The 144,179-nt window shown below is 37.1% G+C and overlaps 1 protein-coding gene across 1 annotated transcript; it reads right to left on the reverse strand.

Moving 5' to 3' along the window:
• Positions 1–5,794: 5,794 nt before the first annotated feature.
• Positions 5,795–119,840, reverse strand: LOC149743908 (uncharacterized). Its single transcript, XM_089906046.1, has 4 exons — positions 119,763–119,840; positions 117,891–118,401; positions 111,180–111,270; positions 5,795–27,907 (listed from the first exon to the last, which is right to left on the reverse strand). Exons 1-4 carry the CDS (start codon positions 119,838–119,840, stop codon positions 27,760–27,762), a joined length of 828 nt encoding a protein of 275 aa, XP_089762172.1. The 3' UTR covers positions 5,795–27,759.
• Positions 119,841–144,179: the final 24,339 nt, after the last annotated feature.

The raw sequence follows: 144,179 nt of genomic DNA on the forward strand, positions 1-144,179 counted from the left end.
ATTGGTACAACCACTATGGAGAACAGTATGGAAGTTCCTTAAAAGACTAAAAATAGAACTAACATGTGAGCCAGCAATCCCACTCCTGGGCATATATCTGGAGAAAACCATAATTCGAAAAGATACATGCACCCCAGTGTTCACTGCAGCACTATTTACAATAGTCAAGACATGGAAGCAACTTAAATGTCCACTGACAGAGGAATGGATAAAGATGTGGTATATATATACAATGGAATATTAGCCATAGAATAGAACAAAATTATGCCATTTGCAGCAACATGGATGGACCTAGAGATTATCATATTAAGTGAAGTCAGTCAGATAAAGACAAATATCATATGATATCACTTATATGTGGAATCTTAAAAAATGATACAAATTAACTTATTTACAAAACAGAAACAGACTCACAGGCTTTGAAAACTTATGCTTACCAAAGGAGAAACGTGGTGGGGTAGGGATAAATTAGGAGTTTGGGATTAACATATACACACTACTATATATAAAATAGATAACCAACAAGGACCTCCTGTATAGCACAGGGAACTCTACTCAATATTCTGTAATAACCTATATGGGAAAAGAATCTGAAAAAGAATGGATATATGTATTTGTATAACTGAATACGTATACACCTGAGACTAATGCAACATTGTAAATCAACTATACTCCAGTATAAAAAATTAATTTTAAAAAAGAGGGGTAGTGAGGAATAGTTGGGTCTAGTGTTTAGCAAGGGTCAGTGGGAAATGTTCAGTTCTTCAGCATCTATTATATTACACGGTAGTTATGTTTGGGGTAAGTGGAGAAAAATATGAGCTTATTTTAGGGACTTAGATGTTTATTCCTCAATAACATGGTCATTGCTTTATCAAATAACAAAAGCATAACCCCAGGTTGTGGGCAGCATTGAATTCAAGAAACAGGAGTGTGAGCCACCACTAGGAATGACTTAGGCCAGTGAAAGTAGCACCAGTGAAATTTAATTTACCTGCCAAGTCTCAGACTATTTGGAAAAACAGTGTGTTAGAACACTGTTTCACATATAATAAATAATATGTACCTAGGGATTGTAAATTAAGGAAAACATGATCTTTCCACAGATAATTCATGTCTAATCCCGCTTACATAGCATTTAAATATGCATTATGTTCCCTACGTGTTACATTTGGTGTTATGCTATAAATTGTTAGCGAGAATTTTTCCTAAGTGCCTGGACAAATTAGAAAAAAAAACTACTTATTTTTGACTTGTCATTCAGATATTATTTAGTAAACCCTATATCTTAGTAAATAAATAGTTATTTACAAAGCAATGTGTGAGGGATACAAAAAAAAATAAGACATGGTCCCTGTTCTGTGAATTTCAATACCCAAGATACATTTTGGGGGGACTCTTAAAGCACAAACGTCTAAAATCATAACATGTCAAGAAGTGTGAAATCTTGCTGATATACAAAAATATGAGAAAACCTAGATATGATGTTGCTAACCTAAAAATCCTTAAAATCTAAAATCAAAACTTGGAAAGAAAGGAAAGATCAACACAAATAGCAACTGTTTGCCAATAATTCTTTACTACATTGCCTTTAACTTTACATTCTTTTTATAATATTAAGTATCTTCTCTTTCCTATATGTTGATTGGTTTCTGCTAGAGACAGAGGATTTTTTATGGTATAATATAAGAACTTGTCAACTTTATGGGACAAGGAATTGAAACTTAATATCTTACATAGCACATGATGTGTCCAAGACAGCCTACATTGTTTTATTTAACAGACTTGCAATCAAGGAGTGGGGAGTGACATCAATGAAACTGTTAGCCTTGCTCCTTGATAGCAATGCAGATCTGTGTGGATACTCATTACTCTACTCTCAGGAAAGCCTAAGTGTTCCCACCTAGTGTCACTATACTTAGGCTCTCCATTTATTTAGTGTTTTGTAGCCAAGCTGTCCACAACATGAAACCTATAGTTGTCATACATTTGAAAGTACTTGTCACAAGATTAGTATTCAGAATTCAGTGGATCTGTACTTTCTTAATAGCACCAGGCAAACTGGAAAAAAAGACTGCAATTCTTTCTGGAGGTGACATCTAATATACACACCAAAATCTCCACACTGATGTGTTCTGTCTTCATAATTCTGTGGGTAATAAGGTACTACAGGCTGCAGCCCTCTTCCATACTCAAGTTGTAGAACTCCATCATCTACTATGGTATCTAGTTACTTCCTTCACCATAGTAATTGTGCCTCATTTATCTTTATTTTGCCAGCATCTGGCATGGAGTATGACAAGAAGTGATTTTTCACAAATATTTATAGAATGCGATTGAATCAATAAACTTGAAAACAATGACCCAAATGCCCACAAAAGGAATTGCTTTAATTGGCCTGAGTTAACAGAAACAAGAAAAATCATAAAATCTTAAAACAACAGTAAGAGCACAAAAAGTATGGATACAGTATATATGAAACTCTCTTAGCCAACACTGACAGTTTTTAAATTTTCTTATTTACAGGAGACAATAGTCCAGATAAGAAAAAATTAGAATTTACATATTTAATATTGGCAGATTTTACTTTTGTGTTTATTCTTGTGATACCCACAAGATACCCCCCAAAATCACTATACAGAGTAACTTGTTGAATAACTAAGGCACAGATCTGAATCACGATTATTCATCTACATGTTCCACTCAGTGAGTGGATAGAGCCAGCCATCTATCACCTGCATGTCAGCCAAGCTTTGTTACCTGTATAAGCAGGATGAATGGTGACTTCAGTAAGATCTACTGGATTCCTGTTACCTGACTTCATCCTGTCACACACTGTATTTTACTGTCATTCTTATTTACCCACTACCTGAAGTTGGAGCAGTGAAACACTGTGTATATCACTTTAGCTTTTATTATTTTTAACATCTTTATTGGAGTATGATTGCTTTACAATGGTGTGTTAGTTTCTGCTGTATAACAAAGTGAATCAGCTATACATATACATATATCCCTATATCTTCTCCCTCTTGCACCTCCCTCCCACCCTCCCTATCCCACCTCTCAGAGGCAAATATAGTTTTGGTCATTGTTGGTAAGATGATAAGCATTGGTTTTATAGAATCATAAAAGTCATTTTTTTGGATCGATTTCATTTTGTGGTGAAAATAAATGTGTTAGTATTGTTTGGGAAACTGGGGCTTCTCAGGAATCTTAAAACTTGTCTATAAACGTGAATGTATAAATAAATTAATTTTGAATTAAATTTAAAGTTTCTTCTTTAAAATGTTTCTGAAAATTCTTCCAAAAAAATAGCCATGAAATATGAATGTCTCCATTTTTAAAAAGCAACAAAACAAAAAGAAAAAAATCCAAAGTTAAACTTTAAAACATATAAATTTTATTGAACATATTTTTGGAATAGTGCTTTAAACTCAGTAGATGACAGGTTGCTTATTTTATTTCAAAGGGAGTGAAACTAGTTTGGTTGGCTTTCAGAGCTTTTCAAATCCAGCACAAGAATTTGAAAACCTTTGTGTGTGTGTCTGCACATGTATATGTGACAGAAAGGGAAAAGGAGGCATTCTATCACAAAGAAAAATAAAATCATTAGGAAGGCACAGATTCACACAATTTAAAATGACAGAATCAGTTTACTGAGAGATTACAATTTAACATGCAATTGTAATGTGCTCACAAGTTTTCTGGGACCAAGCTTAGCCAGCCCTTTTAAAAAATCCTTAGCCTGTTCTTACTAGTGTTATACAAAATACTTAAAGGCTTTTGATTCATTTTCCTGATTAGTAAGTTAACTTTTCTTAAACGAAGCAGTAAATCCTACAATGTATATAAGCAAAAATAAAATTTCCCATGGATCTAAGAATTTGAAAAGTAAACAGCTTTATAATACAGTGGTTTTAGAAATAATGCTGTAAAAGTTAAAACTGAATGGTCTTTGCTTCAGTTGAGGCTTCACCTGATCTCTAAAATATGGGATATATCAAATTTTGGACATGGCTTAAGTATTGAAAGAATAGACTGAAGATGTATTTTAATAGAGTAGTATCTGAAAGGAGATGCAAAATGTATAAGATCGATAAGTGAGTTAGGGCAAATAATGCGAGGAACAATGTTGGAAAGAGTAAAAGATCATGAGAGTAAAGGCCTACATTGTTCAAGCTTAAAGTCATTTGCAACATTTCCTTGCCTTCAACTCACTTCAAGAATCATAAACTTGAAAGTGTCCTAATGGCTTCTGATTTTTGTGGAGTTCAAGAACAATAACCAAAAAAAAAAGTAGTGTATGATAAACCCCCTCAGAGTTTATCACAACTGAACCAGCAAAAGATTCAAACAGCTCCAGTCAGCAGCCCCTGGAGGTGCTGGAAGAGGAGTTAATGTTATGAACAGGATCATTGCCTTGTGGTTGCACTTGAAGTATAGCTTCTGCCTTTCATTTGGGTTAAGCAAGTGACCCTAAGTTCTGAAAAAAAAAAATAACTACAGTTAGAATTAGAGACAGAGACAAAGAAGAAATATATACCAAGGCAGAGGAGAAAGAATGAGAAAATGAGAACGAATAAGGGGTATAAAGCTGCACTGTCCTATATGGTAACCATTAGCCATGTGAAGTTATTCAAATTTCAATTAATTAAAATTAAATAAAATTAAAAATTCACTTCCTCAGACTTGCTAGCCTCATTTCAGGTGCTCAGTATTTACACATGGCTACTCATTACCATATTGAACAGTGCAGATGGAGGGCATTTCCATCTTCTCAGAAAGTTATGGTTCAAAGGGCTAATATGGACAAAGAGGGAGAAATAAAAAGACAGCAGGGACATAATTAGAGGCTAAAATTAAGTGATAATAGAGAGAGAATGGGTTACAGTTAGAGGCAGACGTGGGAGAGAGAATACAAAAAGATGATACAAAGAATTCCTTTTATAACTTAAAAAAAAATTAAGACAGGGTAGAATATAGGAATAATAGGTGCAGAAAAAGTATAGAAGCCCACAATCACCTGAGTGGTTTATGATTTTTAAAAAATCCATAACTATCAACTCAGCATACATGATATTCAGACTTTAAGAAACTAACCACCAAAAAGACCAAAATAGGGTCACTGAATTTATAGTCTAAGCACCAAGATCATTTAAGGGTTTTTGTTTGACTTTTTAAAGCACATACAATTAACATTTCAGATTTGCTCGTCCTTCCTCTCTTCATTTGTATATGAAATAGAATAGCTGCCTTACTAGGTCAGGAAGTAAGTGGGTACCTGTAAAGAAAAAAACAATAGATTGTGAAAAAATCATAGCAAAGATAAACATTTTAAAATGTATATGTAAATTTTTACAATTTGAAGTCCTAATACTCAATTTTTTCTTTATTCTGAAAAATTGAATATGAATTTTATACAGAATATAGGTTATTAATTTTTAAATGAAAAAATTTTCAAAGATTAAGAAATTTAATGCAGAAATGAATGATAATGACCTGAATTTTATATAGGAAAAATGCACAATTTGGAAGAAAAATTCCATTAAAATCCAACTAGAGAATTTATCAAATAGGAGAGTTTGAGCAAAGAACTTAAAAGGAATATCTTCACTTTTCAGAAAATATTTAGATTTAATAACAATTTTTAAAAATTTACATTTACAATTTACATATTCATATTTAGAAACATTAAATAGAAAAAATATAGAAACAGGCTTTTAAATTGCATGTGGTCAATATTTAGTGATAATATTGACTGATAATCCAAATGGAAAAATTTACCTATATGTTCTCTTTTTATCTTGTGTTTTGAGAGAGTAGTTTACATTTACTCTACTGAAATAATCTAGAAAATAATCTTACTGAAATTTTCAAATTTTAAAGTCTCTGGAGAGAGGATAAAAAGAAAGAAAAACAGGATGATAATTGTCAGGTCCTTTACTTGGCAATAATAAACCATCCTTCTATGCATATAATTAGATCAGTTTTTGTGAATGCCATATCTTACACTTTCCTCCACTGTTTTGTATTTTCCACTACACAGGCCATTCACAGTCTCTACACTTTTTTGTCCAAAGAGATTTGATGCTTTTATATTCATCATTATGGAATTTCTCGAAAGAAGACATATAGATGGCCAAAAAGTACATGAAAAGATGATCAACATCACTAATTATCAGAGAAATGTAAAATCAATGGCCATCACCAAAAAGTCTACAAACAATAAATGCTGAAGAGGGTGTGGAGAAAAGGGAATCCTCCTACATTGTTGGTGGGAATGTAAGTTGGTACAACTACTATGGAGAACAGTATGGAAGTTCCTTAAAAAACTAAAAATAGAACTAATGTGTGAGCCAGCAATCCCACTCTTGGGCATATATCTGGAGAAAACCATAATTCGAAAAGATACATGCACCTCAGTGTTCGTTGCAGCACTATTTACACTAGTCAAGACAGGGAAGCAACTTAAATGTCCATTGACAGAGGAATGGATAAAGAAGATGTGGTACATGTATGCAATGGAATATTGCTCAGCTATAAAAAGGAACAAAATAATGCCATTTGCAGCAACATGGATGGACCTAGAGATTATCATACTAAGTGAAGTATGTCAGACAAAGACGAATATCATGTGATATCACTTATGTAAGGAATCTAATTTTTAAAAAATGACACAAAATAACTTATTTACAAAGCAGAAACAGACTTACAGATATTGAAAACAGACTTATGTTTACCAAAGAGGAAAAATGGGGGGGGGGATAAATCAGGAGCTTGGGATTATCATACACACACTACTAAATATAAAATAGATAACTAACAAGGACCTCCTGTATAGCACAAGGAACTCTACTCAATATTTTGTGATAACCTATATGAGAGAAGAATTTGAAAAAGAATGAACATACGTATAACTGAATCAATCTGCTGTATACCTGAAACCAACACAACACTGTAAATTAACTATACTCCAATAAAATTTTTAAAAATTACTACTAAAAAAAATGAAGTCTCTGGGGAACTTCTAATTCTAAATCTGAAAAGGTTTTCAATCCTTATATAAATCAACTGACCTTTTTGCAAAATTTTTTGCTCCTCAGTTCTTATGTATTTGGAAACTTTATACCCATCTTGTAGTTTTTTTGTTTTGTTTTTTTTGTTTTTTGTTTTGCAGTACGCAGGCCTCTCACTGTTGTGGCCTCTCCCATTGCGGACACAGGCTCCGGACACGCAGGCTCAGCGGCCATGGCTCACGGGCGCAGCCGCTCCGCGGCATGTGGGATCTTCCCGGACCGGGGCACAAACCCCTGTCCCCAGCATTCGTAGGCAGACTCTCAACCACTGTGCCACCAGGGAAGCCCCATCATGTAGTTTTGAGACAGCTCTGGCTGCCTCCTCTCACTCTTCAAGAGTTCCTCTCCATGCTCCTTAAAGGCTAGGGTTCCCTAGCTTTCCCTTCGCTAGCCACTAACTGGCTGTTTCACTCTACTTGCCCTCCTCCCCTGATGCTATTATTCACTCTAGATGTTGATTACATCTCCAAGTATACTTCATGCTTAGAATAATTCTCTAGATTCTGACATGTATCTCAACTGCTTTCTAGATTTCTCTATTTACATCAGCGATTTTAGTGGTCACCACATTTTCATCCTACGTACCTGCTTTTCTTGTTCTTTCCTACCAATCCCAATTCCTCTCCTTCCTTTCCCTCTAGTTCTCTAACTGGGATCAATGCCCCTTCTTTGTGTGCCCGTACACATGGAATGGCCTACTTTGGGACTGCAGATAATTCCACTTCTGACATTCAGCATATTGTATTGTGTCATCATCTTAAACGCCTATGATACCCAGGGAGCACCATGAAGTAGAGAATGCTTTATTATATATATATGTATTTTTAAAATTTCCAACCATTATGCAGTTCTTGGCATGAAAAGTTATCCAAAAAGATTTCATGAATGAATGAATGAAATCAGGATATGAAAATAAAACTAGATTTAATAAATACTTAACTACATGTTAGGCAATACTTCACACATTTAGTTGTTTAATATTATGACACTTTCCATAACCTTTTGAGGCAAGTATTATTATCTCTACATTAGTGGTGGTAGTAGGGAATAAGCCATTACGATATTAAGTAAAAGGCCTAAAATTATATGGTTGAGAAATGGTAAGTCTTTCAACACACCAACGGGAATCAACCAGATAACTTTAAAAAGAAAGAAAACACAAGGTATCACAGAAAGTACACAAACTCTAAGTAAATTCGGACACATAATTTGGCTCGTAGTTTGTAGCACCCTATTGCTATAGAACGTAAAATGACAAAGCATAGAAAAATTAAAGCATTTTTTAAAATGTATTTTTATAAATAAATTAGCAAACGTTCATATATATACAAGTGATATTAAAGGTAGTAAAAACTGAACTTATCTATTCAGAGATGATATAATAAATTATTTCCTTTGCTAAGTACATATATTTTTTAAATAATAGATGATTTTTGTGATGAGTTGAATCACACAAGTATACTGAGGTTTTTAGGAGACAACTCTACAATATTTCAATGAATCACTTAGCTCCCTTCTCAGAGGTAAATTCAGTTCTGACAAAAACTATAAGATCGACCAGGATGATTTCTGATTCCTGCACTTCAAATAGGTTTGATCATGCAGAAGAAGATTTTTTTAAACTAAATTTATGATTGAATTGAAATAGTCAAAGACTAGGTGTTTATACAGAGTGGAAACAAAATACAGAAAGAAAAAGTAGATAAGGACAGCAGAGTAGCCCTATTTAATGTGGGATTAAAAAAAGTGGTAAGTAAAAGCACAAATGACTCTACTTAACAAAGTCTAATTAAACTGTATGGAGAAAGACTTATGTTGCACCATCTTGACAAGCTTGGTTCACAGGTTTAGACTTCTAAAAAAATTAAATGAACTGACATTTGCATCATTTTGAAATTAGTAAATATTGTCTATTTCAGCCTCAGATGCCAGGAAACTCAACTAATTTGAAATAGGATTTAGTCTTTCAGGATCATATGAAGCTGTTTAAGACCTTTGGAACAATTATAATCTCCATGGCAACAAAATATTTTGCTAGTTTTTTGTTTAATGCTGCTTTCACTGTATCTAGATCATGCCCAGTACATAGCAGGTGTTCAATAAAATTTGATAATGTGTTCATCCTATCATTTATTATTCAACCATAGTTTATTGAGTAAGAATTCTTACCTAGGGATGTGCTTGGGTTGCAAAGTGTAAATAAGGTCAAGGAGCTTAGTGTGATGAAGCCAAAAACAGGAAATACAGCACATCTTGTTGCAACCTAGAGGAAACTGCTGAGTTTTATAGGAGTATCAAGGAATTCCTTTTCAATCTGCTTATAAGACAAGTTGGGGAGAAGCAGATTTGGGAGCTGGACATGGAAATGTGGATGAGTGTGAAGGTAGAGGAGCAGGGACCAGACTGCCTAGGTTTTGATCCTAACCTTGTCCTTACTAGCTGGATGACCTTGGGCAAATTATTTGCTTTCCTCCCAATGACTCCTCATCTCTAGAGGATGGATACCAATCAATAATACCTTTCTAATTTATTTTGCTCTTTTTTTTTTAGAATTAAATGATCTAATGTATGTAAAAGACAGAGAAATATTCTGACACATAGTAAGCACTCAGTAAAACATTGCCATTGCTACTTTTCCATAACATTATTCTCATGATAGAAACCAGTATATATTATATTGGCATCATGTTTTATATATTGTTTGCTGAGGATGCACATTATATTAGGGTTAAGTACTGAGATGATGGACTATTTCTCTTTGATTAAATAAGATCATACTCTGGAAGGAAGGAATCCTGGGGGAAATAATCGAAACATAAGAATACACAAAAAGTCTCCCATACATTCAAACTGTAGCCTACTAAAAGCAAATTAAATGACAATATCAATAGATGCAATTAGAAGTATAGACTTTAAAAACTGGATCTATATTTTATCCAAATATGTTTCAAAAAAAGCAGTTGGCCTCATTTTATTCTTAAGACAGAGAGGCAGGAGTAGATGTTTCAGAAAAGCCCAAATGAACTTTTTGGCCAACCCAATAGAAATGACAACAACCTCTGCAATCCCGTTTTCTTTCTTTCACCAGGGCAAGCTATTAAAACCTCACTAGTCTCTAGTTTCTTTATGTTTAAAATGTGGCTAGTAACACTTAGTTTATCTCAGAGCATTGAGTAAGAATCAAATGAGATAAAAGACATATTTTAAATACACTTGAAAAATGATAAATTAAGGCACACAAAGGCACAGATACAATGAAAAGTGTTAAACAGTTTTTCAAGGTTTCATAGATAAATACATTTTATAGGCAATAAATAAAGGATACAATTGACTAATTCATCTATACAGAAATTTTGCTGCTTGAAAAAAAAAAAGCTTTTCTACTGCCTTCAAGCTGGTTACAAACCCAAATAGCCACACCTCTCTTGCAATTGCTGCTGTATGGCAGCCACACTTTTCTTCAAAAATGGATTTTGTACCTATCCTTTATTAGTAGCTCTTTTATTTTATGTCCCTGTGTGGTGACACTTTAAGAAACAAGACAGGATGTGAGTGAGAGGGGCCAATAATGTAACATTGCATTCTGGGAGGTTGATCCACCTGAGAAATACTGAATGTAGAGATAAATGCAGTCAAAACTTTAGTATTGTAAGAATGATGACGATTTTAGATTGTCAAGTAGATCAGCTGGTAGTTATGGAGAGTGCAATTAAGTAAGGGTGGGCAATACTAGTGTCACATTTCAATAGAATCCAATAAATGGACACTAATGGACTTAAGAAAACAAACTTGAAATTTTGAGACCCATCTCTCATCTTGGATATGAGTAAATCAGAAGGTACTAAACCAGACATATTTTGAAGAAAATTTTCAGAAAGCTATGATAGTTTTGCTTTTATTTTGCTATTGTGCTTCCCTTCCCCTTGTTTATGATCAACTATTTAAAATGCACTTTAATTAAACAAAAAACCAAAAAAATAAGATTGGTTTCAACCTGCTTCACTTTTCATTAACTTTCCCTGGAACAATATACTGGCAGCCTGGACATTGCTCCTCAACATTTCACTTCCCTGAAAACGAATGGTCCCTTTCAATTCACATAATCTCATCACTTTTTAAAGTTGGGATAGTTAAAAATATAAAGTGGTAGAATAATTGTTTCTATTCCCTTTATACAGCTATCTTCTTTGTATATTAGTTCTCTGTTAATTTATCTTTGTCTGCTTTAAATTCATTTTATCAACCCATTCATCTACTTGGCACATTAATTTAAAAATTTCAAACTTGTCTACCCTGACATTCAATTCCTTGTCAAGTACACCTTTTTCCCCTTAATCCCCATATCTGACTGGGATCATTTTTCCTTCACTCTACAGAATTGTGTTGTAGTATAGGAATGCTGATGAAATATTACTTTTATTTTTGTTTGTTTTAAAGTATTATAAAATATCTTAATTTTTGAAGATTACTACTTGTAGAATTTTATATTTATTGCACTGCTTTAATGATATAATTCCACTGTCTTCTGAATTCCACTGATTTTGCTGAGAAGTCAGATGTCAGTTTTACTGGTTCTTAATTTAAAATACTGTCTTTAAAAAATTGTTTTCTTGAATATTTTCCCTGTTTTTCCCAAATATTTTACTATGATGTTTATAGATGTCATTTTATTTTCATTTATACTACTTGGTGTTCACAATGCTTTATGAATCTGTGTTTTGGTATCTTTCTTCAGTTTTAGAAAATTCATGGTGAATATATCTTCAGATATTACTTCTACTCCATTTTCTTCTCTCCTTTTCCCCTATAAATCAAATTGTATGCAGGCTAAACTTTTTCACCGCTTTGCACTTGTCTATAATGCTCCTTTCTGTGCTGCCTTATTCTTTCCTCTCTGTGTTTCATTTTGAATATTTTCCACTAGATAGCCTTAACTTCAGACTGGATTTGAAATAGGAAGGCCAGAAAACTTGAAGACAGGTTGAAAATAACTAGTCAAAGTGGAACAGAAAGAGAAAAAAGAGTGAGAAACAAAGAAGAATAGAGCATGGCTGATATGTGTTACATCAGCAAATGAAAAACTTGTATGTAACTAGTATCCAAGAAGGAGAGGAAAGATAGGATAAACCAGAAGAACTTTTTGAAGAAATAAAGAGTTGGGGATTTCCAGATTGATGAAAGATATTATTGTATATGTGCAAGAAATTCAGCAAAACTCCAAGCAAATAATATACAAAGGAAACCACACCCAGCATGTTATAAATTAATTATTTAAAACCAAAAAAGGATAAATCTTAAGGGACAAGGCTAAAAATACTCATTACATATAGTAGAACAACAAAATGAGTGACTAATGATGTCAACATCCCATCAGGGAAAACATAAATAAATAAAAAATAAAACATAAATAAATAGAAAATAAATACTAATTTTTAGCTACAATTTTATATTCAGTAAAAATATTGCTTAAATTTTAATGGATTTTAAAGGACATTTCCAGGCAAAGCCTGAAAGTATTTGCATCTAGTAAATGCACTATAATAAATGGTTAAACTAAATTCTTCAAGTGGAATGGAAAACAGATAAAAAGCCAGATTTATATATGTGATGAAGACCCAGAAAAAGAATATCTCTAGGGAAATAACAGAACATCATTGTTTTAGTATTTGTATTTTTATATTTTTTAAATTGTTAAAAACCTAGTGACTCTTTAGAGTAAAATGTTAGAGGGTTTATAATACAGAAGGAAGTAAAATATAAGATGTCCACAAATATTTGAAGGGAAGTAAATATATTTTACTGTGATATGGTTTGATGTTTTGTAAAATGATTATGAAATATCATATTATTATGTATTAATATCTCTAGCATAGCAAACTCAAAAATATATAGATAATAAGTCAATAAAGGGTACACTCACCACAAATAGGCAGAGGACAAAAACCAAAGAAATAAAAACAAAAACACTAATTTGAAGAGATACATGTACCCCAATGTTCATAGCAGCATTATTTACAATTGCCAAGATATGGTAGCAGCCTAAGTGTCCATCAATAGATGAATGGATAAAGAAGATATGGTATATATATACACACAATGGAATACTACTGAGCCATAAAAATGATCAGAATTTTGTCATTTGCAGCAACATGGATGGACTTGGAGAGCATTATGCTAAGTAAAACAAGTGAGACAGAGAGACAAATATGGTATGAGATGACTTATATGTGGAATCTAAAAGATACAACAAACTGGTGAATATTAAAAAAATAAGCAGACTCAGAGATAAAGAGAATAAACTAGTGGTTACCAGTGGGAGAGGTGAAGGGTAATGTAGGGGTAGGGGAGTGGGAGGTACAAACTATTGGATGTAAGATAGGATGAAAGAGGTATTGTACAACACGGGGAATATAGCCAATATTTTGTAATAACTGTAAATGGAAAGTAACTTTTAAAAATTGTATAAAAAATTAAATTTTTTTTTAAAAAAAAGGTATTGCCAGGAAAATAAGAGACAAGATTGTTAATGAAGAAGAATAAAATATTTAACCAGGAAACTTGTATAAAATTGTTCAAGAGGATGAACAAAAAAAAAATCAAAAACAAAAACAAATGGGATAAATTAAAACCAAATACCAAGACAGGAATCTTAACCCAGACAAATCCATTATTAATTTTATATGTTTGAATTAAGATTCTTCATGAAAAGGCAAGGATTTTCAGACCAGATGATGAAGTAAAACCACATTATATGTTGCTTATAAGAAACACATTAAAAAAAAAAGACATAGTGGCTGAAACTAAAATGTTGAAAATTACATACTATGAAAACACTAAGCTAAAGTAGGCTGTAGTGGCTATAATAATACCTGACAAGGTAGATTTCAAGTCAAATGTATTACCAGAGTTAAAAAGGGTATTTTATAATTAAAGGAGGATCAATTATTCAAGAAGATCTAACAATCCTAAGTGTTTACCCACTAACAGAGCTATAAGATACTTGAAGAAAAATTGACAAAGCTAAAAATAGTAGACAAATCCATAATAAATGTTAAATATTTCAATAATACTCTCTTAGTAATTGATAGAGAAAGTGTAGACAAATGAGTAAAGATACAGATATTTGATCAGTACTATCAACCAACTTAAGTTCTGTGGATCTAATTGACCTAACTGACATCTAAAGGACAAATACAACTTACCACTGAAGCTTAAATATTCCTCTCAAGTGTACATAGTACATTAACTAAGGTAATTAATAAGATGGACCATAAAAACAACTCTAAATTAGTATAATTTAAGCAGAGTCTATTTTCTGACCCATGTTTATTCCAAGTACTCTTTATTCTTTTGTGTAGATCCCTATTTCCATTTGGTTGTTACTTTCTTTTTGTCTGAAGAACAACATTTAACATTTTTCAGTATGGATCTCCTGGAGATAATTATCTCATATTTCATGTTATAAAATATTTATTTTGTTTCCATTTTAAATGATATTTAACTAGGTATAGAATTCTACACTGGGGAGCATAGAGGAAAATGGAGCAGTAGTGGAAAAATGGAGCATAGAGAAAAATGGACCCTCAAACCTAAATGCAGGGAGAGAAGAAAAGGAAGGATAGAAAGAGCTTCAGCCTGTGATGCAGCTCTGACAAAGTATTGGCCAGGATGATCAGAGCCTCAGGACAAAGATGTCCCATTTAAGGAATCACATATTAGGCAGGAATATGTATCATAGCTCAAGTACCTGAACCATGTTCAGTCATTGGCTGGGAGTAGTCTGGGAAGAGTGTGGTTTGATAAAATGTTCTGGAAGATCCTTAAGTTATGGCAATTGGAGGCTCTCAAGTAACTTTACTCTTTCCAACACAGATTCTCTCTTGAAGAGAGTTCTGAGTGGAGCACTCCCCTGGCTGCCACAGAGACATCCTTATCCTGATATAGAGCATCTTTGATAAGGCTACAACAAATATCTTCCTTACGATGGAAGATCGAATACTTTCCCCTTGAGCTCAGGAACAAGACTGTCTGCTTTCTATTCAGCATTGTATCAGAAGTGTGTGTATATATATATATATATATATATATATATACACACACACACATATATATATTTATGCCATATATATGTATTATATATTAATATAAAGGTATATTACATCTGACTTTTGAAGGATGCAGTATTCTCTCATATCTTTAAGGATAATAGTAGTATTTCTTCCCCATAAATAAACTGATTCTCTCAAGTTGCTTTGGTTTGTTTTCATATTATTTTCTTTCCTGGTGATCTTGATCAAGCATCTTATGTATAAGATAGGGATACTAAAAAGCAAGGTCAACTAACAGGTGTGTGGCAATACTTGGCCTCTCTATCCTTACTGTAGACTGATCTTGCTGGCACTTATTGTAGATATCCCTGGTGATAATATTTTTTATTTAGTTATTTTTTCATTTGCTTGGACTTCCCATATATTGTAGAGAAGATAATGTCCGTCTCCTGCCTTAAGTGTGAATACCTTTGTCCCAGTTAGAATACCAAATAGCAGAAAAAGCCCTTGGGTGTTCCTTAATCCTCATGTGATCGTCTCCCAAGCTTCAACTTTTCCTCCAAGAAAGAAAATTTATATTTTACACTCTAGAGTATAATTCTGAGTCTTCTCTTAAGTAGGGAAGTTACAATCTCCTGCCTGCTTGGAATGGGGGAGGATACTTGGGTATAATTTCTTCTCAATTAGACTTTCAACCGGTCCACCTGCTGTAAAGGTCACCTTCCTTTACCTTTCAGAGTTTACTGTCACCAATTAGTATGGCTTCTGGAAGCTCTATGGGGATGGGTTTACTTCATTCTTAAATTTCCCCACTGCTAAATTAAGGTTCTGTCTTCCCAAGCTTACTGCATGTAAGCAGAAGGCACTGCTATCTCTTTAATCCTTTTAGACATTTAGGCTATATGTATGTATACATGTGTGTGCAGTTTTTCTGTCATCCCATGATCTCATGCTCTTGGGTTTTACTTTGAGGTTTTAAATCCAATAGCTTGAGTTCTCCTGGTGCTTGTGACTGATGACTTTCACTTACTATGAACTTTGTAATTTCTGATTTTGAGCTTGTGAGCTCATCTTAATCTGGCCTCTTTTGATTTTCTCCTTTATAAATCCTACATGGACCAATGTGTCCCTCCAGAGCAATTTTGCATTTGATTTCTAGACTCCCTAGGATTTTCATGACACCAGGATCATTGTTTAATTGCTACTATCTCAGCTTAGGATATCCCCATATTATGAGCATAGTGTAAATTCATGTTCAAACACATCAAAGTTGCAGGGCTACTCTTTTGATTTCTTGTGAGAATTGTTGCCCCACACAGAGTTATGACAAAGGCAAGCTTAATTTTCTCTGGTGGCAGATTTAGTTAGTTCCCTTACCACTAATACTAAAGGCCTTTGACAGAATCTACTCTATAGGAATTTTGTACGCCTGAAAGCACAGTACTCAAACCATCACTATTTCAATAATTTCACAGGACTGTTGCTGTATTATCTTATTTACCTCTGTCTAGTGCTCAGTGCATTCTTCACTTCTGGCATTTAGAATGCCCCCCCCTTTTTTTTTGCAAACTATTGCATAAATTTTTAAATCATTTTATCTATAATCTAGTTTTTCAGAATAAAAATAAATAATTGCAATTCTATTACTGAAGTCCAACACACAATTTAAGTAATGTTATAAAGAAACCATAATTTATATTTCTTAATAGTGATATGTGTTCATCAAGATAAAGAACTTACTAAATAGGACTGGGGTGTATTTCCTTTTTCAGTACCCTTTATGAAAATCTCTAAGCTTTTAGTGCTACTATATTTGTTCACAACTCAATCAATCCTTTAGACCTATATTTACATTGGTTATTGGTTTGCTGCACTAGGCAAAGATTTTCTCAGTCCTCAAAATAAACTGTTTTTTTCTATCTTCTCATCTACCAGGTGGAAATATTCTAATGTGTCTTAAGTTATATCTTTTTGCTTGACATTGTGCTCCCAGCTTATCCTTTAGCGGATTCTCTGTAATAAACCGAGAAACAATTTCTAGCTTTACCTACTTTCATGCACCTCCTTAGGAATTCAGCATTAGAGGTCTGGTTGATTTGTGAGGCTGTCTTTTTCAGTTGATGGTGAGGATGGCTCATAGTGACACTTTGAAGCTACTCAAGAAGCTGAATGTGACATCCATGGCAAGTCTGTGTTCACAGCAGGAGAGATCTTGTGCTCAGCTCTGCTCTACTGACCCTTCACTCAATTTATCCTTTCATGCTATAAGCCATGATTCAGAAATAGATACTGGCTTTCTCTGTTTTTCAAGTATCTACCACTTGCCAAATAATATACACAAGACAAGTTTGCCCAGGAAGAAACTTGTATAATTTAATGACTGATTCATAACAGAAGTCACTATATTGTTAAGGGTTTTCTTCCAGGTGTATATTATAAAACACATCAGTTCATCAATTATGTTCAAGAAAGTGTGTGGGTATATATCTCCTTAGGAAATTACATATATATATATATATATATATATATATATAGCATGTGTGTGCATGTCGACTTACTCCATGAATTCATATAGTTTCATGGGTTAAATATCATCAATATTCTGACATTTAAGAATTTATATTTCAAGCCTTATTCCCTGTCCACTCATACAATCCAACTGTCTAGTCAATATTTATATCCAACTGTCCAATCAGTATGTGATAGAAAGCTCAAATTTTCTACTTTCAAAACTTACTGGCTTTATATCTCATTTTTTGTTCTATACCACTCTTCTCCATTTCAGGTGGTCCCATCATTTCTGTTGCTCAGGTGAAAAATACTGAAGTTTTCCTTGACTCTTGTTTATCATAGTTCCATATCCAATCAGTCATTAACTCCTGTTTACATTTCGTCAACATATGTCTAAAATCTAAAACTTCTCAATACCCCCACTATCAGCACAAGGTATTCAATTGTCTCTCACATGAATTATTGTAATAGCTTCCTGAGTGTTCTTAGTTTTACTTTTTCATGCTTCCTTCCTACTGCATATTATCAATACTTGAACCAGAGTAAATTTTTAATAAGTCAGATTATATTGCTGCTCTGCTAAAAAGTCTATGGCTCCCTATGTCTCTAGTATAAAATAATAGCTAAGAACAATCTTATTATGTTGGCAGCATTATCACAATTTTACAAATGGAGTAACTAAAGCACAAAAAGATCATTTTCTTGACCCATACTCTGGCTAATAATGGTAGTATATGATTTGAGGCCAGGAAGTCTTTTTGCAGAGTCTACGCTTCCAACCATGATAATATATTATCTCTCAGTAGCAGGTACCTAAGAAGCCCTAAATGTTTGCACCCATTCTCTCCCTACTTCCCACTGACTTCTCTTACTTCATTCTCCTTTTAGTTTCCCATTTGTTCAAACTGAACTTGATATTCCCCAAAGATTCCAGGCATAATTCTGCATCAGGCCCTCCTCCTGCATTGGCTCTTCCCTCCTACTAGAGCTTTCCTGTACCAGAAATTCATTTGGATCACACTCTTATTACATAACTTCACTCAAATGTTGCCTTCTCACTCAGATCTATCTTGCCTTTATTGAAAATTTCAACATCCCCCTCCCCTGGCCTTACACCACTATAGATCCACACAAAACCTATCACCATAGGTTTTGTCCATAAGCCTATCACCCTCTAATTAGTTGCACTTAGTTTATTTTGGTGTCATGTAGAAAAAAACAGAGAGGAAAATAAAATTACTAATTTAGGAAATAATAAAAGTTAAATTTTATGTATCTTAATCACTCTTTAATTTATGGGTAGCCTTTTCCTCGAGTTTACTGTGAAATATTTACTAAGAATTCTAAATTGTGATAAGTGAAAACACTTGAATTTGTACTGCAAAGCTAAGGATAGACTGAGGTAGAAAGTTCCAATTTTTTAAGGCTGACTTTAGCAACAAAATAAACTAAATATAATGAACATTAACAATTGACATTTTTATTACCATTATCAGGCTCACTGTTATTTCTCCTCCAAACAGTTTTTTACCATATATAATTCCTTTCATAAAAGATGAAAGCATTTTGAAAATAGGCTATTAACAAATATTTATTGAGCACTTCCTAAATCTTAATATGTTAAATAAGATCTCAGTCATCACAAATGTTTGAGGTTTTTTATCCCATATTTTTATAAATAAGTAATTCAATTTACAGAGTTTAAATGTCTCACTGAAGTTTATCCAGTTGGTGACTTATCCAGAATATAAATTCAATATTTTCTTCCACTAGAGAATGAGCTCATTGCCCACTCTCATTACTGAGAAATGAAAACCCATGTGTACATATCAGTTAACCTAAGAATATTTATTACTGTGGCTAGTGTCATTTCACAATGTCCATTTTCCTAAATGTTTTAAAATATTAGCCTAAGTCTAATATAATTATTACCTTTTCTATTGATTTAATTGCTTCCCAGGAAGTCAAATGTGTTTTTATGTACACTGACATAATTTATAAAGAAGAGATCAAATGCAGGGCAGTCTGTGCTGGCAGTCACACACACAATTACAGAAATGTAATTAATTCCTGCTCATTTTTATACACTTCTTATGCTCTGAAATTCTTTTGAGGTTGGCTTTTCCCCAGGTATATAGTTTATGGTCTCTGATATTCAAGGATGTTCTTTGTCAAACTATATCGTCTCAAGTAAGTTTACTTATGTGGATTGAAGTTTGTAAAGCAGAATGACTTTCAGCTTCCACATCATTTCTTGAATGCTACCATAAATTAGTTTGTAATAGAGTTAAATATTTCTTGAACGGACTAATATCTAGACATTCATTTTTAGCATAAAAGAGACTCTCCATCCTTCCCTTGTATATTCTCTACTGATAGTTTGCATTTGAATTTACTTTATAACATCTGCATAAATAAGATTTTTTAAATAAAATTTGAAGAAAACATAGAGAATTGAGATTTAAGATTAACATGTTTCAACTACTTTTTAAAGTAGTTGAATAAGAAAGAAGCTGTAATATCTTCTTAAAAAATAATATTGAGAAACAGGCTAAAACATGTTGGATAACATTACAGGGAATGATATTCAGAACCAAATCAATATAAGACAGTTGTAATGCCTCAAAAATATGTTTTTGTTAATTTTTTAAAAAATTGTGAAAAAAGAAATAGTAAAACTCGAATATTAAATTAGCCATACAACTGGCTAACTTCAACTGACCTGTAATTTGCTTTTTTGTAACATGGAAATAATAATGCCTGCCTGTCCTTCCTCATAAAAATTTTACAACATCAAAGCTGTTGACAAATATGAAAATATAAACTACTATGGAGAAATCAAACCTCCTTAATCTACCTGTGCTGCCCTTTTTGATTTGGCCTACCCCTATATTACCATCCTCACCTCCAAACACATTCTATTCAACAAAGTAGGCTATTGTAATTTTATTATATTATGTACTGTTACCACAACCAGTTGGAAACTTTCACACCTTCTAGCCTGTAGTCCTATTTCCCCATTGAAGGTGTTTCTTCATCTGAATTTCTCTCTCTTCTACTCATTTCTGTAGTCTATTCTGTATCAGTCAGTGTACAGACAGGAGAACTAAAACATCTTCTGGATGTTTCAAGCACATAAACATTTAGTCACAAATTATTTTAGATGGCCTAAAATTGCAAAAAGGAAAAACGAAGATTTCATAGAAATGTGGAAGATGCTACCATGCTAGCTGGAGCCCACTAGTCTACCTTTTCATCTGGAGCCTCCCCTGTTGTGCTGCCAATGGTGTTGCAGCCCACAGTTTCCTGGAGGTACCCAAATCTGCTGATTCTTCTACTGCAGTCAGAGTGAGAAATGACACTTTCTCTTTTATATTCCCTTATTTCCTATCAGGGAATCCCAATAACAGCAACTGAGTAGAAAACAGCTGTTGAGGGAGTCTAGGCAGTGTGGTTTTTAGGTCCCCTGTGAAACTGTGGAGAGCTAAGGAGGATGGGAACAGAACTTGGAACCAATACACAATATCTGTCAGAGTGCCTGTACTAATTGTCTAGGGCTGTTGTTACAAAGTATTACAGACTGTATGGCCTTAAACAACAGAAATTTATTTTCTCACCATTCTGAAGACCAAAATTTCAAAACCAAAGTGTCGGCAGGGTTAGTTCTTTCTGAGAGCTGTGAGGGAAGTTTCTGTTCTAGAGCTTTCTCCTTGACCTGTAGATGGCTGTCTTCTTCCTATGTCTCTTCACATTATCTTCCCTCTGTGTGTGTATGTCCAACTTTTCCCTTCTATATTGGATTAGGGCCCATCCTAATGACCTCATTTTAATTTTATTAAGTCTATAAAGATCCTATCTCCAGATCAAGTCACATTCTGAGATACTGGAGTTTAGGACTTCAACATATGAATTTTAGGGAAACATAATTCAACCCATAAGAGTGTCCTAATATGGCAACTACATAAATGATTCATAGCCCATATGGGAATTTATTGAACTTTTCTATTTGTATGTTTTTTTCCCACTACTCTAGGAGGAATCTTGTTTTCTCTTTTAACTTTGTCTAGTAGCTAGCTGCTTGGCACATCAGAGTCTCAATATATGTCAGCTGGTCAATCGTTATAGATTAATGGAGCTAAACATTTAATGTTACATTAAAGGCTTCCAAAACTAGAAGTCAGTTTGCATTTCAAAATTATTCAACATTGCTTCCCTATGTTGACTCTCCCATTAATTTGCTCACTATCAATCTATTGATATTCTATACATCAGACACTGATTTTACAAGACACTGAAATGTTACACACTGAAGATAGAAATTCAGATAAATGTGTTACTCCTTTGGAAAGCTGATATTCAACAGGAAGACAGAACTAAATCAACAATATTCTCAAAGCTTAACAACTGCTCTTAGAAAAATCCCATGCTCTGGGAGTAAAGGTGCACTGATTAGAGAGCTGATCTTTCTACAGTACTCATTTCAACTCCCAAATATTGATCATGATGCTCATCCCACCACTAACACCCTCCACATTACTCTCTACCTATCTAATATATATCCATCAATACTTAAGTTATTTGTCCCTCTGTCTCTATAAACTAATACATGCTAAGTTCCCTACCACAGTGCCTGGAACTTTCTTTCTACATTTCTCTCCATCCCTCTCTCCTGTCTTCCATTCTGCTTCATCCTCTCTTCCTCTATTTCTTTCATTTATCACTTCATTTCAGCAAATTCATAACAATTACATCCAGCTTTGCTAAAACCTGACATACATGTTGATTAAAATTAATGTACTATCCAAAATAATGCCATCAAAACCACAAGCCTTTGGGGAAAATGGAATTTAGATTTATATCTGAATATTTATAATCAGAATTTTATAGTGTATTTTCTTTTATGCCTTGTATAGTAAGACTTGCATATATACATTTATTTTTAATGTCAGTAATTAACTCATTGAGTCCTTTTCTTGTATTATATTTTTTTATTTTTTAGGTACTTGGGCCTCTCACTGCTGCGGCCTCTCCCATTGCGGAGCACAGGCTCCAGATGCAAAGGCCCAGCGGCCACAGCCCACGGGCCCAGCCGCTCTGCGGCAGGCGGGACCCTCCTGGACCGGGGCACGAACCCGCATTCCCTGCATCAGCAGGCGGACTCTCAACCACTGCGCCACTAGGGAAGCCCTTCTTGCATTATTTAATCAATCTTTTTTAATACGAATACTAATTTTAAAATCAATCTTTTTTAATACGAATACTAATTTTAAAATTCTATAACTATATATGTCCATTACATTACATTAAATTGTATTGTTCTGAAATGCTCTTTTTGTACAGATTTGAGAAAACTCATTTCTGGTCACAATTCTTTCCTCCCAGAGTAAGCCACCTAGAATGCACTGTGCTCATATTAATTTGTCCATGTGCTATTATCTTTCCTATATGCATATTGGATAAATCTGAAAGCAAAGTATGAATAAATTGAGAAAAAGTAAATTATGTTTGTTAAGAGGATTGGCATTCATAACTGCTGTCATCACCATCACTGTTATATAGTTATCCAGACAGACAGAATCCACCTAAAATTTGTAAGGATGCAAGACACAGAGAAGATATCATAGATTCCAATACCTTTGTGAAACACTGAAAAGGGTAGCCAAATATCATAAAGCATTCCCTTTACTTTATGCCAATGGGGACAGAAATATTCTAATATACATGATTTACTTGTGGAAAAGTTCCAGACTACATATAAAAACAAATGATTAGGGCTTCCCTGGTGGCACAGTGGTTGAGAGTCTGCCTGCCAATGCAGGGGACACGGGTTCGTGCCCCGGTCTGGGAAGATCCCACATACTGTGGAGTGGCTAGGCCCATGAGCCATGGCCGCTGAGCCTGCGCGTCCGGAGCCTGTGCTCCGCAACAGGAGAGGCCACAACAGTGAGAGGCCTGCGTACCACAAAAAAACAAAAACAAAAACAAGACTACAAATAGAACTACCATACGACCCAGCAATCCCACTACTGTGCCTATACCCTGAGAAAACCATAATTCAAAAAGTCATGTACCACAATGTTCATCGCAGCTCTATTTACAATAGCCAGGTCATGGAAGCAACCTAAGTGTCCATCAACAGATGAATGGATAAAGAAGATGTGGCACACATATACAATGGAATATTACTCAGCCATAAAAAAACGAAATTGAGTTATTTGTAGCGAGGTGGATGGACCTAGAGTCTGTCATATAGAGTGAAGTAAGTCAGAAAGAGAAAAACAAATACCGTATGCTAACACATATATATAAAATGTCATGAAGAACCTAGAGGCAAGACGGGAATAAAGACGCAGACCTACTAGAGAATGGACTTGAGGACAGGGGGAGGGGGAAGGGTAAGCTGGGACAAAGTGAGAGAGTGGTAGCGTATATATGGACATATACACTACCAAATGTAAAATACATAGCTAGTGGGAAGCAGTCACATAGCACAGGGAGATCCGCTCGGTGCTTTGTGGCCAGCTAGAAGGGCGGGATAGGGAGGGTGGGAGGGAGGGAGACAGAAGAGGGAAGAGATATGGGGATATATGTATATGTATAACTGATTCACTTTGTTATAAAGCAGAAACTAACACACCATTGTAAAGCAATTATACTCCAATAAAAATGTTTAAAAAAAGGAAAAACAAAAAAGGAGTGCTTGTAATATCTAATTATGCTCTTTAAAGAAAGATGAGTCAATCTGCCACAAGTAGTATAGTTGCAAGGCTTAGCTTCTTAAAAACATTAATGTGAAATAACATAGTTCTTTCAAACTGAGCTTTTCTTACTTTTACCAGCATGCTACACAAAATGATTTCTTACTTTTACCAGCGTGTTAGACAAATTTAACAAATAAATGACATTTTAATGCAAAAAGAAGAAATGTATTGGTTTAAATTATCATATTTATAAAACCATCAGAACAAATAAATACACTCACTTAAAATTATTTGAGGGATTAAGTAAGAACCTTAAATATGTTATTAAGTAGGAAACCAGTATTTTAACAATAAAGAATGATGTAGTTTGCCTACTGTGTACTGTTCTGGGTTATTCTGACATTTCAACTATACATACATATATTTATGTATATATATATATATATGTTTCTGTTTGACTGCAGTGTAAAATCTATGAATTAACATGAAGATTTTTGAAAAGAATGATTACTTTTTAACCAATGTTATGCTTATTTTTTCTTGACTTTATTAAAATATAATACGTGATGGGAAATGATATAATTTCTCTTCACATGAAGATCACATAAAACAGTGATATTTCATTAAAAAAATTTTTTTCCACCAAGTTACTCACAGGTTTGTCATTAGTTACAATAAAAACCATAAAAAATTAATATGCCTCAGGTATTACTTATTTACTTAGGTGACATGCCAATTGCCAAAATTCTGTCATGCTAGCTTTTAGGAGAATTAATAACATTTATGTTGAGAATAATGACTGCATTGCACTTGTATTTATAAAATATAAAATACTGTGAAACCATACTTTTAATTCTCATTTTATTTGTCTACATTTAAGGTAATTTATCCAATTACATCATGATTAAGTAACAAGAACAAGACATACTTATGCCCTAAAAATAACTATAGTAAAAACAAACAAAAAAAGCTTGACAAGAGACAAACGAATGTTTCAGGCACTAGACACTAAAGTATGATTTTGATTACAGACACAAAGAAAACAAATGTTATCTTTGATATTAACTCAGGTTTTCTGCCTATTACATTGTGTTTTTTTTTTATTCTAAGATCAGGTATGGGAAACCAAGCAGAGTCCAAAGCCTTACTGAGATGAGGAGGTAGAGACTAGAAATCTGGAGAGGCTGAGATGGCTGAAACTTACAAAGTTAGGTTCTAGAAAAAGGGAACTACGAAGAAAAATAAATCCAGAAATAGGCTTAGTGTCCCAATTGATATTTGCTGAATATGAAATTATGCAAGTGTGGAGAATAATTCTAAAAGCCCAGGAAAAGAAAAAGTGAAAAATTGTAAACTTAAAACTATTTTCACTAATCACGCAGGGCAAGTAGCTGTTGGAGGTATTTACAGGCCAAATGAATAGTTTTTGGTGACCACCTGGGCCCTTTAGTGGAGACACCAGAAGACTCATGTCTTAGTAATAGGGCTGAACTATCCCTGGAGTAAATGTTACAGTTTATATTCTCTACAACAGCTAGTATCACATTGACTTGCAAATAATTTAACAGCCAGACAAAACAAACTACAGCACTCTTTAAGAAAGAAAACAAAATCCAGTCACTCAACAAGAAAATATCATGACCAGTATCCTACCAAAATATGACAAGAGGCAGAAAATTTCCCAAAAGTGTATCAGTAAATGTAAAGGCATAGCAAGATAACAAAATAGAAGTATTTTTTAAAAAGTACCAGAGCCTCTGTAATCCATGAGGAAATTTCCATTTGTCCAACATATGTGTGATTGCAGACCAAGCAACAGAGGACAGTGTGAGGATGAGAAGAAAAATTAAAGTAATAATAATCATTTTTTCCCAATGTGTGTGTGTACATATGCACACATATATAACATACATTTATACATTATACATATATATAAAACATTACATATATATTTCTTCCACTTTTATTCTTTGCCCTTTTTATTATTTTTTTCTGTATGCCTTTCGATGCACCAAAATTCTTAAAATTTTTTAATGGAATTCATTTATCTTTTTTTACAGCAAGAAATTTGAGTCCTTTTAAAGAAATACTTGTCCATCTGAACTTGAAGAGGCTATACTATTGCTTTCTAGAATCTTTGATACACCATTCACTGTTTCCATATGGAAATCGAATGTATCAGCACCATCCCTTTCACAATGTATTGTAGTGCAACCTTATGTGTACTGATCTCTGTATTTGGTGTCTTTGATCTAATTAGCTATTCCTGTGACAATAACCACACTATCTTAAATAGATATTAACAATTTTCAAAAAGCTACCCTAAGTCCTCAAATTTGTTCTTTCAAACATGTTTAGGTTATCATGGGATGCTCGCAATTTGATATGTAATTTGGATTGTGAATTTACACACATCTGCTAAGACTTTTACTGGGACTAAAGTAATTATTCATGTTTGAAGAAGATTAAAGTTGTTTCCATTTAAAAGCTTCAGCTTTATGAACTTCATATATTCCATTTACTTAGCTATTCCTAATGTCTTATTTAGGTTCCTGAGGTTCTTTTAGGTTCCTTAAGTTCTTGGAAACTAGAGTTGCCATGGCATAGTGTCCTATGTATCAATAAGTTTGATATGTTAATATTTTGCTTAGGATTTTTATATCATGTTCATGACAGAAATTGAGCTATTAACCAAAATGATCTACCTTTTTCAGGTTTGTCTTTTATTTTATTTGTTTAGTTTTAGCAAAGTTATTGGGTTTTCATAAAATTTGTTGGAAAATGCTTCATTTTCCATATTTCATTGTTTTGTGTTATTTGCTTATTAAATGTTTGACACAATTCACCCTTAAATCATTTAAATAATTTTGGTCTGGAATTATATATGTGTGTGGGTGTGCACACATGCACATGTGTGTGTTAAATTTATTATTTTGTTGGTTTTAAGTTCTCTTTTTTTCTGGATTTGTAATTTTATTTAATTTTTAAATTGATTTACTTACACACGTTTATTATTATTTTTTATCTTTTTAGTATCAGTAGAATCTGGAGGAATAAAACCTGCATTCCTGAGTTTGGTATTTTGACAATCCTTTTTAGTTTAATTTTTAATTCCTATTTCAAATTTATTGGTATTTTTAAAGAATTTCTAATGTTTTTGATTGTTTTTTCTATTAATTCTTCTTTTCAAATTCTTTAATTTTTAGTCATATAATTATTTTCGATTTTCTACTTCCCTGGGATTTGCTTATCATTTGCTTATATCATCCAAATTCATAAAATTATAATTAACATTTCAAATTTTACCTTTTTCTGAATATGTTTTTAATACTAAGCCTGTGGAAAAAATATAGGAACAGGTCTTAAAGGAGTTGTATCAGGATCTAAGGAATGTAGTGTTGGATCAGCTTGAAATGTGCTGATTTATGCAGAACAAGGAGAAATTCTGGTTTCCATGTGTTGACTCAAGTGCCTGGGAATGATTAGCGTTTTTCTTGGTTGGCTGATGTAATCATAAACCCAAAGGTGATTTAACAAAATATAGTTGAAACTCCTGAACTTCCTTGTTATTCTGTAGAAAAAGATGTCAAGAGAAAAAGAGGGAGTGAGAGAAATCAGAAATTTAAAGTGGATCTATCATACAAAACTTGTTTAATCATTCTCTACCCATTTTCTCTAGAAGGAAAAAAGAGTTCTTTATAAAGACTGTGATTGAGATTTCTCAGCATTTTCAAACAACATGGGGCTACTATCTGCAGGCAGAGAATGCCAGTGGAAGTGATGCCATGAAACTGAGCTCACTGAAATGAATGGAGATGACAGAATCTGTGGTGGCTGTGGCCAAATGGCATGGTTACCATAATGGGCAGCAGAGTCAAAGAATTAGAATCGTTTGGGTCACAGAGATTTTTGATGTGGCTGGTTGACCAAGATCCCAACAATGGAAACAGATGGGCAGCCTACAGAAGTTATATTTGTTTTGCATATGCAGGAAATATCCATATCTGTTAAACAGAATTGACTAGAGTCACTATATTGGTTACAATTATAGTACTTAATTCCAAGACTTGAGCCAGCTAACAGAGTCAAAGAACTTTAAATAAAGGTGAAGTTATATCCTCTTACAGAAGCATCCTGCTACTTAACCATGTGTTACCCTGTAATTTTCCCTTTAGTAGACCTTAAAAGAAAATCCAGCCATAGATAGCAACACAGATGAACCCTGAGGACATTATGCTAAGAGAAATTAGCCAGTCACAGAAGGAAAAGTACTGCATAATTCATTTATACGAGGTATCTAAAGTAATCAAAATAATAGAAACAGTGTAGAATGGTTGTTGTTAGGGGCTAAGGGAAGTAAAAATACAGAGTTGCTATTCAACACATATAAAATTCCTATGCAAGGTGAATGTTTTAGAGATCTGCTGTGCAACATTGTGCCTATAGTTAACAATACTGTATCATACACTTAAATTTTTTTTTTAATAGGATAGATTTCATACCCCATGTTCTTACCACAGTTACAAAAGAGGCACCTGAGGACAATTTACAAGGGTAATTGTACATTAGCGAAGGGGAAATAAACAGAGTTTATGAAATGCTGGCTTTAAACTGAAACTACTATCTGGAGACCAAAACTGTCATTGTATTCAACCAGTCAGAGAATAGCTTTACGAATATCTGGTAATCAATAGAGTTTCAACTGGGGTTCATTTTACAGTTGGCCCAGGTCTTCCTCAAACCTCTCTGTGGTTATTTCCCCAGTTCCAGAATGTATTGTTTCAACAGACATACTGAACAACTGGCAGCAATTTCTCATTGGTTTTTATGATCCATGGAATGATGATTTATACTGTAGGGAAGGCCAAATGCCTTTATCTACACAAGTAGTAAGCTAAAGGCAAATATAGAGGGACTCCAAAGAGTAATGCTGCCTTCAAGGACTTGAAAGATGCAAGAGTAGTGATTTCTACCACAGCCATATTCAATTTGACTATTATCCTATACACAAAATATGTGTCTTGAAAAATGATGGCTTTTCATTAACTTTAAAAAAAAACCTTCATTATCTAATGCTACATAATAAACCACCCCAAAACTCTGGTATAAAACAATTTTATTATTCTAACAGATGTGGATCTTCGAATTTTTTTGTTCAGTAGTCATTTTTAAGCATCTAAACATCTAAGAATGTTTATCATTGAGTATGTATTCAATATATATTTTGAATGGTTATAAATTATCTATCAATATTGAACTACTTTAAAATTTTTAAACTAGGCAAACATTTTCACACATCTCTGTTCTTAGACTCTTGGCAATATTTTTCTCCTTGAATGCTTGCATTTATTTAATAAAATATTAAGCATTTATTAAAACATAAAATATTGTAACTATCAGAGCCCAGAGTATCTGAAAACGAAAGCACTTTTTGTAAGTGGGTCATTAGATGTAATCTTAAGAGATTTCCCCCCTATTTATGTTTCTTTGTTCCGTACCTAAATATTCTGATAATGGAAGAAAAGAAATCTTGTGTGTTGGGTCAGAGCATAGCATACATTTGTATATCTCAACTTCACGAAATACTGTCTCCAAGATACCAATTAATGGAATTTTTTAATTGGACGCTTTACATATCTTTGGTCAGGGAAACGTTATATAGGAAAATATATTTTGTATTAGTGATATTTAGTATGCTCACAGATGGTAGATTAATGCACAGATGGAAATCACACCTTAGTTTAGAGTAAGTGTCTCTTTCAGTAAGAGTAAATAATACTCCATTTCACGATGGGAGGAGTTTGGTACTGTCAATTTGCTGGTAGGTAAATGGCTGGCATTTCCAAAGTATGATTAAGTATAGAAACCAATGAATTGTCCTTCTGCCAGCAAATGAAACATTTAGCAGTAAAATTAAGTACAAGTTAAATGTACTTAACCCATGCATATTATTCAGTTTTCATTTTTACCATCATGACAATTTGATCATGAGCTCATTGGACAAGACTATCTAGAACTGGGATAAAAGCTTACTAACATTCAGACAGTAAGTCATTTTGCTAACCTTTCTATTCAAGGTATCTTCACTATAGAAGTCCTAAGGGGCAAACCCTTAACTTATTCTGAGATGTCCCCAAACTCCACCTTCCTATGAATTCATTTGTTCTTTATATACAGGAGCTCACACTCGAAGCAGAGTAGAGATGTACTGTTTAAAGATAAATCTTTGTATTTGACAGCTTTGTGGTGCTTCAGAGATTCTAATGAGCCGGGATATAAATTTGTAGCAGGTCACTCTGGCTGATGGGAATAAATTAAATAACTCTCCGTTTACCAAACTCCAATTGTTTTTTACCCTCAGCAGGCAACTAGTTAAAAATAACCCCCACTGCAGCACACGTATAGGATATTTCAGCAGGAAAAGTCACTGTGGGAAGGTGAAGAATCTGCTTACACAGTATACATATGGCTTCAGGACATGCTTGCGCCCAATCTCTTTTGTACACTTTAATTGGCATTGTTAATTAGATTTACCTAATGTAACGGCTAGGTGGGTCAGAGTAAGTTTGGGAGAGGCAGCCTGGATTTCATGTTCACTTGGGCTTCATGTTATATTAGGGCCAGTGGTTTTCCACTGGCCCTAATATAAATGAGAAGATTTAAAAATAAGATTTAAAAATAAATGAGAAGATTTATTGACCAAAAACAGTAAAGCACAGTTGTATGATTGCTATGGGTCCCATGCTGCAACAGAATTTGCCTTAGACACTGAATTAATCATGTCTCCACAACTAGTCCATATAGTCCACGTAGTCAAATGCTTCTACCACTGTGTGAAAAGCTGGAAACCCTTCTGAATGCATTCAGAGCTGGAAACTTCTTTAGTTACTTACTAAATAGGTAAAAATAGCATATCTAAATAGAATATATTTTTCCTCAAAGGCAGTCCAACTAAAACTTAGTCCTCTTAGTGCTGGAAGGGATAGAGTATAACTTTTTCCTTCAATTATAAGGTAATATTTTACCCTGTCTACACCACTGGTTGGACAAGAAACTTTAAAGAAGTGTCAGACCACTGAATTATCCCTAAAGCATCTCTCTCTTTTGTGACAATTGACTTAATCATAGCTCTCTTAGAAGGTCTGGATACTTGCCCTTCAGGTCGTGAGGGATGATGTCATCAACATGTTGAACAGAATATCTGTGATGATGAGCAATTATCCTTCCTAGAGACTCAATTTTGGTACAAAACTAGAGGGGTAATTCATTCCCTAAGAGTAGAATGAAATATGTACTTTTGTCACTGTCTTTTGAGAACATTTCCTCCTCTTATTAATTCTTATCACAAGGGTGGGAAAAAAACTAATCTCATCAATAGATATATAATACAAGATAAAAGTAGCTTTATTAATTTGCTCAAGTAGGGAGACTACATCTGGACAGCATCTGTAAGCAGATTCATCACCCAATTAAACTGATGATTATCTGTCATTCTCTAATTCCCATCTGTCTATTGAGCCAATTGAAGTGGATAATTTAATGAGACTGTGTTAGCAATCATCATTTTCATGTATTTCAAGGTTTTAATGTGGACAGATCTCTGCAGTTCCTCCAAGAATGATCCATTTGTAGAGGGTTGTATGTGTGTTGTTTGTTTTGGTTTGTTGTTTTTTTAAATGGACTGTAAACTCTAGGGATTTCCATCTGACTCTTCTTCCAAAATACAGATTCCAAAATAAGCTATATATATTTATATTTATATATTTATATATGTTTACAATTACAAAGTCCCAGAAATTACAGTGAGAATATATGTGGTGATATATTTGGACATACTGAGGCATTTCTTCTTTTTTTTTTGTTTTTAAAGCATCAAAAATTAGCTCTTAAAAAAAAAAAATTAGCTCTTGGGGCTTCCCTGGTGGTGCAGTGGTTGAGAGTCCACCTGCCGATGCAGGGGACACGGGTTTGTGCCCCGGTCCAGGAAGATCTCACATGCCACAGAGCAGCTAGGCCCATGAGCCATGCCCGCTGAGCCTGTGCGTCCGGAGCCTGTGCTCTGCAACGGGAGAGGCCACAACAGTGAAAGGCCCGTGTACCGCAAAAAAAAAAAAAAAAATTAGCTCTTAACTTTCAGTACACAATTGAGTGTATATAGAAAAATCTAAAGAGTTGATAGTTTCCACTTAAATCAGATGAAATATTATCATAAAAATGGAAAATCTGAATAGTTGTGTATGGGTATGGCTACAGGTTTTTTTTTTGAATTTTTATTAGAGTATAGTTGATTTACAACATACTGAGGCATTTCTCTCAAAATTGTAATTATCACCTAAGTCCCATATGCTCTCAAACTTAGTTATAAACTACAAATTTTCTTTAGTTCACAAGAATTTATAATAGCTCAGATTCAGGTCTAATATTTCCTCAAAGTGCTGAATTTTTTTTCCATATCCAATGACTTTGACAGTTGTCTAGAGTCCCTTGGTAATAATTAAGAGAAATAACCTTAGTATATATTTATAGTGTTACTGTGTGGTCTCCTTCAGGTGTGTCTAAACTTCCATTTCTCAATTGATTTTAGGTCTATTAACTTATCTAGAGCTAGAAATTGGCTTAGGGGTCAAGGGTCTGTTGTGGTGGCTTAGGATATACCTTACAAACATGGAAATTTGAGGTTATATAAGCTAAGTTGAAACTTAAGTGGCCATTCATAACTTTTGATTCTGGAAACTCCACAATTAAGACCAACAAAATATTTCTGGTTCAGACTACTGTGACTCTACTGGCTCTTTGGTATCTACATTCACTTTATCACTAGGAGTTAGCTCTTACTAACAGATGTCTGTCACTATGAAATTCTTCTATCTTCTGAAATATGGAGACATTTTAACTTTACTATTTCAAACCTGTATCACCAACTGTAGCACTCAGAATGGGCTAGTGTAGGCTGAAGTATAATAAACACCCCCAAATCTCAGTGGCAACACAAAAAAGTTACACTTTACTTATGCTATATAAGGTCAGCAGTGGTTGGAGGGCCCAGAGACCCAGAATGAACTGTGATCTACCTGCACACATACTCCATAATGTCTGAGTGAACGATGCATTGTCCTCTAAAACTTTTACTCAGAGGCAGCTGTTCAAGACAGGGGTGTAGGAAGATCCTGAACTCCTCCCATGGACACACCAAATCTAGTTACATATGGAAAAATTCCCTTTGAAAAGACCTGAAAACTAGCTGAATAGTTTTTCCAGAACAAAGGAAAAAAGAGCCACATTGAGACAGGTAAGAGAGGTAGATTGCCAAAACCTCACCCCCAGCACAGTGACCTACAATCAGGAGGAATCTCACAAGTAAAGAGCTTTTCCCTGAGGAGTGAGGGATTTTTTCCCCATGTCAGGCTCTCCAAACCTTGGGACCTGCACTGGAAAGATAAGCCCCCAAATTGTCTGGCTTTGAAAACCAGTGGGGCTTATGTCCAGGAGACCCAAAGAGCTATATGGAATTGAGATCCTGCTCTCTTAAAGGGCTTGTGTGCAGGCTTACTCACCCCAGGACCCAGCACAAAAACAACAATTTGAAAAGCACCTAGACTATATGCAAAGGAGATTCATTTGCTAATCTTAAAGTGTGTGCTGAAGGGGCAAGGGCCTGTTGGGGTTCTCTCTAGGGATGGAGGTGGTGGTGGGTACCAGTTTTGCACTCTCCTTCTACCTTGTTAACAGCAGCAGGCACACCCTGCCTCCATACTCTCCTGCAGCCCTGTTAAGCCAGGGGGCATGCCCTCCCCCCATACTCTTTTGCAGCCTTGCCAAAACCAGCAGGCAGGCTGTACCTCCACATTCTCCTGTGTCACTGCTAAAGCTGGCAGGCACACACAGTCCACACAGGGAATGTCCCTTGAGCATCTGGCACTAGTAGCCAGCAGAGTTAGTGTTTCTGAGTCCTACAGGACTGAAACAATTGGAGAGAGAGTTCTTGGCAGGCTACCACCCCACAGGGCATACCACAGAAAGCAAAATGAGACATAATCCCAGTCTTCCTATGAAAAAGGAATTTATTTACTTGTCCTGGAGCTTCAACCTGAGGGGCAGGCTTCAGGTTTACCACACATCTAGAGGCTACAGAAGAGATCTCAGGAAACATAGCCCAGGGAACATGATCTTCGCACTCTCCCTTGGCCTTGCTACAGCTCACTGGTACCTCCCAGAAACGAGCTTTTACACTTGTCTAAAACCCTGATTTTTGCAACCACTGTCAAGGAAACACTTCTGGATCAACTGGTCTGGAGGTCAGCAGGGTTTAAAATTGAGGTCCCAGAGGACTGTATATATTTGCATAATTTAGAAGCTGCTGCCTGAGAAACTGGCTCCCAAACAGACTGAAATTAAGTACAGACTAAAAAAAAATTTTTTTTGAACACTGACAGGTGTTGCACATCCTTAACTACTGGAATCTATGAAGAATAAATCAGGAAGCTTGGACAATCACATAGATTTCAGAGACAACCAAGAGTAAGAACAAGGTTGAATGACAAGTTTCATCTCCTACACAAAGCCACTCCTTCAAGTCTGGGAAAGGTAGCTCTTCCACCTAATACACAGAAACAAACACAGAAAGTAAAGCAAAATGAAGAAACAAAGCAATATGTTCCAGATGAAAGAACCAGATAAAACTCTAGAAAAAAACCTTAATGAAACAGAGATAAGTAATTCATCTGATAAAGAATTCAAAGTTATAGACATAAAGATGCTCACTGAATGGACAGAATAGATGAACATAGTAAGAACATGAACGAAGAGATGGAAAATATAAGAAAGTATCAAACAGAAGTCACAGAGCTGAAAAATGTAATAACTAAACTGAAAAACACACTAAAAGGGTTCAAGAGCAGACTAGATGAAACTGGAGAAAGCACCAGTCATCTCAAGACAAGGCAGTAGAACTCACCCTGTCAGAGCAGAAAAAGAGAAAAGAATTTTTTTAAAAAAGTAAAGATAGCTCAAAGGACATATCGCACCACTTAAAACAGACTACCATTCACATCATAGGGCTCCCAGAAGGAGAAGAGAGAGGGAAAGGAGTAGAAATATTATTTGGAGAAATAATGACTGAAAACTACCCTAACTGGGGAAAGAAGACAAACATTCATATCCAGGAACTGGAAAGTTCCAAATAAGATAAACCCAAAGAGACACAAGCCAAGACATATTATAATTAAAGTGTCAAAAGGTAAAGACAAGAGAGAATATTAAAAACAACAGGAGAAAAACTTCTTGTTATGTACAAGGAAACTCCCATAAGCCTATGAGCAGATTTTTTCAGCAGAACTTTGTATATCAGAGGAAGTGGCACAATATATTCAAAATGCTGAAAGAAAAACCTTCCAACCAAGAATATTCTACTCAGCAAACTTCTTATTCAGAATTGGAGAGAAAAGAGTTTTCCATAAAGGAAAGGCTAAAGGAGTTCATCACCACTAAACAAGACTTTAATAAGAAATGTTAAAGTGACTTCTTTAAGCTGGAAAAAAAGAGCACTAATTAGTAACAACAACAAGAAAAGTAAAAATCTCACTGGTAAAGGTAAATTTATAGTAAAGATAGTGGATTAACTATAAAGCTAGTAGGAAGGTTCAAAGACAAAAGTAAAAAAAAAACTGTAAATAATTAGTTAAGGGATACACAAAATACAAAGATATAAAAATGACATCAAAAACATAAAACACAGGGATAGGGAGTAAAAATGTAAAGTTTTAGAATGTGTTCATACTTAACTTGCTATCAATTTAAAATAGATTGTTAAATGAAAGCTGTTATGTGAGCCTTAGGGTATCCACAAAGCAAAAACCTATAGTAGAAACAAAAAAGATAATGAGAAAGAAATCTAAGCACAACACTAAAAAAAGGCATCAAACAAAAAGGAAGAGAGCAAGAGAAGAAAGAAACAAGAATTATGAAACAGCCAGAAAATAATTAACAAAATGGCAATAAGTACATAACTAACAATAACTACTTTAAATAAAAATGGAATAATTCTTGAATCAAAAGATACAGTGGCTAAATGAATTTTAAAAAGAGCCATCTGTAGCTGCCTACAAGGGACTTACTTCAGATATAAGGACACACAGACTTAAAGTGAAAAGATGGAAAAAGATGTTTCATGCAAATTGAAACTAAAAGAAATCTGGGATAGCTGTATTTATATCAGAGACAAAATTCACTTTAAAACAAAGACTGTCATTAAAAACAAAGATTTGCATTACATAATAATAAAGGGGTCAATCCAACGAGAAATATAACATTTGTAAATTTTCATGCACCCAGTATTGATGTACATATATATAAAGCTAATATTAACAGACAAAGGGAGAAATTGACAGCAAATCTTAGGACACCCAGACTGCAAATAGGACACCCAGACTGAAAAGTCAACAAGGAAACACAGGCCTTAAATGACAAATTAGACTAGAGAGACTTAATAGATATATACAGAATATTCCATCCCAAAGCAGAATACACATTGTTTTCACGTACACATGGAACATTCTTCAGGATAGATCACATGTTAGACCACAAAAAAAGTCTCAGCAAATTTAAGATGACTGAAATCATATCAAGCATTTTTCCATCCATAAAGGTAATAAACTAGAAATCAATAACAAGAAAAAACTTGAAAAAAATAATAAATATGTGGTTAAACAACATGCTACTGAAAAAGCAATGAGTCAAAGAAATCAAAGAGAAGTCAAACTATAACTTGAGAGAAATAAAAATGAAAATACCATATGCCAAAATCTATGTGATGCAGCAAAAGCAATTCTAAGAGGGACATTCATAGTGATACAGACTACCTCAAATGACCAGAAAAGTCTCAAAAAAACAATTGAACATTACAACCCAAGAAACTAGAAAAGGAAGAAAAAATGAAGCCAGAGTTAGTAGAAGAAAGGAAATAATAAAGGTAAGAAGATAATAAAAAGAGAAAATAAATGAAATAGAGTCTTAAAGAGTAGAAAAAAATTTTAAAATTAAGAGCTGATTCTCTGAAAGATAAAATTGACAAACCTTTAACTAGACTCACTAAAACAAACAAAAAAAGAGGATAAAATTAGAAATGAAAAAGGAAAAATTATAACTGAAAACCAAAATATTCAAAGACTCATAGGAGACTAATATGAATAATTACACACCAACAGATTGGACAATGCAGAAGAAATAGATAAATTCCCAAAACATACAATCTTCCAAGACTGAATTTTGAAGAAACAGAAAATCTAAATAGACCAGTTACTAGTAAGGAGATTGAATCAGTAAGAAAAAGACCCCCATCAAACAAAGTCCAGGATCAAACAGTTTCACAGGTGAATTCTACCAAATATTCAAAGAAGAGTTAATAACTATCCCTCACAAACAATCCCAAAAAATTGTAGTGGGAATGCTCCCAAACTCATTTTATGGGTCCAGCATTACCACGATACCAAAACTTGACAAGGACACCACACACAAAAAAGATTATAGGAAAATACTGCTGATGAATATAGATGTAAAAATCCTCAATAAAAATATTAGAAACCAAAACAATACATTAAAAAGATCATACACCAAAATCAAGTGGGATTTATTCCAGGGATACAAGGATGGTTCAACAGCCACAAATCAAGATGATAGTCCACATTAACAAAATGAAAGGTAAAAATCATATGATCATCTCAATAGATGAAGAAAAAGCCTTTGACATTCATTTATGATAAAAAACCTCTAAACAAAGTGGGTATAGAAGAAACATAACTCAACAATAATAAAGGCAATATATGCCAAGTACACAGCTAACATCATACTCAACAAAGAAACGCTGAATGCTTTTCCTCTAAGATCAGAAACCAACAAAAATGTCCACTCTTGCCATTTTTATTCAACTTAGTATCAGAAGTCCTAAGACAGAGCAATTAGACAAGAAAAAGAAATAAAAGTCATCCAAATCAGAAAGAAGGGAGTAATACTGTCACTATCTGCAGACAATATAATTTTATATACAGCAAAATAATAAAGACTTCACCAAAAAAAACTATTCGAATAAACAAATTCACTAACGCCACAGGGAACAAAATCAATATCCAAAAATCTGTTGTATTTTTATACACTAAAAACAAACTATCAAAGAGAAATGAAGAAAATGATCCCATTTACAACTGCATCAAAAAGAATGAAATACCTAGGAATAAATTTAACCAAGGAGATAATAGACTTGCATATTGAAAACAAGTCCTTAATGAAATAAATTGAAAAAGATACAAATAAATGGAAAGATATTCTGTGCTCTTGGATTGAAAGAATCAATATTGATAAAATATGTGTACTCCAAAGCAATCTACAGATTCAATGCAATTTCTATCAAAACTCAAATGGCATTTTTCAGAGAAACAGAACATATATTCCTAAAACTTGTAAGAAACCACAAAAGACCTCAAAGAGATAAAGAAATCTTGAGAAAGAGGCACAAAGATGAAGGCATCTTGCTCCCTGATTTCAAACTATATTACAAAGCTATAGTAATTAAAACAGTATGGTATTGGCATAAAAACAGACACATAGATAGATGGAACAGAATGGACAGCCCAGAAATAAACCCATGCATATGTGATCAATTAATTTATGACAAAGGAGCCAAGATTATACAATGTGCAAAGGACAATCTCTTCAATAAATGGTGTTGAGAAAATTGATAAACAACATGAAAAAGAATGAAACTTGACCACTACTTTACACTATACATGGAGATTAACTCAAAATGGATTAAAGATTTGAATGTAAGACCTGAAACCATAGAACCTGTAGAAGAAAACATAGATGGTAAGCTACTTGACATAAGCCTTGGTAAAGATTTTTCAATCTGACAACCAAAAGGAAAAACAAACAAATGGACTATATCATACTAAAAATCTTTTGCAAGGCAAAGGGAACCATGAACAAAATGAAAAGCCAACCTACTAAAAGGAAGAAAATATTTGCTAATCCTATATCTGGTAAGGGGCTAATATCTACAATATATAAACAACTCATACAACTCAATAGAAATAATCCCAAACAATTTGTTTAAAAACTGGGCAGATCTAAACAGACTTTTCAAAGATGAAACACAGATGTGCCAATATATACAAGAAAAGATGCTCAAAATATTAATCTTCATGGAAATGCAAATCAAAACTATGAGATGTCACCTCTCACCTGTTAGAATGGCTATTATCAAAATGACAAGAAATAAGTGTTGGCCAGGATGTGGAAAAAGGGAACCCTCATGCACTGTTGGTGGGAATATAAATTGGTACAGCCAATATGGAAAACAGTTCCTTGAAAAACTGAAAATAGAGTCAGCAATTCTACTTCTGGGTATCTATCCAGTGAAAATGAAAACATTAACTCAGAAAGATATACAAGCCCAGTATTCATTGCAGCATTATTTACAATAGCCAAGGTATGGAAACAACCTAGATGTCCATCAATGGATGAATGGTTAAAGAAGAAGTGGTATACATACATACATATATACACACACACACACACACACACACACACGAGATACTACTCAGCCATTAAAAAGAATGAAATCTTGCCATCTGCAATAACACACATGGTCTTTGAGGGTATTATGCTAAATGACAGAGAAAGACCAATGCCAAGTGACCTCAGTTATATCTGGAATTTAAAACGAATGAATGAATAAACAACAACTAAAACAAGCTCATAGATACAGAGAACAGATTGGCGGTTGCCAGAGACAGTGGGTGGGAGATATGTGAAATGAGTGAAGGGGATCAAAGGTACAAACTTCCAGTTATAAAATAAATAAGTCATGGGGATGTACAACATGGTGACTATAGTTAATAATACTGTATTGCATATTGGAAAATTGCTAAGAGCATACAGTAAGTCCCCTACATACGAACAAGTTCCATTCCGAGAGCACATTCATAAGTCCATTTTGTTCATAAGTCCACCAAGTTAGCCTAGGTACACAACACAATCGGCTATACAGTACTGTACCGTAATAGGTTTATAATACTTTTCACACAAATAATACATAAGAAACAAACACAAAATATAAACACTTTTAATCTTACAGTACAGTACCTTGGAAAGTACAGTAGTACAGTACAACAGCTGGCATACAGGGGCTGGCATTGAGTGAACAGGCAAGAAGAGTTACTGACTGGAGGAAGGAGAGGAGGTGGGAGATGGTAGAGCTGAAGGATCGTCAGCAATAGGAGACAGAGGGCAAGCTGCAATTTCACTCACGCCTGACGTTGATGGCACAGGTTCTGGTTCCTTGCTGGATTCAATTCTATCTACCCTCTTGAAAAAACAATCCAGTGATGTCTGAATACTAGGCTCTTTTTTTCCCATCATAGATGACACGGTAGCACTGTATTACATTCCAAACAGTGGCTTCAGCCTTCGTGTACCATTCTACATTTAGGTCCTGTGCCTCAAAAACTAACGGTGCCTCCACAAATAGAACTCACATGATTGGACATGTGAACACACGTCTGCATCTTTGAAGGTTCGCAACTTGAAGGTTCATATGTAGGGGACTTAACTGTAAATCTTAAATGTCCTCATCTCAAGAAAAAGACTTTTGTAACTATGTATGGTGATGGATATAAACTAGACTTATTGTGATAATCCTTCACACAATATATCAAATATTGAATCATTATGTTGTACACCAGGAACATGTATATGTCAATTATATATATATATTATTATATACATGTAATATTATTACATACATTATTATATTATTATAAATATATATATATATTATTACATTCTACAACATTCATGGCTACTTCAACTTCCAACATACCAAATAATAACAGTCAACTAAAAATGTGCCTCTGCATGCAATCCAGATTTATTTTTTAGAACCATTTTCCCTAATCAAATTTTAGGTCAATAAATAATAACACAATATAAAATATACCCCATTAGTTAAATGATTCCTTATTATTATTTACAAACTAACATTTGCTTAAGTTAAACTTTCAAATAATAATTCCACATTATATATAAATATTTGGATGAGTAATAAAAAATTTCCTGTCTATACTCTCATATTTTATGGTACATAATTACATTTACTCTCTGCCACTTTCTTTCAGGATGCCCATTTATAACTTTAGTACATCTGACATAAAATGATGTTCACAGAAATTCCCTGGAAGGGCCATTCATGATGGGAGAGAAGTTTAGTTCCTTACTGCCAAAATGATGTCAAATCCTATAGATCAAATGAGAGCTATAAATAACCTGAAACTGTGATTTATATTTTGAAATAATATGAGAGGTGTTACATTGAATTTTACTTTTTATTCACCAAACTTATAATTCTCTATGTGATCATATAGTGTTAACATAGGAAAGTCAAGTGTTTAGGAAAATAGCAATGTAGAGGAGGTAATAGCCTTTACCTCCTTTAGGCTTAGAATTCTTTAAAATATCTAATTAGTACTGATGTGTCTATTTTTTTAAAGTCAACAAAATTAGTCGATATAATTAGTGTAACTCCAAAGAGCTAATGAAGATAACATAATTATTCTTCAATATATGCTATTCTTTTCTCCAATATATTATCTGCATTTGCCACTCCTAAAAAAAACTTTTTTTTAAAGCCTGCTCTTTTGTTAACAATGTAATTAATGGGCTTTTAGATTACATTTTCTAAACAAATGCTGAAAGCACAACATCAATGCCAAATAATGTTATCTTTATATCTTTGTCATCTTGTTATAGACTGCAATGTTGATGCTATGTTTTAACATGGCTTGTGACTTATCACTTACCATAAATTAGGAAGTGTCAAGCAATAAAAATGAGTACACAGTGTTTTATTTTATAAATTATCAGCTTTGAGTAAAGAAAGCCTTTTAGCAATACATGCCTAGAAAATTTAAAATACCATGAACTATTACCTTATATTTACATTAAGGCTAAGTTGACTATCAATAATTTCTATTTAATATTATTTTATCAATTTACTGTATTTGAAAACAGAAAAGAAATACAAAACTAAAATTATGAGTGATTAATTTCAACTATAGAGAAATTTTATGATATTAGAGAAAGGCTTTTGAACTCTTTTTATTGGTTATATTTTTATAACAATATGATTTTCCAACCCATAAATTAATACTGACTAGTTATCAATTTATAGATTGTTATATTCTCAATTTTTAAATCTATCTTTTTAACCAATTTAAATTCACTATAATTACGTAACACAAAGTTATGATTATATAAGTCATATACATATATGTGTGTGTGTACAAATTAAATATATTTTAAAATTAAAATGTGATAGTGAAAATAATGGCCTCCTGAAACGGCCTATATATTAAATCTTATAATTGTGAATACTTTAGGCTACATTACAAAATAATTCAGGCTTCAAATGAAATTAAGGTCGATAATCAATTGACCTTGAAATAGGGAGATTTTTGCAGATTATTCAGATAAACATAATATAATTACAAGGTTGTTTAAAAGTGGAAGAGGGAAACAGAAGAGTGACTATGGAAGAAAGGCAGAGAATGATGCAATATTTCTGGTTTCAGAAATGGAAGAAGGGGGTTCTAGGAGCTAGAAAAGACAGGGAAACAGATTTGTCCCCAGAAACTCTAGGAAGGAATGCAGCCCTGCAGACACCTTGTTTATAGCCCAGTGAGACTCATATCAGACTTATTACCTATGGAACAGTAAGATAATAAATTCGTGTTTTTTAAGACACTAAGTTTGTGAAAATTTATTAAGACAGCAGATAAGCTAATACACCAAATGGACTTATTTTTTAAAACACATTCTGGAAAAAGAGATTAAATGTGCAGTCAAGACACCCTTTTTCTGCCAATTACCTTTATGGATGTAATACCATAAATAAGGGGACAGTGGCAGAAAATTGAGTGGGCTTTCTAAGGCATCAAGAATCAACATATCCAGGAACTCAAGGGTAAGAAAGCTGACACAGGACCAAAATTTTGGTGACATGATAGGTAATAGAATGCATGGTGGTTTAAGAAACCTTTTTCTAATCAAGTGTACAGGATTTGTTGGGGGTGGGGAAAGGGAAAGCACTCAATCTGCCTAACATGGATAAACCAAAACTTGCATTGGTAATGTAAATTCTTCACAAACGTTTAAGTTTTGAATGAACTGTCTTTTGCATCTGGATGAACCTGAGAAAAGAGAACATGCTGGAGGAATACAATACACTGGTTAATTTTTTCCCAGCCTATAAGAGCAGAAGCTTCTATTCCTCTTACTCCTGCTGCTTGGCTATTGCTCCATAATGTCAACAAATTGAGTTCTACAGGTATTAGGAAACCATGTCATCCTGAGTAAGTAGAGAAAAATCTTATCTATTGTAACCTAATGGAGAAAGGCCAAAATGAAATAATTAAAGAGACAGAAAAATGAAATAAAGAATTATCAAGAAAATACAATTAGAGCAAAAACAAAAGCAAACACCCAGAACTAAAAAAAAAAAATGTATTTCCAAATTTCAAATAAAAACATAACTGAGGGCTTCCCTGGTGACGCAGTGGTTGAGAGTCTGCCTGCCGATGCAGGGGACACAGGTTCGTGCCCCAGTCCAGGGAGATCCCACATGCCACGGAATGGCTAGGCCCGTGAGCCATGGTCGCTAAGCCTGAGCGTCCGGAGCCTGTGCTCCGCAACGGGAGAGGCCACAACAGTGAGAGGCCCACGTACCGCAAAAAAAAAAAAAAAAAACAACATAACTGAGAAAAAGGAATGGCTATTTCTGAAAAACAAATTTATTTTCAAGTATATAAACTGAAAAAAAAATTTAGAATTTAGAATTATGTCACGAAGAATGACAAATCATTTGTTAAAAATCAAAGAAACATGAGATGTGGCAAAGTCAGTACTTAATTGGGAATTTAAAGCATTGAATACACATATTGGAGAAGAAGAAAGAAATGAAATTAATAATCTAAGCTTCTACCTAAGGCAACTGAAAAATGAAGAGCAATTAACTCCAAAGTAAGCAGAAGAATTAGTAAAATTAGAGCAGAAATGAATAAAATTAAAAACAGGAAACCAGTTGAGAAAGATCAATGAAACCAAAAGCTGGTTCTCTGAAAAGATGAAGAAAATCAATAAGCCTCCAGCCAAGTAACTAAGAAAAAAAGGGAGAGGACACAACTTATTAATATCAGAAATGAAAGGGGACATCACTACAGATTCCATGGACATTAAAGGATAATAAAGTAATATTATGAACAATTCAATGAAAAAATTTAATAACCTTGATGAAGTGGATTAATTTCTTGAAAGATAATCTGAGAAACTCACATAAAATTAGACAATATGAATAGGCCTATAACATTAAAGAAATTGAGTCAATAATTAATAAACTTCCAAAACAGAAAGCACCAGGTCCAGATGGATTCACTGATGAATTCCACCAAACACTTAAGGAAGAAATGATACCAGCTCTCTTACCTCTTTAAAAAGATAGAAGCAGAAAAAATACTGACTCATTTGATGAGGTCAGCATTACACTAATACTTAAACTAGACAAAGATATGATAATGAAATTAACACAGATGCAAAAAATCCTCAACAAAATTTTAGCAAATTAAATCCAACAATATGTAAAAAGAATTATACACTACAAACAAGTGGGGTTTATTCCAGGTATGCAAGACTGGTTTAATGTTTGAAAATGAATTAATGCAATCCATCATGTCAACACACTAAAGAAGAAAAATCACATGATCATATCAACAGATGGAGAAACAGAATTTGAGAAAATCCAACACTCATTCATAAAAACTCTTAGTAAACATCCTTAACTTGACAAAACATCTGCCAAAACTTACAGCTAAAATCCTACTTAGTGATGAAAAATTTCAAGCTTTCCCACTAATATCAGGAACAAGACAAGGATATCCCCTCTCATTACTGTCCTTCAACATCATACTGGAATAACTAGCTAATGCAGAAAGACAAGAAAAGGAAATAAAAGTTATACATATTGGGACGAAATGAAGTTGTCTTTATTCACAAGTGACTTGATTAGCTATGTAGAAAATTTGAAAGAATCAACAAACAACTTCTGGAACTAATAAGCAATTATAGCAAGGTTGCAGGACACAAGGTTAATTTATAAAACTCAATGACCTACCTATATATGAGACATAAACAAGTGGAGTTTGAAGTTAAAAACATGATACCAGTTGTATTAGCAGCCCTCTCAAATGAAATACTTATATAAAAATCTAACAATATAGATACAAGATCTATTTGAGGAAAAGTGCAAAACTACTGAAATAAATGAAAAGAACTAAATAAATGGAGAGATACTCTATGTTTATGAATACGATGACTCAATACTGCCAAGATGTCAGCTCTTCTGAAGTTGACCTATAGCTTCAATATATCTCAATCAAAATGCCACCAAGTTATTTTGTTAATATTCATAAATTGATACTAAAGTTTATATGGAAAAGCAAGAGACCCAGAATAGACTAAGGAAAACAACAAAGTTAGAAGGCTGATAGTACCCATCTTCAAGACTCACCAAGACAAGTGTGGTGTTGGCAAGAGAATATACAAACAGATCAACTGAACAAAATAGAGAGCCCAGAAATAAACCCCTATTAATATAGTTAACTTACCTTTGACAAAGGAAAAAAAGGCAACACAATGGTTCAAAGAATTTTCCAACAATGGTGCTGAAACAACATGACATCGACATCCAAAAAATGGATCTAGATACAGAACTTAAGACTGTCCCAAAAATTAACTCAAAATGGGTCATGGACCTCAAAGTAAAATGCACAACTATAAAACTCCTGAAGGTAACTTAGAAAATCTAGAGAACCTTGGGTATGGAGATGACTTTTTAGATATGACACCAGAAGTACAATCTATGAAAGAAAGGATAAACTAAACTTCATTATGATTAGAAGCTTCTGTTCTATAAAATACAATGTAAAGAAAATGTCAAGACAAGCCACAGACTGGGCAAAAATATGTGCAGCACATCTTATGGACTCTTATTCCAAATATACAAAGAACTCTTAAAACCAACGATAGGAAAACAAACTACCGCATTTAAAAATGGGCCCAATACTTTAACAGGCACCTCACCAAAGAAGATATACCGATGGAAAATAAGCACATTGAAAGATACTCCACATCATAGTCATTACAGAAATGCAAATTAAAACAATGAGATACCACTACACACCTATTAGGTGGCCCAAATCCAGAACACTGACATCAAATGCTGGCAAGGATTTGGAGCACCAGGAATTCTCTCTCATTCACTGCTAGTGGAAATGCAAAATGGCACAGCCAATTTTGAAGATAGTTGGGTAGTTTCTACAAAAATAAATATTTGCAAACTGTCTTAGTCAGCTTGGATTCCTAACCATCATCTTCCTGGACTTCAACTATATGTTAGATTATTTGATATTGTTCCACAGCTCTTGGATGCTCTTTATTGATTTTTTTGTCTTTTCCCTCTCTTTTGCTTTGTGTTTGTTTTTGTAATTTCTGTTGTCCTGTTTTCAAGTATACAGATTTTCTCTGAGGTATCCAAAGTAGTCCATGGTAGGAATTCACCTCTGAAATAGTGCTTTTAAAAAATTGTGTTTTCATTTTATTCTTTATCTACAATTTCCATTTGTCTTAAAATTCCTCATCTCTTTTTTCTCCTATCATTCCCACTTGGCACTTTAACATAGTTCAGAGTTATTTTAATTTTCTTGTCTGTTACTTCCAAAATCTTTTTCTTCTATGGCTCTAGAGCTATTAATGGCTTTATGTCTTAATAAGTCAGTTTTGATGCTGTTTTCTTTTTCAGTGTTTCAATTTTTGAATAAACGCCAAAAATGTGTATCAAATTAGAGAGGCTGAGAAAAATATTATACTTGGTAATGTGCACACCCATCTCTCCTTTGATGGAACTTTTTCGTGAAGTGCAAGGTCAATATGGTCAATTAAGCTTCTTATTTGGGGGGAGATGGCATGAGCTACGATTGCTTTGAGATTACTGCTATTTAAAAATTCCACTTTATATTGCATTTTGTGGAGTTTTAGAGATCCAGAGCATTTTTCTCACTTTTCCTTTCCTACCCTCAGCTTTCAGCAGGTCTAACACACATGCACCAGAAAGTGATTCTCTTGCATTCTTCTACCTGAGCCAACAGTAGATAATGGTTTCTTCTTATTAACTGAAGGCTCATGGTGAGACAGGAGTAGTTTCTTGGTTTTCTTTCTCCAGCCTTAGGCAGGCTCATTATCTACCAAAGTGAAAAAGCTTATGTGCCTTATCTTTGAGGAGACTCAACACCCTCTGGAATTTATTTTACTTGTTTGCCTTGAAATATCAGCTCTCTACAGGTTCAAGGAAACATGATTCTGTAGATTAACTGACTGTTTCTCACTGTTAGAATGTGAACAATTTTTCTTCTGGGTTCTTTCACCTTCAAAAGGATGAGATTCTCATTGTTCTCATAAGTCTGCTTAATAACTAGTAAGTTCAAAGCATACATCACTAAATCATGGCTGAATGTTGGCAAATTCAAATAATTTTGTGGCAAAATAGTAAATGTATACTGATTTCCATTTTATAGCGATATTTACTCTGCCTTGCTGAACTCTAAAACTGAGATTATGAAGAAGGTATTAGCCAGGCTATAAAGAGTAGATTACCAGTTCTTCTCGGTTTGTTGCATTTCCTGAAAAAGCTTTTTACATAAAAGGTAAAACTGAAGCAATCAAATAGTCTATATTAACTTTTCAGATCATCTTGCTTATGTACTGACCATAGTGTTCTTGAAATGTCAGTTATTGGAAATCAAAACTTCTTTTTCCAATATTTAGAGAAATAATGTGTGTTGCCCCTGGGATTCTTTATCATTCAGTGTTTTTTTTTTTTTTTTTTGTGGTACGCGGGCCTCTCACTGCTGTGGCCTCTCCCGTTGCGGAGCACAGGCTCCGGATCCGCAGGCTCAGCGGCCATGGCTCACGGGCCCAGCCGCTCCACGGCATGTGGGATCTTCCCGTACTGGGACACGAACCCGTATCCCCTGCATTGGCAGGCGGACTCTCAACCACTGCACCACCAGGGAAGCCCTCATTCAGTGTTTTTAAAGGAGTAGTGCATGGTTGTAGTGTACGCCTTGGCAGGTTGTTTTGGGGGGTTTTTTGGGGTAATGCAAGTGCCTGACTTATGCTTTGATTGCTAAGGCATCCACTTCAAAGAGGCATCCACTTCAAGGATGGCTATCTCAAATAAACCCATGACTAGATAAAGGTTAGGATGCAATACCTTAAAGGCTGTATAGTAGGAAAAGACATATTTATAAAGCATTTAAAGAGTATAAGAGAAGGGAGATGAATTCAAATGGGTCACAGATTAAATGTAAAGATTGACAATCCATTCTAGCTTGCAGAAGATGTGCTGGAGGATGTGATACCTGAGCTATGTCTTGAAAGATAAGTAATATTTCATAAAGTATAAGGTGGGGTCAGCTTGGAAAAAACAGGAGTTTGTAAAGGGCTTTGCATGTTCTGGTAGTAAAATTTAAACAGTAGACATGCCAATTTATATGGATTCAAAGAATTTGAACACCTTTAAACAGAATTACAGAATGCATAAATCCATATTCACTTAAGTGTTTCTTTATGTAAATATTTTCTCTCCAGTGATGCTGTAACAGAAATACCCTAATATAAACTTTCTTGTACACTATGGTCCAATAGCTCTGACACTCAAACTAGTGGATTAAGCATCCATTATTCTTTTTGAAGTGGTTTTTGCTTGCTTGTTTTTTTCGGTATGTGGGCCTCTCACTGTTGTGGACTCTCCTGTTGCGGAGCACAGGCTCCGCAGCGCAGGCTCAACGGCCATGGCTCACGGGCCTAGCCGCTCCGCGGCATGTGGTATCTTCCCGGACCGGGCACGAACCCGTGTCCCCTGCATCAGCAGGCGGATTCTCAACCACTGCGCCACCAGGGAAGCCCTGAAGTGTGTTTTTATACGGTGATTTCTAAGACAGTCTTTTAGTAAAATTAGGTATTTTTTACTGACTTGACCTACTCATTCACTGAATTGAAATGAAAGGCCAACCTGGGAAACTGGAACAAAACAAATTCATGTTGCTTTCATTTTGTTTACATGATTCATTAGTGGAGAAAGGTACAAAGTGGAAAATAAAAGACAGGGAAGCGAAGAAATAATAGCAGATGTGGGATATACAATCACTGCCTAAATCTTCCAACAGAGGAATTTGAATTGACATTGAAAAATTAGCTTCTGGAAAGCTTTTACTTACTGGTTACCTATACTATATTACCTACCTAACTTTAAGAATGGTCAACACCTAGGAAAAGTAGGAAAAAACAATCAGGTGAATCAAGTCAATTTGACAAATACCTGGCTTTACTTTCTTCCTCACCAGGGCTGGGAATACACATGTTGCAAACAAAAGATAAATCACTAGGTGTGTGGTCTCCTAAAATTTAGTCCTATCCAATCCGTGAATACTCTAAAAGAGAGAAAGAAAAGCTCTGAAGTTGTTGAAGAAATGAAATGGAGCAGGACCATATGGGGCCCTCCTGGGTACAAATCCTTTCCAGGTCCCCCATTTTCTTGTCTGTAGAGAAAAGGCTTCACCCTCCTTGACCTTCCTTGAGTTCCAAAGGGAATATTCAAATAGTTGCTTATCAGGGAAGGGCAGGAATGCAGAAACAAAGTAGCAGCAGTAAAGAAACAATAGTTCAGTCATGGGGCAGGGTCCTGGTTCCTCTTCAAGGAATATATATAACAATATCTTTAAGTTCTTCTGTGGGAACAAAGGTCCCAGCCCAGGTGGAGGATGATAACTTCAGACTGAGCACAAGATTCCTGGAGCACTGCCCTCTTACCTCACCACAAACCAATCAAAAGAAAGTCTGCAAACAGTGGAAGATAAGGAAGACTCTGATCCCCTCCGCAAATGATTCTCCCTGTAAAAACATTCATGGTTCAGCAGAATCTTTGGAGTTGATTTTTGTTTTTTAGTTTGTTTTTAACCTTTTATTTTATGTTGGAGTACAGCCTATTAATAAAGTTGTGATAGTTTCAGGTGCACAGCAAAGCGACTCAGCCATACATATACATGTATCCATTCTCCTCCAAACTCGGCTCCCATCCAGGCTGCCACATAACATCGAGCAGAATTCCCTGTGCTATACAGTAGGTCCTTGTTGGCTATCCACTTTAAATACAGCAGTCGATCCCAAACTCCCTAACTATGCTTTCCCCCACTCCATCCCCCCAGTAACCATAAGTTTGTTCTCTAAGTCTGTGAGTCTGTTTCTGTTTGTAAGTAAATTCCTTAGTATCATTTCTTTTTAGATTCCACATATAAGGGATATCATACAATATTTCTCTTTCTCTGACTTACTTCAGTCAGTATAACAGTCTCTAGGTCCATCCATGTAGCTGCAAATGGCATTTCATTCTTTTTAATGGCTGAGTAATAGTCCATTATATGTATGTACCACATCTTCATCTTCTTTATCCATTCCTCTGTTGAAGGACATTTAGGTTGCTTCCATGTCTTGGCTATTTGTAAAAAGTGCTGCAATGAACACTGGGGTGCATATATCCTTTCAGACCATGTTTTTCTCCAGGTATATGCCCAGGAGTGGGATTGCAGTGTCATATGGTAGCTCTATTTTTAGTTTCTTAAGGAACCCCCATACTGTTCTCCATAGTGGCTGTACCAATGTACATTCCCACCAACAGTGTAGGAGGGTTCCCTTCTGTCTACACACTCTCCAGCATTTATTGTTTGTGAATTTTTTGATGATAGCCATTTTGACTGGTTAAGGTGATACCTCATTGTAGTTTTGATTTGCACGTCTCTAATAATTAGTGACGTTGAACATCTTTTCATGTGTCTCTTGGCCATCTGCATGTCTTCTTTGGAGAAATGTCTATTTAGGTCTTCTGCCCAGTTGTTGATTGGGTTGTTTGTTTTGATGATATTAAGCCTCTTACCAATGGCATTTTTCATAGAACTAGAACAAAAATATCTTGAAATTTGTATGGAGACACAAAAGACTCCAAAGAGCTAAAGCAATCTTAAGAAAAATGGAGCTGGAGGAATCAGGCTCCCTGACTTCAGAGTATACTACAAAGCTATAGTCATAAAAACAGTATGGTGCTGGCACAAAAATAGAAATATAGATCACTGGAACAGGATAGAAAGCCCAGAAATAAACCCATGCACCTATGGTCAATTAATCTACAACAAAGGAGACAAGACTACACAGTGGTAGAAGGAAAGTCTCTTCAACAAATTGTTTTGGGAAAACTGGACAGCTACATCTAAAAAAATGAAATTAGATCATTCTTTAACACCATACACAAAAATAAGCTCAAAATGGTTTAAAGACCTAAATGTGAGATTGGACACTATAAAACTCCTAGAGGAAAACATAGGCAGAACACTCTCTGACATGAATCGCAACAATATCTTTTTTGATCCATTTCCCAGAATAATAGAAATAAAAGCAAAAATAAACAAATGGGACCTAATTAAACTCAAAAGCTTTTGCATGGCCAAAAGGAGACCATAAACAAAATGAAAAGACAACCCACAGATTGGGAGAAAATATTTGCAAATGATCTGACAAGGGATTAGTCTCCAAAATTTACAAACAGCTCATGGAGTTGATTTTTGGACATGAGTCTGCCTTCTCTCCAGGTTGCCAGCCTCCTGAACAAAGCAAACTTTTGTTTCCAACCAACACTTGTCTTTCCGAGTATTGGCTTTCAAGCAGTGAGCAGCTGAACCTGAGTTCAGTAACAGAAACACAGACAGGGAACTCCGATTACTTTCAGCTTGACCTGCCGTTAGTCTTGCCCTTCAAAATCCTTCAAAAATTTCTAGAAAGGTAATGTTGGGGAGAAAGAAATTTTCTTTTACCCTTCTGGATTCTTCTGGCAGGTCTAAGACTTAAATTGATGTGACAGAGTTTAACAGGAGAAAGTCAAACAAAAGCTTAATAACATACATACTTTGGAGAGACCCAGAAAAATTCCAGAGTAACTCACCAAAATGACTGAAATACCTTAAATACCATCTTGAGCTAAAGACAAAAGATGTTGGGGGTAGTGGTTTGGGAAGGAAGGGAATTCACAAGGAGATGGAAAAGCAAATATTTCATAAGCAAGTGTTCCATAAATAAGCGTTTAGTGGGCCATACAAAGACAATGGGACATAGGAATTTTAAATAAATTTTGATAGACTCTTCCCTGTCTAAACACCTAGCTCATCCTATACTTATGTACGGTGTTAGCTCCCTTCCTGGAACAAGTCCTCTATCTACATTCTTTAGGCAGTTAGGGGAAAGGTCAAAGTCTCTTCCTGAGTCTGTTTGGCCTTGTTTTCAGCTCAAAATAATTCACATGCCAAACAGACATTTTGGGGTGCCAAATTTTCTCCGCTATAGTAATTACCTAGGTTATTCTGAAAATAACAAATTGATCTAGTAAAAGTTTTCAAACAAAAGAGATAACTATTCTCTGAAATTTAACCAGTAGGTTAATGAATATTTTAGGGTTGAGTCTTCCCTTGATTTTCAAGTGCCAGTGATACCTTTTACAAGCAATTTTCTCAAGAAGTTGGCATAATTGGAGCTAAAATTAAGTGTATATATATAAATAATTGGCAGATGTTAGACTTAAACTATATGCAAAAAGCAGTGTTTCTTCTTACAGTGATTTAAAAATAAACATTAATTAATTGGGATTAAATATGAACCAGTAAAAAACTTTAAAAATATTAGTTAAAATGACAAAATAAAATGAAGTTCCACCTGAAGACATACATGTGCATATATAATTATTTTAGATGATTCAAATATCATTAGCTTCTTGGAGTTATATCTATAAATTATGTTAAATCTGTTCTTATATTACTATATAAATATTACATTAACATGTGAATTGTATTGCAATACTATTTGCTGATTCTGAGACTCGGATGTATTAATTTCTTAAAATGAAATTTGCAAACATTGTAATAAAACAACAGGTTATTGAGCTGGCTAGCTGTAATTAAACTTCAGGTGGTGTAACAAAAATTAAATTTTTTAACAGGTAGTCTCCCAATGCCCCTGAAAAATGGGTAATTGATGAAAATAACCATAATTCAATATAATTAGTACAAGAAATTCTCATACCCATATTACAATATAACTGTTTAAAATACAACATAAAATGTTATCCATTTCAAACTTCACAACTTTTAACTTTACTTAAAAACTGGAAACATTTTAGTGCAGGATAATAGTTTTCTGACTTCTCTTGCAGACAGGGATTGTTGCCTGCCATTCCAGTAAAGAAAGAATGTTGCCTATCTTTCTTCTACAAGGATCAAGCCATCAGCCACTACAGCTGCTCCCTTCCACCCATGGTATGCCCTGAAAGGAATTCAGGATAGAGACAAACAGGAAGCATTCTGGACTTTGGATACTGGCCCTAGATAGTTAAGCTTCATATCTAAGGAATAGTTCCAATGAATCCAGAATCTTGCATCTTCCTCTACATAGAAAAGCACTAAAATTATTAACTTGAGATGTCTGTTCTTTGTGATTAGCAGTAATCTTTTGATCTTCAACTACATGTTTTTTTCCCCCCAGCAAAAAACTCCTGGCTCCTCCCTTAACTCTAAGGAACTGCTCCAAAGAGATACCTGAGAGGCCTGTCTCCCAGGCTATAGTATTCAGTAAGACATCCAAATAAAACTTAATATGCAACTTTTAGGTTGTGTTTTCTCTTCAGTTGATACTCTTCTTCTTGCTTTTTGACTACTACATTTGTACTTATGAGTTTAAAACACCCTTTTGTCCTGAGTGAAAAATTCTAGGCTGTTAGACACGTTTTATCAAATCTTAGATACCATCATTTTAAAATACACAATTATTTTATGTAGGGCTAATATTATTGAAAAAAGAGACAAAAATGACAATTATCTATAACATGGTGCTTTCTTATGACTTATTTACAAAATAACTCATTTATATTTAGACATAGATTTCTATAATATAATCAACTCATATATTTTTTCACTTATAGAATCCAACTCTTCCAAATAATTTTTCTCCTAAAGTTTTTAACGTCTGTTTTCCATTCCATATCCTCCTCTGTGCTGTCAGTACTGTTAGTGGTATGGCATTAAAAAAAATGTTTTATAATAGCTGAGATTTTTTCTCCCCAATACATTTATATCTGTCCCCCAATTTTTGAGATCCTGATTTTTTACCTCCTCTAAATGTGACAATGAAATGTTTGCAGGACAGTAGGCAAGACTCATGGTTTCTCTTCAAATAATCCTTAAATTATTGTTGATTGAAATTTCAAATGGCTGAGGGTGTCTAGTCACACTAACAAAAATAGTAAGGTTCCCCCATATGCAGGCTGTGACACTGGTGTCATTGTGACTATCACCTGCCAATGACAATTTTAATATGCCGTTGAACTTAAGATGTGTCCTACCTACAGATACATAAAGATATGGGAAAATGTGCATCTTACAATTGAGGAAATATGTAATTAATATTGCAGAAGGATACAATATTTAATAATATTTTATTATGAATTAGTGAATAGCTTTTTCCATTTGCCTTGTCCTTAAGATCCCTCATTATGTTTATAAAATTAATATATTTATGACATTTTCAATTTATACTATGTATATATATTTTCATATTTGTGTATGTACACAGGTATGTATGTAAAATAATTCTTTATTCTCCATAGGAAATAATGTGTATTTGCCCCATGTTTTCCAGTTTCATTATGAGGATTTGGGTAAGAGTATAGAAATATATCTTTAGGTGTCCAAATTTATTTCTTGCAACCTGTTTTCAATTTTTATCACCATCAGTAAACTGTTATTTTGGTTCCAGTCTACGTCTCTGCTCTCATGAAACAATTTGTTTCAAAAGGCTATGGCTCTGTTCAACAGGAAATTCCAACATAGTATAGCACTTAAGAACATGACTTTGAAAAACCAATAAGTGCACCGTTAAGGAAATGCAATTACCTAGATTTGTGTTTGGTGTTACCAGAAGGTAGATGGTAAGGTGTTATTAACATTCAGTGGTGAATTTATTCTATGGTTTATGAAGGACAACTGAAAACAGACACCAACGATAATGACATTTTTCAAGTCCTATCACTTCACTTTCAACCTGGTATTCCACCCCATGAACCATATATTTTTGGTTTTTTTTTTTTTTAAATGCTTACTTGCCTAGGTTTATGATTGACCCCTCTTCTATTTCTTCTGAAAACTATTTCCCTCATTTCTTTATTTTTTTTATTTCTATTCTATCTTCCAGTAAATACACATATTCTTTACTAGAACTGTATTCCACCATTTCTTTCTTCTATCTATGGATTCTATCTAATAAATAAAAGAGTGGCTCCAAGAGTCCAAATAGTACAACACTTTATGTGAATGACAGCCAACTCTACTTTCAGTTTTCTGACCTCTACTTTCATAGGTCAAACTGATTGCAGACATATGCATATGGATAGTGTTGCTTTTTTGTTTTTGTTATTTTTTATGAATAATTTACTTGTGTTTTATATCAAGTCTGAATAATATTGCAAATAATATTTCAACAAAGTTCCTGAAAATAGGAGACATTTTTCAGTGACTAAAGTGACCACACTCATAGCTACATAAAAGATCACTCAAGATGAACTGACTTAGGAAACTGGAAGATTAGACAATGTAGTCTTTGCATAATTGTGGTAATGTGGCTACACACAAAGCCATATTGCCTAATGCTATCACCAAGACCTCGGATCATATCACTGATGGGGAGTTATAAAATCAAGTATAATATTCAATTTGGATTGACCTCCAAAGGGAGGATTTTAATGCTGCAAAATAGCTTCGACATGTAATTCTCCTTTCCCATAATCTGGCTAATGATACCTACATTCATTGGCAAAATTAAAAATATTTTGTTACTCAATTCCTAATTACAAAATATTTTATAATGAGTAAATGGATTACAATTATAGATATTCTGCCTTCTGTTAAAAAAAGCGTTTTATACACAGAAAATATTTTTACTCCTGTCATCTCATGATGAAGACATTTCCACCGCCTGCACCACTGTCTCTACCGTGCTCAATTCAGACTCAGCAATTGGAGAATCTACCCTGAAGAAGGTTTTGTCGGCTAGGGAGATGGAAGATACATTGGTGTGGGCCTGTGTGTATGTGTGTGATGGCTGTGGCTGTGGCAAAGGAAGACACAACTGGAAAGCGCCCCCTCTGTGCAGCCTGCAACTCATTTTATAGGCAATGAATTTGGCAAGGGGATGCAAACCAAGTAGCAAATTGTTGGCATTTAGTTTTAAAATCAAATATGAGTAATTCTGGTGGAAAAGAATCCATTGTTGAAAAGTACCATTTCTGTTAAAGCACAACATGTAGACATATGTAATCATATATGTACACACATATTTACTTTTTCTGTTCTGATACGACATTCATTCTACCAAGGGGGTCAGAGCTTTTAGGTTAGATGCTTTACTGCTATCACCAGTGGTTTCTCAAACCTCACACCTCTGCTTCCATATCAACCCTGTGCAAAATGTCATCGGTATTATCTGGGGGTGTTTAAGAACTTATTCTCTTTATTCATAGATTTGCTAGAACACCTTTTCATTCTCAATACAACATTATATTTATAAAGTTCTTAGAAGGTCACACGAGGTCAGATTTAATGGTTTGCTCGATTATACAGGAGAGAACTAGGTGAGGACATTTGGACACGATTGGCTTCTAAGTTTAATTTTCTCTCTTAAAATTCCATGAAATCTGTGCTCATTACTCAACACTTTCATTGCTCAAAAGAAGACGTCACTTGAAGGGGAAGCCTGTTATACAAAGATGTCCTAACATTTCCACATAATTCATCTCTGTACCCGAAGCGATATATCACTTTTCTTGATTAATGCCCACCAGAACAAAATAACCTGGGATGGTTTCTTGTAGTTTGCATTAATATTATCTGGCCGACACACCTAGAGGTTACTGGTCTATTGAGTAGCAGTTAATAGCTAGCTGTAGAATGCTTATTTAAGTTTTCAATTTAAATGCCTAGATAATGCTGGGGGCAGTGCAGATATATAAACAACTTGTTCTTGGCCTTAAGAGGTGTGATTATTGCTTAGGATGAGCAATTGTTCAAGATATCCTCAGGGGATGTGAGATGTAACAGATGACACACTGATACTATTTAGAAGGAGCCTGCCAGATGGTCAGAACCTGCAGCTGTGGAATGAGGACAGTATGAAGGGACCTGGGGCAAAAAAACAGTCTCTGTAGCAATCTGGTAGCAGCAACATTTGGAAACCTGAGAGACCGGGTCTAAGGGTATGGGAGAAAAACTTCACAAAGTACATGAGTTAGATAAGAACTGAAAGTAGACTCATTTCACAATTCAGTCTTTTCCTGATTAAATCATCTTCTATGGCCTGAGAGGTTGGCTGTTTCTACTTCATCTTGATATAACATACAAGTTACAGTAAAATTTAAAATTTTACTTTAAAAAGTGAATTTTTCCCCCCCTCGGGCTACAGAGAAAAGAGTTGGTTATTGCTCTGGCCACAGTTTCAGCGCGTTCTTTAAGTCGCCCTGTTATCAAAATATTTTGCTCTCTTCAGTCTCCATATGCTGTTTACAGCTTGTAGTGCTGAGGATCATTAATTCTTTGTCCAACAGGTATATCATTGGTGGATGAGGACACAAGGAAGTATGAACTGCAAATGAATGTTTGGAGGACAGGAAGGCAAGAGTCTCTGTCAGCCTCATTTTTAGTGTTATTCGAGAAGCACAATACAATGGTGGGAAAATAGTTATTAAAGGGAAACATCAAAATTTACCCATCCCAGCAAGAATATGCCTTTCAGATGAAACATAATATTTCTGACATGTTTTAAATGTAAGGAATGATACTTTGCTAGATTATAGGAGAGAGAAGCTGTCACTGTAATTACACATCACTATTCTTTAGATTTTTTTTTTTTTTGAGGTACGCGGGCCTCTCACTGTTGTGGCCTCTCACGTTGTGGAGCACAGGCTCCGGACGCACAGGCTCAGCGGCCATGGCTCACGGGCCCAGCTGCTCCGCGGCATGTGGGATCTTCCCGGACCGGGGCACGAACCCGTGTCCCCTGCATTGGCAGGTGGACTCTCAACCACTGCGCCACCAGGGAAGCCCATATTCTTTAGATTTTTAATTAAATATTTTAATATAAGTCAAATACAATAAAATGCTCTCATGCCAATGCCATGATTACTACAGTTTTATAGTAAGTCTTGAAAGTGAAAAGGTAAGTGTCCGACCACCTTTAAATTATTTTTCAAAATACTTCTGGCTATTCTAGGTAAATGGCATTTCCAATAAATTGTAAAGTTTGTCAAGTTTACAAAATTTCTTGCTGAGATTATGACTGGGATAGAAACGAAGCTATAAAGTCTTCCAAGCTATGTATGTAGTTCAATAATCTGTTTATTTAAATTTTAATTTTTCAAGGTTACTCGTCTATTGAGTAGTAAGTAGTTCATAGCTAGCTGTAATTTATAGTTTAGTTATTTTGTCAAATTCATTCCTAAGTATTTTGATTTTCATACTACTGTAAATGATGTCATTATGTTAATTTTATATTGAAATATTTTGTCCATGGTGTCTAAAACTGCGATTAAAAAATATCTATTGCTCTTTTATTTTGAATCTTGCCATGATCACTTTACTTTATTGTATATATTTAGATTTCTTTCAGTTTGATTTTGGTGTTTTTTTTTTTTTTTTTACAAAGATTATCATATGGTTTGAAGACAGTTTTAGAGTGGGGCATCTTTGCCCTGTTGCAAAACTTAGAATGAAATTGTTCAGTCCTTCAACATTAAATATATACTAGTTCTAGGTTTTTCATAAATGACTTATCAAATTGAAAGGTAGTGCTCCACTCAAGACAGTGGAGTCGTAGGACGTGGAACTCACCTCCTCCCACAGATACATCAAAAATACACCTACAAATGGAACAATTCTCACAGAACACCTACTGAACACCAGCAGAAGACCTCAAATACCTGAAAGGACAAGAAAGATCTCTACGTAACCAGGTAGGATGACAGGAAAAAAAAGAGGAAGCAGGACGGGACCTGCACACTTGGGAGGGAGCTGAAAAAGAGGGAAGGTTACCACACTCTGGGAAGCCCCCTCACTGGCAGGGAGATCAGCCAGGACAGAAAAGGAGCTTCAGAGGCTCCTTTTGCTCCTTCTGCAGAATGCAGCCCACTATCTATGGCAGGCAGAAAAGAGAGAGACCTACGTGGATGCACGTGTCACTGCCCTGTGCACCCCAGCTGCCTCCTAGGAGGGTTCCTGTTCCAACCACCACCTCAGCGGGCCCTGGGAGCAGGCATCAGTGGGTTGCCCACTCACAGAGGTGGGGTTGAAACCACAGCTGAGCCCCAGGGGCTGTGTGACTCAGGAAGCAGGGCTGAAATCTCTCAACATGGCTGCGTGCACTATGGATTTACACCTCCGCCTCTGGCTTTGTAAATTCATCACCTGTGGGACAACCAAATAGACAATGGGTGCTCCTGCAGCTGGGACAGATCTGGCCTTAGCAGCTGTGGGCTTTGTGGGTGCATGCACACGGGGGGCTGGCCTGGGCCTGGGTCTGAGTTGCCTCCATAGCTCCCAGAGTGGGTCCAGGTTCGTAACTACTGCAGTCCATGGACCTGACTTCAGCGCACTGCACTGGTGGCCTTGTGGAAACAGTGCCTGAGAGACATGAGGCATTGTGTGATCCAATCCTGCCTACCTCGCACTGCAGCTCACAAACACAGCTCAGAAACAGATCTGGGGTTTCTACTCCAACACCTCGGGAACAGATCCTGCCCCTGACAAGGCAGTGACAACCACAGAGCTAAGGGGAGGACCTGCTCAACCTCCAGTGCAGGACCTGGTCACCACAACACCAGTCACACCTCCTATCAAGGGGATAATGGCCAGCATATACTGAGGAAAGAGGTGGCAAGGCATCTATATTAAAAACGGCCTTCACACCAAATATATTAAACCCATGCAGGTGACACAGGGATGTTCCCACATAAAAATAGTCCCCCAAGATCACAGTAGATAACTGTTTCTCCTAAACTCATAGAGCAAGAGAAAAAAAGTAAAATGAAGAATCAGAGGAACGATTCTCAATTAAAACATCAAGAGAATTCTCTTGAAAAAATAAACAATGAAACAGACCTCTTCAGTCTAATAGACATTGATTTCAAAAAGGAGATAATAAAAATACTGAAGGAATTTAGAAAGGCTATTAACAGAAATGCAAATTACTGTAAAAAGGAACTATAAACTATAAGGACGAGTCAAGAAAAGTTAGAAAATTTATTTCCAGAGATGAAAGCTGAACTAAAGGCAATGAATGCAGAATGAATAATGCAGAAGAAGGAATAAGTGACCTGGAAGATAGAATAATGGAAATCACCCAATCAGAACAGCAGACAGAAAGCCAAATGATAAAAAATGAAAGCAATATAAGAGACTTTTGGGATAATATAAAGCAGGACAATCTACTGATAATAGGGATCCCAGAAGGAGAAGAAAGAGAAAAGGGGATTGAAAATGTATTTGAAGAAATTATGGCTGAAAACTTCCCAAACCTAAAGAAGGAAACAGCTATCCAAGTACAGGAAGCACAGAGGGTCCCATACAAGGTAAACCCAAACAGACCTACACCAAGACATATTATAATAAAAATGGCAAAATTTAAAGAGGATTCTAAGGCAGCAAGAGAAAAAGAGTTAATTACAAGAGAACCATAAAGCTATCAGCTGATTTCTCTACAGAAATGTTGCAGGCCAGAAGGGAGTGGCAAGATATATTCAAAGTACTGAAAGGGAAAAATCTGCAACCTAGGATGTTCTACCCAGCAAGATTATCATTTAGAATAGAAGGAGAGATAAAGAATTTTTCAGACAAGCAAAAAGTAAAAGAATACAGCAATATTAAACCTATCCTAAAGGAAATATTGAAAGGTCTTCTCTAAATAGAAAAGAAGTAGGAATCTATAGGAAAGAGAAAATCACAATTGAAAAGTAAGTAACTTAAATAAGCCAGTACACAGATTAAAAAATATCAAAAAAATTCTGTGAAAGCAATGATAACCACAATGAACAGCAAAAGGATATACAAGAAGATGTAAAAGAAGACATCAAAATTATAAAGTGTGGGGGAGAAGAGTAACAAAATATAGATTTTTTTTCTAGAATATGTTTGAGTCTATATGACTACCAGTCTAAGGCAAGTAGATGTAGGAAGGGAATACTATACTTGAAAAATAGGGTAAGCACAAATCAAAAACATACAATAGATTTACAGAAACCAAAAAGAAGAGAACATAATTATAATACAAATTGAAGCACAAAAGGAAAAACAAGAAGGGGCAAAGAAGAAATATAAAATCAATGGAAAAACAAGATTAAAGGGGAAATAAATATATATCTATCAACAATTACCTTAAATGCCAATAGAATCAATGCTCCAATCAAAAGACACAGAGTGGCAGAGTGGATAAAAAAAACAAGAGCCTACAATATACTCCCTACAAGAGACCCACTTTAGGGCAAAGGACACACATAGACTGAAAGTGAGGGAATGGAGAAAGATATTTCATGCAAACAGAAATGAAAAGAAAGTGGGAGTCATAATACTCATATCAAACAAAACAGGCATTAAAACAAAGGCTATAAAGAAAGATAAAGGACACTATAATGCCCAAAGGATCAATACAAGGAGAGGATATTACACTCATCAACATATATACACCCAATATAGGAGCACCAAAATACATAAAACAAATACTAACAGACATAAAGGGAGAAACTGACAGGAATACAATAATAGTAGGATACTTTAACACCCCACTCACATCAATGGACAGATTTTTGAGACAGAAAATCAGTAAGGCAACAGAGAACATAAATGATACAATAGAACAGTAATGTAATTGAAATTTCAGGACATTACATCCAAAAAAAGAATATACATTCTTTTCAAGTGCACATGGAACATTGTCTAGGATTGACCACATACTAGGGCAGAGAAACAAGCCTCAACAAATTTAAGAGTATAGAAATCATTTCAACCATCTTTTCTGACCAAAATGGAATGAAACTAGAAGTCAACCACAGAAAAAGAAATGAGAAAAAAAACAATTATATGGAAATTAAACCACTAAACAACATGCTACTAAAAAAACAGTGGGTCAACAATGAAATCAAAGAAAAAAGTAAAAAAAACCACCTTGAGGCAAATGACAATGAAAACATAATCATGCAAAATCTATAGGATGCAGCAAAAGCACTGCATAGAGGGACGTTCATAGCAATTCAGACCTTCTTTAAGAAACAAGAAAAATCTCAAACAATCTAACCTACCACTTAAAAGCAGTAGAAAAAGTAGAACAAACAAAACCTAAAGTCAACAGAAGGAAGGAGATAATAAGAGAGGAAAAAATAAAATAAAGATTAAAAAATAGAAAAAAAATCAATGAAAGCAAGAGCTGGTTCTTTGAAAGGGTAAACAAAATTGACAAACCTCTGGTCAGTCTCACCAAGAAGAGAGAAGTCCCAAATAAACAAAATAAGAAATGAAAGAGGAGAAATCACAACTGATATCACAGAAATACCAAAAGCCATAAGAGAACACTATGAACAATTGTATGCCAACATATTTGACAACCTAGAAGAAATGGACAACTTTTGAGAAATATAGAGCCCACCAAAACAGAATCAAGAAGAAATAGATAATTTGAACAGACAGATCACTAGAAGTGAAAAAGAATCTGTGATTTAAAAAAAAAATCCCTACAAATAAAAGTCCAGGGCCAGATGGAGTCATAGGTAAATTCTACGAAACATACAAAGAAGAACTTATGCTGATCCTTCTGAAACTCTTCCAAAATATTAAAGAGGAAGGAACACTCCCAAAGACATTCTTTGAAGCCATCATCACCCTGATACCAAAACCAAAGACACTACCAAAAAACAAAATTACAGGCCAATAACTTTGATGAATATAGATGCAAATATTTTCAACTGAATATTAGCAAACCAAATCCAACAACACATAAAAATGATCATATACTGCAACCAAGCTGGATTTACCCCAGGGTCACAAGGATGGTTCAACATACGCAAATCAAACAATGTGATACACCACATCATGAAAAGATAAAAACCATATGATCATCTCAATAGATGCAGAAAAATCATTTGATAAAATTCAACATCAGTTCATGATAAAAACCCTTATGAAAGTAGATATAGAGGGAACATATCTCAACATAATAAAAGCTATTTATGATAAACCCACAGCCAATATAATACTCAATGCTGAAAAGCTGAAAACCTTCTTGCTAACATCTGGAACAAGACAAGGATGCCCACTCTCACCACTTCTCTTCAACATAGTATTGGAAGTCCTAAGCACAGCAATCAGACAAGAAAAAGAAATAAACTGTATTCAAATTGGCATGGAAGAGGTAAACTTGTCATTATATGCAGATGGCATAGCTTGAATTCATAAGTGGAAGAACAATGAGAATTTGAAGTGTTGTTATATTTGTTCAAGGACATTACTCTTAAAAATTTGAGAAACAGTATTTAGTGTAATTGTTAAGAGCACAGATTTGAGGTCAGACTATTTGGGTAAAATAAATACATCTGCCTTTTATTGGCTGTGTTTACTTGAGCAAGCTATTTAATGTCTCTGGGTCTTTGTTCTTCATCTGTAAAATGGAGATAATATATTCATATCTGTTGTCAAGAATAAATAAATACACGAGAAACACTTCAAATGCAGCCTTATCTACATTAAAGTACTGTGTGTTAGTGATTATATTTAGTCTATTTTCCTATCCAGTGATAAAAATTTTCATTTCACATTTAATTTCCTAGGGGCATTTTATAACAACTGGAAACCACAATAAAAACAAAAAAGTTCTCAACACAATTATTTTCACTTCCGCAACATGCTTTCCGTATGTATGTGTTTCCCCCTTGATTGATCTACATTCTATAGTTGTTTAACCTACTTTACCGAAATTTCTCCCTGATGATATTGTCCTCTCAAATTTCATTTCAGACATTCCCTCCTTCATCCTAAAGCCCAACTAAATCCCCTGATATAAATGATCATCTCTCCACCTTAAGTCCCATAATTATTATCACCTCGGTTGTAGCAAAGATTGTATTCTGCTTTGACGTTTTTTCATCCTCATCCAGATCTTAAATAACTTATCTATGAGCTTTGAGTTGAATCATTCTCCATCACATGTATAACTTGAGCTTTTTCTTTGTTATTTCATAGGTAATTTTTAAGTTATAAAAGTAATGACTTTAGAATATTCAATGTAACTTAATACTTTATATGTATATGTAATACCTTATGTAATGTATAGTTAGAATTAAGATTCAATTATTTTCCAAATGCTTTTATTTGTGGGTATCTATATAAACATTTGCCTTTGCTCTGTTTTCTAATTTTAACTTTAAGAAAAGGTAGTACTTTTCCTCTGTATTTACTAGTGGTTTTACAATATTTTAAAATGTATTTTTCTCACATAGTGCTCATCCATAATATTACAAACATTGGGTATTGCATTAATATGACTAAGTTGCTGTAACTTAGTTTGTTAACAAGAATATATTTCAAGAAGTATACTGTCCAATTAGTTTTCTATTTGAATAATTTACAAACCTTCTGAAAATGGATAATAGTGAATAATAAAAATGTCATACAAACTAGTAAGACCTCTCTAATTATATAACTATATGATATATTCTAAACCTTTGGGCCTTAAACACAAGATAAATCTAAAAAACCTTATAATTTAGATAAAATACATAATAAGGAAAACAATAGCAAAGACAAACATTCCTATAGTTCCTACTATTTATCACACAATTTAAGAACTTTACTAATGCATCTATTTGACGGCAAACAAAAGCTTAACACTGACTATTTCTAGTGCTATTACATGTGATTATTTCTCCTTATACTTTTTTGTTTTGTGCAATAATTTTGTTAACAAATATGTTACTTTGGGGCTGAAAAATTTTGCCTTTTATGCCTTTTCTCTTTATTTTATTTTTAAGAAGTTACTTTCTGTTTTTCCAAATAATTGTACCAGAGTGGGTTTTTCATACATTCTGATATTCAGTGGAAGAGACTCTCATACACAAATGTTTTTTAATGATTTTATCTTAAAAAATCTTATAGGATTTTTAAAAATTTGAAATATAGTTATTTATTTCTAAGTTAATCTCAAGAGAAAGTTAAAATAACTGCAACTATAAGATGTAAGAAATAGGTATACATGAAATGAAAGAGAAAAAGAAATTCTTAAAATCAGCAACTATCAAAAAATCTTATATATTTACTATATACCATTTTCAACATACATATAATCATATGCCTCATTTTATGGAAAAAGTTGGCAATATTATATATAGTAAAAATGTAAAAGCAGCAGCGAGTTCAATGTGAGTCTTCTTTATTTATAGAAAAATTTCAATGAAATGATTTCAATCTCATGATCTATCCCTTTAAAGAGGTTCTCTGGTACCACCTTATCCCCACCTCCATCTGTATAAGTGTGTGTATTTGAAAAAGTTTTAGATTTTTATTTGGAAATAATTAAAATGGCGTGATGTGTCTCTCTAATATGGGTCTCGTTTTTCAGACTTTTGTATACTTCAGTTTGAATGCAAGAATTAAGGTCACTGGTGTTATACTTTAAGGGTTTGGGGGCTTATTTTTGGATAACCGTGAGACTGGGCCCATTTTCACATTAGCAGTGACTTGAAAATTATTCCACTGGGTAACAGACATATTCAAAAGCTACAATCAATAAAATTAATATTTTAGATACGATCATAATAAAATCTTATTAATAAGTGATTAGGTGTGGGGGGCAATATTTTATGTGCATTTTGTTAATAAACAAAATACAACATGCATTCACTTTTAAGTGAATAGCCGATAGCTCAAAGTACTGCCAGTATTGCAGTTTTGAAAGAAGAATTTCCCTTCACCAAATAAATGTTAGTCCTGGTATATTTCCTGAAACAATCTAACTTTTTATTTTCCAAGTTAGGTTTTTAGCCTATGAACTTCAGCATATTTTTGAATGTTTCTTTCTTTTTTTTTTTAATTTTATTTATTTAATTTATTTATTTTTGGCTGCATTGGGTCTTCGTTACCGTGCGCGGGCTTTCTCCAGTTTTGAGGAGCGGGGACTACTCTTCCTTGTGGTGCGCGGGCTTCTCATTGTGGTGGCTTCTCTTGTTGCGGAGCACGGGCTCTAGGCACGCGAGCTTCAGTAGTCGTGGCTCGTGGTCTCTACAGCACAGGCTCAGTAGTTGTGGCCACGGGCTTAGTTGCTCCACGGCATGTGGGATCTTCCCGGACCAGGGCATGAACCCGTGTCTCCTGCATTGGCAGGAAGATTCTTAACCACTGCGCCACCAGGGAAGCCCAAATGTTTCTAATAATGGTGTACCATGAACTAATTCAACACCGATCATTTTTACATACTGGATTTTGTTGTTTAAAGCAACGAAAGCCACTTAACCACAAGGACATCCTTTATTGAGAAATAGGATACCACTTAGAAATGCATCACAATAGTTGCAGAATATATATTATCTAATATTCACTGGGCTCACTGTGAAACAGACTTGAGCTAGCAATAAAACAACCTATTTTATTAATTTTCATTTACTTAAGGGTCATTTAGTCCAAACTAAATATAAATTATCATTAATTCATTCAACAACATTTATGGAGCACTGATTTAGGGGCAGGTCCTTCTCCAAGCTATGGAATTTCTGTAACTTTCCAAAAGACATCAGTCCTAAACTCATGGAGCTCAGTCTTATAAATCTTAATTATATTAAAAAGTCTTTTGTAAAGAACTTTTGTTGTTGTTTCTAAAACAGACTCAATTCAAAGAATTAAAGATAAATTATATACTCATATAAAATTTCAGGTTGATTTAAGTTAAGAAAAAAAAAACAAGAGAGAGAAAGTATATCTTTCAAATTTCAAAAACAAAATTATCCATTTCTCATTAAAGCATTTACCTTGTGTAAAATAAGGATGCTTCAGCTTTTTCTCTCACTTCCATAGGAAGGGATATTTCTTCTTTCAAGAGAGAATTTCCTGGCATTTTCCTTTTTTTACTAAAAAGAAACTATTCTTATATGTTTTACCAGATTTTCATAGCACCAGGACCCGGGGTAATCAAAGTCATTCACCAGAATGACCGTGCATTGTAACAAGGCCTTCTACTGCTGCCGTCTGTCAAGAATGGAATCTTTTTTTTAATGTAGAGAAGCCAGGAAGAAATAAAATGAAATGTCTGCCCTTTAACATTTCAGAACTGGGAAACTGATTCACTCTGCCCTATTCCAGTTAAATGTAATAGATGTATTTTTGTACTTGTTCAAACCACAGAGCTTCTGATGGGCATTCTTTTAAAATACTCCTATAGATAGAATATATTCTTCCTCTCTGTTTATTTTCTTTGGAATGGCAGCTGCCTCAACTTAATGAGATTGAGACCATTTCTCTGAGGATCAGATGCTAGTTCAGTGAGATTAATGAACAGTGTGAAAGCTTAGTTTGATATTTGAAAAACTTATTTGTTTACTTATTTATGACCACTACTCATGGAATTCTGCTCCATAACCAGTGAATTCTAGTTCCTCAGGCCTGATTCAGGGTAACATGTAGACTTTAAAATATGACCAATACTATCCTGATGATATTTTGACATCCTTGACTCTCTAGTAGAATCAGTAGATTTTTAGCAACATTTATTATTTGTTCAGAGATTTAGAGTTCATTCATTTGCATCATCTGTCTTATCACAGTGCCTGAGTGAAGAATGATGGTGATGGTTTCTATAAATACACATTCTCAGTTGAAGGAAACATTTTTCTAATCCTTTCCTATGGTCATTAAAAATATTTTGAAAGTAAATATTAAATATTTTCAATACCAGTTAAAATTAAAGTATTATATCTCTGTGTATCTATTAATATTGTAATTGCATCGTAGTAAGCTGAAATATGTCTCCCCCCAAAATAGTCACAACCTAATCCCTGGAGCCTGTGAATGTTACCTTATATTGCAAAAAAACAGGGGTATTTGCAGATGTGATTAAATTGAGATCTTAAGACAGAAAATTATGTTGGATTATCCTAAATGCCATCACATGTATCCCTATAAAAGGGACTCAGATTTTACACAGATGGGGGAGAAGGCAATGTGAAGATGGAGCAGAGAGATACTTAAAGACACTGGAATGATGGGGCCACATTTGACGGGATGCCTGCAGCCACCAGAAACTGGAAAAGTCAAGGAAAAAATTCTCCTAAGAGCCTCTGGGGGGGCCATGGCCCTGCCGCCACTATGACTCAGATTAAGTAATACTGACAGAACTGTGAGAGAATAAATGGAACACATTTTGCTTGTTTTAAGCCAAGTATCTGCTGAATTGTTACAGAAACTTTTTATGACTTGGAAAAATTATTCTTATGTTATCTTCTTGATTGAGGGCTTAGCTAATTTATTTCTTGGTTTTTAGTTAATTCTTGAAACATCAATGTCTTTCTGAGAACTATTTTTATCATATTATATATTCATCAGCCCATAGTCCATATGGTTGCCATTTAAGCAAATTTAGTGAGATTTTTCTTAGTGCCCATATTCTATGTCTGTAAAACATTATAGATGTTTGAATAGATTGAATGTTATTCATATCGTAGACACATATATTATAGGTTAGTATATAGAGGGGTATGGATAGATACTTTTTAATATCAAGTAAAACAAGTTTTATTATGATATAATCCCTTCTTTGTTTTTTCCTCTTAGTTTTTTGCTTGCTTTGCTATATTTGAACAAAACTGTTTCCTATTGACTTATTACTTACACATGTCATACAGTTTGTAATGACTTCCTGTGAATTTAAAATATACATTGTTATATCTTTAATTAGTAGACCTTTAGTTAACCAGTTTCTACCTATAGGTGATATGTTGTTTCACCTGTCATATAAAGTCTTTAAAACTGGCCTTAAAATGCCCTAAGGCCAACATTGTCACTGTTTTTTTAGCTAAAGACTTTTCTCTTGTGGTGGAAATAAAGGGGAAGCATCAGGATGCATATACTTGTCCCACCCACATGGCTGTGTTCCCCTCTCCAATCTGCATCACTAATAAGCATTTCTAGTTGATCTTTCAGACCTTTACTGTGAGAGACCAATGGATTTAATGAAGAAAGAGTCCTCCAGGACATGCAGACTCCCCCAGTTTCTTCAGTGCAGGGTTGTTTCACATGGCATTCCCAGCCTGCAATTAACCTTCCTCAAATGTCTGTCCTTCTAACTAAATTCTTCTTACCAGCTTCCTGCTGTGTCTACCAATTTTGTTTACTTTTGTGTTGTTTTAAGAACTTGTTTTATCTGTATGTAACAGTACTATTGTAACAGTGAAGAGCTAAATTGGACTGCAGGTTAGATCTGTTTCTTTGAATTTAACCTTTGCTTTTCATTGCTTTTATTATTATATCATACATAATGGCCTGCCTCAAGGAACACTGCCCCTCTGCCTGAATGTTAAACTAAACTGCCTTTGTTCAGCTCACAGGGAGCCGATCTGACCCTGCCCACTTGTGAATGGCTGCAGTTAAGAAGAAATTAACACATCTCCTCCTATTTTGCAAGATAAATGGCCTTGTTTACTTTACTTCTTCACCTTCTCTCCCTCTCTGTTCTGTAAAAGAAACTGGCATCCAGACCCCGATAAGATGTTTTTTTGGGAACCCTTGCCTCACCACTTGCTGTCCCGATTTATTGGCCTGTCGTGCGGCGAGCAGAGTGAGCTTGGACTCGGTAACACTATTGCATTATTTGGAACATTAGTTACCTCTTAGATGTCATTTTCTAAGAAAGACAGCATCACATCTGACTCTAACAAATTGTAAATTCTTAAGTATGTCTTAACTGCTAGAATTTTCTATTTCTTATTCCACTTTTTAGAGTATTTCCCTCATTCACATGTGTGTTATATTGTGCAAGTTTTACACACTTGTGATGTTTCTCTGTTCTTGTTTATCATAATTTTTACTGATATAAAGCAAACCCCTTGATTTTTAAAGCATTTTTACCGTAAATTCTATTTTGACTGAGATTTACATTGAAAATCTTGTTTTAATCTTGCTTAAAATTTCCAGGTCTATAAATGGAGATACTTTTAAATGTCGTAAATTTTGGTTTTGATTTGTCTACTATAAATAATATAGTGATAGAATTTTAAGTAGTCAGTCTAGGAAAATTTGTCTTTTAATGCAAGCTTTATATCAATTCACAATTATTATGATCCATAATATACTTCCTCTTATATCTGGTTTTCATTGAAATTCTTTTGCTTTTTCCCTTGTTTCTGCATTTTCTTGTATTCCAATTTAAAAACTTTTCTAGAAATAGTTTGTATTTTATATTTGTGGTTCTTATTTTTCTCTAACACTTAAAAATGTCTATCCTCTCTTTATAAATGGTACATGTGAAACCGAGCAGGGCCCTTTTGAGGCTCCCGGGCACGGAGGTCTCTTTTTTGTCCCCTGCTTCTAGTCGGCGAGATTCCAGCCTCCTTGACCTTCCCTGAGTTCCAAAGGGCAGATTCAAACAGTTGCTAATCAAGGGAGGAGGAGCCAAAAAACCACTTGAGGCAAGATTAAAGGGAGCAGAGAAGCTCATCTAGATTAGGAGACCCGCCACTGAGACCCTGCACACACCCTAATCTTGTCAGCAACCCCACCCTTGGGAAGCATTGTTATAAAACTCCTTATCAAATCCTCCTGGGTGGGGACACACAGTTTTTTGAGGCAGAAGCCCCCTGTGTCCCCCTTTGCCTGGCAAAGTTATAAAGCTATCCTCTTCTATCTCATCCAAAGCTCTGTCTCCGAGGTTCGATTCGGCACTGGTGTACAGAGAAGCTGAGCTTTCGACATCACAGGTAACTGAAATGACCGTATCTAAATGTAAAACAACTTTAACTGCAGCATAAACAACTATGTATATATCCCTGGTAAAACAAACAAATAACAAAAATATCACTATGCATAACTTCTCCTATAACATAGCAATACATTTTGCATGGAATTTCTTGATCCTTCTCCCCTCCCTACCTCTAAACCCGAGGGTTGGTCCTACCATCTAAAATATCTCTTCTTGTTTATAAGTTTTTATATATACAAACAAAACCAGCAAACAACATGAACGTTCTTAAATGGTAAAAATGCTGAATAAATGATAGTACATATAAATACAGAAATATTACCGTTTTTATATGTGACTTGTATGTCCGTCCTCACATGATATCTTGATTGATGTTTAAGTGGGAAATGCGGGTTTCAGAGTACTGTGCATAGTTTGCTTCCGTTCTTTATAGAAGTAAACAGCAAACACATCTACATATGTGTTTGTGTGTATGTATGTTTTCGTATGGGTGCATGGTATTGAAGCCGAATCCAGCCTCTGTACCCTGACACGGAATTGAATCTCAGAGACAGAGCTTTGGGTGAAGTAGAAAAGAATAGCTTTATTACTTTGCCAGGCAAAGGGGGACACAGCGGTATAATGTCCTCAAAACTGTGTGTCCAAAAAGGGAGGGGGGGTTGTGAAGAGTCTTATAGTCAAGGGGGCAGGGTTGCTGATAAGGATCGGGCTGTGCATTCCTTCAATCCAAATATCATCTGGCGTCAGGTGGTGATGGGCAAACTGTTACCTTCTCTGGAATGAAGAGTGCTTCGTCAAGTAGTTAACATCTTCCATTTGGTGAGGGTTTTAGTTCTGCAGAAGAGCTCAAAGGTATTGTTATGAATATCCTTTGCGGGGGTGGGGGTGGGGGACCAGGACCCTGCCCTCAAGGCTGTACTATTGTTTCTAGACTGCTCCTCCCTTGTCTCTGCATCCCCCACCCCCTCTCCTGATTAGCAACTGTTTGAACCTGGCCTTTGGAACTCAGAGAAGGGGATACAGAAAGGCTTTTGTGCCCAGGAGCCCCATAGGGTCCTGCTGGGTTTCAGTATCTTTTTAAATTCATGAGGAAAGATGTAATAAGTTATATATATATATATTAAAAAACTCATTGCTTGAAGGAGCTAGAAAATGTTTTATTTCTGTGATTGCATTGAACTTGTATTATTTTGCAATACAAATATTTAGTACTTAAATTGCATTACATTCCAAAGTAGTGTTGTCAAAAAGTATTTATGTTTTAGTCAGTTTTCTCCAGAAAAACAGAGCCTGCAGCAGATATAAAGATATGCAGAGAGAATTTTTTTATGAAGGTGACGTGATTATGGAGGCTGAGAAGTTCCGCGATCTGCAGTTGGCTTGCTGGAGGCCCAGAACACTGGTGACGTAGTTCCTCTTCAAACCCAAAGGCTAAGTGGAGGGGAGCCAATGGCGTAGGTCCCAGTCTGAGTCTGAAGGCCTGAGAACCGAAATCATTGATATCTAAGGGCAGAAGAGGGACCTCCTGGCTCCAACAGAGAGTAAATTCACCCTTCCTCTGCCTTCTTGTTCTATTCAGGCCCTCAGTGGATTGCGTGATGCCCCCCTCCATTGGTGAGGGCCATCTTCTTGACTCAGTCTACTGATTCAGATGCTAATCTCTTCCAGAAACACCCTCACAGACATACCCAGAAATAATGTTTCACAAGGTATCTGGGCATCCCTCAGCCCAGTCAAGCAAGTTGACACATAAAATTATCTATCACAATTTAGCATAAGCTGTGTTTTGCTATTTACATATATATGTACATACATATATAGTTTTTTTATATATAAATTTATTATCAGTTTTACTGACCTTATCTATGTGATTAATTTTCTTTTTCTGAAAAAAAATGTATGTACTTTATTTTTTAATTTTTATATTTCTTCAATATATTTGTTTTTTTATACTTGCATAATTTGTTACAGAGTTGTTTTTGCAATATCTTTTTTTTGACCACACTTGCACAAGTCGCTATATTGTTTTGGAGAATGGGCTCATCTCTCAATACATGTTTTATTACCTCATCAGATAATAAAGAAAATGTGACTGTTTTAAAGTGTAAATATTCCTTTTCCCTAGGAGTTTGTAGCAATTTATTATTATTTTGTTTGTTCATTAATTTTGTCTGAATGTTTCAGATGAAAGCACCATCAATCTTAACAGGGTTTTTGGGGTTGTTTTTAATTCAGTGATACGTTGTACTATTTATTTATCTAAATACCTTTTGCTCTTATATTCTCTCTATCCCTTAGTAGGATATATGTTACTGAGGTTGCATACGCATTTATTTTAAATTCCTAAGCTCCCTTAAAGAAAAGTTTCGTATTTTGCAGGAATGCTACCTTCTCAAACATTACTAAGCATATTTATTAAGTTATTTGTGTTTATTTTTCCATTAATTTCTTTCCTTAATAGATAGTTCTTTCATTAGCTCCAGCCAGTGTTCCTCTTCTATGTTCCCCTCAGATATTTGGTCATTATGGATTTTTCTGTGTAAATTTATAACAGTAGTTAGCATTGATCAATAGTAGTTGTTTAAGTGGCTTCTTTTTATTCACTCAGCACAACACTAAATATTTTTCTTTTCCAAACAGCAGATGCACTTTTACTTTATGTGATTTCTAGCTGTGGTTGTAATTATGAACTTGAGTCTGGTCTGGTTTTTCTGTTGAACAGGAAGAAATAGCCTTTTCTATGGTGATGACCAGAAGTTTTCCTCAGCACACCTCTCAGCTTCTCCTTCCAGCTTCAACACTCTGGGAACCTGCCATACTTGATCTCTTTGGAGAGGTATTCTGGGACAAATCCTCTAGATACAGCAAATGTTAAGAGGTAACTGGCACAGAATTAACAGCTTTCATACTTGGCTACAAGACAGTCTTCTCTAGTTTCCCATATATTTCTTGACCTGATGCATTTAAGGACGTTTGAAATCACATTATTTTGAAGTGTCTTAATTTTGCTTATATTGGGTTGTGGAAGTTTCAGATTAGGTTTATCCTCTCAAGGCAATCTGATCTTATTGGCTCTGTATCCTTCAGAAATAACTGAATAATTGATTCTTACTAGGGACTTCTCTTGGTTTTTCAGGACCTCCAAGTCTTTAACTGTTTATTTACTATATTTTGTGATTTCTATAATCTCAATGGGATTTTTGAAGGAAGAAGAGATTAAAACATGGCCTTAGTCAGCCATTTTGAAACCCCAAGTCTCTCTTTTTTTTTAGGTAATATTATCACAGTGAGGGAACAGAAAAAACAGTTAACAATCAGAGTTTAATACAGAGTACGGTTCTATGAGTTATACATGGACATATAAACAGCAGTTGAAATCTAATCCCTATTAGAAGGAAATGCACATTCTTAAATGTGATTATTTTAACTTCATTATGATTAATTTTAATAAAATTGCATACAGTTTTCTGGAATCCAGTTTATCATTAATTAAAATGAAAGGTATGATTAATACATCCACATTAAAAGTGTTTTTAAAAATTAAGCAAGAAAAAAATACACTAATAAAGTAAATGTGAATTTTATTAGTAAATAAGGAAAGTTAATTGGTTTGAAATAATTAGAAATAGACATATCCTAGATTTAAATTGGGTGTAGAATAGAAATTCCACAGAGAATGTAACTTTAATTCAAAAGGTAATACAGTGAGTTTTACAAATCATAACTTGAGTGTGGGTGGAAAATCACCTCAGTTTCTTTTTGTTTTTGTTCTTTTTTTGCAGTACACGGGCCTCTCACTGTTGTGGCCTCTCCCGTTGCGGAGCACAGGCTCTGGACATGCAGGCTCAGCGGCCATGGCTCACGGGCCCAGCAGCTCCGCGGCATGTGGGATCTTCCCGGACCGGGGCACGAACCTGTGTCCCCTGCATCGGCAGGCGGGCTCTCAACCACTGCGCCACCAGGGAAGCCCTCGGTTTCTTTTTAAAGTGTGCATTCCTGGTCCTCATTTCCAAATATCCTAATGAGATTCACAAGAAACTAAATTCCTAACAAGAATCCCCAGGTAATTCTAATGAGAGACACTGTTCCAAGAGAGTATGTACTCATTTTACCACTCAATAAAAGAGCTCAACAGAAATAGTTAATCAGATTTGATAATGCTGCAGCAATGCTAACTATGAGAGTAATAGTAATAATAACAATTACAAGAGCAAACAAATTAATAGCTTTATAGGTGTCAGTCTGCTATGAACTTTCTTTTAATGGTTTCCACTAATCCTTATAAAAATCTGAGTTCCTACAAATTAAGTTTATACTTCTGATAAAGAATTTAGTCTAAGAAAAGAGAAGCTATTTGTCTATGTCCTGTAAGTAGCAAGCATCAGCACTCTCTGACAGCAGAGACTTCTCCCATAATCCTCCCTGCTAGACACTTCTATTTAAAATCATAATTTTAATAGTGCAAGTTGAAAACAACATATATTTATATAATTACTATGTACCATGTTAATGTATCACATGACTAATAGAAAGACACCTTTCTGATGTTGATTCTTCCCATACAAGAACAAGGTATTTACTTCCATTAGTCATATCTTTTTTGAAGACTCTCCATAATGCTTCACTATTTTATCTATTGAATTTCTAAAATGTATTGAATGAGTTATTTCTAAATATGTAAATTTTTGTTCTATTGCAACAGAGTTTTTTTTTTTTCTTTCTATGATGTTTCTTATCAATTTTTATTAGGAGAAGTAATTTTGGTATATGATTAGATCACCAATTTAACACATTGCTTATTTTAATTTTTTGTTACATTACTAAAATTTTCTAGGTAATGTATCTGTAAATTGTTAAAATTTTATACCACTTATGCCTCTCATATAATCATATGATAATTGAAAAAATGTATATTAATCAAGAGCTGTGTCAAGCACTGCATTGAGTGTTGGAGTGAAAAAAACAAAAAGCAAAACCTTGCTTCATTAAACTTACAATTTACTGGTAATCTCAGGCATTTGCCAAATAATCATACAGAAATATAATTCCAAATTGGATAGGTTCCATTAAGAAAATACAGAAAGATTTTTTTTCAATAAATTTATTATTTTATTTATTTATTTTTGGCTGCATTGGGTATTCGTTGCTGCACACAGGCTTTCTCTAGTTGCACGCAGGCCTTCTGTAGTTGTGGCGAGCGGGGACTACTCTTTGTTGCGGTGCGAGGGCTTCTCATTGCAGTGGCTTCTCTTGTTGTGGAGCACAGGCTCTAGGAACGCGGGCTTCAGTAGTTGTGGCTTGCGGGCTCTAGAACGCAGGCTCAGTAGTTGTGGTCCACAGGTTTATTTGCTCCGCATGTGGGATCTTCCCGAACCAGGGCTCAAACCCGTGTCCCCTGTATTGGCAGGCAGACTCTTAACCACTGCGCCACCAGGGAAGCCCAAGAAAATACAGAAAGCTTTTAATGTATGCCACGGGGCATGTGATTAGCAGTTCAGATTTTAGAGAAATGCTGCAGTTAACGAGAAGTGTTACGGAATATTATTTTACATGGGTGGCACTATTTGAAAGCTCCAGGCATGAGGGAAAACAGGGCACAGTGGAGAGCCTAAGGCCTGGTGACTGAGGCAGAGATCACAAAGGGGAATGAGACAGGAGAGTGTATTACCTACTGCTGTGTAAGAAATTACCTAATTTTAATGGTTTCTAACAATAAAAATGTATTTTCTAACAGTTTTTGGGAGTCAGGGATCAGAGTGTGACTTAGTTAAGTGCCTTTGTCTAAGATCAATACTGAAATTATAGTCCATAGGCCACCTGGGGCTCTGGTCACACCTATAGACTCAAAGTGAGGAGGGATAAATCCAGTTACAAGTCCATTCATGTGGTTGTTGGCAAGTCTCTGTCCCTTGACACATGAGCCTCCTACAGGGCTGCTCGACAAGGTGGCCTAACATGGTGATCAAATCCAAGAAAGCATGAGAGAAAGCAGCCAAGATGGAAGCCAGTCTTTTTACAGCCTAATCTTGGAAATGACAAGTCACCCCTTCTGCTATTCTATGTTACAAAGGACTCCATAAGTCCAGCCTCCACCACCCACAGCCCCTCCCTCCGCGACCCACACCACCACACACACACATGCACACTCCATCCTTCCGATCTTCTCCATCTCACTGTCTATGTTCCCAGGGTGACCATAAGCTGTGGCTGAACCATAAAAATCTTCACGTACGCACAAGCTGACAGTGCTTTGCAAAATGCCCATACTGTGCCCCTCTTACTCCCTGTCTGACGACTTCTTTGTTTGAGCCGTTACAGGACCTCTTTTGGCACATTCCTTTGCACAACCTGAAAGTATGTGGGAGTTAATGTCCCAAGGGATAAACTTTGAACAGTAGGATTCAGTAATTTGTGGGTAAATTCAGTCCTATTTATCCCTTCCAATAGAAGGACCCAAAATGAAGCTAGTATGGATTTTTGAGAGTAATCATGGTATTCTGCAATTTGTCTTACTTAGTGGTAGGCAGTTCAATAATCTATACTTGTATCATCTCTCCCTTCCTCCTTGCCACTTTGTCTTTCACTTCTGCTCCCTAGAAATGAACATAACTCCTCTGCCTCAGGCTCAGCTTTCTGGGAAGACTAAGCTACCAGTGTGTACTTAGAATGCTAATCTTCAAGGTGGAATTTCGGAACTGAATTTTACCCTCAACTGAAAGCAATAAGAACACCATGTAACAGCACAATCACTAAAGATTTTATGTGTCATTTGGATGAGATATAGGTGGAAGGTGAAGAGTTCAGATTTATAATGGCTAAGGCACTTGAGCAGTATGACAGCAAAAAATAATTATAAGAACTGTGAAGTGGGTTGGCTTTTTATAAACTGCTAACCATAAGAATGTACTGTAAACCGTTGTTATTTTTAACCCAAATTTTAGTATAAAAATATGTGACCTTCAAAAATTAGAAGTTTGCATTCCTATATCCCTTACCTAGAGTTTCCAGGTTTCATTATTTGCTATATATCCTTTATCTGTCACCCTCGGTCTACCTAAACATACACTCACAACAATACACATTTTGATTACATATTTATCAATTATTTAAAACTAAGTTTCTGATACTTCACACAAATATTTTAGCTTGTATTTCATTTTTTTAAGATATTTTATCTAATTGTAATGTAATTATCACATCCAGAAAATTTAAGCCTGATATACAAAATGTTCTTTAATATTTATGTCACGTGTTCAATATAACAATTTTCTCCAAATATGCCACTGAATATTTTCCTAGTTGTTTTTATTTCTTAGTTCTGATCCAAGATCTAATAAAAGATCACATATTGAATTTTCTGGTCATCTAGAACAACCCATATTCCTTTTATTTTTATAACGACGTTTTCACAGTTGTGACTGAGAATTTTCTTCACTTACTTCCAAATACCAGGAATGAACTTGACTAAGGGCTCCAAATCCACCACTCTGAAATCCAACTCTGTGATAACACTGAGGTCACAGGCTATCTACCGGACTCCTCTTAGAGCCGATGTTGCCAGTAACAATGTCCCTTTATTTTCCATTCTTGATATTGAAATTTTTCATTCTTATAGGAAGCTCTTCTCCCTTTTTTCTTGGTCACTGTAACTAGAAGTTTGTCGATTTTATTGAACTTTTCAAAGAATATGCTTTTATTTGCATTGATTTTTTTTAATTTTTCTATTTTCAATTTCATTAATTTCTTCTCCATTCTTTATTACTTCTTTCTACTTGCTTTGGGTTTAGTTTTCTCTATTTTTCTTTAAAAATTTCTTAAGATGGGGCTTCCCTGGTGGCGCAGTGGTTGAGAGTCTGCCTGCCGGTGCAGGGGACATGGGTTCGTGCCCCGGTCCGGGAAGATCCCACATGCCGCGGAGCGGCTGGGCCCGTGAGCCATGGCCACTGAGCCTGCGCGTCCAGAGCCTGTGCTCCGCAACGCGAGAGGCCACAACAGTGAGAGGCCCGTGTAACACACACACACAAAAAAAAAATTTCTTAAGATGAAAAATTAAATTATTGATCTGAGTCATTTCTTCTTTCCTAATATAAGTATTCAATACTATAAATGACCCTGAAAGCACTGCTATAGCTGTATCCCTCATATTTTGATGTGTTGTATTTTTATCTGTATTTCATACAGACTATTTTTTCATTGGTTTTAGACTTCCCCTTTAACCCTGGGTTATTTAGAAATGGGATGTTTAATATCTAAAGATTTGAGAATTTTTTAGATTTATTCCTGTTTGATTTATAGCTAAATTCTATTATGCTATTAAAATGTAGCTATGATTTCTACTCTTTTAAATTGTTTGAGATATTTTTATTGGCTTATTATATGGTCTATCTTGTTGAATATTCATATGTCTTTGAAAATAATGTGTATTCTACTGTTGGGTGAATTGTTCTATAAATGTCAATTAGGACTATTTGGTTGATAGTGTTCAAATCTTCTATACTCTTACTGTCTTTCTGCCTATTTGTTCTATCAGTTACTGGGAAAGGATTTTTGATGTCTCAATTATAATTTTAGAACTGCCAACTTGTTTTACTAACTTCCATTTTTGTCTCATTTATTTTGATGCTCTGTTATCAGTAATATATATATATATTTATGGTCATTATGTCTTATTGGAGAATTGACCCTTAATGATGATATACTGTCCCATTTTATTCTGGATAGTATTCCTTGTTCCGAAGATGGCTTTTTCTGATATTAACATAGCTATTCAAGGTTTTGGGGGATATTTTCATGGCATATCTTTCTCCATCTTTTTACTTTTAACTTATCTTTATCAGTATATATTAACTGCATTTCTAATAGACACAGTAGAATTGGATCTTGCTGTCTGATCCAATCTGACAATTGCATTCTTAAGAAAGTTATATTTAAGCCATTCATAAGTAACGTGATTATGGATATCATTGGATAAAAACTTTACTAAATTGCTAGCTGTTTTGTATTTATTTAATTTATTATATACTCTTGCTTTGCCTTCTTTTGCATTAAATAAACATTATATAGTATATCATTTTACCTCCACTATTGACTTATTACTTATACATCTCTTATAAAGTTTGTAGTAATTTCCTGCTAATTTAAAATATACATTGTTATATTTTTAATGAATATACCTTTAATTAATCAGGTTGTACCCTCAAATGATTGTTTCACCTATCATATAAGCTCGTTAAAACTGGCCTTAATATACCCTAAGGCCAGTAATGTCACTGTTCTTTCTGATTAAAGCTTTTGTCTTGTGGTGGAAATAAGGAGGAAGCATCAGGATGCATATACTTGTCCCACCCACATGACTGTGTTCCCCTCTCCAGTCTGTATCACCATAGGCACTTCTTAGTAGATTTTTCAGACCCTTTGCTGTGAGAGGCCAATGGGGTTCATGAAAGAGTCCTTCAGGGCATGCAGACTCCTCCAGTTTCTTCAGTGCAGTGTTGTTTCACATGGCATTGCCAGCCTGCAATCATCCTTCTTCAAGTGTCTGCTCTTCTAGCATCCTACCAATTCTGTTTTGTTTTGTGTTGTTTTAAGAACGTGTTTTTTTCTGTATATAGCAGTACTATTGTATTATTTGGAACATTAGTCTTCTCTTAGATGTCACTTTCTAAGAAAGACAACTTCACATCTGACTCTGACAAACTGTAAATTCTTAAGTATGTATTACCTGCTTGAATTGTCACATAATAGTAAATGTTACACTGAAAATATTTTATGATGACAGACCTTTGGAATAAAATACCCTTGGAATATTGTAAACAAAGTTTTAACATATTAAACAGGGAACTTTTTAAACAGAAGTACTTAGTAAGTTTCTCACAACTTGACATAACCTTAAATACATACCTTACTTAGAATGATTGCTTCTATCATAGAACAGTCCTATGCTGAGATCTATTCCATTATTGAAATAGCTGAAAATCAATGTGTTATTGGGAGATATATAGCCAGGTGTATATTCACATTGTCAGTATGCTTTATAATAAATGCTCAAGGACTTAAAATTATTATAGCTAAGTGATTTGCCCTTGACATTCAGGGATTACTGTTATGTATTTTGATTCTTGCATTTTATATAATAGTAAGTTCATTTGGCTCAGAGCCCTAAATGTTTCCAAATGACTACAATTTTTTCAATGCCAGCAGTTTGGAAAATAATTGCTTTGAATCTCATTTTTTTTTTTTTATTACCCATCATCTACACTATGCCACCCAGACAAGAGAATAGTGAAGTAAAAAAACATTGTTGATTATTTTGTTACATTACAAAGTCTTCCCATTAACGTATATTGATATGGAGTTTTTTTAAGTGCAAGGACTAAGATCACTGAAAGTACAAAATAACATGCCTTAAATTTTGTTGTTTCTGGTAGATAGGCTCTGCTATAGAAATGCTGATTTGAAGGATAGTCACAAAAAGTCACAAAACCAGATATGTAAATTTTACATGGATTAGAATATATTAGCTCAAATTTAACTTAATCCTAATTTTAGAAAAGCTACAGAACTTAACAGATAGTCAAGTTAAAAGCTTATTTATTATAATTTGTGATAAGACAAAAGATCATATATTCATACCATTCCACACTTCACAATATATAGGGTATGGAATTTCTAACACTCTTGATATCTTTGGCTTAATCCCATAAAGTTAACATTAAAAACTTCAATAGTTTTTGAGAAAGATTAACAATTTAAACAAATATTACATATGGTTTAGGATTTACTAAATGAAAATTGAAATTCCATTCTGAAATTTAGTGATTATTGATTTCTTCAATCCACATAAAATTAATTTCAGGACACCAAGGCACAGTTCAGTCAGATGAGCACAAATTTCCTTATTTTCTCTGTTCAATGTTAGACAAGAAATATTCAAATATAAACCATGCTATCTTCTGTCTGATGATAGTGTGTCAGATACAATGGTGTTCATCAACCCAGTCTATTCAGCCCCACTGTTTTCCTAGTCTTCTTTCATCTAAGGAAAGCAATGTAGCATGGTTCCAACAATTAGATGGAAACAAGTCACTGAGTTGAGCTTTTGGGAATGTTTTGAAGAATGGTGAGGCTCCATAGGCAGGCAGTTATGTTTTTGCCCTTAGGCACTTTATGTTTTTTCCACCCTTTCTTCTTCTTTATGCTTGGAATAATGGCAGGTTGTTAGAAGATTATCAACCATACTATGAATGGGAGAATGGAATCCACATGCTAAAAATGGCGAAGCAGGAAGATAGAATGTACCTGGGCCTTCAATGGCATTGGTCAGAAGCTGCATGTTTAAGAAAAACTTATAACAGCAACAAAACAACTAAGAGAGAAGAGGAGGATGAGAGAGAATGAGAGAGAGAGAGAGAGAGAGAGAGACTTAGAATGAAGAATGTTCTTTTATGTTTTTCTCCCTTGTTTGTACTCTTTCTTTGAAAAAGAAAACCATCATAGGATAAAGTGCTAAAAAAATGCTCAATATTTACTTAGTTAACTTATTCAATATGCTTTCCAGAAGGAAAAAAAAAATCATTACATGAAGTGGTTGACAGAACTGTAAAAATATCTCCCCAAGATTTTTTGTTTCCTAGCTGTTCAGTAAAGCACTGATACAGATACTGCTGAGAAGAGTCTTTCACATGGAATTAAGGTTACTAATCAGTTGCTTTCTATTAGGAAGGTTATCCTGGATTACCTGAGTGGACCTAATGTAATCATATGAGCCCTTAAAAGCTAAAGAGGAAGACAGAATCATCAGTCAAAGAGATGAAGCTTGAGTGACTTGAGGCATGAAAGGGACTTGACCCACTCTTGTTGGTTTGAAGATGGAGGAATGGGGCCAGGAGCCAAGGAAGGCTAGCAGCCTCTAGAAGCTGAGAAAGATCCCTGATGTCTAGCCAACTGGCAATACCAGCAAGAAAACAGGGACCTTAGCCCTACAACCACAAGGAAGTGAATCCTGCCAATCACTCACACAAGCCAGGATGTGGATTCTGCCTTAAAGCATCAAGAAAGGAACACAGCCATGTAGACACCTTGATTTTAGCCTTCTGAGACCCAAGGAAGCTAGACTTCAGACTGTGAAGGCACTGTGAGATAATGCCTGTGTTAAGTCTCTGAATTTGTGGCAATTTGTTATGGCAACATTATGAAACTAATAATCATAGTAATACAAGAGAACCTGTTTAGAACATTTGCAAAAAATGTCTTGACATATTAACCTTTCAAAAATTACTTTCATCAAATTATAAGGCACAGATCAGAGATCAAAACCCTGAAAAATTACTACTAAGAACTCAGTGTTTTAGTGGAGGCAGGGAAGTAAGGATCATGAGATGCAATCAGGGTAGATAGTGTGTGGCTCTGTGGATGGTCCTTTGTGATTGAGCTTCCAATTGGAAGTTTGAAAAATAAATGCCAAAAAACTACACTACTTCAGAGTTTCCACTAGTGTCAGTTTCTAAAAAATCTTACATGAATTACTATAATTTCAACAAAACATTGATTTTACTAACATTTTATATTGTTGTAACTCTAAGATTTGAACAATAATGTTTACTGTGAAATATAGGAAATTTATAATTATGTGTTTTTAAATTTTTTGCATGTAAAAAGTAGGTTGATTGAGACTATGCAATCCCATCTATTCACTCTTTCTGTGATTATACTGAAGTGCCATTCTCTTCAGAAAAGAAAAAAATATAGAGAGCTCAACTGAAATGAAAGGATTATAGTAGTATGAATTACTCATTCATGTTAGTGATATATTCAATCAATCCAAAATATTAATTGAATAACCATTATATCCAATGATTTTTATACATAAATTTACCTACATTGCCACAACACAATGCATATTTTGAATGCATTTAAATTATTTTACACACATACACAAAATAAGACTGCTGATGATTAAATTTCACCTCGAAGTATCTTATTAGGTGATTAAATAGTAGGTGGCACAGAGTACAGTGAATAGTACCAACTATTATTTCATCACTCACTTATAATAAGAAAACATTGAATAGAGAGTCAGCGTTGTATTTATCTGAGTTTCCCAAGCAAACAACAAAATACCTAATACGTAGGAAAATAAAAATGCTGTTGGAGTGAACTGTATGTTAATAGTTACACTATTTAAGCAAGAACATGACCAAGGATAAATGTATAACTGAATAGTTATGTTCTGTCATTTTGATAAAAAATTTCAAAATAACACTAAAAAATCAAGTTTTATTCTCAATTATTTGCTATCTTTCATTCTCTAAACAAATATTACATGAGTACTTGCCATGTAGCAAGTATCCAAGACATTTAGGGAATGGAAACGAGCAAAGAGAGTCTCTGGCTTTAAGAATTTCCTGGACATGTTAGAATGTTTGCCACATGCAATACCTGAAGATGTTTATTAGAGCTTTATTCGGCATGCAGCAAAGGGCAGAGGAGAAAGTGTTTAACTCAAGGTAAGTTGTTTATCTGCTGGGGGAAAATCAGTGAAATAGCTGAGAAAAACTGTCATGTGATATTATGGTTTAGTTATTCTGAAATGGGAAATAAAAGAATATTTTATACAGAAATATTAAATTATTTTATGGTGTGCAAATTAAATTCTTTGCATTGAGGTTTTTTAAAATGGCAATGTTAATCATGAACTTAAGAAAAAATATAGGTGAAAAAAGAGAAATGAGTTATATTTTTCAGGATTGGGCTGAGGGGAATATATTCCAGGCAGTGGCAACGGAAGATGCAACTTGCAGGGCTGTGAAAACTCATGGAACTTTTGAATGATGACAGGGAATTCAGAGCCAGAGCAGAGAGGTCTTGTAGGCAGACAGGGATGAGTCTGAGAAGCAAGCAGGAGTAAGATCAAAAAAGTTCTCAAATATATTGCCAACAATTATTTGACTTCAAGCTAGGCTCTGGGAACTCAATGACAGATGTGAATTGCAGAGGAATGACCATATTTCCATTTCAGAACAATCACACTGGCAACAATGTGGAGAGTCAGAAGGGAGGCCAGAATGTGAGCACTCAAATGAAGAAAAAATGAGCATGAGCCCAATGCCAGCAGAAATAGGGTGGAGGAGAGGGCTTCAAGATAGGTTTAGGACGTAGAGTCTGTAAGACTTTCTGATTGATCTGAAATGAAGGGGAGGAACTGCCAAAGGAAGATTCAAGGACCACCCCAATTTACTGGTTAGCAAAACTTAACTTATCACACATACTTGTGATAACTATAAACTGAGATTTAAAAAAATCTTATTTATACTTGAATTTCAGAGTTAACCTAAACATTTCCTAATAAAACTTGCCTATAATTATGATTCCTTCTATTTTTTTCCTAATACTCAAAAGCAGTGATTTTACATTTCATGTAATCATGGTATAAGTGGCATGAGAAATACTAATTGCAGAATATTTACTTCAATAAGCCTTTTTCTCATGTGTTTGAATATTTCAAAACATAGTTTGTGACATTAAAGAAAAAATAAAAAAGATATAGTTAATTCTAAAAGGCACCATGAAATGCAAAAGTGCAACCTATACTTAAAAAAACATTAAAACATTGAGTATTTGTCCACATACATTGCCCATTGATTTGCAGCAGCAGTAATTCATGTAAAAGCTATCATGTAATATACATGAGGCTGCTTTTCTACAACCTTGCAGAAAGGATACTTGGAAGTATCCTTTTGTACCAAAACTGGAATCATTTTTCTGATGATACGGTAAAGTAAGGTGAAGCTTTACATTTCATGAGTAGTCAGTAAATGTAGGTGGGTGAAATCATTTATTCCTTTCAAACAGATCACAAAATGTGTTATTCTTGATGATTTCCAACAATATTATAAGTCCTTGAAGTAGCACATGTATTTGCAGAAAAAAATAATATACACATAAGCAAAGCAGGGTGAAAGAAATAAAAATTTACCCATGATCCCAATAGCGATTATATATATATTTGAAAGAGAGAGAGAGAGAGGATGCTAGCTAACTGACTAGGTAATCAGACTCCCTAAGCAAAGTCTACCATTACAGGGATTCTAGGAATCTAGGGGTGGGCAGGAATATAGTGATTCTAGTACGTCATAGTGCTTAGTCACTGGGGAAGCAGTCTGGCAAGAACACATTGGCCAATCTTGGGGCAGCTGGAGGCTGTCAACCAGCTATCCTTCCTGCAGAAGTCTTCCTTGAATAGAGATGTAAGCAAGACACCTCCCATCCATCCCTTGCTTCATACAGATTCTCTTCTCTGTGCATGAGGTTTGGAAAACAGCTCCTTCATCATTTTCTTTTTAAGCTTTGTATATGCATTTTTCTTTTGAACCAGAATCATTTTTTTAATTAATTTTTTTTTAATTTTTGGCCGTGTCCAGTCTTTGTTGCTGTGTGCAGGCTTTCTCTAGATGCGGCGAGTGGGGGCTGCTCTTCATTGTGATGAGCGGGCTTCTCATTGCAGTGGCTTCTCTTGTTGTGGAGCACAGACTCTAGGCACACGGACTTCAGTAGTTGAGGCATGAGGGCTCAGTAGCTGTCGCTCACGGGCTCTAGAGTGCAGGCTCAGTAGTTGTGGCACACGGGCTTAGTTGCTCCGCGGCACGTGGGATCTTTCCGGACCAGGGCTCAAACCCGTTTACCCTGCATTGGCTGGCAGATTCTTAACCACTGTGCCACCAGGGAAGTCCCTCCTCGGTAGTTCTTGTCCGTGTTTCTGAGGAGAAACTTATGAGAGGTTAGTGAGAAGAGGTACAGACACCATTGCTGCAGGTAGGTTCAGGGTACCATTAATACTCATCCTCTCCCTCCTCAAACACCTATACTAACTTCCTCCTACCCTTAATTATTACCACAGGATTTGGTAGCTTACCTGGCTTTATGACCCAGGATTAGCTATATAATTTTCTGTGTTCAGTGCAAAATGAAATGTAGGCCTCCTTGTTCAAAAATTACTAAGAATTTCAAAACAGTGACAGCAGAGCAATAGACCAAGCATGAGGTTCTTTTAAGTATGGGGCCCTTCATTTGACCTGTGGGACTGCCCAGGTCAAATGCCCATGAATCTGGCCCTGTTGTGGCCCAAACTTAAATTTCTAAAGGGACTGAGACCTTGTAATCACCCCTCTGTCTGGCTGGGGTTGCTGCATCCATCCACTCACAGGTACAACTGGGTAAGTTCCAAATTTCATAATGAGAATGCATAATCATTACTGAACTGAGCATGAGGAATTGGATTAATATCAAGATTTTAGGTGTGGAAATGGTAAATAGGAGCTTAGAATTCACTAAATTATAAAACTGAAGAATGTTTCAATGTTTATGCCAGTTGAATGGTATTCTTTTAACAATGTTACTTTGTTTTCATATGTGATGGGAACCTCCTAATTCTTGAAAAGACCTGTGACTTCTGAAAAAAATAAACAATATCTTGAAGTTTTGTGACTTCACACCTACTTTATAAACTAATTGAGCTGAAGATTGGTGTTTAAAATTCTTGTGTTCTCGAGTGGACAGCTTGTGAAAAAAATTGAGGAAAAAATAATACTTACTGGAAAATAAGAAATTTATTTGGTAAAGTATAAAAATATTCTATTGGAGAAGTGAATATGGCCTGTGCATTACTTATTAATAATAATAAATATTTACAAAGCACCTTCTAGGCACTAGGAAAAGTTCTAATTGCTTTCCATTTTTTTTATTATATGATAAATGCCCCCATTTTATGGATAAGGAAACAGAATAAGTAAATATAGGTAAAAATTTAAGAGTTACAGTCTTAATCAGTTTTTTAAATTAATTACAAATTAATAAAATTCATGTTCTGGTATAAATTAAATTGTGTTTTGAATCATTTACTTTTTAAAATTTTGTTTTAATTTTACTCAAAGAGAAAAAATATACTCCTGAGTTTGATTAGAGAGAAAAGTGGTCACATTTCAGGAACTAGGTAATATACGATCTTTATATACAATGCCAGCACCCAGGAAGAGACTGCCTATTATAAGTTGTTTTTTCTCAAAGTAACAGCTTTATGGAAATATAGTTTACTTACCATACATTTTACCACTTTAAAGTGTGCAATGTTTAGCATTAGTGCTTAAGTGTTCATTGTTTGGTATATTCACAGAGTTCTGCAAGCATCGCCACTATCTCATTTTGGAATATTTGCATCACCCCAGGAAGAAATCCTTTAGCAATCTCTCCCCTGTCCTTCCTCTTCTTAACTCCTATTAAACTCATAAGTTTTTCAAAATTGAAAAAAGTCACATTGAATCTTAACGTGAGGCCCCATTTTTTGTTTGTTTGTTTGTTTTTAAGCTGTGAGAGACTTATTTGTTTGAAGTTGATGATAATTTTGTTTTTAAGAGATTTACAATGCCAAATTACTGAGTGTTTGATAGTAATGTTAATTTAAATGTGTTACACTAGATATAACAAAATTCAGATTTTTCCTTATGTAGTATGTTTAAGATGGGTTGCTTGTATATTTTAACCCCTTAACATGACTCTGCATTGAATTTCTATGGTAACCGCATTTCTGCAAAAGCATAAAAACATTCAGAGGCTGTGCCCTCTCTCTCCTTTTCCTGTTGCCTTTCAGATCAGGAGAACATGTCTCTCCAGAAGTCACTGGAATGCCCTACATACATTTATTATTATTGCTATTTCCATCCCCCAAATTAATATCAAAACTACCATGATAGATTTGTAAAGAAACCATTTAGGACTACTCATGAGAAAGAAAATTATCTTGGATAATGACAGAAAAGAAAAAAAAAATACAGTTAGAAGATAGGAAGTCAAATTCAAACTGTTTGGCCTAATCCTGAAGGTATCATTTTCATTATATAGTCAACTTCTGCTGTGACTTTATGGCTTAATGATATGATTATGCCCAGTTGATGATGAGTAGCTCTGGTCATAGGATCACCCGAAATCCTAGTCATGTTTAAATAGAACATAGTGGTATGTGAGAAGCTCTTACTCAAACTAAGAGTAATTTACTGTCACAGCAACCAAGACTTTGTCCCCCAACTTCAATTAGGCTATGATGTTTTATCATAATATTTCATTCCTCTCAGATTTCCTATCTTTGGTTATAGGACCAGATGGTTTCACTGGTGAATTCTACCAGATATTATAAGAAGTCATACCATTCCCTCTCAAACTTCTCCAAAACATAGATGAGGAAAGAACACTTTGAAATTCATCTTACAAGGCCATCATTACCTGATACCAAAGCCAGACAAGGATATACAAAAAAATTAAATTACAGGTCAATATATGTGATGAACATAAATGCAAAATTACCCAATAAAATATTAGTAAATCAAATTCAACAGTACATTAAAAGGATCATACACCATGATGAAGTGGGCTTTGCTTCTGGGATGCAAGGATGGGTCAACACTTGCAAATTAATCAATGTGATTCACCACATTACAAAATAAAGGATAAAATCCTGTGATTATCTTAATAGATGCAGAAAAAGCATTTGACAAATTCAACATCTTTTCCTAATAAAAAACTCTTAACAAAGTGGATATAGAAGAAATTTATCTCAACATAATAAAGGCCCTATATAACAAGCCCACAGCTAACATCACAATCAGTGATGAAAAGCCGAAAGCTATTGCTCTAAGATCAGGAACATGACAAGAATGCCTGTTCTCACTATTATTTAACACAGTACTGGCAGTCCTAGTCAGAGCAATTAGTCAAGAAAAAGAAATAAAAAGCATTCAAATCAGAAAATAATAATTTAAATTGTCTCTGCTTGCAGATGATATGATATAATATTTATAATAGACTTCACCAAAAGACTGTTATAACTAATAAACAGTTTCAGTAAAGTTGCAAGATAACAAAATCAATATACAAAGGTCAGTTGTGTTTCTATACACTAATAATACCTATCAGAAAGAGAAATTAAGAAAACGATCTCATTTACAATTGCATTAAAAAGAATAAAATACTTGGTAATAAGTTTGTTCAAGGAGGTGAAGGATTTGTACACTCAAGAATTGTTCCAGATTGAATGTTGAGCATCTTTTCATGTACCTGTTGGCCACTTGGGTGTCTTCTTAGGAAAATGTCTACTTAGTTCTTCTACCCATTTTTTAGTTGGATTATTTTGTATTGAGTTGTATGAGTTCCTTATATATTTTGGACATTAACCCTTTACTCTGTATATGGTTTGCAAAAATTTTCTCCCATTCTGTAGGTAGCCTTTTCATTTTGTTGATTGTTTCTTTAGCTGTGAAGAAGCTTTTTAGTTTGATATAGTCCCACTTGTTGATTTCTGCTTTTGTTGCTTGTGTTTTTGGTGTCAAATCCAAAAAATCATTGCCAAGATCAATGTTAAGGAGCTTTCCCTACATGTTTTCTTCCAGACGTTTTATAGTCAGGTCATATGTTGAAGTGTTTAATCCATTTTGAGTTAATTTTTATGAGGAGTATAAGATAGAGGTACAATTTCATTTTTCTCCATGTGGTTATCCAGTTTTCCAGACACCATTTGTCGAAGAGAGTATTCTTTTCCCAGCAAAATAAGGTATCAAAGAGGTATCAGCACTTCTGTCATTATTGCAACTTTACTCAGAATAACCAAGATATGAAAAAACTGAAGTGTCCATCAATGGATGAATAAATAAGATGTAAAATATATATGTATGTATATATATATTTATATTATATTATAATTAATATTATAATATATATATATAATTCAGCCATAAAAAAAATGAAATTCTGCCATTTACAACAACATGGATGGACCCTGATTTATTATGCTAAATGAGCTAAGTCAGACAGAGGAAGATTAAATGCTGTATGATATTACTTATTTGTGGATTCTAACAAAGATAAACTTGTAAAAACAGAGAGTAGAATAGTGATTACCAGGGGCTGAAGGTTGGGGGATTGGAGAGATGTTATTTAAGGATACAAACTTAAAACTAGTAGATAAATAAATCCTGAAGTTCTAATGTAGAGCATAGTAATTATAGTCACCAATACTGTATTATGAACTTCAAATTTACCAAGAGACTAGATCTTCATTCTTCTCATCACAAAGAAAGAAGTGATAATTATATGACACATTAAAAGTATTAGGTAACACTATGGTGGTAATCATATTGCAATATATAAATGCATCAAATCAACACATTGTACACCTTAAAATTACACAGTGTTATATGTCAATAGTATCTCAATTTAAAAAAGAAAAAAAAGTAATTGGTTGAATAATTTAGTTATCAGAATTGATGTATGTGTAACTTTACCACCTCAACGTGAAGCCCTGATTTCTGTCTAGTCTAAGCTTCAGAATTCAGTTTTACAATTGTAAATTAGAAATGAGGATTCTGAAAAGTCCTACACATAAATCCATGTAGATACATATAGCATGTGCACACACACACACACATCATACTTTGTATATTTATTTTGAATAGAAAATGGAATAAGCAGGTGAGTAGTTTCAAAGTTGAAGATTTATTCATTTTTGGAAATTTTAAGGTAATTTTAGTCAGTTTGATATAAATATCAATATACTATATGTTGGCTGCCATTGGTCTAAAAATCTACCAGATCTTCCAGCTCCATGCTACTAATAATATCTAGTACTGTTGTGAGCTGAATTGTGTCCCCCCAAAAGATATATTGAAGTCCTGAACCCAGGCACCTGTGAATGTGACCTTATTTGGAAACGGGGTCTCTGCGATTTAACCAACTTAAGGTAAGGTCATATTGGACTGAGGTGGGCCCTAAGTCCAATGACTAGTGTCCTTATAAGGAGAAAGAGACACAGAGAGGTAGACACGCAGGGTAAAGGGCCATATGATGGTGGAGACAGAGGTTGGAGGGATGAAACTTCGAGTCAAGGCATGCCAAGTATTTGCCAATGATCATCAGAAGTTAGGGAGATGCAATGAAGGATTCTTCCCAAGAGTCTCCAGAGGGAGCCTGGCACTGCTGACACATCAATTCCAGACTTCTAGCCACCAGAACTGTGAGAAAATAAATTTCTGTTGCTTTAAGTCATATACTTGTAGTATTTTGCTATAGCAGCGCTAGGATATTAATACACATACTATATACAGTAGTAGATAGTAGATTGGCCAGTGATATTCCAACTGGGTAAACATTTCTTTGATATGTTCTTACACAGATGGGCATTCACCATACCTTAATGACTTGCAATTTATAATTTTGTTTATGTGACAGACCCATGATATTAACTTTGGAACAACAACAACAAACAAAAAGTACTGGGTGAAAGAACAGTATTGTTTCTCCTGAGAGACAATTAGAAACTGGTTTCAGACAGGCTGGAAGTAGAGAATGCAAATTTTCTGTTAAAAATCAGTGGAATAAAAGCATTTTATTTCAATCTCATCTTTTTGACCCCTGTCAAATGCCTAAAAGAACAAAAGAATAGTAGAAAATTCAAGATTTAATATAATAGAAAAAAAACCCTTCAATATACAAATAGAATTATACTAGCTAAAAAATGTGAAATATTAACCTAAACAAGAGTGCATGATATTTATTTTCACAAACTTCCTCAGTCTCCAAGATATTTGTACATTTCCAAAAAAGAAATTAAGTATCTTATTCTGCATAATCTCTACAAAATGACAGTTAAGACATCAAGAGTTATAGGAAGGCTCTGGGTACTGTGGAATATATCCTGTTGGGACCCAGATATTTGCGACAGAAAAGCAGATACCTGGCAAATAAAAAACAAATAAATAATAAAAATAAATAAAACCATCTGTACACTTTCTTTCCTAGCCTGAAAGTTACTTCACTGAGAGCTGAATAGAGGAGAGAAGGAAAAGCATTGCCATAGACTAAATGTTAGTGCCCCCATTCATATGTTAAAACTTAATTTACAGTGGGATGTCATTTGAAGGTGGGGCCTTTGGTTGGTGATCAGGTCATAAGGGCAGATCCCTCATGAATGAATGACACCAAACCTGCTGGCACCTGATCTTGAATTTCCCAGCCTCCAGAAGTGTGAGAAATAAGTTTCTGTTGTTTATAAGTCACCCAGTCTACGGTAATTTGTTATAGCAGCCTGAATGGGCTAAGACAGGAATAGAGGAGGCAATCCATGATTTTATAAGTTGAGGGGTGCTCTGGATACTCTAGCTTTCAACATGATGGGCTCTCAATATTACACTTTCCTTTCTGCACTTTCTTCTGTACTTTTGAGGGATAAACATGCAAGCCACATATTTCAGACAACCTAGCTTTCTGGTTTCTGCCAATTGGAGGCACTAGATGGAATTTAGAAGGAAGAAAGAAGAAACAGAATATTACTTTGCTATTTCAGTTTCTTTCAGCACCTAGGGGCTGTGACAGTAGCAGGACCATAATGACAAAAGAAGGCATCTTGCTCATGGTCTTCTTGGCATGGAACCTCCATTCTAGGAGAAGAGCATGCAGGGGTGGAGGCAAAGAAAGGCAGACCAGCTCTACAATATACAAAAATTTATTGAATTAAATGCTCGCGAAATGGGTGAATTTTATAATATTTAACCTATATTTTATAAAGCCGTTTTTTTAAAGGTGATTTTAGGCAGCAGTGAATGTCAGCAACTTTGAGAGTAATTTAGCAGCAATGGTAGAGTTTTTGCTTAATAGCAAAATACATTTCTAACAGTAGCAGACACAGACAGAGAGCTTACCCCTCATACTGTCAGCAGCTCTGGGGCGAAAATGGTCACATGAGCTGTAGCCTAAGGCAGTGACAGTTTCTTGATCTATGAAGAACAACCCTCCTCTTCCCTTAACGCCTTTAGCCATTCCATCACTCTAGTCACCCGTGATCAGCTATAAATTTCCCCATCCTTAAATACTGAATGGTTTTCACATCTGCCAAATGTACGCTGAATACCAAAGAAGATTTTTCTGTCACCCAAGCAATTTGTTGAGGAAAAGTTTGGAGTCAACACCTCTGAATCCACGCCCCAGATAGTCCCAGTTACCATAGTTGTCAACATCTCTGGCAAGCAGCAAAAATAATTCAAAGATGGATCATACTTAGAAAGGAAATGATATGTGCTCTATGCACAAAACATTTTTCTTTAAATCAGTAAACGGTCATTTCTGATAAAAAGATGGTTACAGTAAAACAAAGGAATGAAAGAAATGCTTCTCATTATTCTCACAGAATGTATAGATAATACCATCTTTATAAGTAATAAGTGAAATTTGAACAATGAGAAAAAAGTATTCCAAAGAGACTTTATAGGATGTCCAAAGAATATAGAATTGAGTTGCAAAATGTCACAATATGACAAAAAATGAAAAGCCAGTGTAGAGAATAATGCCCGTTATAGGTGGAAAAAGTTAGATGTTTATAAGTAGTTATGAGGGTGACTCCGAGAGAAAGAAAGAGCGGGAGGGAGGGAGGTGGAGCAGGGAGAGAGAAAGGGGAATGTAAACATGATCACAGAAGGAAAGCTAGACTTTAAAAAGGTATATCTAACATGCATTATTGATATTTTTAAGAAGAACTAAGCAAATGAAAATATAGAAAGAGTCTAAAGTATAATTTTTTCAACATTTTTCTGAAATAAAAACAAGTTGAATGTGTAGACTGAAGGGGCTCATAGATTTCCAAGAAATAATGAAACCTAACATTCATACCTACCATTCCAAATCAAAGCATATTCTGGTAAGGATGTTAAAATTCAGGTACAAAGAAAGAATCCTAGGAGTAGGAGGGGAAAAAATCATGCCCCCTACTAGTGTGAAATATCAAGATGGATTCGACATCTTCACAGTAATATTCATGCAAGGAGACAGTTTGATCAGTATCTAAAATATACTAAGAGGAAGAATATGTGATGCAAGAATTTTATAATCAGCCAGGTAATCCTTTGATTTTAAAGAAAACTTTTGAGTAAAAAGGAAAAGGGTGCACGAAGTTATGCCATTTATGAATAACAAGGTCTGAAACTCCTAGGGGACAAGGTTAGGCAGTGATAAAGAAAGAAAAGGGAGAAAATGGAGCTGAAATCAACTGATTAGGTGATGAGAACTAAAGGATATTTTTTAAATTGACAGAGTAGACACCCATGCCAACCCACCCCCACTCCTGCCCAAATATGTTAAGATTAATTTTTATTTAATGAAAGTGACAGAAGCGTGAGATGGTCACATGATCAGAGCAAAGGTAGCGGGAATATTCAGCCAGCCTCCTTTGGGTTGCAGAGTCTGTTAATTTTGACTCTGTTCCCATGTGAGGACTCTTGTCAATACGCAAAGCTCATTTTTTCTAAGCTCAAAGCTTTTTCAGAATCAAGTCACCTAACACCATTCAGAAAGAACTTTAAGCAGCATCTATGTCCTTCCTGTGAAATATTTATGAGCAACTTGGATTCTGACTTTCCTGTCAAACCCACCAAAGCCTAGTCTACATTCTCTTTTAAGGACATGATGGATGTTGGAAGTGGAAATCCTGTTTATCCCCAGCCCACACCGATCTTTCTATTTTTTTCTATTTCTATAGATAGATAGAGAATAGAGATACAGTTAATTTCTCACCGAGCTTATTAAAAAATCTATGTTCTTACAAGATGTTACTTATATTATTTCATTTGATTTCCCCAATACTGTTAATAGTTGGCATCATAATTCCCATTTTACAGCATAGAGATTTCAATTCCATTAGGTTAAATCAATTTGTTCTAAATTACACAGAAATTCAGTTTTGTGTCTGGTATTAGAAGAATCTCTTTGTACTTCCCCACCACCCCTTACTGTAGTTGTAAAATTCACCTATTGGCAATCACATATGATAAATGATCATATGATTCCAGACAATAAATTACAAGTGTTAAACTTAAAAATAATGGCTTGTTAGTTCCCTATCCCCCCATCTTTAATGACAGAAATCACAGATCTTGTTCATGAGGATCACAGTTTTTGAAGTAAAATACTGGATTTTTATTTCTATTGCTATGACGGTATTATTATAGTAATACCAAAACAAGAAAAACACAATACACAAAAAGAAAACTACACACCAATTTCCATCATAAAATAAATGTAGAAATCCTTAGCAAAATATTAATAATAGAATTAGCAATATATAAAAATAATTATACACCATTACCAACTGATATTCATTCTCAGCATGTAAAGCCTGTTCAATATTCAAGAATTATCAATGTAATTTACCCAATCCTAAAGAAAAAAAAATTGCATGGTCATATAATTCAATGCAGAAAAAGGGTTTGACAAATTTCACAACCATTCATGTTGTAAAAACAACAAACGAACAAAAAGCTCTCAGAAAAATAGGAATAGAGAATAACTTCTTCCACTTGATAAACAGCACCTATGGAAATCAAAAACAAAAAGAAAACCAAAACCAAAAATCCCAAAGTTAACTTATACTTAATGATGAAAGACTGAATTATTTCCCTCCTCAAGATCAGGAACAAGGCAAGGATATTCACTCTCACCGCACTCATTTCACATAGTATGAGGTGTTCTAGCAAGTTCAGTAAGGCAAGAAAAACAATTAAAAGACAGATATGTAGGTAAGAAAGAAATAAAATTGTCTCTATTCGCAGATGATATGATTATATACAAACTGAAGTCTAGGAATACACATATACTCAAAAAATACCCTTTTAGAATTAATAAGTTAAGCAAGGATACAGGATATAAAACAAACATAAAATATTAATTGTAAACCTATTTGCTAGGAATTAACTATGGGCAGTGAGATTTTTATAATCACTCAAAAATGAAATATAGAAATATATCCAAATAATCAAATATTTACAAGACTTGTCATCAAAAACTATAAAATGCTCATGAAAAAAATCAAAGAGGTTCTAAATAAATGGAAGACATTCAGTGTTTATAGATTGGAAGCTTCAGCTTGGTAACTGTTAGTTTTGCAAGGGCCATCATAACAAAATATCAAAGGCTGGGTAGCATAAATAAAATAAATATATTTTCTCACAATCCTGGAGGCTTATTAAAGTCCATGATCAAGATGTCAGCAGGGTTTTATTTTGCCTAAGGCTTCTCTTCTTTTCTCCTAAATGGCCATCTCTTCTCTGTACCTTCAGAGTCTTCCTCTATGTGTGTCTGTCCTAATTGCAAATCAGGTTGGATTAGAGCCCATCTTAATTACCTCATTTTAATTTAAATACCTCTTTAAAGACCATATCCCAAATATAGTCACATTATCATATTGTTAAGTCTGGGGGGTTAAGACTTCTACACATAAATTTTGGGGAGAGTCAATTTAGCTCATAACAGTAAGGATTTCAATTATGCCAAAATTGATATATAACTTTAAAACTATTCTCATCAAAACATCAGCAAGAATTTTTGTATAGACCAGATTATTTAAAAATATATATGGAAAAGAACAAAGGAACTAGAAGAACAAAAAGAATTTGGAAAATGAAGAATATAGTAGAAGAAGCCAGTCTACCCAATTTTAAGCCTTATTTTTTATCTTTATCTTTTTTAAATTACTGCTTTATTTATTTATTTTGGAGTATCGTCACTTTACAATATTTTGTTAGTTTCTACTGTACAGCAAAGTGAATCAGCTATACGTATACATATATCCTCTCTTTTTTGGATTTCCTTCCCATTTAGGTCACCACAGAGCACTGAGTAGACTTCCCTGTGCTATACAGTAGGTTCTCATTAGTTATCCATTTTATATGTAGTATCAATAGTGTATATATGTCAATCCCAATCTCCCAATTCATCCTTATACTATATTTAGTAATCAAGACTGTGTGGTGTGAGTGGAGGAATAGACACATAGGCCAATAGAAGAGAACAGAAAATTCAGAAATAAACTCACAAATATGCCCAAATGAGTTTTGACAAAAGTGAAAGGAACAATTCAATGGAGAAAAGATAGCCTTTTAAACCAATGGTACTAGAGTAATCTGATAGGTTAAAAAAAACTGGGCCTTGACTTGTCACACATCTTACATAAAAATTAGTATTCTGGTTGTGATATTGTACTATAATCTAAGATGTCGCCATTGAGAGAAACTGGGAAATGAGTACATGAGACCCCTCTGCATTATTTCTTATTACTGCTAATGAATCTACAATTACTTCAAAATGAAACTTTTTTAAAAATTTAAATAAAACATTTAAATCCTAAATAAGATCAATAGTCTGAATGTTGATTCATAGTAAAGCCTTTGTCAGTTTGGTGCTTGTGCTATCAACAGCAAGGCAGACTGCTATGATCAGGTGAAAAAAAGAGATTACTGTGTGTAGCCTCTCATCCTATAATACCCCACTTGAGTTCAGACCTAAATAGAAGAGAGTCCTATTTACCAATCAGCTGGGGGAACACATACTGTCTATATATATGTAAATATTTCATTTTTAGGAGATTAAAGAAATTCCTAAGCTATAAAATCAAAACTATAGTGCTTAGGACTCAGAATGTTATTTGCTAACTTCAGAGTTTATGAAGATCTTTCATTATGAGCTTAAGGGAAGAAAAGAAACTAATATGTAAATTAAGCAAAAGAAAGTTATGATAAAAGAAAAACAAAGAGAAAACCCAACAGAGAAGGTAATAAAATTCCAGTGGAGATCATTACAGGTACTTTTTAGAAATAAAGGTAGTAGAACATAATGATAAGCATGATTTAGAACTGAAAAATGTTGAGAATAAAAGCAGTACATGCAATTTTTAAATGGCCAATATAACCTCCAAAAATGACAGAAACTGAGGATGGAAATTATTTTCCAAATATAATTTTAAATGATTTTTTACCAACTGAGGAAATCCTTTCAGCCTAACATTCTCCCTCAAGGGGCATTTGGATTTGAACTCCTAAAGATGGGAAGATAATTGGTATTTTATTGCTCAATTGCAACCATAATGATGAAAATATTGTTTATTTACTTTCAATTTTGAGTCAATCTTCAGGCCACGGAAAGAAGATGCTATGTTTAAGGATGGAATGAAAATCCAAGAGCTATGATAAAAATGTAACTTACACAAAGCAGATTGTGAAGAATATTGGGTAGAGAAACAAGGGCATTAAAATTGTCATATAAAGTATGAAAACTGAATTAAAGGACTATAGAAAAATGATTGAGTTTAATTACATTGTTTATACTAAAGATAATTGACAGAAAAACCAAAACAATAACATAATTGACTAAAACAGTTGGAGAAGAGGACCTGAGTGAGTTAAATATTTATATTTGATATTGGGGGAATAATAAATGTTATCTGATATTAATAAATTCAGAAAATATATATTGTTTGAGAAGGGAAATAACCAAAATATAAACAATTGTGAAGAACTTGTCTGGAGAGTAGACTTAGAAGTGAAGAAGTGATCTGACTCTGTTGATATTTAATATAAAACATTCTTTAACATGTGATTTTTTTTAATGAGCATATATTACTTGATAAAACCAAATACTTTAAAACTACAACCTACTTACTTATAAGTGATAGTGATTTATATGATACGAAGGTGCTTATTGTTGAATTGATATGAAAAAATTTAGAATAGAAGCAATTACCAAACTAGAATCATGCATGTAAACATTTTTTCTAGCATTTTTTATGTGTTAAAATGTGTTATTTTTCTTTGCTTTATACTGTTGAATTTGAAATATCACCCACCCAAGGCTCTTCGTTTCTCCCTAGTTACTTGGCTAGCGGCTGCTTCTATTTGCAAGGACATATCATGTGAATTACAAGGAAGTAAAATAATTGGCCTTCAACTAGACTAAATTTTCACCAAGTGGATTATTGTGCCCTGATAATGCCCACAGTCTAAATGACAACACTCAAAACTCAAATGTGTTCTTAATTATAATTTCCAAGTTAGGAAAATTGTGTTTTGTATAAAATATTATTTCATTAAATTAGCCACAATAAAAAATAAGAATCACCTTTCATTGGGAATATACAAGAGTAAGTTTCAAATAATTTTATCATGGAAAGTATTATAATAATCATTTCTAATATTTACAGTTAAGAATCTTAAAATCCTTCTGGCTTTACTTTCAAGAAAAGTCATCAGCAACATTTAAAAATGTATGCTTATGAAATAAATCATCCAATTACTCTATTTCTATGTTTAAATTCCCCAGTTCTTCTGGCAATAGAATATAAGTCACTGAAGCTTTGTTTCCAGTGGAAAGTGGCTGGTACCTCCAATCCTACCCCAGAAACCCACATTTATATAATCTGCAATAATTATCCAGGTATTTTTAGATCACTTCCATGGCTTTAATATTTACTTGTCATGTTACTTATTTTCACAGCTAGGCATCCCATCACCCGTCTTTACAAATCAATTTATTACAAATTAAAGGATATAATCCTTCTTCTCTGACTAGTTTTCTACAATTTCTTTTTCCCAGCAACAAATATAATTAAAAATAATAATTGATCATTTGTTTTAACTTGTCAGTAGAACTTACCATTTCCTGGTAAGGACATCTTTGTTAAAATTGGATGATTTTTAAATGTGTCAAAATGATCAAGATAATAAAGGCCTTGAAATATTTGCCTTTTTGAATTTAGAAATGTAAGCTATGACAGAATACAATTTCTTTCTGTAAAACACATACAAAAATGAATAGCACGTTTCAAATAGTTAACTGTTATTTCACAAGGATCATAAAAATTAAATAATTAGATGAGGAACTCTGTTCCATTATTCAACAGGACAATTAGTTCTATCAACATTTACAAGTTTTAAATATAGATTTATAATGCAAATATATTTATAATGTATTTTTATTTTTTTAGTGTATTTTTAAAATCTTCAATTAAAATCAGTAATCAAAAGAATTTAACATTAATGATAATAAAGCATTTATTATAATGTTTCTTTTATTCTTCAGTTATACTATTTCAATACTTTAAATACATGTTCAATTTTATTACCATATTTATGAATTAAAAATCTTAGTTTTCCTTAATGTCCTCCACTAGCAAGAAAACAAAAATTGAATGATACATTTCCATTTACTTATAACTTGAATTCTTTATAAATAATTTTATTTATCAAATATAAATAACTATGATTATAAATATAAGGTTTCAAAAAATGAGAAAAGCGAAGATACAGTTCATGAATTTGTGCTAATGACAGTTAATTATGCTTAAAATTTACTGTCAATTTGAACAAAAAACTATCACAAAAACAAAGTAGGACATTATATAATGATAAAAGGTCAAATCACCAGGAAGATATAACAATTACAAATATATATTCATGCAACATCAGAGCACCTAAATATATAAAACAAACACTGGCAGAATTGACTAGAAAAATAGACAGAAGTGCAATAATAGTAGACGATTTCAACGTCTCACTTTTAAGAATGGAGAGACAGTTACCTTATAGGGAACAATTTTTATGAGTTTTTCTTCTCTCCTTCCCTTATTTATTTTTGCAAATATAAAAAAAAAGCACAAACTGTGAAATAATAAAGAAAAGAAACAGAGATGAAAGAGAGAGAAAGGGGTGGAAGGAAGGATGGAAAGAAGGAAGGAAGGAAGGGAGGGTATCTTACACAAAAGGTGACATACTATACACAGTTTTCTGCAACTTCCTTTTATCACTTAACAATTTATACTCCAAAATATACAATATATAATCCATTTAATCCATTTTGTAGAGATCTTCCCAACTGCTTTGCGCAAGTACATAGTAATCCACTGTGTAGATATATTGCAGTTTATATAACTGTTGGATTTTGGTGTTAGAATTTTGGATTTTGAGGGTGATTTCAATTTTGTTACTAGTACCAATAATGTTACATTGAAGAACATTTGATACATGTCATTTTTTGGATCTTTGGAACAGATTCCTGGAAGAGGGATTGATAGATCAAAGGCCAAATACAGCTATGATTTTGTTAGATATTGATAAAATCTTCTCCATGGATGTTGTCCCATTTTACATTTTGAAAAACAAGATATTAGACTGCTTTTTCCTCCTTAGCCTCACCAACAGAGTGTTATCAAACTTTTCATATATTTCAAATCTTACAGGTGACTAATGGTTTTGGTTTTAATTAGCATTTTTCTCATTATAAAGATTATAATAGGAAATATATTTTCTAACAAACATTGTTCCATTGAAAATATGAAACCTACATTTCGATCTGAGTAGCCCAGGGAAGTATCCTGGGTTAATGACATAAGTGGCTATTTAGTTGTAATTAATTAGGTTAATCTGAAACCATCCATTTTACTCAGGACTGCAGTTTAAAGAGATAGGAGAAAGAAAGGCAGAACAGAAGAAAGGGAAGGAAAGATGGAAGGAAGGAAGGAAGGAAGGAAGGAAGGAAGGAAGGAAGGAAGGAAGGAAGGAAGGAAGGGAGAGAGGGAGGAAAGGAGGGAGGGAGGGAGGGAGGGAGGGGTGAATTAAGCTAGGTCTGAATTAAGACAAAAAATATATGAATAAATGGGAAAGAACTGCTTAAATCAATGTAATTACCCTTGTTTGCTTGAAATCTGTGTTATAGTTTGAAGTCTGTGCCATACCTACCTTGTTAAAAAAACACTAAATTTACCTATCTTGCTCATATTCATGTTTCTCATAAACTCTGACCAGAAATTACAAATTTTAAAGTTTTACCGCATTTCAACAGTAAACTACGTGCATAACCTCAGAAATGGATTGATGTCTCTTGTTAATACATATTTTGTTCATCATATGCTGGGTAGGAGCTACATATTAGTATATATGCTCAAATTTTTATTGCATTTAACACACCAGAAGGGACATTATACAACTAATAAGAAGTGAAGTCCATATTAAGTTATTTGATCAAATATGTTTCATGAAAACTGCCTAAGAACATCAAAACAATTAGTCAAACCCAAAATTCAATCTGAGTTAGCATTCATATTCAAAGATTTGAATTCAGAAGTAAGTTCAGAGACCAAATATTATATTTTGATTTGTTCTGGAGTGGCCATCTGCCCATATGAAAAAGCTACTGCAACCGTCTGGCAGGCAGTTTAAAGAACCAAAATAACTACTCTGTGCAGGTCAGGTTCACAGGCATCTGGGTGTTGACTTGGAAAGCACAAAAAGTAATAATCACAGCACGTGGTACTTTACCGAGTAGCCAGCCAAAAGTGTCTGTCTAAATAGTCAAAAAATTTAGCTGTCATAAGAATCCTTTGAGGAAACTTTATAAATACCTATCAAATTTCAAATATCAGTGGCCAACATTTTTAAAAACACCATAAAGATCTAATAAAATGTTATAGAAAAGTTATAATAATCCTGAGGTACCCATAATTTATATCCTGGCACATTTAAAAATGTTCCTTTTGTTTAAAAATGGGCTTCAAAGATATCAATAGTTTTATTTGTATATTTTATAAATATTTGTGTGCTAGTCAATAGTCTGATTTTTAATTGTTTAAAGCAAATCCAATGCCACAAAGAGCTACTTTAGTCATGACTTGCAGGAGTTCAAGGGGAATATCCTCTATCTTCACCCCTCTGCCCCTCCCCTACCTTCAAGTCTTCTCCTCACAGGTCTCTGCCTGGGAACTGTGGACTTTTGCTGCTCCTTTTCTTGGAAGAGTGGCTGCTGAAAGGAGTTAAATATGGCTCTTGGATAAGTAAGTCTGGGTTGGAGGGCCATGAAGAAGGGTCAGCAAGAGGACAATCTCCCTTGGCGTCCGGAACTTGTAGAATAGCCTGCAATAGAGTGGACCACCAGCTGAGCTCCTTGAAGTGAGAGCTACAGGCTGGCAGGGAGAAGGGTGACCCCAGTGTCAACCAAGAAAAGTTAGATATGCACACTGATGCACACTAAAGGTTGACGACAACTGAGAACATCTGTCTCAGACTCTCCTGGAGGCATTCACCAAAAATTGAGTTACAGGACCTTACACCTGACCAGCTGGAGAAGGGGGTCTAGTAATTGCCCTGGTTATCATGCTTGTCATGATTTTTCAGCACATAAATGTTTGAGAATCACTGCCATTTTGAATGTGTGTTTCACTTGTCTGTTTTTCCAGTGGACTTTACCTCCTTGCAAGGAAGGTTTGTGAAGATTTGTTGCTGTTGTTTGCATTATTAGTTTTATTATGCTAATTCTAGAATCTCTGGTGCATAGTGCAATCTCAGGCAGGAAGTAATGGCTCATTAAAACAGGTATCCCAAAAGTCTTAGTAGAACTTCAAGATTAATTCCTTCAGGAAGAGGTAAAATTGTCATTAGATGCAGATGATATGATTCTATATATAGAGAACCCTAAAGACTCTACATGAAAACTACTACAACTGATAAACGAATTCAGCAAGGTAGCAGAATACAAGATTAACATACAGAAATTGGTGGCATTTCTTTATGGCAACAATGAAATATCGGAAAGGGAACGTAAAAAAACAATGCCTTTTAAAATCACAACCCCCAAAATAAATACTTAGGAATAAACCTCACCAAGAAGGCAAAAGACTTATACGCTGAGAACTGTAAGACATTAATAAAGGAAAGTGAAGATGATTCAAAGAAATGGAAAGACATCTCATGTTCTTGGGTTGGAGGAACTAATATTGTTAAAATGCTCATACTACCCAAAGCAATCTACAGATTTAACGCGATCCCTATCAAATTACCCATGACATTTTTCACACAATTAGAACAAATAATCCTAAAATTCATACAGAACCATAAAAGACCCAGAATTGCCAAAGCAATCCTGAAGAAAAAGAACAACGTTGGAGGCATAGCCACCCCAGACTCAGACAGTACTCCAAAGTCACAGTAATCAAAACAGCGTGGTATTGGCACAAAAACAGACATATGGATCAATGGAACAGAATACAGAGCCCAGAAATAAACCCACACACCTCACTTAATCTTTGACAATTAATCTTTGACAAAGGAGGCAAGAATATATAATGGGAAAGAGACAGTCTCTTCCGCAAGTGGTGTTGGTAAAGTTGGACAGCCTTATATAAACCAGTGAAGTTAGAACACATCCTTTCACAAATGAACCTATCTACACACGAAAATAAACTCAAAATGTCTTAAAGACTTAAACATAAGACATGACACCATAAAACTTCTAGAAGAGAACACAGGCAAAATATTCTCTGACATAAATCATACCGATGTTTTCTTAGGTCAGTCTCCCAAGACAATAGAAATAAAAATGAAAATAAACAAAGGGGACAGAATCAAACTTACAAGCTTTTGCACAGCAAAGGAAACCATAAACAAAATGAAAAGACTACCTACAGAATGGGAGAAAATATTTGCAAATGATGCGACCAGCAAGGGCTTAATTTCCAAAATACACAAACAGCTCATACAACTTGATGACAACAGAAGCAAACAACCCAATCAAAAAAATAGGCAGAAGACTTAAAGAGACATTTCTCCAAAGAAGAAATACAGATGGCCAATAGGCACATGAAAAGATGCTCAACACTGCCAATTATTAAAGAAATGCAAATCAAAACTACCATGAGGTACCACCTCACACCAGTCAGAATGGCCATCATTAAAAAGTCTACAAATAACATATGCTGGAGAGGGTGTGGAGAAAAGGGAACCCTCCTACAACACTGTTGGTGGGAATGTAAGTTGGTGCAGCCACTGTGGAAAACAGTATGGAGGTTCCTCAGAAAACTAAAAATAGACCTACCACATGATCCAGCAATCCCACTCCTGGGCGTATATCCAGACCAAACTATAATTCAAAAAGACACATTCACCCTGATCTTCACAGCAGCAATATTCACAATAGCCAAGACATGGAAACAACCTAAATGTCCATCAACAGATGAATGGATAAAGACGATGTGGTACATATATACAATGAAATACTACTCAGCCATAAAAAAAAGAATGAAATAACGCCGTTTGCAGCAGCAACATGGATGCAACTAGAGATTATCATACTAAGCAAAGTAAGTCAGAAAGAGAAAGACAAATGCCATGATACCACTTATATGTGGAATCTAAAATATGACACAAATGAACCTATCTATGAAACAGAAACAGAATCAGAGACATAGAGAATAGACTGGTGGCTGCCAAGGGGGAAGCAGGTGGGAGAGGGATGAACTGGGAGTTTGGGATTAGCAGATGCAAACTGGTATATATAGATTGGCTAAACAACAAGGTCCTACTATATAGCACAGGGAACTATATTCAATATCCTGTGATAAACCATAATGGAAAAGAATATGAAAAAGAATGTATATACATATGTATAACAGAGTCACTTTGCTGGACAGCAGTAATTAACACAATGCTGTAAACCAAGTATACTTCAATAAAAAATAAGTTAATTAAATTTTTAAAAAGATTAATTCCTTCAGAAGAACAAGTACTACACATTCACAAAAAAAGCACCCTTTGAAAGTTTAAATTTTTGAATTTCTTTGCCACTTCCTTAGTTTTGATCATCTTGGACAATATACTTTTAATATTGACTTTTAAAAATAATTGTGTTTCAGTGTTTGCTATCCTTAGAGAGACAGAAACAGATAAGTACAACTAAATACTTATTTTTCAAAAGTCTCAAAAGTATAAGGGAAATGAAAGTAATTATATCTTCAAATGATTTTGGGGTATGTTTCTAATTCCATACTTCTGATGCGATTAAAGATTAAAACTGTATTAAGACATTTGAGACATGCCGCATTGGTATTAAATGAATTTAATTTTGCGTAAAGTGGTAGAAATATTTTCTTCAGCAAACATACCTGCAGATATAAAATCACAACCATAAATCTACAAAAAAGCAAGCTATTGAATGAAATCTGATTGGTTATTTCCCTGCAGTATGGATCTGCTAATCATTTAATTTACTACTTGCTAACAGAAGCCAAAATTTAAATATACATATATATATGTGTGTGTATATATATATATCTTCAATTTTAAATCATTCATATATATGAACAAGTATACATACACATATATAACAATTGTTCATATATATATATATATATATAAACAATTTAAAGTAAAGAAAGTACATCTGGTGGCCTATTTTTTCCCCCCGATTTCTAAAGAACACCATATTCTATTCTAGGCAGTGGAATGTCAATCCACCTTAAGGGCTGTTCAATGAGCATATCTGAGAAAGCACTGGTTTAGCCAATGATGTACTTATTGAGGGAGGCCCTAGTGCCACTGTCAAGAGCTTATCCACAGGAGAGATAAGAAGGTACTTGTTTGGTTTGTGAAAAGAAGTAGTGAGGAATGGCAGGTAGCTGCAGGCTGATGACACATGATGTCCATATATATGTAGAACCAACACGCCCATAACTGCACCCATTTTCCATACCCAAATCCAAAGCCTTTATATCATTAATCCCAGGCAAAAATGGTAAGATTCATGTGTGTTACTATCCCACGGCTTCAAGATGCCTATAAACTCATATGAGTATGTCTTAGTTATATCAGTGGAGGACAAACCAGGCTTCTATCACCAAGCCCCATTCCATAACAGGCAAACCAGTCCAAGACTTCTCTGAGTGCTGCAGGAGAGTCTATGGAAGGGGCGCTCACTCCACTGTGATGCCTAAAATGCCTTTGCACAGAGCAAACATTCAATACATGCTGAGTGAATGAATGAGTGAACTGGTGTCATAAAACAGGCTTATTTCAGGGAAATTCCATTCAACAGGCTGGCATTCCTTCCTACCCATCTTAACTGTTAAGCTTGCCATCAGACAAAAATTTAATTATAAAACGTTAGAGCTGAGGAAATTTTAGAAACTATCTACTCTCCAGAGGTATACAACTTTAATTTAGTGGTAAAAATCACTAGGAGTGATTTAGGAGTCTATCAGACCTGAGTCCAAATTCCACATCTACCATATTTTGGTGAGCAAATAACTACTTCTGAGGCTCTGTTCCATGTATGCATTATGGGATATCATAATAATACATACATTAATTGTATGACTATCAGGGGATGAAATGACACAATCCATTTGCCATGGTCGGCTAAGTAATTTGCACCAAGTAAGCACTCAAGACATTAGCCAATATTAATAGCGGAGAGATGAAAACAAAACTCTGGGACTGATGCCTACCCTAGGGGCCCCGGTGGTCATAATGACTTTCTTCCATTCAGCCTGCTCTCTTCTCACTAAGACTAAGGAAGAGAAGATGAACAAATTAGGAATAACAATTGGAAAATGGTTTTATACTCCCTGAATGAATGGAATTATAATAAAATGATTCATGAGTTCTGCAGAAATATGATGAGGCTTTAGATCTTTATGTTAGTTCTCTACAAAACCAATTTATGGCCCTAAGATGTACCTTCCCACCCAGCCCCATCCTTACCAGGATCAAATATCATTGTAAATGGAAAAGTCAACAACACATAATCAACAAGCTAAGTTACAAGCCAGTGAAGTCTCGGAGGTTTGATAGAGAAAATTCAGATTTATCATTATATGTAAAAATAAGATGATATGAAGAACTCAATCTAAAAAGTATTACCTGGAGATCTAAAATCTCTACAATAGTGCTATAAAAAGTAAAGAGCTAGAAATCTATTTAGATGGTTTTCCTTATAAGAAAGCACTTTCTGTATAACTTTTAATGTACTATTGATGAGAACAATTCAACAAAATTCAAATAAATACCTGCAGATGTCCTACAAGAAGAAGAGAACAGAGTTAGATGTGACAGGGGATAACTGGACTTCAGGATGAGTAAGACCCTATACTTGACCTCAATAAATTAACATGAAATACAGTGGATGAGTCACGTACAGAATGTCAGAATTCTAAAAGGCCAAGCTAAGTACCAAAAGGAACATGTGGGGACTCTTAAGAAGGAAATAAAATATTGGTTAGTTGATTACGAAAAGGCAGAAGGGAGTAGGTTCCCTTTGGCTGCTCTTTGAAGAGATCACTTCCTTTCCCCCCTAGTCCTGAGGCTAGGGTGGCATGGGCAATAGAGGAATGTGGGGACTGAGAATCATTTCTACTCTCACCAGAGTGGCTGGAAGCAGATTTTCTTACCAGGATGTAGTAGTATGCTAATATTTAAGGGTTCTTGAGGTCAGAGAGAAGGGTTTGAATACTCCGGCTCCATCTCTTGCTGTGGGTCAAGTTTCTTACCTTTCCAACACCTCAGCGTCTTTACCTGAAAACTGGGGATGATGATAATGTCTCCCACCTGAGTGGAGTGTGAGAACTACATAATATAGTGCATACGCAGGGCTAAATTTGGTGCCTGGCAAACAGAAAGTGCTCAGTACGGCAGGCGAGTGTAGTGACAATAAAGGCAAAGATGACGGGGGTAGTGCCGGTGTTGCTTCTGCCCCCAGAACAGGCTCTGACTGGGAGAGAGTTAAAGCACCTTTGGGTTCATGGGGGTTTATATATAAGCAACGGTTGATCAATGTGAGCTGGTTGTCCAAATGATTATGTGCAATCTAAGAAAAAAATGGGCCTCGGATCTGCTCAGCTACTTAATAATATTAGCAGCGGTAGTAGTCAAAGAAGCTAAATTTTATTAAGTGTTTATATGCCAAACAACGTGCTGAACGTTTTAAAAGGATTTACTCACTTATTACAACGAGGCTATACACTAGGTTCTGATAATGTTATTCGTCTCTTTCAGATGTTGACTGAGCCTCAGACGGGTTACAAAAGCACCTAAGATCCCGTTGTCAGTACATGACGGAAATGAGTTCAAATCCAGCCTGTCTGACTTGTTCTTAATCACTAAGGTATGAAATTAAGCATGTTGCCCTTTGCCTGATTCTCCTTCTGAGGCCTGAATATTTCACTTAGCTCTCTGAGTGCAGAAGAGAGAAAATTCTCTCTCCTTGACCCAACTTGGCATCAATATCCAACTCCCCTTCTCAAAATGGGTTGCTTCAACGAGCAGCAATGAATGCCGGGGTCATGGACCAGTCACCTTGATGACTAAGAGTCAGACACTAGGGAAAGAAAATGCTCTGTGACAAACCTACCCTTGTACAGAAACAAGACAGAAATGGGGGAACAGGGCAGAAGATAATGGAATAAGGCATAGGAAAAATAGCACCTGGCATCGTGATAGTAATAATAATAATAGTAGTAGTAGTAATAGTAATAATAATAGACTTTACTATGCTCTAGGCATTGTATTAAGTGCTTGGTGTAAGTGACTTCATTTTAACATTGAAAACAAGTCTATGGGGATGAAATATTATTAACATCATTTTATAGGCAGGAGTATTGAGGTTCAGGTAATCAGGTAAATTGCCCAAGCTCATATGGTTAGCAAGTGGAAAGCAGAGATTGGAACCAGCACCTACACTCCTAACCATTATGCTATAACCATTATGCTGAAGACATAAGAATTCCAATGGTCTTTCCCCATAACCCACTCCTGCACTCCAGACTTAAATACTCCAAGATCAAGAGAGAGCAAGCTTGGAGCTGCCACTCTTCAGTGAGTGTCAATCATTTCAAAACAGTGTATTTGCTAACAAGATGCAGTTCTTGTGATAATCTTCTCAACCAGGTATCAAGAAACAGGAAGCAAAGATTCAAGTAACAGTATGTTCCTACTTACGAGGAAGGTGGGACAGCATAGTTGACACTGGGATTAACTGTTCTGGAAAACGTGGTCCCAGTAGGCATACACGCTGGTACATTTTCCCCACCTACCAAATACAAAAGAATTATTTCATTTCCATGTTGCTCTTCAAAGTTCCACCTCATTCGTGCCTGTCATTCATCCTCTGGCCTCTTCCTGTCTCCATTTCTGTACAGAAAGGTGCTGAGTCTCTGCTCTCGGATACAAAAAGGGTGTGTTAGGAGAGGGAGCCATGGTACCTCAATGTCTTTTTTTTTTTTCACCTTAATTCTATTATGCCAACTCCACTGAACTTAATTAGAGTGAATACAGAATTACACAATTACCCTCTGTTCTATTCTTCAGATGTTATATTTTGATAAAATTTACGACATGCTGCTCTCCCCTTGAACACCAGATGAACACTAGAAATGGATGTGTGTTGACATAAAATCTGTTATAATTACAATTCAAGTATAGCTTACATAATGATAGTGTTAACATAAAATTATAGATGTGTAGAGACAACGTGGTCATGCATTTTTTAGTATAAGCACATGCTTAGACCAATATCTGTTAGCGGAATGAAGATGGAAGAGAATTTTGGTTAAGCCACAAAGGCTGTTTAAGGACTTGCAGATAGCTAAGGGGAACTCAAAGACCAGTAAGATAGTATTTCCCCTGCATTCAATTGCAAATTCAATTGCAAAGTGAAGGGAAGATGTGTAATTTCCCCTAAGGAAATTACAAGTATTTCCCCTGCCATGTTTTCAATTGCAAAGTGAAGGGAAGATGTGTAATTTCCCCTATGGAAATTACAAGACAAGTACATTTTTTCCCTTGAATACCTGGGTAAATGCTTAAATTCTAATGTATATCAGTGATGCAAATTTTCAACTGAGTTTGATAAATCATAAAATAATAATTATACATATATGTATACAAAACTGCATGGAACTAGACAGTTCAGAATTACTTCTAATTAAAGAGGTACCCTATGGCAACTAACTTAAACCTTACAAAATATGGTTCCAAGTACCCTATCAGAGTGAAAAGTAGGAGACGGAAAGGTTTCTTGTAAATGTTTGTAGTCATGGTGTCTTAACTAAAACTACTGTGTCACAAATACTATTAAAATAATTGTGACATTTTATTCACTTTTACTGCAAACAACAAAACAAACTATAGGTATTTTTTCATTTCAGGTAATTATTTTAGCTAACAGTTATTCAATGTTTTGAGAAGACAGAGTGCTAATTGCATGACTTCATTTTATCTTTAAAATAGCGCTTCCATGTCATTATTCTTAATATCTCCATTGTATTAAAGTGTATCTCTAGTTTAGACCTTTCTTCAGAACTGCAGACTTGTGTATCCAACTGTGTACTCAGCATCTCTACTTGGACGTCACGAAAACATCTCAAATCTTATACCTCCAAAACTGGTCTTTAATCCCCCAAACATGCTCTACCCCAAACTTTTTCCATCTTGGGTGACAGTAACCACACCTTTCCAGTTTCCCAGGCCCTAAATCTCGAATTCACCCTTGACTCCCTCTTCCTTTCCATTCTTGCATTCAATCTACCACGAAATGCTGTCACAACCTTCCCAATGTGCCACTTCTGAGAATTACCAGCCGCTAGCAGCCTGGTGCAGGCCACCAGCATAGACCTCGAGGATCCTGTAGTTGCCTCCCGAGATTCTCCCTGACTCCACTCTCTCCCCACATCCTCAAGGCCACAGATAGAGTTATGCTTTTCAAACAAGAGACAGTTCATGCCACACCTCGGCTAAAATCCTGCCCCTGGCTGCCTACATTTAGAGTAAAAGACACAATGCATGTGATGGCCTCCCAGGACTTACCCAATCCAACCCATCACATATCCGACCTCCAGCCCTCCTGCTGTCTCTTCCTCCCCACTGACTAAGTCAGCCAGGGTGGCCTCCTTGATATTCCTCCAAGCTGCCCGGCATATTTCTGCCTTAGAGTTTGGGGACTGGTTATTCTTGCTCCCAGGGAGTGGTCTCCCCATCATACATTCTGACAACTCCCTCACTTCAAGTCTTTGCTCAAATGTCAACTTATAAAATCCACCCTGACTACCCTATTTAAAATCGGAACCTACCTGTACACTCCTCCAGCACTCCCAACCCAAGCCTCTTCAGTGAGCTTCACATCCTTTTCCTTACCCCGTAGCGCCCGTCAACTTGTGACAAAGCACAGAATTTATTTATAACATCCGTTTCCACACGAGAGTGTAAGGAGGGAGAAAGCATGCAAGAAGGAGCACGCAGGCAAAGGCTCTTGTCTGATTTATTCATTGATACGTCCAAGCATAGAGAACAGGAAGATGCTTGATAAATAGTCCTGAAAAAGATACAGATGAGGAAACTAGTAGTGAAGCTCAGAAAGTTTAAGTAACTTCCTCAAGGTTCTAGAGCTAGAAGAGGGTCACAGTAGAATTCACACCTGGGGATGTCTAACTTCAAATCTCTTAGCCTCTCTGCTATCTTTTTTTTTTTCTTCTTTGCGGTACGCGGGCCTCTCACTGTTGCAGCCTCTCCCGTTGCGGAGCACAGGCTCCGGACGCGCAGGCTCAGCAGCCATGGCTCACAGGCCCAGCCGCTCCGCAGCATGTGGGATCTTCCCGGATCGGGTCACAAACTCTCAACCACTGCGCCACCAGGGAAGCCCCTCTCTGCTATCTTAAGTCCATGCAATTCAGGATTTGTTTTAATCAGTGCCATGGAAATTCTCACTCCACTGAATAGGATCACTAAAGTGTTCTCTGTCTAGATTTATATATATATTTTCCATTTAAACAAAGGAAACAGAAGAGGGGAATTCATCATGGGTTATTGCGGTAGTTTTACAGCAATTTTAGCAATAATGACATTTAAGTAATAGTGATATTTAACGATAGCATAATAATAATAAAATAATAGCTCTTAAATGTATTGAAGACGAATCGCATGCTAAACTCGGTGCTAAAATATATCCATGTATATTTTGTGCAAAATCCTTATGAATATTCTATCAGATGAGCTTTATGTGTAACTCCACCAGGCATACTTCTCTTATTCCGCTTTCAAAGATAAGGAAATTGATGAGAAGTGTGGTAACCGTTTGATCAAGATGAGACTGGTAATAAGTTGTGAGTATGAATTTAAATTCAGGTCTAACTCCAGAATTTGATTCTCAATCCATACATGAAAATTCTGATAATTCCTTTGATAAGGGTATGTTCTCTCCTGGAAAACATCCCCCATTATGTCTGCCTGCGCTCATACCTTCAGAACACAGTCAACTTTGAAACATGATAAAAATGTTTAAATAGTGTGCTTTAATAAATGGAAATATCTTCATCTAAACAATAACACAAAAAGGCAGGCTGAGCCCTCTGAAGTGGCTTCGCTGCTATCTTCCATCCAGAACAAGAGAAGGAATCAACAGCTGCAGAGTAAAGAAAGCATGAAACCCAGAGATGGAGGATTCTGTAAATGACCAATTACAAGACTATTAAGCCACACTTCCACAGCAAGAGGCAAAATATTCCATTAAACTGAAAATTTTTCTACCGCTAACTCCAAGGCCCACACAAACATTAATGTTGCATTTATTAGGATGTATTTCCCGTGCTCTATCAACTTGACTTTCAGCAACTGTATTAATACAGTCCTTTCGCTTTGCACATATATCTGAATGATGGATTCCATTACTGGAGTTTTGTAGAAAGAGTGGAGTGAATGAAGTAAAGTTTGGGAAGAGCCATCATAATCCATAATGATGGGCACTGAATCAGGACAAGAAGAAACCTCTCTTCTCATTTATTTGAATGAAAATTCTACTATATATTTATTGCCTCTGTACAGGGCCATCTGTTGAATAGTGGAAAACAAGCATCTTTCATTTGGAGGTAGGATTTGTGTGCTCAAGTTTCTATGGGCCTGCAGAATTAATCTTGTTTTAGAAATGAAATAAAATGTAATTTCTTACTGTAAGTAGATGTGGTTAAGCAACTGGCAACTTTGATGTCTTTAAATCACTGCAGTTTCAGGGTAGGCAAATCTATAATTATTTCAAGCACTTCTTTATTGGTGCAACAATTGAGCAGTGTACATAGTGGTCAACAACCTGGGCATTGTCAGACGACTCTAAGTTTGAATCTAGACTTTGCCACTCACCAGCTATGTGACTTTCAGCTATGAGAATCACTTTCTTCAGCTTTGCAGTGTGGATTATTATATGCCCTTTGCAGAACTACTGTAAGAACTAAATGCATATGGGCACAGTGGCTCATAGTAAGGGCTCAAATTAGTACTGTGGTCACTACTAGTAGTATTGAAAAGAAATTAGAACTTCTATTCTCATAAAGTGGGATATGTGTCCCTTTATCATTGTAATTTCGTATCATTTTACTTTTGACCTTATAATTTAATAGCTTGATCCAAGAAACATTTAGCAGTAAATATAATTGAAAGAAGATTACCTGTCAAACATGAAATACTGTAGCATCAAGTGTGCTGGCACAATACTCTTCTCAGATAATTAACCTGTAAAAATATGTTATTGTCTTCTTTTTAATTAAGCACATTGAACATATATATTTACTGTGCCAGTTGGCGAAAGGTCCATTAATTAATCAGTCTAACTATGTGTTGCATAAACGTCTTCTAAACATAATCGTATATGTATTTTATTTGTTGGGAAAATGTGTTTGAGATTGTTCTTTTCTGCCTATTTAAAGTAAAAGAGGGTGAGAAGTAGAGTTAGGCTTAATGTACTTTGTACTCCATTATGCCATGAAAATGCTTCTGTGCCCTGGAGACAACAACAAAAGATTTGCTTTAATGACAAGAATCAAGTATGTTCTAAAGCTTCCAGGTAGGAGGCGTATAGGTTGCAGTTTATATCAGAAGTCTTTGCTCTCTCTCTCAACTGCGTCTAGATGGGAAAGATGTGGTCACAAATGCTTCAAGGTGATATAGTAAATGTTGGAAAAGAGGGGGGTAGGAGGCAGAGTTTTGAATATCTCAAACCTGAGCTAGAAGGATTTTATTTAAAGAAAATAGCGGATATTATTTTTCACTTAAGGAATGCCACTCAGCAAACCTGACATTAATGTAGGAAATTAGCTCTTTTAGCTATGATGCTTTCAAATGCACATTACTGAAAACAAATTCAAAATAGTCAAAGGAAATTTAAAAACAAAAACCAAACAACAACAACCACCTCAACAAACAAGTACTAGAAATTCAGGGATGCAGCCATATTCAGATACAGTTGGATCTGCAAGTTCCAGAGTATCAGCAGGGTTCCAGCTCTCTCTCCATCGCTCAGCCCTGCTTACCTCTGCAAGACTTTATTTTACAGAAAGTCTCTTCTTGTGCTGGATGGTCACTGGGAGTCCCAGAGTCATATCTCCCCAGCTTAGAAATTCCAGAGAGAAAAGACAATTCTTCCATTTTTCTCTGAGAGAAAAGTCCTGGGGAGGAGTCTGATAGACTCAGCCGAGGTCAGATGCCTACCCATGAGCCAATCACCTGCTTTACTGGAGTTCAGTCCCTGGGCGACTCATCCCCGGGGCCCGTGAGGAGGCAGGATGGCATTATCTGGCAGTTCTCCAAGAAAAGCCTGCTGTTTTTGTAAGATGAAAGGGGAGAGGACATGGATAATGAAACCTGTATCTGCTTCTGTAAAATCCACAGAATCTTACTCCCTGCCCTGTGTCGATGACCATGCAGTAAGCTGACCCAGGAGGTCATTTTGCCCACAACAGTCTTTATATATATGACTAAGGAACACACTGGTAAAAGAATATGGAAGAAAGTCTGAGTATGACAAGTCAGCTAGACTGGTATTAACTAAAAAAGCTGTGTGAAAATATCCTGAAAAAGTTGCCCCCAACTCACTCAAAGTCCAAAGTTGGAGCTGGAAATACAATGTCATGGAGTTTGGATAAGAACAGGTTTTCTCCAAGCTGAACTATGACACAGAGATTAGAGACTTCTAGAAACTATACTTTTTCAAAGAAAAAACATCACACGAGAAAAATGAGGCCTAGAAAAATTAAATGACTTAAGCTAATTAATGGCAGGACTGAGACTAGAGTATACTTTGTGTAATTGGCTATGGTCTTTTTGTTTGTTTGTTTGTTATCACTTCAGAACGAGACAAACTTAAAGAAAGGAAACACAACCAAAACTCAGTGGTTGGAAAAGAGACGGATGTGAACGCCATCTTGTTTCTTACGTATAAAAAGTTACCCCTCACAGTGTTTTGGAGGAGAAAACGCTGGCTCTTCCCAACGTTGGTTACATACACAAAGATTCCAAAGACAAGACAAGTGCTTTGCAAACAAAGTAACTAGAACCAGCTCAGGCTTCCCCGCGCCAGGTCCTACGTTCCACGGTCAGAACCACCAACTGTATCCCCCCGGGTAACAAGGTGATTCAGAAAAGCTGGCGCCTTCAGAGAAGGGAGAAAACTTAGCCGGGAAGAGAGTCAAGAGGAAACTTGCTCAGCTTCTTGCTGGGGTCTGAAACGATCCCAATAGAGTCCTTAAACCCCTCAGGTTTCCCCAATCAAGCACCCACGCCTCCAACCTGGGCCACCCCAGATCTGACTATCAGACGACAGAAGTCTGCGGACGCACGGAGAGCTGACCACCCCACGAGAGGGACCTACGCGCGGCCGCGCCCACTCACCTGCCGCTCCGCGGGAGACGGGAGACCTGCCCCGGGTCCAAGTCCTGGGCGTGGCAGACTCGCCCCTCTCCGGGCCCGACTCCAGCTCACCTCGGCGCCGCCCGCCTGGGCGCCGCCATCTTGACCACAAAGGGGGCCTCGCGCCGGAGGCCCCTGAGCGGGCGCCCTGAGCGGAGCCGGAGCGCCGGGGAGGCCCAGGTCGGCGCCCTACGTCCCCCGCGCGCTCGCGCCCCGTCCACGAGCGACGAGAGTCCCGCACGCAGCGCCCGACCCAGGCTTCCGCGGAACCGGCGCCCCGCGCAGCCCGCACCGCGGCTAAGGCGGCGCCGAGGGCGGCCCGGGCGGAAGAGCGGGCGCGGGGCACGCGCTCGGTAACCTGGCAACGCGGCGCAACCCGGCGTCTTCGGCGAACCCCAGCCCTCCACCGCGAGGAAGCACGGACCCCCGCACCCGCCGCCCAGCCCGCGCCGCCCCTCGGTCGCTCCGCCCGCCGCTGCCCGCTGGCTATGGTCTTTTAAATCCGTGATACAACGTCTATATGTAACAAATCTGTTAAACCCTAAATGTTTATGATATTCAAGTAATCCATTATCTGAATTATTCTTGAAGATAAAACATCCAAAGACTTCTTAATTGTATGGGTATACATACATAAAATACACGTGGAGGTAACTTCAAATACAGTATGTGCCTGTCTCTATTCCTTCCCTCTCCGCTCTTCTAAAAAATGCCCCTTTAAAAATTGCTCACTCACCATCTATTAGGTAAATTTGCTGAAACACAGTAAATGTGGAGACAGAAATTGTTATAGAGACTATTCCAAATGGCACTGACACCTGTATTTATGAAATTTTTAAAAGGGTAAGTTAGAGTTGTTTTTTTTTTAAAAAAAAAAAATCCCACTATAGTAACACCACATCATCCTAGGTGCCCAGTTCTATCCAATTACATAAGATGGAGAAAGAGAGAGAGATAGAAACAGAGAGAGAGAGAGAGAGGAGAAAGAGAAAGAAGAAAGGAAGAAAACCAACTACTTATGTATAAAATGTTGCTCCCAAAGTTTGAGATTATACTCAAGCATCAATGAACAGAAAGAAAACACTTACAAATTTACAAATGTATTTCATTTATGGTATGAGGGACACAGGTTTAGATTTGCAACACGCTCCCACAAGGGTCAAATTGACCACTTTTTTCTATCTAGTTGCTCTTGAGAGAACAAAACAATTGAAACAGATGCCATTCAATTCCAAGTCTATAGCTTAGACCATGTCACTGCACATGAAATATTGTTCATTCAGAGTCAGCACATAGCAAGAGTAATTTATACTCTCAGAGTATTTGCTCTCAAGTCAATAGCAGCGAAGCCTTGACTAAAAACGTTCCCATTACTTTCCATTGTAATATATCTTACTTATAGCCCATGAAACAGTGGTCAGGGGAGATTTATTCTTTGGACACCATATTATATAATCTCTCCACTTTAAGCCATCCCCCACTCGGCGATTATTTTTTAAATATGTTACTCGTAGTCAATATTAATTTACATTTAATCTTTCTTAGCATTATGAGTATTATTTTGTACAGGCTCAGAAACAAATCTCCCGAAATTCCTCCCTGATGCTCCCTTCAGGCTGAAAATGCATTGCAGTGTGGCTGCAGTGACTTAATTCTAGTTGGCAGAGCCCTGGCCACACACTAATTTCATTAGCCTCAAACTCCTGGATTTGAAAGATCCACTGAATATGATTCCTGTCCTCTGACACGTCACTTACTAACCAATTCAGTGTGCATACAGAGGAGAGAAAGGACTTGCTCAGCTCTGGCCCACCGGCAGGCAGATGAGAATTCCCAGTCAGAGACACTGTTTACATCTGAGTGGTCGTTCTTGCCCGGGTCCTCATTTTCAGGAAGGAACTTCAATCCAGGCTTTGCCGGCAGCTGCAGCATTTGTTACATCCATTACTAGCTCCTTCTTCCTTCCTGCCCCCCAGTGCTTAGCATCCCCCATTTCAGTCACTAAGTCTTCCTTCCCCCAGCCTAGAAGCTTACCTCACCATAACTTTTTATCTCAAATGATAGGTTTGGCACATTCCCCACAGCAACCCACAGGGACTGGGGAAAAGAAAACTCAGATCTCTGGAGAGCTAAGAATTCAACCATTTAGAGAAGTTTCTTTTATACAGGACAGTCTTCATTGAGCTGAACCCTGCAATCCCAGAGAAGATTCACCTACCCGTTCTTTTCCTCTTTCCCTAAAGTGACTGTGTCTTTGAACAATGGGTCTGTGTTCCACTATTCTCTCTATTCATTTTGCAGGTTTACAGAGGCTGGGAAACTGGGGACTGGACTTACATGCCAGGAGCTTCTAAGATCACACGCAAAAATAAGGCTGCGGGAAGAGATTGTTGGAATCTATCTCTGTATATTTGAACATGGGCAGTGGTTAACCAGGATGCTCACACCAAAGCTTATATCCAGCTTGCAGCACAAGCTACAAGTTGGTGCATCCCTCCTACTACCAGCCTCTTCTCAATAAATGCAGGTGAAAACTGGGGGCTCTTTTCCCTCAGCTGTTCAATCCAACATGAATAGCTGCAATTTGCAAATTAGAGGAAAATGACAGAGTTTTCTCTGAATGGTTTTGGTCCCAACCCACACTGCTAATGCTGGCATTCAGTTCCTTTCCTTCCCAGCCCAGGGAACGGGGGAACTAAGCATAAGGCAAGCGTTCTCTTTTCTTGCAAGTGCCTCAGATCCACACACCAGAGAAGGAATCAGCTCCCCCTGGAATCTTTTTCAGCAAACACAATCCTTCAGCCTAGTCTGCAAGCTCTCTCTTGACTTTAAGATTTCACTCTTTTTTCGACAGGCAGGCCCATCTGCAAGCTCCCAAGCTCCAAGTGAAGGCACCAAAATAATTTTTAAAATGTCAAACAGCAAATGTGCCTTCAACCCCCAGAGCTCCAGTAAAAACACGGTGAGTTGCGCCTGTGGTTCTCAGGTGACTTCTGGCCTCATCCTCCCTGCAGCGCTGCCTCCTCAGGTTCTCTAGGTTAAGCTCAGAGGTAAAGGAAGTGCTTCTGGGTTTTGCTTACAACAGCCCAGGCTCTTCCTGAAAGCAGTACCTCAAAGTGAAGGCTGCCCAGAAGCACTTTTGGCCTTGCAAACATCTAGAGGTGACATACTCAACAGGTGCTAGGGATGCTCAGAGGCTCAGAGGGGCCATACCAGGCTGCAGCTTTAGACAGACACCCCTCCTTCTGGCACAAACACAAACTTCATACCCCTGGGTGCTGATGTAGTGACAGCTTGAATCTCACAAGGAGTCCCCTCCAGAAACCCAACATGCTTCAGGAAAGGCACTTGAGAGGGAGCCAACTTTTTAGCTACGGGGAGCATAAGGGTCAGCCAGAACACCTGGAGAAGGGACTAACTGAGCTTGGGTCCTACCAGGCAGGGAGAGAGCTGTGCATTAGGAAAGGATCACTTCAAGACAGAGATGAACAAAAAACTTGGAGATAGGGGTAGAGAAGGAAAAGAGAGGCAGAAATTGAAAGGGAGAACATAAAAACAGAGAGACCAAAAAAAAAAAAAAAAAAGCAGGGAGAAAGAGACACAAGGAGAGAGACACACAGGAAGAAAGACAGAGAAACAAGAGAACCCATAGTCACGCATACCCTGAAACTCAATTTCTTCATACAGAAGCCATCCATCTATACCCAGGGCGGCACAGGAGCCGTGGGGCCGAGGCTGCGGGAGCAGGCGGTGAGAGAGCACTGCAGCACCGCCCACGGCTCAGCTGGCTCGATCCGCCGACCTCGCATCTTCCGCCGTTGCCCGCCTGCACCCGGAGCTAGAGGACCGCCCGGCCTTGCTCAGCGCACCCTACTGCCTCCTTCCAGGCGCCTTCTTGTCTGGCTCTGAGAATCGCCCTCAAAACCCAGGACTGGGGTTGGGGGCTGCGTTAGGGAGGTCGTGGGAAAGGATGGGCACAGGGTGGGTGCAGAAAAAGCGACTGTGTTTCGCAGTTAGCATGAGCTCACCTCCGGGCTCTGAGCTGGCAGGAGTAGAAAGCTGATCGCCCGGCTCCTGCCAGTGGCCGGATCGCAAAGGCAGTTTAGACGGTGCAAACAACTGCCCAGAGCAAATCACCTGGGGGCACGTCTGCGGGTGGCTTCTCCCCGCTTGAGGACAGTCCCCACGCCTTCCGCCCCATGCCCTCGCAGAGACAGGTTACAGGTCGGGAAATCCAACCCGAGCGAAATGGGCAATTCACGTCCAAATGTAGGTGAAGAACTAGCCTTCGGTTTAAGAACTGCCTCCCTAAGCTCTTCTCGAAATTTTCCAAGGGAGCTGCAGCTTGTCGGGCGGCTTGGGGCAGGGAAGCTGGGGAGTTGAGAAATGCCTAGTTTCTAGGCGTCTTCTCATCTTTCATATTCCTTGCGCCTAAGTGGCTCTCATAGGAGTCCGGCACTTTTACAAGCCTGTTTTGGAACCATATTTCACTCTAATGCAAACCCATTTAAATCATCCCCTTGTTTTTCGGAGACTGTTTCTTGTCAATGGGGCCATAAATCCAGAAAGTCAAGCCGAATGGAGTGGAGCGCGGACAGGGGAGAGGTGGAAGGGAAATGAATCAAACAGGGAAAGTACCTCCTCGGGTGAGGTGGGAGGGATTCGGCAGGATCTCCAGGGTGGAAATGAGCGAAGGCTGACCAGACCCCGCACCCCTGGAGTCCAAGCCAGCCTTCAGGAAAAAGAGCGCGGGGAGCTACGGCGCGCTCTGCCCCGGAGGGAGCGCCCCCCTACCTGGAAAAGCCTCAGGATGTTGGCTACCATGATGGAGACCGAACTCCCCGAAGCCCCAATCACTCCAACTACTTTCTCGGACTTGACGAAAACCGGAGGCTCGCCGTTGGTGCAGCGCACTTCGGAGGTGTCCTTCTGGATGAGCGCCTGGACGAAAGTGAGCGACTGTTCGAGCGCATAAGTGTCCCTGGAACAAGTGTCCAGGATCCGCGCTCCCAGCGTCACGTTGGGCAGCAGGTTGGGATCCCTGTTGATCTGGTCCAGGGCGTAGAGCATCGCTTCCAGCCTGTGGATCCCGTTCTCCCTCTTGATGTCGCCACAGGGCACTCCGCTGGGACCCTTCGCGTGCACCGTGAACAGCCCCCCGAGGGTGACGTCCCCCTCGATCCGAATGGAGTGCGGGGCGTACATCTCCTGGCCGCGCGCCGCCGCCGCCAGCGCGCACAGAAGCACCTCCAGCGCGCAGCAGGGAAAGTTCATCAAAGTCAGGGCGCGGAGCAGCTTCCCCAGCTGGACCATGCTGCTCCCGCGGCTGCGGTGGTGGCGGCGGCACTCGAGGGGACGGTGGCGGGCTCGCCGGAGTCCTGGCCCCTTGGGGTGAGCTCCTCCGGGGAAGCCCAGGGTCTCCTGCGGGCGAGGAGGGTAGGGGCACCCGGGGAAGGGCAGCCGGCGAGGGTGGGGGGCCCCGCGGCGCCTGCCAGCTTGGGGCGCCGTGCGCTCTTGGGTTCCCCGGCCAGCGCGCCGCGCTCAAGCTCGCGCTCGGTGGCTTGCAGCTCGAGCTCTCCAACAGCCCAGCACTGGGGAGAGAGCGAGGATGGCTATCGCTTTAAACGCGCGTTCGGCTCCCTCTCCTCCTCGGCCCACTCCCTCCCACCCTCGCTCGCTCTCAGGCTCTCCCCACCCTTCCCAGCGCCCACCCTTCCCACGGTTTTGCATCATCACGCAGGGAGGGGCTGCGTGCTGAGGTAAAGGGGGAGGGAAAGGGTGGGCGGCTGTGGGGGGGGGTAGTAACTCCGATTGGGAGTTTCGAGGTCCCCAGGGAATCTGGGGATTGCAGGTCGCAGTCGAAGGCTGAGCTCCTGCTTCGGTCTCACTGTAGAAGCCGCTCGCTCGCCCGCCTGCACCCACACGCACATTCTAGGCACAGGGTGGCATCAGCCCCGGACAGGGCGGTTCTAGCTGGGGCTGACTGCTTCCAACCCTGAGGTCCGGAGCCGGGGCTGTCAGCGCCGGGAGAATGCGAGGTAGTCGAAGGTGATGCCGCCAAGCATGAAGGGTAGTAGGGAGACCCCAGTCTCTACTGCTAATTCGTCTGTGCCAGTTTTTCCTAAGAAAAACACACATACACACAGGAGCCTGATCTATGACCTAAAGAACCTTTACGCAGAGACTTCTCCGGGGCCAGGCACAGGGCTAGCCTGTAGGGAAAGACGCCAACAAGAAATGCTGGGAATGGAAATGCATCTTTGGTCTTCAGGGGTTACTGTGGCCGGAGCCGTATGAAGTAACCCTGGTCTCCAGTAAATCTGTGGCGGATTCGCTCCTTTTCTTCCTTTCATCGCAAGAGATGGAACAACTGAGAACTCTGCAGAGCGCACTTTCTTCTCTGGCGCTGACAGGTGTAAGGCTCCCTCCTACCCATTTCCAGAGGTGCTTTTGGGCTGATGTCAGGTTTCTTCGGGCAGGAAATAGCAAGAAAGAGGTGACAGTAGGAGGAGCAGACAGAAATCTCCCCATCGATCCAGTGATCCATTCTTTTTTTTTTTTTCTGGCTGAAGATTTGGGGGGGGCTGGGGAGTGGAATCAGGATGCCAGAGCAGGTTGTAGTGCAGTTAGGAAGCTGTTTTTCAAAGGTGTCCCCTCCTGCAGGTCCAGCCCAAACTTGGCCCATTAAAGCAACAAGTGGCCCTAGTTCCTACACAAGGAAGGGCAATGTATCTGCCCTTGGTGCCCACGTGTACTGCTTATGGTGGTCTCTACTCTTGCTGAGCCTTTCTGTTGGAGTGCAGCGAAACTGTCTTATACAGAATTGAGGGCGCAGAGAAAACCAAAACAAGACTATACTTTCTGTTGTAATGTTAGTGTACTAAAGAAAAATGTCCTTGCACATAAACAAAACAACACACACACACACCTAAAACGTCAGAAGTTGGGAAGTTGGTTGTCTCTTCCACCAACCACCTGTATGACCTTGGCACTTCTGTTCCTGTGCCTGAGTTTTACTTTGCCCATCTGTAAAATGATGAAATTGAATTGAATGTTTTACAGGTTAACTTTTAACTTTCAAATCCTCTGTTGAAATAGGCCATGCACCTTTGGCCATGGTGTTCTTTTTAGACCAATATCCTTTGTTGCTTTATGTGTAGGGCACCCGTTTTTTGATACCCAAACAACACTTCAAACATTTCCTGGTACAGAGGATTTTTTTTTTTTTCTTGTTGACCACCCATTTATCTTCCTTCTAGGGAGAGTCCAGTCCATCATTTTCTTTTCAGACATGCCCCTCCTCCAGGTTTCAATACTTAAGGTTTGAGGAGGAAAAAAACCTTCTGGCTACAGTGTTCAAGGAAGGGAATAGAGGCTAACAAGAGCTAGGCAGGGCTAATCCCTGGACTTCTGCTGGAGTAACGAGGTTGATGACATAGGCTTACCACTGTCCAATAGACAATCCGTGCCGGAGTTAAAAGAAAAAGGAGCCTCCTTCCTCTAAATGCTTTATGTATATCTTTGGACAATGTTACACTATTTGATTTTGTAAACACATACCATTTTACTGCCATCTTCAAGAAAAGTGATGTAAAAGCTATGCGAAGCTACCCCTGTATACAATGTGATCATCCATCACTCATAGATGTGATGCCCTGCTATATAAGTGCACACCTCGTGCAACCTTATGCTGTGATGCGCCCGCCCCTTCCAGCCAGCCCTGGAGCTGCGAGCGTATAAGCCCGCAGCTGTGCCAGAAGCTCCCACATAAACAGGGAAATATTTGAATCCCATAATGAGAGATACCAGAGAGGAGAAAAGGCAGAGAGAAGAAGGGGTGGGGAAGAGAGAAAGGGACCTGGTTAAAACATGTGAACTCCTGGATCCACATGTGCCTGAAAGATTGCCTCTTTTTTTTCAATTATATAGTATTTTATTTCTGTTGTTTGAAGTCAAAATATCCTCTTGTAACTCACCTATTCTGCTATTCAATACATTGGATCAAAAAGGCTGGAACAAGTGAAATAGATATCCTGTTAAGGCAGCATTAGCTAATTTGGAAAGGGGGAAAGAAGCAAAGCAATAGAAAGGCATCCTTGGGAACACAAATACTGTGATCCTAGTATTTAGGCATCAGTACCTCAGGCTATATTTGATAGAGACTGTATCCTTATTTAGTTTTTAATTTAAGGCTGTTTAGTAGGCACTTGGTGCCAAAAAATATATTTGAAGAGCTGTGTTACAAGTAATAACACTTGATTTTTCACCTGCCCACGTGAAGATCTATGTTCTCCTCTTCCATTTCCAGGTCACAGCTTGCAATTGCTCAACAAATAGTTCTTGGCTGACTGTTGAATGTTGCCTTATTCTGTGTTCTCTCTTTGCTCTACTCATTCTCCCCAAACATCTGGCAGCAATCGTTATCTTCTTTTTGTTGCAGTCATCTGTGTGCCTATTTTATTTCCCTTGCTAAGCTGGAAGATCCTTGAGGGTAAGCGGCTAGGTATTATTTATCTTTTTACCTCGGACAATGTTCAGAATGGTGTTTTGTACCTAAGAAGCACTCATGTGTTGAATGAATCAGAAATGGTTTGCCATTCCCCACTGCCTTTATCTCACAATAACAGAAACATAAAGTGGGCAGAGCAGAAACGACGGCAAATAAATTGTCCTCTTAGTCACAGAATGCAGTTTCTAGAACTTAAAGAATAATTAGTAGATTTTGAAATAATTTTGTTTTACAAAAATTTCATAAGATTGAAATACTCTAACCTTAAAGCTCTCGATCAACTCTAAAGGAAGGCTTTAATTGGCTCTTCCTGAGTCAAGTGTTTATTCCTGGGCCGATAACTGGGGCCATTGTCATAATAGAAAGTGTGATTTATTACCAGAGAAAGAGGAAAGTGACGCTGGGCTTGCAAGATATTTATATCTTCAGCCAGAGTGCATAGGATCTGGAACTTAATCGGTGACGCAGTATTTGTTTGAGATTATATGAATGAAAAATCTTTGTGTAAGAGTGATTAATCTAAAACTTGGCCAGTCATTGTCCTAGTGTCATATTAAATTGCAGGAGAATCTAGTTTTAGGCACAAAGATCATAAATATAAAATGTGTTCCCAGGCTTGGTTCTGTGTAGTCAGTAATCTGTACTCAGCCACTCATTAATAAAACTGAAAGTTAAGGACTCAGTCCTAACTTATATGCTTAGTATTGTATTTTGTTAACAATCTCAGTTTTATTTTCTTTGTTCTCCCCGTCCATCATCTTCTGCAGAAAATAATGTCTCCACTTTCAATTCCCTGTCTATTTAAATCCAATTTGTAATTTATAAAGTTGTCCTCCTTAAGGGCTGCTGCTTCTGCCACAGTAATGTACTCTGGCCATTATTAAACGCTTCCATCTTTCATGTAGGTCTCCATCCATAGGTTTTGTTTTCATAGCTTTCTTTTTCTTGGCGGTACGCGGGCCTCTCACTGTTGTGGCCTCTCCCGACGCGGAGCACAGGCTCCGGACGCGCAGGCTCAGCGGCCATGGCTCACGGGCCCAGCCGCTCCGCGGCATGTGGCATCTTCCCGGACTGGGGCACAAACCCGTGTCCCCTGCATTGGCAGGGGGACTTTCAACCACTGCGCCACCACGGAAGCACTATACTTATGATTTTATATTTGCTTATTTACTTTTGTCTCCCCCCTCAGCTCAAGAGAGACTATATTCATCTGTGTTAATCACTGCTGTGTTTCCTGAACATGCCTATAAATCATACTGAAGAATGGTGCCTGAAATTTGGTAAGGGATCCATCAATTTTCTTGGCTGGATGAAGAAATGTGTTCATAAATTAATGAACAGATCTTCGGGGCTTCTGACTTGAGGACTAATGGGAAGAGGATGGCAAGTGGTTGGGACAGGGTACTGCAAGAAGTAGTATGTGGAGTACTCTGATAGCTATCCTAACAGATAAGATTGTGTTCATTTAAGTAGTTTTAATGAGAGAGCTGGGAACTAGGGACACACAGCATTAAGGTTTTTATAATGCATTCTGTAGAGTTCTTTTTAAGTCTGTACAAATATCATTGAAAATATATGCATACATATACACCTCTGTTACTTTACTTAGTGCTTTACAAGAGCCCCTCAAGGAAGGGATAGTAGCAACTCTCAGTATCCTTCCTTTATGATGAGCTTAATTTATTCAAAGTTACATCATAATTTATTTGTAACTGTGAAACTAGACTTAGTTATTGAATAGACCCTCCCTAGAAACATATGACATTAATAAAACCAACAAAACTTTGTTCAGTTTCCAATGATAGACACACTACAGACTCAATTATGGGCCATCCAGTTTAATGAAGGGAAGAAGTGATTGAACAAATACAGAGCAAACAGAATATGAAGTTTTATCCTCCATTAATATTAGTAACGGATAGTGTGGGCTGCAACGCCTTCAAGATAGCTTGAGACCATCATCTCTGTGTCATGGGCAGGGGGATGTTCAGCCAGGATGTCTTTCACTGTCACTGAGAAAAATTTCCATAATATATAATGATACCTACTGAAACTGATATGGGGTATTTGGGTAATTAGGAATCCATTAGCATATTTTTCCGGAAGCCTTGACTACAAAACGAAGATAGTAGATTTGGACACTTTCAGCCATGAAGAAGTTGTTTGGATATTCATCTTTATGCCTAATGAAATAAGCTTATTTCATCTCTGCAGCTTCCCATATACCATTTTCCTACCTCTGTTTTATGTTTGGAAAGACTTTTAGAAATTGAAAGTCAAGTTAAAAAGTGAGTGACAACTTAAATGATATATGGAATATTTTGCTGACTTACAAGAGCATGCAGAATTAAATATGACCCAGTTCAAATGTTTATTTTAACGTGTCTGTTGAGGTGGAGTTTTCAAGGTGCCAGAAAATGAGAATTCACCTTCCAGTGTGTGTTACCAGTTCTGTTCATTGCACAGAATCATCTTCATAAAACATACGGTTTTCTATGTACCTGGTATATATCTCAATTAGTTTGAAGAATTTCTCAGATACCTCTTAATATGTAGTGCTCCAATTCCAATCTCGCCATGTCCTGTACCAGTGACACAGCACACAGGAGTTTTATTTCTCTTTATTTCTCTGGGTTGTTCAGAACCCAATGAAAGAACGATGGAATGGGATCAAAGAGATCAGGGTTCTTGTCCCAGATTTACCATAAAATAATTGTGTCCTCTTGGGAAAATTATAGTCATTCTAGGTCCCTTTTCTTTACTTTGACAGAGCTGCACTAGATGACCCCAAATAATATAGCACTCTTTCAGTAGTAGCTTAGATGTCATTGGTATTCTGAAACAAATGAAGACAATGACACATGGAGCTGTGCAACATCTCTGTAACTCTGTTGTCTTAGAGTTGCCTCCATTTTACAGATGATAAGATGACTGTGCATAGAAGTAGATGTTTGGAACCAGCGGTTCCAAAGTAAGTGGAGGTCAACCACAAATTTCCTTCCTTCCTGAAGCTCACTTAGCCAAAACATAGGCTTCTGAATAGTAAGCTGTAAAGCATATTATCAGTACATTTAAAAAGAAGCTATTCTTCTAGGATTTCCAATTAATAGCAGGAGGTTTTGAAATTCTTAAAAGATCATCTAATTTTGTGAGATTTACAGCTCTATTTTCCTGTCAAGCAAGTTGTATTAGTGCCAGACAGTCATCTGAGCTTCTGGATGCTTCTCTGAACCTCTTGACGTTTTCTTCTTGCTATTCTTGCTATCTGAAATTCATGCCAGATAAGCCTTTTTCTGGAGCGTATGTACAGACTTGTGTATTTTTATATAGGAAAGCGATGCAGTGAGTCAAGTCGGGGGTTAAGCCCTCATTCTCAGAGTGGTACTGAGCTCCTGGTGAAATATAATTATCATTTCCTCAGAATCGAAAAGCAGTTATCTCAGGTGTATAATCCCATTAACTATTTATACATTTACGTATGATACATGTATTCATTGTACCTACGAGGTGTGTTCTCTTTGGGAAGTACAAAGCTCTTAGAGACATAGGTTGTTCATTTTTTTGTTTTCCCACAAATACTGTGACCCTTTGAGCAGGAAGGTCTATATTTTACTAACATCTAGAACCAGCAGTTAACACGGTGTCTAAGATGTAGTCAATAAATATGAATTAGATAAATGAACACATTTTTATGTAAGGGCCAGGACATGGACAAATAGAAATTTTTCATTTTCAGTCACAAAGCAACAACAGACATAATAATGATACAGACAACAAGTGCTACGGTCATTCAAAGAAGGCATAGAATAGATAGAAGGATCTCCTCTGTGGCACAGGGAACTATACTCAATATTTTGTAATAACATCTGTATGGGGCACCTGCTCCACACCAGGCCCTATGACAGGTGCTTACATACTTTCCCTCTCCCCCATCCTATGGGGAAAGTACTCTGCTATAGATTTAACATTTGCCTTCCCCAAAATTCATATGTTGAAATCCTAACCCCCAAAGTGATGGTATCAGGAGGTGTGGCATTTGGGAGGTGATAAGGTCATGAGGGTAGAGCCCTCATGAACAAAATTAGTGCCCTCATAAAAGAGACCCCACAGAGGTCCCTCGACTTTTCTGCCATGGGAGGTTACAGAGAAAACACGCCAGCTGTGACCCAGGTAGAGCATACTCACCGGACTGTGAATTTGCTCGCACCCTGACCTTAGACTTCCAACCTCCAGAACTATGAGAAATAAATTTCTGTTGTTCATAAGCTACCCAGGCTCTGGTATTTTGTTATAGCAGCCCAAATGGATTACGATAACCTCTGTCCTTAGGTTTCAGACCCAGAAACTCAACTTTGTAGAGGTTACGAGGACCCTAAAACCACTCAACCAGGCAGAGGCAGATTTGAAATTTAAGTCTCCAATTCCACATGTAAGTCTATCAGACCCTGTCTCCAGACATGATGTCATGAACAAGAGCTAATGCAACAAAGAGTTTACATGCAGCAAAACAATTAGCAAACAAAGTAAGAATATAGTAGACCGACTGTTTTTGTCACCCAATAGCCATTCACCACTCTTCCAGTTGAACAGAAGCCATGCCCCGTGGGCACATTCAGCCCTGCTGTTTTCACTTCCCAGATTTGAGGGGTAGGAAATTATTATCCCTCCTGGCCATCAGCACCCTGACCTCTACCACCCACCGGGCCAGCTTCAAGAACAGCTGGATCCACCTGTTCAAATGAAACAGGTCTGCTCTCTGTGGTGTTGGCTTCTAGTTCAAGCAGCTCTCCCCACATGATAGCAAAGCTGGCTCCCAGCAGTTGCAAGCATGAATCCTACCAGCCTAGCAGTCCCAACAGATACCTTTTAAGTATTTTTTCCCCAAAGCTCCAGTTAAAAGTCCTAGGCTGATTGCAATTTGACCTGCTCTGGACAAACATTTTCTTTAGAACCAAGAAGGCTGTCAGACAAAATACAGGATGCCCGCCTCGTTAAAGCTGAACTTCAGATAAACAGTAATTTTTTTAGTAGAAGTATGTTGCATGCAATGTTGAAGACACCCTAAGAAGTCGTGGTTTTCATCTGCGGTTCACCTTTAACTGGGCGCCCCGTGTGGGCTTTGCCGGCTGTGGTGGGTGCCGAGCGGGGTCGGCGGGGACGGTGGGGGACTGTGGCCCGAGCCGGGTTGCACACCCAGCCCACAGCGTGCAGGGAGAGAGAGGCAGCCTCGTCTCCGCTGCAGGAGCTGAGACGGGGAGAAGGAGAGCGCCCCAAAAGGAAACCAGCTGTCCCTCCCAGGAGAGAGGAGATGGCTGTTCAGCAGCCAGAAACAGCAGAGGAGCCCGAGCACAGAAGCGGCGGCCTCTGAGGACGCGGCGCACATATTTCTGGTGGGCGAGGGGCACGCGGGCCGGTCCGTGGGAAAGAGGGGAGCCCGCGCCGGCCCCTCCGTCTCCCGAGCCTGTGCGTTTCCCTAAAAGAGCAGCAGCTGTGCAAACTGACGGTTCACAGTTGTGATAAATCTCCTTAGGAAAGCACTTCGATTAAAGTCACATCTAACTAGAACGCAAGAAGTCATCCCTGAACAAATCAATTGGGAGAGGGGCAGCTCTGGGCGCGCACCCACCCCGCTGCTGTTTTGCTTTCCCCGCAGGACGAGGGCCGCTCACTGGGCCGCGGGGACAGCGCGCTGTCTCAGCTGGGGAAGAGGCGCTTCCTCAGGACACATGCAAAACCCAAAGTGTGAAAGGAGGCCTTTATTCCATTCCTTTGGGGGATTTCTTAATGACGTAAAGCCCAACTTGGTTTCAGATCTGCCTGTCGTTTCCGTGACAGAACCTTCCTGGGGGGTCCACCAGCAGCGGGGTGGCCAGGCGCCACAGGGCTGTGCTCTCCTTCCCAAGCCAGTTCATCTCCATCTGTAGCATTTTCAGAGAAACTCTCGGATAGGTTTTCTCCAACAGGTTCTTTTTCCTTCACTTTATAAAGTCATTCTCCTGCACAAAATAAACGGCCTGAAGACATCACTGAGCCTCTTTTTCTCCCAGGGTCAGGGCCAGCACGGCTCCCAGACCACAGGGGCGCAGGACCTCACAATGGGCTTCAGGCCTTCCCCTCTCCTCCCGCCCCTCCCACCCCGCCCTACCCCTCCCCTCCTCCCCTGCAGAAATCACATCCCTTTCTCCAGACTCCCCACTTCAGCTTGACTTCCAGCAGATCTTTACCCTGCCAGTTAGTAATTCAGGACTAACTAGGTGATTGCTTTCATTTATGGTAGCACTTGGCGGGGGGGGGGGGGGGGGATGAAATGGCTTTGCCCCTATTCTTGTTGGAAAAATAAATTACACCCACCGTCACTTGAGATCTTATTTTCCCCCCAATCAAGCAAATTAGCAGCGTGGTTCATTTTCCCAGCATTCACTCCTGAACAGACGGCAGTGCCCTGGAACGTGGCTTAGAGCTGTGTGGTCAGTGCAATTGTTTGGGGCTGTTTGTGCCGACAATGACAGGAGACGCCTGTCTCCCAAAAGAAGAGCGGCCCTTGTCTTGCTTAGGCCAACGAGCTGCCCGGAGCGCCGCCCGCCTGGCTTCTGAGTAAGGTGTACACCGCCATCTAGTGGAGATGGGGGCTCACTGCAGTGTGCTCGTTCTCCCGCCTTTCCTTCTGGCCGGTAAGAACAAGCAATAACGCTTCTTGTAAGTTCCTAAAAATAGGGGAGGTCTTATATCACCAGGAGTGAAATGTTTGCCTCAATGTCTGGAATGAAAGTGCAACCCCATGCTTGCACAACGTCTGTCTTGTCAGTAGCCCTCTTTCATCCCGATGTTTAGGTCCAAGACAGGATCGTCATTGTCTGAGCAATGGGTATCTCTGTGAAGCTGGATAGTTCTCCCGTCCCAAGTAGTGTGGGAGGAGACAGTCAGCACCTTCAGAGGCGCCTTCATCTCTGCAGCCTCGCCATCACTCCTCATCTCGCCCACAGCAAGCCCGATTCCAAAGTGCACAGGGTAGAGGTGTTCGAAAGTTGGCTTGTTCAACCAGGGGCATTGCCACTTCCCAGAGGGAGCCAGAAACACACCCACATCCTAAGACTCTTTTCAGTCTTGGCGTTGAGGGGGTTCCCACTCTGTCCCCTGACTACACACAAGTCAGTGTTTTTTTCCTTTCCGCTCATTCTACCTACATGAAGAGCAGGTTGATCTCCCCAGTTTTAACACAGGAACCATGATTTTCTTGGGTTTTGTGTATGGGGGGGGAGAGAATGGGAGAGAGAGCAAGTACATCCCAATATGGAAGGGCTTGGGGCCGTGGTTCTCAACCAGGGGCAATTTTGCACCCAGGAGACATTTGAAAGTGTCTTGGGACACTTTGGATGGTCACAGCTTAGGGGAGGCTAAAAGTCCTTCCATCACAGGACAGGCCCACAGCAAAGAAGCATCCAACCCCACCCAGCAGTCATGCTGAGGCTGAGAAAGCCTGGTTTAGGCTCGCAGATATCGCCCTCCAGCAAGCCGGTTAGAACACTGATTGTCCTCAAATGGCCCACACTGCAGAGGCTGTGGATAGATAATGCATCCTCTCCCAAGTCAGTACTGACCACCGTTTTTCTTCTTTTAGACTCTTCCATTTTAAACATAATTTAGCTGTCTCTTTTTTTTGCCTCTGCTCTGCTGAGAAGAGAAAGGATTGGAAAGGGGAAGGGGAAGGTGACAGAAAAGGAGGATTAGAGGCCTGACCTGTTTCTCCTGAAGAAGCTGGGCACATTCCTCTCTCACACGTGCTTTGTGACCGAGCAGGGTACAATTAAAAGCACAATAATTTGCTTGTTATTCAAGTCAGGCATTAGTCCGGGTAATGGCGTGCTTGGTGTAGAGATGGATTTCCTTGTTCGGAGCTAAGCACAGGACTAGCTGAATTCTCCATGGAGAAATCTTGATTTGTTCAGGTCTTTCATGTTTTCTACAGAGAAGGAATTATGTCGTCCTAAAGAGGGGCGTTGCTTAAAAAGCTACAAAGTGTAAGAAAAGGATTTAGGGCAGAGGGGCTTGTGGTTACGTAGCTGAGGGGTACAGGGAATTTCAGAGCCAAGGATTATTTAAAGCCATAAAGTTAAAAAAATAATTGCTTTAGGGACTCCCCTGGTGGTGCAGTGGTTAAGAATCTGCCTGCCAGTGCAGGGAACACGGGTTCGAGCCCTGGTCCGGGAAGATCCCACATGCCGTGGAGCAACTAAGCCCGTGTGCCACAACTACGGAGCCTGTGTGCCACAACTACTGAAGCCCACGCGCCTAAAGCCCGTGCTCTGCAACAAGAGAAGTCACCCAGTGAGAAGCCCGTGAACCGCAACGAAGAGTAACCCCTGCTCACCACAACTAGAGAAAGCCCACGCACAGCAACAAAGACCTAAGGTAGCCAAAAATAAAAATAAATTTTAAAAAATTTATTAAAATACATTGCTTTAGCACTACTGCATCAGTGCTGGCGAGTACACTGTAAAGGCAAGTAAGCATGAGCTAATATTCATTTTACTTTGGCTAATTACTGCATGGATCCAGGAGAGGGAGGGGAAAGACAACATGCCCCCTCGCTGGCAATCAGGGAGGACGTTGGTTTTGGTTTCTTTGCCTTATAGGCACGCTTATTAGTTGGAGTGCCCAGAATCCAGCCATCACAAGGGCCTTATTAGTTAAAACACAGGAAAATTGTTCTCTCAAGGCAGAACAGTGAATGCTCTGCTGTCCCAGTGACCAAGCAGAAGCCACTATTAGTTTTAACTCCATCGATTATTGTTAGCCAGAGAGGACATGACATACACAGTCCTGACTTCACCCATGTGCTTGCTGAGCCTGGGTCAGGGGCTCTCAACCCAGAGCAACTTGCCCCCCTGCCCCCAGCTCCCCGTCCCCCGGACAATTGACAAGTTCAGGAGGCATTTCTGCTGTCACAGCTGGGGAAGGACTGCTGGCGTCCGCTGGGCAGAGGCCAGGGATACTGTAGGAGCATCCCACAATGCCCAGGACAGCCCACAGCAAAGAATTATCGGACACAAAATGTCACCAGTGGCAAAAGTAAGAGGTCCTGGTGTAGACAGAGGCAATTTCCTCTCCTTGAGTAGGTGAAGGTCTTCAGAATCTCCACTTCCTCAAATACATAATGGACAAGTCATCAGATGACCATATTTCATGCTAACTAACACGCTTTTCTTCCCCCTTTTCTACACTGGGTATTCATTCTCCCACTTCAGGAAATCGAGTGACGCTAAGAAAAACTTGCCCTGGAAGAATGGTCCGCGGGGGCGAACAGAGACCCAAGTCGGTGCCCGCCCTCTCCTTCCCGGATTCACACACACGCACCCAAGAGGGAAGACAGCGAGCTTCTCTGCAATCCCCTGGTTCGGAGTTTTGAGAAGTTTTATTCCCTTCTCTGAGATTACCCATTCTTCCCTGCATGAAGCATGTTCAGCGAAGTCATTTGTCCTGCAGCTTTACAGGAGTTAAGAGCCCGCAGCAGTGAGATATCCATTTCCTCCCTGGAGAATGAGGACTCCCCCTGAGGGAGGTTAATGCTCAGGACAGGAGCATCCCCGGAGCTGGTGACAGCCAAGGGGCTGTGACTCAGGACTGTCCCAGGCAGGCCATCAACTCTCTGGGAGAGCCTCAAGGATGCACTTGGCCTCCGTTTACAGGAGGTGAGGAGGGCAGAGTGCTGCAGATGGGGAGCGGGGTGACCACTCCCAGACTAAACCCTAGCCGGCACCCTGCAAGAGACAGAAAACCTCTCCCCTCAGGTCCCACCAGCCCTGCTCCCCCCTTCTGTGCACCCCTTTCAAATGCGTTTTTCTGCTTTGCCCCCTCCCATTCAATCCGTTCTAGGTACAGTGGTCACGGTGATCCTGGTAAGTCCCAAGTCAGATCGTGTTGCTCGGAGCTCAAAACCCTTCAGAGGCTCCCATCTGGATTCGAATAAAAGCAGTCTTCTCCCTCTCTCCCCCTCCCCATCCCCGCTCTCTGTCTCTGTCTCTCTCACACACACACACACACACATGCACGCACGCGCGCACACACACACACACACACACACACACCGTCCCTCCCCTTCCCTCAAGCCCTTCCAGACACACTGGCATGCTGTCCCTGGCTGTTCCTAGCAGCTCCCTCCCCATAGCCTCCTGCACTTACTATTCTCTCTGCCTAGAAGGTTCTTTCTCTCCGTATCTACAGGGGCTGCTCTCTCTGGTCTGTCCACATGTCCCCTTCTAATTAGGGTAGCCCTCTTTCCCTTTGATGCTTTATTGTTCCCGTAACCTGCATCATCTGGTAACATGCTAAAAACTTCCATGCTTTCATTTGCGGATCCTTCCCTACCCCACCTCTCACTCCCAGATTGCAAGGCTCTCTGTATAATGTTTTCACAGCTGTCTATCTCGAGGGCCAAGTACAGTGACTGGCTCCAGCAAGCACTCAGATATTCGTTGAAGAAGTTAGGAAATGGACCAGGCTACTTAGCTTCAGAAGCTCTTTCATGGAAGTTCCCATCCCCTCCATACCAGTTCTCAGCTAGTTGACTGAAGACTAACACCCTCACAATGAGGCAGCTCTAAACTGTGAATGACAAAAATATCTACTGTGTCACCGAGGGCCACTTGTGTTTGGTGTTTTATTTTTTTTAATAGTTTTTAAAATTAATTTTAAAATTAATTATTTATTTTTGGCTGCGTTGGGTCTTCGTTGCTGTGCGCGGGCTTTCTCTAGTTGCGACGAGCGGGGGCTACTCCTTGTTGCGGTGTGTGGGCTTCTCACAGTGGTGGCTTCTCTTGTTGCGGAGCACGGGCTCTAGGTGCATGCAGTTCAGTAGTTGTGGCACATGGGCTTCAGTAGCTGTGGCTCGCAGGCTCTAGAGTGCAGGCTCAGTAGTTGTGGTGCACGGGCTTAGTTGTTCCGCGGCATGTGGGATCTTCCCGGACCAGAGCTCGAACCCGTGTCTCCTGCATTGGCAGGTGGATTCTTAACCATTGCGCCACCAGGAAAGTCCATGTTTGGTTTTCAATTGTAGTGAAATGCACATAAAATTGTATCATCGTATCACTTATGAGTGTAGAGTTTAGACACGTTCAGGAGATTCACGTTGTGCGGCAGCCAAACTCCAGAACTCTTTTCTTCTGGAAAAACTGGAACTCTCTGCCCTCCAGCAACCGCTACCCCCAGCCCCTGGCACCCACCATTCGACTTTCTGTCTGTATGAATTTGACCACTCTAGGTGCCTCATACAAGTGGAATCGAGAGCATTTGTCTTTCTGTGACTGGTAGGTTAGCATCATGTCCTCAAGATTCATCCATGTTGTAGCCTGTGTCAGAACTTCCTCTTTAAGGCTGAATAATATTCTGTTGTGTATACACCCCGTTTTGCTTATCTATTCATCTGTCAGTGGGCAGTTGGGTTGCTTCCATAGTTTAGTTATTGTGAACAATGCTGCTATGAACAGAGGTATACAAAGTATCTTGCAAAACCTGCTTTCAGTTATGTTGGGTATATACCCAGAAGTGGAATTGGACCATATGGTAATCCTACTTTTAATTTTGAGGAACCACCATGATATTTTGCACAATGGCTGTACCATTTTACATTCTCACCAGTAGTGCACAGGGTTCCAATTTCCTACATCCTCATCAACCCTTATTTTTTGTTTTCATAGTAGCCACCCTAAAGTGTGTAAGGTGGTGTCTCACTGTAGTCTTGACTTGCATTTTCCTAATGATCAGTGATGCTGAGCATCTTTTGAGGTGTTTATGGGCCATTTATGTATCTTCTTAGCAGAAATGTCTAATCAAGTCCTTTGCCCATTTTTTAGCCAGGTTGTTTGCTTTGTGGCTGAGTTTTAGGAGTTCTCTGTACACTCTAGATATTAATCCCTTATCAGATATATGATTTCCAAACATCTCCTCTCATTCTGTGATTGCCCTTTTCCTCTGTTGATAGGGTCTTGATGCGCAGAGTTTTAAAAATTTTCATGAAGTCCAATTTCTCTATTTTCCTTTTGTTGCCTGTGCCTTCAGTGTCATATTCAAGAAATCATTGCCAAAATCTAATGCCATTAAACTTTGGGGCACTTGTGCTTTTTAAAAGGACCTTTTAATGACAAGTTCCCCAGTTTGGGGAGTTCAGAGCCCTGAAACCTAACTATAAGTGTTCCCAATGCAGAAAGTACATAAGAACCAGAGTGCTTAATCAACATTTCTGTTGGCAAGCGAGGTCCCAAGGAGCATGTGGAAGCACAGCAGAAGTAACATGGAGGACTTTTAGGAATGTTCTCTGCCACCTTAGTTTCCTCCCTCTTTCTCCATATATCCCTCCCATTTTTCCTTCCTTCCTTTCAGATAACATGTCTGGGGCAGGATATGGTGAAGAAAATGCTTTTACCTCACTCCCCTATAACAACACTGACCACCCCATGAGCCTTGGAGAAGCAATTTGCCTAATTTGGAGAGAAAAACTCCATTCAAGCCCTGCTGGGGTGCAAGTTCAAATCTGCGTGACCACAAAACCCACGTTCATGGACCCACTTGCCTCTATTGCTTTTTTAAGCTATAGGAATGCTGGATGAGGAATGTTGTCTGTTATCAGCTAGAAAAACAAGATCCCCCTTTGAGCCTTCATGTCATTACCTATAAGATGAAAATGGACAAGCACAGCACATTTCCAGTGTTACTTCTGAAGTTTTCAGTGCTATCTTACATGAAAATAACATGAAGAAACAGAAGCAAACCTGCCTGATTCCCCCTTATGCCTTGACTACTTGGCCTGCAGAGAGGCCTCCAAAACCCTCCTTGGACGATCCAGGGTTCAGCCCAGCACTGAGCTAGACGACCACGGGCTCCCCTTCCAGCCCAATGAGTCTTTGCATGACTGTTTTGGGTTTATTTTTCTAGACTCCCATTTCTTCAAAGTTTGAGAACCAGTCACAGATATCCATTTCACCCAAGGGCTGGCATGTCACGAGGTCACCAATATTTGTTTTATGTACTGCTAAGAGATTAAGGGGCAGTATAATTTCAGAGAAAAGTTAGGTTCCCTGGAAGTCAGGAACCCCAGCACCCCGCCCTTAAACACTCGAATGACCTTGAGCAATGAAAGGTCTCCAGACCTTCATTTCTCATCTTCAAATGAGAAGACAAATTGGACAACATCACTGTTTCCTAAAGTGTGGTGTGTACACTGCTGTGGAAAGTAAGCAATAGGTAGAAAAAAGTTAGGTGCTTTTATCTTATGTATATATCTATAAATACTTAAATAGCCTCTCAGCTGTACAGTATCTTAGCTATTATTGCTACAGCAAGACTGAAGTCGGTGACACACACACAAGCAAGACCCAATGCTAGTACATGCGGTGAAGGTATCGCACCTTCAGGAATTGTCCTTTCCACCCAAACTATCCAGAAAGATTGACACCGATGAAATGGATCGCTATTATGGATCCTCATATACCAAATTCCCATGAGCTTTGCTGAGAAGACCTCAGCATTGCATCAAAGCATCCCTTTGATGCAATGTGAATAAGGTTTAAAAAAGTTATTAATGGGGGAGGCAAATATTAAATCTATAGCAGAGGTACTTTCCCCATAGGATGGGGGAGAGGGAAAGTATGTAAGCACCTGTCATAGGGCCTGGTGTGGAGCAGGTGCCCCATACAGATGTTATTACAAAATATTGAGTATAGTTCCCTGTGCCACAGAGGAGATCCTTCTATCTATTCTATGCCTTCTTTGAATGACCGTAGCACTTGTTGTCTGTATCATTATTATGTCTGTTGTTGCTTTGTGACTGAAGATGAAAAATTTCTATTTGTCCATGTCCTGGCCCTTACATAAAAATGTGTTCATTTATCTAATTCATATTTATTGACTACATCTTAGACACCGTGTTAACTGCTGGTTCTAGATGTTAGTAAAATATAGACCTTCCTGCTCAAAGGGTCACAGTATTTGTGGGAAAACAAAAAAATGAACAACCTATGTCTCTAAGAGCTTTGTACTTCCCAAAGAGAACACACCTCGTAGGTACAATGAATACATGTATCATACGTAAATGTATAAATAGTTAATGGGATTATACACCTGAGATAACTGCTTTTCGATTCTGAGGAAATGATAATTATATTTCACCAGGAGCTCAGTACCACTCTGAGAATGAGGGCTTAACCCCCGACTTGACTCACTGCATCGCTTTCCTATATAAAAATACACAAGTCTGTACATACGCTCCAGAAAAAGGCTTATCTGGCATGAATTTCAGATAGCAAGAAGAAAACTTCAAGAGGTTCAGAGAAGCATCCAGAAGCTCAGATGACTGTCTGGCACTAATACAACTTGCTTGACAGGAAAATAGAGCTGTAAATCTCACAAAATTAGATGATCTTTTAAGAATTTCAAAACCTCCTGCTATTAACTGGAAATCCTAGAAGAATAGCTTCTTTTTAAATGTACTGATAATATGCTTTACAGCTTACTATTCAGAAGCCTATGTTTTGGCTAAGTGAGCTTCAGGAAGGAAGGAAATTTGTGGTTGACCTCCACTTACTTTGGAACCGCTGGTTCCAAACATCTACTTCTATGCACAGTCATCTTATCATCTGTAGAATGGAGGCAACTCTAAGACAACAGAGTTACAGAGATGTTGCACAGCTCCATGTGTCATTGTCTTCATTTGTTTCAGAATACCAATGACATCTAAGCTACTACTGAAAGAGTGCTATATTATTTGGGGTCATCTAGTGCAGCTCTGTCAAAGTAAAGAAAAGGGACCTAGAATGACTATAATTTTCCCAAGAGGACACAATTATTTTATGGTAAATCTGGGACAAGAACCCTGATCTCTTTGATCCCATTCCATCGTTCTTTCATTGGGTTCTGAACAACCCAGAGAAATAAAGAGAAATAAAACTCCTGTGTGCTGTGTCACTGGTACAGGACATGGCGAGATTGGAATTGGAGCACTACATATTAAGAGGTATCTGAGAAATTCTTCAAACTAATTGAGATATATACCAGGTACATAGAAAACAGTATGTTTTATGAAGATGGTTCTGTGCAATGAACAGAACTGGTAGCACACACTGGAAGGTGAATTCTCGTTTTCTGGCACCTTGAAAACTCCACCTCAACATACACATTAAAATAAACATTTGAACTGGGTCATATTTAATTCTGCATGCTCTTGTAAGTCAGCAAAATATTCCATATATCATTTAAGTTGTCACTCACTTTTTAACTTGACTTTCAATTTCTAAAAGTCTTTCCAAACATAAAACAGAGGTGGGAAAATGGTATATGGGAAGCTGCAGAGATGAAATAAGCTTATTTCATTAGGCATAAAGATGAATATCCAAACAACTTCTTCATGGCTGAAAGTGTCCAAATCTACTGTCTTCATTTTGTAGTCAGGGCTTCCGGAAAAATATGCTAATTGATTCCTTATTACCCAAATACCCCATATCAGTTTCAGTAGGTATCATTATATATTATGGAAATTTTTCTCAGTGACAGTGAAAGACATCCTGGCTGAACATCCCCCTGCCCATGACACAGAGATGATGGTCTCAAGCTATCTTGAAGGCACTGGAGCCCACAGTATCCGTTACTAATATTAATGGAGGATAAAACTTCATATTCTGTTTGCTCTGTATTTGTTCAATCACTTCTTCTCTTCATTAAACTGGATGGCCCATAATTGAGTCTGTAGTGTGTCTATCATTGGAAACTGAACAAAGTTTTGTTGGTTTTATTAATGTCGTACGTTTCTAGGGAGGGTCTATTCAATAACTAAGTCTAGTTTCACAGTTACAAATAAATTATGATGTAACTTTGAATAAATTAAGCTCATCATAAAGGAAGGATACTGAGAGTTGCTACTACCCCTTCCTTGAGGGACTCTTGTAAAGCACTAAATAAAGTAACAGCGGTGTATATGTATGCATATATTTTCAATGATATTTGTACAGACTTAAAAAGAACTCTACAGAATGCATTATAAAAACCTTAATGCTGTGCGTCCCTAGTTCCCAGCTCTCTCATTAAAACTACTTAAATGAACACAATCTTATCTGTTAGGATAGCTATCAGAGTACTCCAAATACTACTTCTTGCTGTACCCTGTCCCAACCATTTGCCATCCTCTTCCCATTAGTCCTCAAGTCAGAAGCCCCGAAGATCTGTTCATTAATTTATGAACACATTTCTTCATCCAGCCAAGGAAATTGATTGATCCCTTACCAAAGTTCAGGCACCATTCTTCAGTATGATTTATAGACATGTTCAGGAAACACAGCAGTGATTAACACAGATGAATATAGTCTCTCTTGAGCTGAGGGGGGAGACAAAAGTAAATAAGCAAATATAAAATCATAAGTATAGGGCTTCCCTGGTAGTGCAGTGGTTGAAAGTCCCCCTGCCAATGCAGGGGACACGGGTTCGTGCCCCGGTCCGGGTAGATCCCACATGCCGCGGAGCGGCTAGCCCCGTGAGCCATGGCCGCTGAGCCTCTGCGTCCGGGTGTGCTCCACAATGGGAGAGGTCACAACCGTGAGAGGCCTGCATACCGCAAAAAAAAAGTATAAATATGTAAATAAAAACTAAATAAATGGATAGAATAGTATATCAGGTAAGTGTTGGAGAAAAACAGCAAGCAGGGAAGGGAGATGGAGATTGTTAGCTGGTGGGAGGAGGCTGCGATCTGAAACTAAGTGATCGATGAGGGCTTTCTGGGGAAGATAAAATATAAGAGGGAACTTAAGGTTGTGAGAGGGAGCAAGGTGCATATCTGGGAAGTGAATAGTACAAGCAGAGGGAACAGTCAGATGGAAAGGCAATGAGGCAAGAGTGGGCTTGGAGTATCCAAGGAGCAGAAAGGATGTCAGTGTGTGGAAAACAGAGGGAGCAAAGTGGAGAGGAGGAGGAAACAGTCAGACAGGAAACAGGGGCCCACATTTCTAGGGCTGTGGACGCACTTTGAGGACTTTGCTTTTCCTGTGAAGGAGCCATTGAAGAGACTTAAGTGACATGATCTCACTTATGTTTTAACAAGATTTCTCTGGACGCCATGTTGATTAGAGACTGTAGGAGAGTAAGGACAAGCCCCAGAAGACCAATAGTTGATTCAAAGAAGTGATTACTCAAACATGGTCCCCCTCCTCAGTAAGGACGCAGAGCAGGAATCGGCAAATAATGGCCACAAATCAAATCAGGCTCTCAGCCTGGATCTGTGGGACTGTGAGCTAATAATGTCTCACGTTTAGAAAGGTTGTCGAAGAAAAAAGGGTAGGAGAAGTTACAGAAACTGTATATGGTCCACAAAGCCTAACTGCTTAATTCTTTTTTTTTTAAGGGCAACTCATTCATTTATTGTTTAAAGATTGCAAGACAACTTCTGAATTTCTGTAGCACAATTTAAATATTTTACTTTTTTGATAAAGCAGAGTATAATAGAAAATACATTTAGTTTCCAGTAATATCTATATCTCTATTCAGAATTAAGTCTTCCACAGACATGTAACCTGGAAACAAAAGCCTGTTACAATAAGCAAAGCTTCAACAGAGCTGCTACTTTTCGGGCCAGGGAAAGGTTCATCCCTATAGGAGGAGGATGTGCTATGTAAAATGGCTGCAAGGTCACAGCCTTGAGGGCGCTGGAAGTCTATTATCCTATCCCACATTAAGTAGTTTGGTGAACTTCAAACGTCCGTTCATCTGCAACCAAGCTGGCAAACTTT

Source organism: Delphinapterus leucas, unplaced genomic scaffold (genome assembly GCF_059928025.1).
Source record: "Delphinapterus leucas isolate spDelLeu-1000000601 "Yukka" unplaced genomic scaffold, BTC_Dleu_Yukka2 spDelLeu_asBTCV2_sq57, whole genome shotgun sequence".
Taxonomy (NCBI): Eukaryota; Metazoa; Chordata; class Mammalia; order Artiodactyla; family Monodontidae; genus Delphinapterus; species Delphinapterus leucas.

Coding starts and splice junctions, on each gene's coding strand:
- LOC149743908 (XM_089906046.1), bottom strand. CDS start 119,840: ATGCTGCAGCTGCCGGCAAAGCCTGGATTGAAGTTCCTTCCTGAAAAT. Junction 118,402..119,762: donor GCAAGAACGACCACTCAGAT/GTAAACAGTGTC, acceptor CGGATTTAAAAG/ACCATAGCCAGCGGGCAGCG. Junction 111,271..117,890: donor CGTCTCCCGCGGAGCGGCAG/GTGAGTGGGCGC, acceptor TGTATTTGGTAG/GTGGGGAAAATGTACCAGCG.